The 142,281-nt window shown below is 38.4% G+C and overlaps 14 protein-coding genes across 21 annotated transcripts in view; 10 read left to right on the top strand and 4 right to left on the bottom strand.

Annotated features, from left to right (window-relative positions):
- The first annotated feature begins 3,067 nt into the window (after positions 1-3,067).
- Positions 3,068-4,148, top strand: LOC132841146 (gamma-crystallin M2-like). The gene is made up of 3 exons (XM_060863403.1): positions 3,068-3,292; positions 3,398-3,643; positions 3,738-4,148. Exons 1-3 carry the CDS (start codon positions 3,284-3,286, stop codon positions 4,011-4,013), a joined length of 531 nt encoding a protein of 176 aa, XP_060719386.1. The 5' UTR covers positions 3,068-3,283; the 3' UTR covers positions 4,014-4,148.
- A 15,280-nt stretch (positions 4,149-19,428) lies between these two features.
- ppp5c (protein phosphatase 5, catalytic subunit) lies at positions 19,429-29,333 on the top strand. The gene is made up of 13 exons (XM_060875504.1): positions 19,429-19,575; positions 20,687-20,928; positions 21,249-21,396; positions 21,496-21,617; positions 22,461-22,526; positions 22,648-22,746; positions 23,386-23,491; positions 23,594-23,736; positions 24,365-24,452; positions 24,585-24,625; positions 24,994-25,172; positions 25,948-26,029; positions 28,138-29,333. The coding sequence occupies exons 1-13, from the start codon at positions 19,509-19,511 to the stop codon at positions 28,198-28,200; spliced, it is 1,446 nt and encodes a 481-aa protein (XP_060731487.1). The 5' UTR covers positions 19,429-19,508; the 3' UTR covers positions 28,201-29,333.
- A 2,390-nt stretch (positions 29,334-31,723) lies between these two features.
- On the top strand, positions 31,724-49,692 carry si:ch211-235m3.5 (BICD family-like cargo adapter 1). 2 transcript variants are annotated; one of them, XM_060875491.1, is made up of 10 exons: positions 31,724-32,053; positions 35,772-35,987; positions 40,760-40,876; positions 41,126-41,272; positions 41,456-41,635; positions 44,616-44,765; positions 45,310-45,387; positions 46,609-46,718; positions 47,297-47,417; positions 48,455-49,692. In XM_060875491.1, exons 1-10 carry the CDS (start codon positions 31,832-31,834, stop codon positions 48,650-48,652), a joined length of 1,539 nt encoding a protein of 512 aa, XP_060731474.1. In that variant the 5' UTR covers positions 31,724-31,831; the 3' UTR covers positions 48,653-49,692. The 2 variants fall into 2 exon arrangements, with proteins under 2 accessions (XP_060731474.1, XP_060731478.1); XM_060875495.1 differs by lacking the exons at positions 31,724-32,053; positions 35,772-35,987 and adding an exon at positions 37,301-37,604.
- Positions 49,693-54,792: 5,100 nt separating this feature from the next.
- On the bottom strand, positions 54,793-55,813 carry LOC132849226 (claudin-3-like). Its single transcript, XM_060875487.1, has one exon. It carries the CDS (start codon positions 55,801-55,803, stop codon positions 55,177-55,179), a length of 627 nt encoding a protein of 208 aa, XP_060731470.1. The 5' UTR covers positions 55,804-55,813; the 3' UTR covers positions 54,793-55,176.
- A 5,888-nt stretch (positions 55,814-61,701) lies between these two features.
- On the bottom strand, positions 61,702-62,888 carry LOC132849213 (claudin-4-like). Its single transcript, XM_060875480.1, has one exon. The coding sequence runs from the start codon at positions 62,830-62,832 to the stop codon at positions 62,176-62,178; it is 657 nt and encodes a 218-aa protein (XP_060731463.1). The 5' UTR covers positions 62,833-62,888; the 3' UTR covers positions 61,702-62,175.
- Positions 62,889-64,980: 2,092 nt separating this feature from the next.
- On the bottom strand, positions 64,981-65,675 carry LOC132841063 (claudin-4-like). Its single transcript, XM_060863278.1, has one exon. The coding sequence runs from the start codon at positions 65,673-65,675 to the stop codon at positions 65,022-65,024; it is 654 nt and encodes a 217-aa protein (XP_060719261.1). The 3' UTR covers positions 64,981-65,021.
- A 10,058-nt stretch (positions 65,676-75,733) lies between these two features.
- On the top strand, positions 75,734-80,563 carry LOC132849196 (claudin-4-like). Its single transcript, XM_060875462.1, has 2 exons — positions 75,734-76,307; positions 79,084-80,563. The coding sequence occupies exons 1-2, from the start codon at positions 75,817-75,819 to the stop codon at positions 79,715-79,717; spliced, it is 1,125 nt and encodes a 374-aa protein (XP_060731445.1). The 5' UTR covers positions 75,734-75,816; the 3' UTR covers positions 79,718-80,563.
- A 1,420-nt stretch (positions 80,564-81,983) lies between these two features.
- LOC132849203 (claudin-4-like) lies at positions 81,984-88,138 on the top strand. Its single transcript, XM_060875475.1, has 2 exons — positions 81,984-82,539; positions 87,066-88,138. Exons 1-2 carry the CDS (start codon positions 82,059-82,061, stop codon positions 87,710-87,712), a joined length of 1,128 nt encoding a protein of 375 aa, XP_060731458.1. The 5' UTR covers positions 81,984-82,058; the 3' UTR covers positions 87,713-88,138.
- A 1,083-nt stretch (positions 88,139-89,221) lies between these two features.
- cldnj (claudin j) lies at positions 89,222-93,169 on the top strand. The gene is made up of 2 exons (XM_060875438.1): positions 89,222-89,859; positions 92,549-93,169. The coding sequence occupies exons 1-2, from the start codon at positions 89,353-89,355 to the stop codon at positions 93,167-93,169; spliced, it is 1,128 nt and encodes a 375-aa protein (XP_060731421.1). The 5' UTR covers positions 89,222-89,352.
- Positions 93,170-94,083: 914 nt separating this feature from the next.
- On the top strand, positions 94,084-95,715 carry LOC132849191 (claudin-4-like). The gene has a single exon (XM_060875450.1). The coding sequence runs from the start codon at positions 94,285-94,287 to the stop codon at positions 94,957-94,959; it is 675 nt and encodes a 224-aa protein (XP_060731433.1). The 5' UTR covers positions 94,084-94,284; the 3' UTR covers positions 94,960-95,715.
- Positions 95,716-104,108: 8,393 nt separating this feature from the next.
- sbds (SBDS ribosome maturation factor) lies at positions 104,109-106,722 on the bottom strand. The gene is made up of 5 exons (XM_060875427.1): positions 106,525-106,722; positions 105,726-105,855; positions 105,137-105,337; positions 104,465-104,629; positions 104,109-104,305 (listed from the first exon to the last, which is right to left on the bottom strand). Exons 1-5 carry the CDS (start codon positions 106,650-106,652, stop codon positions 104,177-104,179), a joined length of 753 nt encoding a protein of 250 aa, XP_060731410.1. The 5' UTR covers positions 106,653-106,722; the 3' UTR covers positions 104,109-104,176.
- Positions 106,723-109,516: 2,794 nt separating this feature from the next.
- porb (P450 (cytochrome) oxidoreductase b) lies at positions 109,517-132,208 on the top strand. 2 transcript variants are annotated; one of them, XM_060875403.1, is made up of 16 exons: positions 109,517-109,674; positions 113,006-113,179; positions 120,746-120,794; positions 121,523-121,651; positions 121,768-121,917; positions 123,665-123,789; positions 123,969-124,058; positions 124,421-124,519; positions 124,673-124,789; positions 125,112-125,230; positions 125,937-126,118; positions 126,662-126,811; positions 126,889-127,156; positions 129,717-129,862; positions 130,103-130,188; positions 130,841-132,208. In XM_060875403.1, the coding sequence occupies exons 2-16, from the start codon at positions 113,010-113,012 to the stop codon at positions 130,983-130,985; spliced, it is 2,025 nt and encodes a 674-aa protein (XP_060731386.1). In that variant the 5' UTR covers positions 109,517-109,674; positions 113,006-113,009; the 3' UTR covers positions 130,986-132,208. The 2 variants fall into 2 exon arrangements, with proteins under 2 accessions (XP_060731386.1, XP_060731396.1); XM_060875413.1 differs by lacking the exons at positions 109,517-109,674; positions 113,006-113,179 and adding an exon at positions 118,106-118,275.
- Positions 132,209-133,523: 1,315 nt separating this feature from the next.
- On the top strand, positions 133,524-140,058 carry taf15 (TAF15 RNA polymerase II, TATA box binding protein (TBP)-associated factor). Of its 6 annotated transcripts, none has more exons than XM_060875342.1 (16): positions 133,524-133,631; positions 134,343-134,376; positions 134,515-134,554; positions 134,671-134,737; positions 134,826-134,922; positions 135,013-135,143; positions 135,335-135,545; positions 137,019-137,053; positions 137,569-137,601; positions 137,730-137,839; positions 137,922-138,051; positions 138,141-138,254; positions 138,354-138,429; positions 139,032-139,111; positions 139,266-139,404; positions 139,548-140,058. In XM_060875342.1, exons 1-16 carry the CDS (start codon positions 133,622-133,624, stop codon positions 139,585-139,587), a joined length of 1,347 nt encoding a protein of 448 aa, XP_060731325.1. In that variant the 5' UTR covers positions 133,524-133,621; the 3' UTR covers positions 139,588-140,058. The 6 variants fall into 6 exon arrangements, with proteins under 6 accessions (XP_060731325.1, XP_060731335.1, XP_060731318.1 ...); XM_060875352.1 differs by having other exon boundaries at positions 133,528-133,631; positions 134,491-134,554; positions 135,013-135,110; XM_060875335.1 differs by having other exon boundaries at positions 133,528-133,631; positions 134,491-134,554.
- A 444-nt stretch (positions 140,059-140,502) lies between these two features.
- mmp28 (matrix metallopeptidase 28) overlaps positions 140,503-142,281 on the top strand; it is a 15,256-nt gene continuing 13,477 nt past the window's right edge. Inside the window, exon 1 of the mRNA XM_060875325.1 lies at positions 140,503-140,763. Coding sequence (XP_060731308.1) covers positions 140,611-140,763 — 153 coding nt within the window. The 5' untranslated portion in view covers positions 140,503-140,610. The remainder of the gene's footprint in view (positions 140,764-142,281) is intronic.

Below are 142,281 nucleotides of genomic sequence, written 5' to 3'. Positions count from 1 at the left end.
CAAATTGGAGAGGAAGAATGACTAGAATATGATGAGTGTGTGTGTGTGTGTGTGTGAGAGAGAGAGAGAGGGAGAGGGAGAGAGAGAATGCTGCCTGTAGGGTCTTAGTACAACATCATTTCCTTTTAAGACTATATTGTGCAATGTGTCTAATGAGGTTATGACAACTGCCTTGAGCATGAATGTGTGTGTATAAAGTACTTATTCTGTCTTATGCATGATGTCTGGCTGTGTTTATCATATGTACGTGTATTTCTATGACTGGTGTTGGTGTTGTAGTGAGTCAGCTCGAGTTTGTCTGGTCCAAAAGGTCTGGTCAATCATGATTCATTCGCTTGGCCTCAGTGAGATCGTTTTTCTAAAAAAAGAATGATCTGAATTATATCTGACCATTTCTCATCCTAAATCCTCCCTTTTTGCTTTAAAAAAAATTGGATGCTCTGTTTCCGCCTCTGTTTCGTGAGAAGAATGAAGGTCATGAGGACACATAAACAAACAAACCAGTACAATTTAGTCCTTGTCCGCTATTTTATAAGATGAAATCCCTCTGGGAGCGGGTCATTCAGGGGAATATCCCAAGCTTTGGAATTTTATTTCTTTGTGTGTGTGTGTGTGTGTGTGTGTGTGAGTGAGTGAGTGTGTGAGTTGGTCTGTGTGTAGTGACTTTCTGTATAAGGTTCAGCTTGTGTGTGTGTGTGTCCTTGTGTGTGTGAGTGCGTGTGAGGTGGTCTGTGTGTGTGTGTCCTAGTGTGTGTGAATGTGTGTGAGTTGGTCTGTGTGTGTGTGGACCTTCTGTGTAAGGTTCAGCTTGTGTGTGTGTGTGTGTGTCCTTGTGTGTGTGAGTGCATGTGAGGTGGTCTGTGTGTGTGTTCTTGTGTGTTTGTGTGTGTGTGTGTGTGTGTGTGTGTGTGTGTGTGTGTGTGTGAGTGAGTGTGTGAGTTGGTCTGTGTGTGTAGTGACTTTCTGTATAAGGTTCAGCTTGTGTGTGTGTGTGTGTCCTTGTGTGTAAGTGTGTGTGAGGTGGTCTGTATGTGTGTGTGTGTCCTTGTGTGTGTGTGTGTGTGTATGTGTGTGTGTGTGTGTGTGTCCTTGTGTGTGAGTGTGTGTGAGGTGTTCTGTGTGTGTGTGTGTCCTTGCGTGTGTGAGTGTGTGTGAGTTGGTCTGTGTGTGTGGTGACCTTCTGTGTAAGGTTCAGCTTGTGTGTGTGTGTGTGTATGTGTGTGTTTGTGTACTGAGCAATAGGATCCATGCGTGAATATAAATTAGTGTAGTTTCACTTGACTCTTACAGTCAGATGTGGTTATGACTCATGATTAAAACAAACACAGACTGTTTTTACTCGACACTGATCCTGATAAGATGCCTGACTGCTGCTCATGTGAACATAAAATAAATCTTCTAAAATCACTTCATCTCACTTCAGGAAGGTTTTATTATATGAAGGGTATCATCAGTGCCCTGGACACATAACACATTCATAAGCGTTAGATAAATATATCATGAATTAACTGGTGAATTTATGTGTTGTGACGATAAAAGATGATAAAAATTGTAATGCTACATTTTGCTTTTACACAAAAGAGAGTGTTTTCTTTTTTAACTTCTATTTTTCAGCAGTCATCTGTTTTCCCCAGTATTTACATGACATAGGGTCCAAAATAATTCTGGTTTAAATTCCAGCACAGATAAATATACAAATATTTGGAACACAGCACAAATAGAGATACAGATAGTGGTGTTGCATTACGTTTTAGTTCTTAGAAGGTCTATAAAGAAATCCTCATCTTTCCTTTTAAATTTTGTAATTGCTTAGAAACATGCAACTGAATGATCTTAAAGATTATTATGAGATTCTGTTCAAATGCACATTATGTGGTCCTTTATCTTGGCTCCTGTGCTCTCATCACTGTGGCTTGGGTTCAATTGCCAGGCAGGGAACCGACCCTGCTAGTGGTATTGTGTTACATCCCTATTACTGAAGATCTACGCTGAAGAAATCTTATATGCTGTCACCTTTCATTTAACAAGGTGGAATTACCTAATGTTTTAAATGTTATATAATAATAACAACAACAACAACAACAACAATAATAATCATAATAATAATCACTATTTGAGTTGTGACTTTAAACCAGTCCTTGGGTTGCACAAGTCCTAAGCCTGTATACAAAGGTGAAGGTTTAATCAGGAAGGTTACCCAAAAAAAATAAAATTACATTCCAATACATTTAATTGATCCTTTTTACCAGTAGACTGCCGTTCAGAAATCGACTTATCAGACATTCTATAATCAGTATCAAGAAATGAATTATTTTATGGCTGCACGTGCGATATAAAACGAGTCAGGACAATATTGTTTTACAGCGTGAGATGTTTTTCTTCTGTTATGAAAACCTCTTGTGAAGATTTTAGTGGTTGAAGTTAAACACCTTCAAATTTAAGATGCTTATTAACAAACACATAGGGAATCTCAGAGATCAGAAATGGGTTTGATATCAACAAACTTTTCTAGTGGGTTTGGTAAAAAAAAAAAAATAATAATAAATACTTCTAAAAACTAGAAATAACCTGAGTGTCTACTTTCATATGAGCCATTAAACACCACTGTGGAGTGAGACACGACAAAGACATTTAATGCTGAACATGAAGCCCCCAAATCAGGTAATAAATAAATATATAAATAAATAAACTAGTATTGCTGTAACTATATAAATAAGCATAAAGCTTCTGAACACGCGAGTTTAACTAACACATTAACCTTTGACAGATGCTGCTTTTTTGATAGAAGGAATGTGCTGGGTTTTGGGAAATCTTGACAACTCTGTCCTTCATGGAATCCTAACACATTTCATTTGCATTGTTTCTTTGAAATGTGCACTTAGTGTAACTTGCATGGAAAAGTTCTGGCAGTGAAGTAAATAAGTCCAATTTAGTCTGTCAACACAGGAGGAGATAAAAAGGATATTACTGAGCCAGGACTAAAGGCCATTCAGTGCAGCACAGATACGCTAATCCAGCAGGTAAAGAACAAAAGAATACAGTAACGCTGCACTGTTTCTGTATCTAAATTCTTCTGGAGGCCGAATCAAATGGAAAGCACTTCAGCTCTTTTTGGTTCTCTGTGCTATGTTGCTTGGTTTGCAGTTTATTCAATAGGTGCCACATGTTCTTTGGGTTTATGGTGAGGTATAAATGCAAGGGGTTAAACCCGGCACGGTGTCAGCTCACCAGTCAGAACCGACCGTGACGATCAAAGCATCAGTATCGAACTCACACTGAAATCATGGGCAGAGTAAGGACAGATATGATGGAAATGTTTTTATAATTGTTTTATAATCATAACTTTCTTATCCAACTGTTTCTTTTAAACTATGTACAATACTATTTTCCCAAACAGGTCGTCTTCTACGAGGACAGGAACTTCATGGGCCGCTCCTACGAGTGCAGCAGTGACTGTTCCGACATGTCCTCCTACCTGAGCCGCTGCCACTCGTGCAAGGTGGAGAGCGGCTGCTGGATGGTGTACGATCGGCCCAACTTCATGGGAAACCAGTACTTCATCAGGAGGGGCGAGTACCCTGACTACATGAGCATGTGGGGCTGGGGCAACAACTGCATCAGGTCCTGCCGCATGATCCCCATGGTACGCTAATAACATTATACTAATATGTGAATAAAATATTAGCTATGCATAATTTTTTTTTTTACTTAAATGAATTGTATCTTCCACAAAACAGTACAGGGGCAACTACAGGATGAGGATCTATGAGAGGGAGAATTACATGGGGCAGATGATGGAGCTGAGCGACGACTGCGACTCTATCATGGATCGCTACCACTGGTCCGGCGGATGCCACTCGTGCCACGTGATGGACGGCCACTGGCTGATGTACGAGCATCCTCACTACAGAGGCAAGATGTGGTACTTCAGGCCCGGAGAGTACCGCAGCTTCAGGGACTACGGCAACATGAACTTCATGAGCGCCAGACGCATCATGGATTCCTGGCATTGAAACTTGTGACAAGAAATTCAAAACAAGAATGTGAATAAACTGTTCAAAAAAGCAGAACAATATTTGCAGTCTGATTTCTTGAACCTGTACATTATAATGCTCAGCTATAAATGTACAAAGATAAATAATTAGATGGAAACTTCAGCTTACACCGATTTCTTTTTATATTGTATTGACATCTCAAAAATGCAGCACCTAAACTTTAACATTCATTGGAGCTTCAACTGGAATCAATTACTGTGGTCAGAGGAGATGCTCTTAGTCAAATCATCATAGTCATCATCATTGGTCTTTGATGATCATCAGGATATTTGGAAAAAGAGAAGAAAGTAGATACAAACCTACTGTAGAATGTGGTTTTCTGTTTTATGGTTATGGTCTCTAGTGAATTCTGCAGCAGGATATTTTAGGTCAGATTGTTGACGTCACTCTCCCTGGAGATTAGGCCTTGAGATTAGAAAGCAAGAAGATGACTCCAAATCAACCCAGGAATGCTTGCAGGAAAAACATTCTGTTCTACGACAGTCCAAAGTATCCAGTTGTGAAATTTAGGGTCAATCCATCCATTGACCATCCGTATTGTCTTCTCTGAACTTGAAGACATGTAGACACTCAGTGCTGTTCTTCTCAATACTCTTATAGCAATATCAATTTTAAGGATTATAAGGAAATAATTTATGAACAGAAGCTAAGTATAATCTTACAGCTGATGTGCAATACATCACATATCAAAGAGCAAATCAATAATCCACCAAATCGACCTTCAAGATACTAAAGACAGTACATTAATATGCATTATATCTCTGATTCAATGCTTTTTATTACGGATTACTGTTAAAGATATACTTATTTTGATTGCAAATGTGATTGAATAGATCTGACCGTGCTATGGCCCCATCACGTGATATGAGATTACTTCCAGAGTAAAGCTGACCTGGGTTCAGGTTTTGCCTTTCTGTCTACAAATATATGTTCAAGTATGGGGCAATTCTGAGGAGCTTCATTCTTATGAGCTGAGGTCTACATTTCATGTGTATGTTGTTGAACAGTAATTGGACCCCCTTGCAGGACATCGTGGTTATCCATTGACGTTATCAAGGGATTATAGTTGGACAGAGTGTGTACTCTGTTTTCGATTAGCCTCCTGGTATCCATATTTCTTCAGCCTGCCAGTCACAGGCACTGTGGTAGAATTGATGGCCGTAGGGAGGGGAGTGAAACTCGGCCTTGTAGCTCCCATTACCGTTTGAAGGTCCCCTTGTGCCTCTTTCTCTCTCGCTTTGTCTTCACCCCTCCTCTTCTGCTCCCGAGGCTTTCTCGCAGTTCCCAATGGACCTGAACATTCCTTTTCTTTCCCAAGCTGTCTCTGGCTTGCTGTGCTTTAATCTTATTACACAAATAACTCCTGGGTATGTGTACATGTGAGCAAGTATCACATTATAGCACATATATGTCCTATCTAAAAACAGATCGTAGCAAAACAGGCTGAGGCTCGGATAAATAAAACAGGAAAGCACACAAACGTACATATATTTTGAGAAGAGCAAGACTTCATACAATGGCAATACAGAGGTGGGGATAGGACATGGATCAAAACTATACACAAACACATGATTACATGAAACAACGCGAGCCCCATGCACTGGTTTGGCTTAAAGCACTTGGCTCAACGGGGAGATTCCTGACAGTTTGATAGTTGCCATGTGATCAGGAAGAGCTAGCGAAGAGGCCCAAGTTGTGTCTTCAAACATCTATTCTTTCAGGCAAAAACAAATGATCTTTCACACCTGCATGAGGATGAGATAGCAGCTGTTTCCTTCTTATTGATCAGTATGAAATCTGGACTGTCTCAGTTACAAGAACAGAGAAAGAGAGAGACAGACAGACATACAGAGAGAGAGAGAGAGAGAGAGAGAGAGAGAGAGAGAGAGAGAGAGAGAGAGACAGAGAGAGTGAGAGAGACAGAGAGAGAGTGAGAGAGAGTGAGAGAGAGTGTGAGAGAGACAGAGAGAGAGTGGGAGAAGGAAATGGGTGGAGGAGAAAGCTGTTAGTCATCTCCTTAAGCAAGAGAGAGAGAAATACTAGAAAACAAACAAACGGCAGTCCTTATTAAAGATGCCATGGAAAGGGGAAAGGAATGGCAGAAGGCTGAGTCATTGCTGATGGCCACTTCCTGTGAGCAGGGCAGTCTGGGAGGGTCAAGGGCACTGAATTATGAGCCTGTGTATACTCATATGGACACAAAACCTCATACTTTCGGAATTTCCTATAGTGTAAGATAAGATACCTAAAGAGAAAAACAAGAGAAGAAGTGAGTTATCTTGCTCATACACTCACACACACACACACACACACACACAAATAAAGCAGCAAAACTGGCAAATAATCAGTGCCTAAGTATTACAGCTCTTGGTTCATGTCTCCTCTGGGCACCTCACCATGGAACAGTGTAATGGCTCGGAACGATCCAACACCTCCGTAAAGTCATACGGTCTCTGTGACCAGTACATGGACCTGTCAGCACCTAGGAGCAAACAAGCTTTCAAGTTTCTCACATTCGTCACAGTTTATGTAACGCTCATGGCTCCATAGAGGGGGGTCTGTAAACTTGACCATAGCTCTAATAGTTCCACTGACTCTTGAGGGAAACAAAGCTAGGCTACATTCTGATTACTAAGTCTATTTATTATGCAGCTTTGACATCAAGGCAATCAAGAAAGAATTGATATAAACTACTCTGTACTTCAAGATAATGAGGAATTACAATCATTTTAGAATCCCCAGTTAATTATGACTTGTCTCAGTATCTCTATGGTCCTGTTATGGTAATATTGAGCAATGCATCTGGATCCTCCTCTCTCAGGCCACCCAGGGAATAGGAATGACTGTGTATCAACCGGAGGACTAAAGCATTTTCAGTTTAAATATGTTTCACTGAATCATTATAAAGCTACACGTTGCTAATAAAAGATTGGTCTTTTGTTGTTTCTCATTGTACAGCTATGACTTCCAGTGGACACTGGACGCAAGGTGGAAATACCCATCAGTTTGTGGCATATGTTTATATACTTCCTAATTTTGTGTTTTAAAGGAAACAAGGAGTCAAGGAAGTTTTGACTAGAATGCTTATTAGAATGTACCGTTACATACATTTCTGCCTTTCCAATTTGCTAATCTGGTTATTGCTTCCTGTCCTTTTTCCTGTCCAGATGGGTTGCACATGTTCCAGGAACCTTTTGAGGAATTGAATAAAAACTAAACAGTTATGGGAAGAGTTCCTGTTCTTTGTTCCCAATGCACTGCAACACACAGGAACTTTATGGAAAATGAATGTCGTAGTAAGACAGTGACATAATTTCATCAAAAGGGCAAGAAAACAATAAAAAAAGGTTAGTGGCTCCTTGTCAGAAGCAGCTTGTGACCGTAGATGACTAGGTGCCTAACATCTAATACATATTTTGGGAAACCACCTTGTTGAGAGTCAGCAGATGAGATTTGACACCATACAGTCTGTCAGCATACAGTGGAGCAGCTTGTTGAGATATTAGACCAGGGGTGTCCAGTCTTCTCCAGGAAGGAACGGTGTGGCTGCAGGTTTTCCTTCCAACCAAGCACAAGCCGCACTGAGAAATGAAAACCAAGATCAACTTATTAACCAGGTGGAACCTGCTGTGGCTTCTGCTTGATTGGAATGATAACTGGATAGATTGGACACACCTAGATTAGCCATACATTAGTTCACCTAGTGTTTGAGATGAACACTGTAGAGATAAATACACTAACCATGATGTCAGGGTTCAATTAAAAAAACACAGAGTAGACTAAAAAATCTAGACAAAAATCTTTGTGCATTGGATAAGTGAGAGTATGAAGGAAAGACTTTGTGAAGACTGAACCTGTGGATAAGCCATAACTGCTTTGAAGGTTGTGGTGATTGTTTTTAATCCTTGCATGCTTTAATTATTAAATATGTCTATTCCCAGACTCTGGATATTAAAACCCCTTGAATAAGACTCTGCGCTTAGAGCCACTTTATATTATACATTATACATTATATTATATACAGAGTCCCTTCTTTTCCAGTATTAAACAAAAGTATGTTAGAAAAGGGTTGACATGAGAGCAGCGATCATCAGTATTGCTCTTTAAAAGCAATTATGCTAATACTGAGTCAGACTAAATCTAATCTGTACTTCACTGTAATGGGGAATTTCAGTCATATGTAATTCCCCACTGAATGATGAACTGTCTCATTATGCTTAGTGCTCGTCCTGCTATGTTGACTATAAGCAATTATTCTAGATCCTTCTCTCTCAGGCCACCCAGGGAAAATGAAAACACATCAGCAGGCGGAATAAAGCATTTTCATCTGACATTTGGTTTTACAGTACTGCCTACAGTAAAGCCTAGTATTGCTGATGCAATGTAAATCTTTTTGATTTCTCACTGTAAAAACATAACTTCCAGACTGAGTACTAACCTTAGACAACAGGATGTTTCATAACAGTGAGAAACAGGAACAGGAAATGCGTAAGAAACCCATTTTGACTCATGGATTATTTTCAGTATTTCTATTTATGTACCTATTACCCTTTTTGCGTCACACGGTACAGACGACTCATTGTGTACGTGGTGCAGTACCGAATTTTGTGTAGGAGTTCTTGTTAAAAAACCTTCTTGTCTCTTATATGTCATGACCCGAGACTCACTAATAACACGTCTGAAACACCCTGCAGTGGATCATTTCCTCATGGCGTTCCTACACTGTTAAGATCAAGTCTGTATGCTTCACTAACTGACTCAGTCATTGTGGATTCTTGCTGTGGGTTAGGTAAACCATATGTGCCCTTGCCAACACCGAATGCCCATAAACAAATAAATCCAGTACAAGAAAACACGCAAATTACCCACCACAAGACATTGCGGCTACCGTTAAGTAGCGTGAGTAAAGTAGCCGCATGTAAAGATGAACCAAACTAGCATGAAAGAATCATTTCTGCTGCAGTGCTCTGTATGAAACTTCTGAGGCTGAGACGGTGGCTGTTTTTTATGGGCCACACTCAGTAACCACTTGCGACTGGTGAGCCAACACATGGGCCAGTCTAGGGTGGATGCTAGAGTTGGTTCACGACAGACATTGCAGGCAAAAGAAGCAAATAAGCAGCACAGTGTTTACCTGAATGGGGGTAAAACGCTCGAGAAGGTGGGTGAGGTGAGGTGAGGTGAGGTGGTTGGGCGTTTCCTCTGATGCTGTGCACGGACATGGTCTTTTCACCACAGTAAACAGAACAACTGAATTACTTTGGCCAAACTAAACCCGGTAACCATGCATTTTTTTTTACTGTGACTGATCAAAATTTAATTCACTGACCTTCTCACTTTCTCTACAATTCCTCGCATTTTCTTTCCTCTAAAAAAAATCCTCCTTCTCTTTTTTCACTTCCTGCCTAATTGAGATAGTTCAACAGTCAGATGTGCTGTGCGTTCTCACAGGCATTGGCTGATTAGCATAGATTTCTCATTTCCTGTTTTGGGGTGTGTACCTCATCCCTTGTTCTTCTGCCCAACACACATCAAAGAGAAAGGAGGGAGCTTGACTCCGAGAGGGTCGAGTGGCAGCTGGGGAATGAGCAAGTGGGAGAGAGAACTAGGAGTCAAGGGAGTACAGGAAGGGAACAGTGAGACGGAGAACAATCTAGGGTGAAACCTCTAATCTAATGCTGACTTCATTGGAAACATATGGGAGAGGGAGAAAGTGAAGGCTGATGAACCACTGAAGCAGTTCAGGAGAAGCACTGAGAAGGATACGAGGAGCAAGAAAAACAAGGAGCAAGTATCACAGGGGCTAATTACTCCAATTCCCATCAGTCCTCAAAGCTTGTTAAGGAGTCTGTATGTCTAAAACACTGAGGGCAAAAAGTCTCAATTCCCCAAATACTGCTTCCCCGCTTACACACGCTGGGTTCTGAGACCTGTTGAACATTTTCTTCCACTCTTTCATTTTATTTATGTCAGTCATTTACTTAATTCCTTTTAATGAAACTGTGGTGCCAGTGAATCTAGAGAGGGCCATAATGGCTTAATCCAATAAAACTCACTAATCCCCTTTACTCATTACATTTGGTATCCTCATTATTGGTTAAATAGAATATCGACCCCTAGCTGTACCCAGGAGGGAAAAAATATATTACGTAAACTTTGTCAGGTCATCTTGTCCACTACATCTGGACAGCTCGCATATCCACAGATCCCTGCAAAAGTGTGAATATTTTTACTGGTGGAAAACAGTCATTAAATGAAGTTTTACAGTTAAGGGAGGATGTTTATGTCATTCATAAGAAAACGATGCATTAGCTACGAATCTCCACCAATGTTAACATTTTCCCCTAGATAGATTTAATAGACCTAAATAGCCAGAGCTTAAATATTGTAAGTTTCTCTGAGCATTCTCTGAATTTAATTACTCTGAACTCATTTCTAGGCTTTAGAAAAACCTGTTCAAAGGTTTGCCTAAAAATCATAAGAATGGACCTAATGAAGGGGTATGGACCATCTCCATACCCTCGTCAGGTTGCTGGAGGGTTCATGGGAGTTTGCCCAACCAGTCCACATGTGCTTTGTGGATCTGGAGAAGGCATTCGACTGTGTCCCTCGTGGTGACCTGTGGGGGGTGCTCTGGGAGTATGGGGTCCGGGGCCCTCTACTAAGGGCTGTCCGGTCCCTATATGAGTTTGGTTCACATTGCCGGCAGTAAGTCAGACTTGTTCCCGGTGCATGTTGGACCGGGAACAGGGCTGGGCAGGGCAGGGCTGCCCTTTGTCACCGGTCCTGTTCATTATCTATATGGACATGATTTCTGGGCGCAGTCGGGGGCCGGAGGGAGTCCGGTTTGGGGACCACAGGATTTCGTCTCTGCTTTTTGCAGATGATGATGTCCTGTTGCCTTCCTCAAATCAGGACCTTCAGCATGCACTGGGACGGTTTGCAGCCGAGTGTGAAGCGGCGGGGATAAGAATCACCACCTCCAAGTCCGAGGCCATGGTTCTCAACCGGAAAAGGGTGGCTTGCCCCCTTCAGGTTGGTGGAGAGCTCCTGCCTCAAGTGGAGGAGTTTAAGTATCTTGGGGTCTTGTTCACGAGTGAGGGAAGGATGGAGCAGGAGATCAACAGGCGGATCGGTGTATCTTCTGCAGTGATGCGTTCGATATACCGGTCTGTTGTGGTGAAGAAAGAGCTGAGCCGCAAGGCGAAGCTCTCTATTTACCAGTCGATCTACGTTCCTACCCCCTACCCTGGAGGGACTATGTCTCTCGGCTGGCCTGGGAATGCCTCGGTATTCCCCCGGAAGAGCTGGAGGAAGTGTCTGGGGAGAGGGAAGTCTGGGCGTCCCTGCTTAGACTGCTGCCCCCGTGACCCGGCCCCGGATAAGCGGTAAAAAATGGATGGACCTAATGAACACATACTGTGCATAACAAGCTGGATCTCAGCTGCTGGGGAAATAAAACAGAACACAGCATCAATATTTTTCACACTATTATAGGAGTATAAGAAAAGTTTTACTTTTTCACCAATTAGTTTTCTTGTTGGGAGCATGGTGGCTTAGTGTTTAGCACGTTTGCCTCACACCTCCAGGGTTGGGGGTTCGATTCCCGCCTCCGCCTTGTGTGTGTGGAGTTTGCATGTTCTCCCCGTGCCTCGGGGGTTTCCTCCGGGTACTCCGGTTTCCTCCCCGGTCCAAAGACATGCATGGTACAGTAGGTTGATTGGCATCTCTGGAAAATTGTCCGTAGTGTGTGTTTGCGTGAGTGAATGAGAGTGTGTGTGTGCCCTGCGATGGGTTGGCACTCCGTCCAGGGTGTATCCTGCCTTGATGCCCGATGACACCTGAGATAGTCACAGGCTCCCCGTGACCTGAGGTAGTTCGGATAAGTGGTAGAAAATGAGTGAGTGAGTGAGTGAGTGAGTGAGTGAGTGAGAGTTTTCTGCGTATTTTTCAATTTAAATAATTAAAAATGAACAACATTAAGACATCTTAAGCAAGCAAGTCTTCTGATGAAGGTTGGAAGTTTTAGAGATTTGAACTTCCTTGTGTCAAGGAAGTGAGTCGGGTTTGTCCGAAGCTTCACAGGTAAATCCAACTAAATGGAGTTTTATCTACGGTCTTCCACATTTGCCCATCTTTCCTGGCACCTTTAATTTACATTTATGACATTTATCACACATATTAATCCAGAGGGACTTATGAAATGAAAACAAATGAACTGTTCGAGCTGTCATGACACTGAGATGATATGAGTCAGAAACCTTGACAGGAACCAAAATCCAGAACAAACCCATCGTCATCTGGGTGACACTGGAGGGTGTTTTTGGTTTTAAATACTTTCATTTCTATAACTGTGTACTATATGGTCAGTAAGTGCAATTCATCAGGTCATAGTTATCAGCTGTTCATTGAAGGAGATGAGTGTAAACCTGGTCATGGTCAATTGCAGTCTTTAAGCTGTTTTAGTAACTCTAGTCTTGAAACATGGCCCAATCTTCTCAGTGGTACCATCCATGTGGCTCCATCTTCCAACCAAAATTAGAGCTTTAGTGTGGAACGGTCCAGAAAGCATAAGAGGTCAGGATTGGCATGTGTAGCTCGAGAGAGAGAGAGAGAGAGAGAGAGAGAAACACAGATCATGAGGTATGTTTATTATCACATAATCGTTAAGTGTACTATACATTATTCATGCAGGGACTCCGGCAAGACTACCTATGACATTATAACAAAAAATTTCCCTGTACTTTCCAGGGAGTAAGCAGTGGTTAATTCTCCCCAGGTCATCGGAGAATTTCTTCTTTTGATACGTTTCTTCCATGCCGCCTCTCACAAGGCCCACGCTGTCTCAACTTATTTGTTTTCATAGTCACGAGTGGGCGTCTCTTTTGGATACGAGTGGGCGACAAGCCGCCTACTCCTGACGACTGACCTTAACCTACGTAAACATATTAAACGCTTATTCCACCAAGTTACAGACTGCTATTGATAGGCTCAGAGAAAATATACTGAACATAACTGTGTCATTAGACTCTCATGATGATGTCATAAATTTATATAAATAGTTAAATTAAATAGTTTTAGAGCCAGAGAAAATATACTGATCAGTACATGACGGGGATGTGGTAGCCTAGTGGTTAAGGTGTTGGGCTACCAATCGGAAGATTGGGAGTTCGATTCCTACGTCCACCAAGCTGCCACTGCTGGGCCCCTGAGCAAGGCCCTTAACCTTCAATTGCTCAGTTGTATAAAAATGAGATAAAAATGTAAGTCGCTCTGGATAAGGGCATCTGCTAAATGCTGTAAATGTAAATGTATGACTCGTGGACTGTCTTTAAAGAAGCCATATGTATTAATAACAACCTTATTAATTAAAAATGAAAGGAAATACACAATTGTTTTTTACGGTATAATGGTGCTCATTTGTAATGATTTCGCTGTGTAGCAACAGTTTTCATAGTTTCTTTTTCTGTGAATGTTTTCAACAAATGACAAGTTCAGGGGACATTAAACAACATCTTTCACCTTTCAGCATTCATATTATATTTTTACTAAAAGTCTTTTGTTATAAATCTGTATTTCATAGCCAGCGACTGCAATAATCCTTTGTTTCTTGTGTTTCAATATTCAATATTTGAAAAGTTCCATTTACATTTTTTTCTAGATTATATCATCAAGGTCTTTATTATAGTATATTTTCTTACACAAATTATAATTTCACATAATATCACAAAAACCAACAACACTTTCATTGTGAAAAGTGTTTTGGATTGAGATAAAGAAATATGTGTAAAGGACTTTTTTTATTTATATTTCTATATTTCATATTGAAAACAATATGCAAATCTTGTCATGACAATTGTAATTAAAGAGAAGAAATAAATTTGCATAACTTAATGCAGCTCTCATGATTTAAACTGATATAATTTCAAAAATATCTGTCAGCATTTAAAGTGTCTTAGAATTAAAATCTCTGTTCATAAATGTTTAGGTTTAGGTATTTATCATGTAGGCATTATGTAGTCACATGAACATTGCTTTTACAATCACAGTATATTTCTTGTGTCAGTTTTCATCCTGTTTCTGGCTTTCAAATATTATTCATATTTTTATTGATCACAGGGAAACATTTTTAGCAGGTTTAAAAGCACTGTAGTATTTTTCGTCAAATATTACTAATGTTAAAACCAGATCCCTGAGAGATGAGGGAATATTGTCACCCGTATGAGGATGAGGTTCCCCTTTGACTCTGGTTCTTCTCAAGGTTTCTTCCTTTACCATCTAAGGGAGTTTTTCCTCCCCACAGTCACCTGAGTCACCTCAGACTTGCTCATTGGGGATAAATATACTGTATACACATTTAAATATATCTAATATTAATCTTGAATTTTGCATTATATTAATCTTTATATTATTCTTTATAATAACCTTTTGTTCTGTAAAGCTGCTTTGAGACAATGTCAATTTTAAAAAGTGCTATTAAACTTAAACTTAAATTGAAATGTTATTAGATTTAATCAGTGTGTATTTCCCACTGGACATTAGGAATCTAGGAATCTGGGATTTAGGGAATTTCAGAACATCCACAAGGTTAAAAATAAAGTGCTGTCGTACATCTAGAACAGCTTGGAAAAAAATGTAAATATACCCTTCAGATATTATAAACACACTCTGTCTTAGTCTTATCTCTCTGTTCCTCTTTGAATGTGTGTGTGTGTGTGTGTGTGTGTGTGTGTGTGTGTGTGTGTGTGTGTGTGTGTGTCACTAGGGTATGTAGGTATTCTGTAGTATTTTCCGCTATATCAAATTTCCTTCCTTGCAGCCAAGCTAAAAACACGCTGGTGAACTTTTTCTTAAACACTGGTTTACACACAGGTAGCACTTTTATACTGCACATTTAGTCTGCCTGGTTCTGGAGAAACGTGTTAATGTTAATAGTCACAAGTTACTGAAACAATCAAAGCAGGAATACACTGTATTCGTAACGGTAATTGAATAGCATTAGTGGGGAAAGAAAAAAATCTCAGTATGACAGAATGCCCCCTAGCACTGGAACACAACGAAGAGAATGAGGGAGGAACTAGCAGAGAAAGTGGTGTGTGTGTGTGTGTGTGTGTGTGTAGGGCGGAAGGGTGGGACCACACAAATCAATGTCTATTTACTTAAACAGTGACTTCAGATAGTTTTTACTTTTTTTAGTTTTTTGACGTTTCTCTCTCACTGCCTCTTGTGAGCCCAGTCCACAGTCATATGTGTTTGTGCAATGCAAATACACACTCTTTTCTTCTCCAGACCTCCATCAGACCCCATGTAGTCATCTAGTCATTAATGATAAAGAGGAAGCTGCACTTTTTCACTGCTTTCATGTGCTTATCGCTCGTGTTCCACAGTTTAGGGGTGCTGATAATGAGACCGCAAGGTTGAAGGGACGGAAGCAAGCCAACAGACCACACCCAAGCTTTCATGTAGCACTACAAACCACAGTCTGTCACTTAAAACACACACACACATACACACACACACATACACACACACACTTTTACTATGCTGACATTAACGATTATTTATTCGAAATCTTGAGTGGAAAGAGTATAAAGCTTATACTCTTCATCAATAATAAACATCAATAATAATTCACTTCAAAGAAGAAAATTACGTGACTCAGCCTAATGCTGTTTGGGTTTCATTAGCTTGCTATATTTGTTAGCTAGCTAGTGTGTTTATAACTCGCTAAAAAATGCAGTAGCTGCACAGAACTGTATATATATTTAAGATCAAACCATGACTACTGGATGTCACAGTGACAAAGTGTTTAGTTTAATATAGCGCTTTCATACTGAGAATCATCCGAATATATCTAGCTTGTCTAGCTCACTCAGCTAGCTAAGCGTTTAGCTGTACAGGTTTCCACACGGTGGATTGTTTAGCTGTTGGGCTACACAGAATCAGCTGAAAATCAGTACTGCGTAAATACACTCTGGTTTCAGGGAACTTAAAAAGGAAATAAAAGAATTTGAAAGACTACATACTTAGTTCTCATAGTTATGAAAGTGATGTATACACCTTTAGACCTAGCAAAGTGTTTTGGGAGTTTAAGAGGTTAGCATTGTGTCTTTTATTGACTACAGTATTGTAGGTCAGCTGAATAAAAGCATCAGTCAATTAACGTAAATAATTGTAAACAAAAACTACTAACTTTTTAGTTCAGTTTAGTTAGTTTAGTTTTTATTTCACTCAGCCATGTGATGTAACTTGTTTTTAGAGGACGCCATAATGTGCCAGTTGACACTTTTTCCTTTTCCATAAATTGCAATAAATTTATTTTAATTGTTGTTGTTTTGGGTTTTTTTTTTTTTTTCAGATGAAGTGAAAACTAAAAAGGATTTAAATTGTTCAATCATGATTAGTACAAGACTAGGATGAAACCTGTAAAACCAGCTGGATGAACATTTCTCTATTTTTTCTTTCATACAATATATTAAATACTTTATGATTATTTCTAATAATAATAATGATTATTTAAATTAGAATCTTTTAGATTAGAATTTACAGTTTATATATGCTAATCTGCCTGCAAATCATGTACTATACAGGGAAGAGGAAGGAATCAAACCCCGATCTAGAAGGTGCCAACTACCAAGCCACCGTGCCACCCATAATTATCATCATCATCATCATCATCATCATCATCATCTTTAGAAACCACATTTTGGTCAACACTGGGCACAAGGCAGAGGAATTCAAGGCAGAAGGCTTCCATTCCGGTTTAAAACATCCATCAATCATTTATACACAAACAAATTAAAAGCCTCATTGACGCCTTCTGTTGTATTATACAATATGTCATATTTGGCAGACCGAAAGCAACAAATATTCTTTTCCATTTCAGTGAGATGAATAATAATCAGTCTTTCCTGCTCGCTTTTAATTTTATGACTTTTCTATGACTGTACACGCCTCGCTCCTTCTTTTCCTCTATGCCTTAGGTGTTGGCACTACAGCTTCCTGTGAGAGATTCTTTCCATTTAGTTAGATTCTTCTCTGTCTCTCACCTGCATCACTTCTCTTTACTCTGGATGAGGAATGAGGGCTGTGGAGAAAGATTCATTCCTCAAACAGCAGTGAGCGAAAGTTCGCTTGCACTTAAAAATGTCTACATTTTAAACCACTGAATGAGGCTTGATGAATCACTTCAGTATGGGATACCCCTAGTGAGAGAAGATGACAGGACCCCCTACTGACACACACACACACACTTCCTTTCTATTTGGATGACTCTATCGCATTCATGCTCCTCTGAGTCATGCTATGGATCCACTTGAGGAAAGCTGAACAGTGTCTCACCTTCTCTGCTGAATCAAACAGCAGAATGTCTGATTAAGTCAGACCCCATGAATCAAGTTTTGGAAGGGAAAGAAAGAAAAAATTAATTCCCAAGTCTACATCATTAGTCTGTGCAGATGCGATACACAATAGGGTCTTCTGAAAAATGCACTGAGTGAGTTGGTGAGGTTTTAATTTAAGGTTGCGTGTTGTTTTTGACAAACACTAGTCGAGGGCAGGGTGTGTGCGTCAGATAGCAAGGCTGTTTGTGAGTAACACAGGACAGCAGTACTGTGGCCCGTTTCAATGGCTTTCACTGGACTCATACTTCTTTGTTTGTAAGAACGCCACATGGAGAAAGGGAAACTGTACAGAAAGTGTAAATAAACCTGGTACAATTATAACCCAAATCAGGAGACCATCTGGGAATAATAAAAATGTTCAATCAGATGAAAAACTTTTTGGAGTAATCTGTTAGCATACGATATTGGTATAGGTCTGAACTCTTATATGACATAAAAAGGTGCTTTAGATTAGTAGTTATAGCTGATAAGAACATGACGTGTCTCCAGTGGAGATGTAGCGCCTCCTAGAGACTGAATGGAAAATTACATGTATAAGAAGATTGGATCAGAATCAGAATCAGAAATTTTATTGCCAGGTATGTTTTCACATGCGAGGAATTTGTTTTAGTGACAGAAGCTCCACAGTGTAACAGAATGACATATACAATTTGTATGTACAAATGTACATTCTGGTGCTCAGGGCTCTGTAGCGTCGACCAGATGGCAACAGTTTAAAGAGGGAGTGTGCTGGATGTGAGGGGTCCAGAGTGAGTGTGTGCTGGATGTGAGGGGTCCAGAGTGAGTGTGTGCTGGATGTGAGGGGTCCAGAGTGAGTGTGTGCTGGATGTGAGGGGTCCAGAGTGAGTGTGTGCTGGATGTGAGGGGTCCAGAGTGAGTGTGTGCTGGATGTGAGGGGTCCAGAGTGAGTGTGTGCTGGATGTGAGGGGTCCAGAGTGAGTGTGTGCTGGATGTGAGGGGTCCAGAGTGAGTGTGTGCTGGATGTGAGGGGTCCAGAGTGAGTGTGTGCTGGATGTGAGGGGTCCAGAGTGAGTGAGTGTGCTGGATGTGAGGGGACCAGAGTGAGTGAGTGTGCTGGATGTGAGGGGTCCAGAGTGATTGTCATTGCCTTTTTGCACACTCTGGTGAAGTACAGGTCTTGGAGAGTGGGGAGAGTTGTGCCAATGATTCGCTCAGCAGTCCGGGCTACACTCTGTAGTCTTCTGAGGTCAGATTTGGTGGCTGAGCTGAACCAAACAGTAATTGAGGTGCAGAGGATGGATTCAATGATGGCAATGTAGAACTGTTTCAGAAGATCCTGTGGCAGGTTGAACTTCCTCAGCTGGCAGAGGATCAATAAACAAAGAAAGAAAGAAAGAAAGAAAGAAAGAAAGAAAGAAAGAAAGAAAGAAAGAATCATAGTGAAGAACAGAGTTTGAGAGTTTGTTATACTGTATAAGTTTGTAAACTTGTTATAGAGTTTGTATAGATTTATATGACATATTTGTGAAACATTAACAACATTACGGCATAAAACAGTAAATATACAAAGCCAATGATTTGACATAAATAACAATGGTAAAATAAAACATTATACAGTTGTGATATAATGGTAGATGTGATATAATAAACAAACAAATGAACGAATAAATAAATAAATAAATGCGTCAATAAATAAATAAATAAATGCGTCAATAAATAAATAAATGCATCAATAAATAAATAAATGCCTAAATAAATGCATCAATAAATAAATAAATAAATAAATAAATAAATAAGTGCATTATAAAAGTATCAACCCTATAAATAGACTATAATATGACTTCAGGTTTGTATTTGCCTCCAACAATAGGTAAAATAAAAATGTAAACATTTCATTGAGAAATACTTTACATTATAAAAGGTGATTATTTATTTACTTCGTAGTTTTTTGTTTAAATTGTCTGCGTTTGATTAAACTTTAAAGATCTCAGTGCTAACCACAGCAGAGAACAAACTGTCGCAAAGTTCAGTTTTTACGACCGTCGTTTGACTTTTGACGGTCGTTGTAACGGATTACGACGGTAAGAAAATGGCGGAGGAGGAGCGGAGTGCCGAGGCTGAGAAACTCAAGGAGAAGGCGAATAATTACTTTAAAGGTAAAGTTAACTCAAGCGGCATTTAAAGGTCATATTTGACCGAGCTAACGGTGTCTGTGTGGCATATTATGGGTGGTGAGGTGTCCGTGTTGTGATGCTTGACGCATGTGTTAGCTGGAGCAAGTTAGCATTGTGACACAAATCTCTAGTCACGAAGCCGGCAGGCGGCTTAAAGGAGCTCCGATGTGTCACTAAACCCAGCAGAAGTCTGTAAATATATACAGCGTTAACATGTCCGGACGGAATCCCTGTAAAGGATCTGACCACGTTGTATTTATTCGTTTTAAACCTGTCCAATCTTCCTGTCCTCCCTGTAGATGCTCCTGTAAAACTAAACCGATCCCAAAGACACACTAAGCCTTGTTCATCTGTGTGTGCTTTACAGCTCTGATGGCAAGCATGTGTTCATACTCAGGCTTAGCAGGAAATTCTGAGTCAGCATCTTAAGCTCAGTATCGATACAGATCATCAGTGATATTTTACACCTCATCTCTAGCAGCATGGCTGACAAGTGATGTGTTTAAGAGCAGCTGCTTTAACCTAAAACCTTAAGCTCTCTTATCTATCGTGCTGCTGTCGTTGCCTGAATCATTACAGATGATCATAAATGTGCCTTTGGTTCCAGCAGTTTGCACTTTGTTCTGCACTGAATGTTTCTCATGTTAACAAAAGCAGCCACATTCTGTAGGCTCACTTGAAAGTGACGTGACATACAGCTAAGTATGGTGACCCATACACAGAATTCATCCTCTGCATTTAACCCATCCAAAGTGCGCCCGGGGAGCAGTTGGGTTTTCGGTGCATTCCTCAGGGGCACCTCAGTCATGGTATTGCCGGCCCGAGACTCGAACCCACAACCTTAGGGTTAGGAGTCAGACTCTCTAACCATTAGGCCACGACTTTCCCTCAGTAATATCCCAGGCTATTATCAGTCCCTGGAGCAGGTGAGGTTAAGGGCCCTGCTCAAGGACCCAACGTAGATGTATCAGCAGCTTGTGGGTTTGAACCCCGACGTTCTGATTAGGAACCCAGCGCCTTGACCACGCCTTCATCACGTCCTCACAAATGCAAATGCAGATATTGTCACTCACTCTTCATCTATTTCATTCAGAAAAAGACTACGAGAATGCAATCAAGTATTACACCGAGGCGCTGGAGCTGAATCCATCCAATGCCATCTACTTCAGTAACCGGAGCCTGGCATACCTGCGCACTGAGTGCTATGGCTACGCCCTGGCAGATGCCACCCGCGCCCTGGAGATCGACAAGAACTACATCAAAGGCTATTACCGTCGCGCAACCTCCAACATGGCATTGGGCAAATTCAAGGCCGCGCTTAAAGATTACGAGACGGTACGTTTATTAAACAGGCACCTTTTTAAAGATATAGATTTAAAAAAACCTTCGTGGTTGGTTTATATTTTGTTTTGTTTAACATTAGAATACTTATTGCCTATCAATATATTCCAACCTGCTAAATTAATTAGTTTGGTGTTATGTTAAATCAAAAGATTAATTACAAATATGAAACATTTAACTGTTTATTTTGTGTAGATTCACAACATAATCCCAACTAGTTCATCTTAGTTTTGTTATTGTAAGTGTAGATGGAGTTATGTATATTTGCACATACTGATAAAACGGTAAAATACGTTTTTCTTTGACGTGAACAGGTAGTGAGGGTGCGACCCAACGACAAGGATGCCAAGCTGAAATACCAAGAGTGCAACAAGATAGTAAAGCAGAAGGCCTTCGAGAGAGCCATCGCCAGTGACGAACTGAAACGATCAGTAGTGGATTCGTTAGACATCGAGAACATGAGTAAACAGTCATCTCTCGCGCTCCATCGTTGTTTAAACGTGTCGGTTATCTTCAGGGGGGGAAAAAACTTATCGTCTTTCTAAACGTTCTCCTTTGCAGCGATTGAGGATGAGTATATAGGCCCTAAACTGGAAGACGGAAAGGTCACATTGAAGTTCATGAAGGAGCTGATGGAATGGTTTAAGGACCAGAAGAAACTCCACAGGAAATGTGCTTACCAGGTAAACCTCACAACACAAGGCCAAATCCACGCCCTAATTTGCTGTTGTGCTTCTCATCTGTAACTCATTCACTGACTTATGACTCAATTAACGTCTCTGTGGCAAAAAGAAAAAAAGTAGCGTTTTTTTATGTTAGTTTTTTCTTCTTCTTTTTGTTTGTACCTCAAATACATTAGAAGAAATAGCATGGAATGTTTTTTTTTTGTTTTTGTTTTTTTTATCTTGCCACAAGATTACCACAGGAGGTAATCACCACACTTACATTGAGCACTATACACTCTGCTGGCTAGAGGATGGACTTTAGAAGAATCGTATCTTCTCCAATGGAACACTCAGCAAATATGGTGCAAAATATGGTGAATATTTAAATGTTTGGGCTAATCGAAGACGTCTGTAAGAGGTCTCGTCCGCTGAAGCATCGCCAGCCGTCGTGGAAATGTTTCCTCATCCAGCATCAGAGCCTGTTAGCGTTAGCGCTAATCTTTTTCAGCTGTGTAATCAAAGCTGTGAGATTTGAGTGCATGAAGTGTCCAACATTCCACACTTAGTTTTGAATAAGCGCATCATCCAGTAATCAGTCAGGGACGTCACTGTCACGCTTTGCTCCAGTTGTTCTATTGCTACGTGTTGTAGTTAAATGGCTGTTAGTCTAATCGGTTCAGTTTGCAGTCACAAACCGGCTGTGAAAATGTCTGCAGAAAGTTTGTCACCCAAACACCGTCTGATCCCAAACACCGTCTGATCCCAAACACCGTCTGATCCCCATCACCCATTGAACACTGAATGATACTAACACACTCCTCACTAACCTTCAGAGTCTGCTGTTTGTCAACTGCTTTTCAGATCCTGGTTCAAGTAAAAGATGTTTTATCCAAATTACCGAGTCTTACTGAAACCGTGTTAAAAGAGGTAAGAAATTACACTAAGATCAACGGTTTGTTAGTTGTTTTTTTTTTTGCTGTGATTTTGATCTAAATGCTTAAACAAATTAGCCTTGATGATGTAATTGTTTTCCTTCTTATTGTTCCAGACAGAAAAACTAACCATTTGCGGGGACACACACGGCCAGTACTACGACCTTCTAAACATTTTCGAGCTAAACGGCTTACCGTCACCGACCAACCCATACGTATCCTGTTCCCGTGATCTCAGTGTGTTCAGTGCAGATACTTATACGTCAGGGAGATTTGATACGTCAGGGAGATACTTATACGTCAGGGAGATACTTATACGTCAGGGAGATTTGATACGTCAGGGAGATACACCGGTGTACAAGATTTTAAACAACAAAAAAAATCTTCTAGCAGATCCTGACCTAAAGCGTCAGAGTGTACCTCATCGTGCTAACGAACAGACGACAAAACATGAATGTGTTACAATACAATATGGGTCTCTTTAGGAAAGACCAGGAAAATGACAGCCAGGGATTCCGACGCAATCCAAAAAACAGCATACGTTACTTACAGCTGAACAAAAGCACTTCTACACTACAGCTCTACTCCATACATGATGTAGCTAGCGAATACACTTCTGGTTATTACATAATTATTTGAAATCAAGTGTATTTGCTAGCTACATCATGCAAAGTATTAAACAGAGCAAAATAACTTGTCCAACAGATTAGTATTATGAAGGTGATTTATGAAGGTATACAATCTGAATAAACAGCATTGATGCATCCCTGCCCTTTTTTAACTAGAGACATAGACTCTATTTCACGTTCTGCTTATTGTATATTTTGTGTATGAGAATTAACCACAAACTGCAGCTGTTTAACGGCGACTTTGTGGACCGTGGCTCTTTCTCAGTAGAGGTCATTCTCACGCTCTTTGGTTTCAAGCTCCTTTACCCGGACCACTTCCACCTACTGAGAGGTGTGCTCTGACTTCACACACACACACACACACACACACACACACTCACACACACACACATATGCTTACAGAGTAAGAGACTAACCTCCGGTTCATCCCTAGGTAACCATGAAACAGATAACATGAATCAAATGTATGGCTTTGAAGGCGAAGTCAAGGCCAAGTACACAGCGCAGATGTTCCAGTTGTTCAGCGAGGTCTTTCAGTGGCTTCCACTCGCTCAGTGCATCAACAACAAAGTGCTGGTGAGAACAGTTACAGTTCATTTCATAACAATGCTCAAATCTGCCCTAATCTTCACTTACAGACAGCTCCAGAACTTTTGGCATCCTTCGTAAAGGTTTACAAAATAAAAGACGTCTGTATTTATCGCCTTGGCGGTGTGGATAAATCTAACGCTTTATCTGTTCATTCATCGTAACCGCTTTATAGACGGTCTGTCAATATCTCAGGATCTCCAGTGCATGTACAATGAACACTGAAATACAATCTTCTGCCCTGAGCTCCTCCTGTGTCACCATGATCTAAAATTGTATCAATCTGTTAGCTTAAAAATTGTTTTTAAACAAAATCACGTCACACCTCTTAGCTTAGCGGTTAAGATATAGGGCAACTGATCGGAAGGTTGAGTTTAGTTCAGGTTGCTTTGCACTCAACCCTAAATTGATCAGATAAAAATGTGAGTCTCTCTGGATAAAGGCGTGTGCCAAATACAGTAAACGTAACGTAAGGAACCTCTTTGTTGGCTGAACAAGGCAGCGTGTAGCAAAAATGATCAAAATAATGATGAGTAGTTAAAATGCCCACCTAATCATGTGCTCGATGCTTTTTGTTCATGTGGTGAAGTGACACTGTGTATCGTGTGTGTTTAAGGTGATGCACGGAGGACTGTTTAGTGAAGATGGCGTGACCTTAGATGATCTCAGAAAGATTGACAGAAACAGACAACCTCCAGACTCGGGTAGGAAACCAAACTGCTCTGTGTGAGTGGGGGAAATTTTTTTTTTTTAAATAATAATTCTGTTGTTAAATCATTCTGTTTTCTTTTCTCCTCCCCTTTCAACCCCATTATAAATGTCTATTAACCGTCCAGGTCCTATGTGCGATCTCCTGTGGTCAGATCCTCAGCCGCAGGTCAGCGTCTCTGCTTTAAATTCTTTAGTGTAAACTTTAAAAACGGTCTGCTGAGTGGAGTAAAATATTTAAAGTCGGCTCGTGGGATACAGATTTTTTTTCCCCAAGTTTGCCATTTACGTGAACAAATAAACAAATAAAATGAACATTTACGTTGTTATACAGCCACAGATCATTCAGTCAAGGACGTTTTTGCCTCAATTGAATTAAACTGACTTGAAATGATGTCATAGTTCTTAAGCTACTCAGTCATGCAGCGATCTGTAATCTAAACTCATCAGTAGAAATCTACAATGTAATAAGCCGAACTAAAAGCTCATTTAATGTGCTATCGTGTCTTTTGTAACGTTTGCGGTGACGCATTTCAGAACGGACGGTCTATCAGCAAGCGTGGCGTGAGCTGTCAGTTCGGTCCTGATGTCACCGAGCGTTTCCTGGAACAGAACAAGCTGCAGTACATCGTGCGCAGTCACGAGGTGAAGGCTGAGGGCTACGAGGTCACTCACTCAGGGAAGTGCATCACGGTGTTCTCCGCACCCAACTACTGGTACGGTACTCCTTTATTAGCATGAAAAACGACTTCCGTCTCTCACACAGTCAGTCTCACACATGACCAGGGTCTGAACATGTATACACTCACTGTCCGCTTTAATAAACACACCGTGACTAACCAAGGTGTGGTTGTTGGTGCAAACATGCAGGTTTGAGTATTTCAGAAACTTCCTGCAGCTCCTCCACACCCTGAAGGGGTTTGTGTTTGGTTTTCACACCATTTTGTGCAACTTTACACAGGAAATCCCCTGAAAGTCAGTTTCTGAAAAACTCAAACCTGCCCATCTGGTACAAACAAGCCATTAAAATTAAATGAAAATAAAAAATAAATTAAACAAATTAAATGGCAGAATTCTGTGTTTGCTGTGAAACGAAGCTGTCGATCTGCTTGTACGTCATTTCATGCACTTTACTGCTGCGTGTGATCGGCTGAGGAGGGAAAAATGGCTGAATGGGCGAGTGTTCCTAATAAAGTGGACGGAGAGTGTGTTTATCACACACACACACACACACGTAACGTAAAGTGTAACATGGGGTAAAATTTAAAATGAACAATTTATTAACATGTCATCGGCTATATTGGGGAATAAATGTGCTGCTTTGACCTTTCAAATCTATTTATTTTTATTTCTGAAAAAAAAAATGTCTTTTGCGTTACACAAATATCAGGAGATATTCAGCATTTCAAGTTTATTCTAAAGTAAAATACTGAATTATTTCATTCTTATGACTTGTTGTGAACATTTTCTTCTTGTCTTTATGCCCTGTAGTGACCAGATGGGTAACAAAGGAGCCTACATTCACCTCAGGGGATCTGACCTCAAGCCTGAATTCCACCAGTTCACTGCTGTGGTTTGTATCTTCACATTTAATCCACACTGTACAAAAAAGACGGTCACTTTATTTCCTTATTCCAGGTAAAGCAATTAATGAAGCACATCAAAAACAAAACCCGTGATTTAGACATTCTACATTCTCCAGTTAGTGATCGTGTGAACATTTCCTACATGTAAAGAAATATAAAATATTCTATTACGGAGCAGCTTCCTGCCGAGGGTAGACGTGGATAAGACGTGGATACAGCCGCATAGATTCTTGTCCTAGTTTTTGTTTAATCTACGCTAAAGTTTTGTAAATTTTACTTTGTTGCTTCTTCTGAAAATTAGCATGGAGAAAACACACTCATAGAAACAATGGTCATGTTATATGTCAACCACTAGGTGGTGCTAGAATACTAACTGTAGTGTACTGTGTATAGCAGTGGTCTTCACTATTTTTTTCATGTGAGCCACACTGATAGGACAAAGTCAATAGGAGAGCCACTTTCACCGCAAAGTTTGCCAAGTTATTCAGTCTTAAATACAATGTACAATATTGCAATACAATAATTACTCGAGTTGCGGATGATGCATGCTCCCCATCAGTTACCTCTTTTGTCACTGTCACATTGCTTTGTTGCTGTTCATTTTGTGCACGGGATTGTTTGATAAGAAATCGATCCATTTTTTAGTCCGTGTGTACAGTAAACACAAGTTGTTAACTAGCATGAAATACAAACTAGCTTCTGGCAGGCCGCCAAAAACTGGCTATTGCGCAGAACGCAGTGAGTCAGTGACGAGTCAAATAATGTATAAATATATATTATTATTTGTAATAGAGCACATTCGCTTTTCTATGCTTCCCTGATTGTTTTTAATGTTATTTAAATGAAAAATACATTTTAACCACATGATCATATCATCGTATTATTTACTGCCACGCGAGCCGCATATTAAAGCTTGGCGAGCCGCAGGAGGCTCGCGAGCCGCGCAATGAGTAACACTGGTGTATAGAGTCGCTCGAAAGTTTGTGAACCCTTTAGAAGTTTCTAGATTTCTGAACAAATATGAGCCAAAACAACATCAGAATTTCACACAAGTCCCGAAAGCAGACAAACTGCACACAAACAGATCAGACAAATATATTATACTTCATTTTTTTTTTTTTTCAGGAAAATGGTCTAATATTATATATCCATAAGAGGCAAAAGTAGGTGAAACTCTAGAATTAGTATTTAATTTCAAGGTCAAATTCGAGTCCATCTGATTTCAGTAAAAGAGACGACAATCGTGTCTCCGTGAGGGTCCTGTTTTATTTAAAGAACAGAGATACATCAAGGTCTGATGTTCATGACGTGTGTTTGTGGAAGCAGAACAAAATCCTCAGTCATATAGATTCTGTACAAAAGGAGGAAATTTAAGACCTTTGGTACGTCCCCAGAAGTGTTCAACCAACTAATATCACTCCAAAAGGAAGACGTAACAGTCTGTTGGGTCAGAAAGGAATACAGAGGAACTTTTAAGCAATTTCTCTTAAAAAAAAAAAAAAAAAAAAAAAAAAAGAAGAACATTGCTGCACATGAAGTTTGCTAAAGATCTTCTGTACTGAGAAATGGACTGAAATTCTTCTAAGCTGTTGTGCAGAACTGATCAAAAGTACCGGAAACTTTACCTATTGCTGCACGAGGGGCCTACAACAGATACCGAACTCAAAGGTTCACGTATTCTGTTATAAATGATCATTTTTCTCAATAAGTAAATGAAGTATAATATTGTTGGCTCATATTTTTGATTGTGTTCACTTTGTTTACTTTTAGGACTTGTGTGAAATCCTGATGATGTTTTAGATCTTATTTATGTAGAAATATAGGACTTTCTAAAGGGTTCACAAACTTTCAGGCGACACTGTTATACATCATGACAACTACCTCCTGTTTAGTGAGTCTTAAAACACTTAACGTAGCGCTGAATGAGGGTGGAAATGATTATTGATGATAATTAATGATTGTGTAAATCATCTACACGTGATAATCGTTATCTATGAAGATCTTGTTTTCCCTTATTTAAAAGCCTGACCAGTACAATGTTATACAAATATTCTCAGCTTCTCTGACTAACTGCACATCTCTTCTGTCTCCACAGCCTCATCCGAATGTTAAGCCCATGGCGTACGCCAACTCGCTCATGCAGTTGGGAATGATGTAGAGTCTCCAGTCGGCTCTTAGCAGCCGTCACTCTCTCAAGTCCACACCGGTCCCTCCAGACACGTCACACTCGTCATTCCCTTTTTTTTTTCCCCTTACAAGAAATCAAGTCTTCTAACGCACACAACCACTCAGTGATCAGACTCTTTTTAGGTATAGCAAGGAGAAACCCATTATGTATTCCTAGCTGGAGGAATGAAAAAAAAAAAAACAGGATCCCTCCGTTTAATTTTTGTATGCGTCAGTCTGTTTTCCCCTCAGTCCAGTATTAGCAGTCTGAGTTATTAGAACACAATGATCTGGATTGTACCAAAGACCTGGGGTCACGTGTAGCAAACGGCTTGTAGAAAGATGGTAGAGGGTGTCTTTCTTTTTCTTTTTTCTTCTTTTCTTTTTTTTTTTCACCCTGCCATTAGAACGAACGTGGATGAGCCGTCGATGCATTACGATCCTGGACTAGGAACATAGTGTCATCCTTCATAAATTGGCATCTGTCACACTTCATCGTGAGGGACGACAGTGTGTTTGTCTGTAATTCTGTAGCTGTGAAATCATCCTGTGCTACTCGGGGCTTTGTAATCAACTGCTGTCATGCGTACGTCTCTGTATCATAGAGCCAGACCGAGTCGGGTTCGTTTGTATTTGAGCTTCTATCCACCGTAAAATTGAGACAACTTTACAGCCTAAACGCACACTAAATTCTCCACCTTGTAGTTCCTCCACTGTTTAACTCTCTCCACACGTTTCTTCAGTATTGTGACGCTCCACTGTCCACCGCGCTCCGACCTGTCTGCAGCACCGGCCCCTGTTTTTATTACCCACTTCGCTCGACTGAAGTGCACTGGAGGTAGCTGTAGTCTTCTTTCCCCATCGTACGATTGTTCAGCTTAAATCCGCCTCCGGGATGCCCCGCCTTCCTGCCCTGCCACCCTGTCAGTGTGGATTTGTGATGGAACATGACTGATGTTTAGAAATCTTAAAACGCACAGCAGCCATACCCCATGCCCTTGACTTTTTAGATAACGTAATATACACAAATGTGTATGTATATACAGTATATACTGTAACAATACAATTCCTGTGTACATGTTTGGAAAAAAATATTGAATAAAAAAAAAAACAAGCTCCATTCTAGTAACGCAGTATGTTGTCTTTGAGGAGGAAATAATTTTGTGTTTTGTTTTCCATAAATAAGAATTTTATTATATTACTTTTTTTATTTCTTTTTTATTATAAAGTTTAAAATAGGTTAAATTTACTTTTCTCTGATGTGCTCATAATAACTAAATGCAAAAGCAGAAAATAAAGGAAACAAGTTTAATTTATCAAATCGATTTAAAATCCTTAAGTTTTTACACGTTGCATAAAACCTGAAATATTTATGAATATTTATTGTGTATTCTGTATATTCAAATGAATGTGGATGAGCCGTCGATGCATTACAATCCTGGGATCATAATATATTCTATATATTATATTCATAATATATACCTAATATGTTCATAGTGTAATATTAGATGAACAGTAAATTCTAGTATGTAGATGTTGCCACTAGATGGAAGGATTGAGCTTTTCTTCTTTATGAAAAGTCAAGAGCCTCTGAAGGATTGTTTAAAAAAATCTACATCATACCTTAAAATAATAACAATATTAATAATAATAATAAAGACAAGTGTTTTTGCTTCGTGCCATCACACTTGAATCAGTCAAAAATGTACACTCACTGTCCACTTTATTAGGAACATGCAGGTATCTAATCAGCCAATCATCTGCCAGCATAATGTTAGTTTACATTCATGCAGATGCCAATTAAGAACGGCAGTAATTGTTCATATCAAACATCAGAACAGAAAAAAAGTGATACTGTGGCGTGGTCGTTGGTGCCAGATGGCTGGTTTGAGTATTATCCGCTCTCCTGGGATTTTCATACACACACAATTGTGTTTAATAGTATTGTGTTAAAAATTTAAAGTGAGTGACAGTTTTATGTTTAGAATAGCTGACCAACTCTATGTTTGATGTTTCGTCTATTTCCTCGATGCTTTTCTGCTCACCACCGTATTAAAGAGTGATTATTTGAGTTATATTGCGATGCTGCTGCGACCTGATTGGCTGATTTACATGAATAAGATGGTGTATGGATGTTACTAATAAAGTGCTTGTCCACATAAGCTATAAATGACTTGTTCTAGGTGTTTGAAGAAATCAGAGCAGTGTTCTTTAGACACTTGGAGTGCTTGTTAATTAGAAGGTGTGAAGTATCATGTAATCCTGGTCCTTCTGTCAGTATCTCAGTTGTTGTTATTTTTTAAAGTTTTTTGTTAAATTAAAGAGTTTTGCCTAATCAGTCACTCCTGATATGATGCTTTCACAGGCTATGTCTTTTCATTAACAGGTTGTAAACTGTTTAATGACAATAAGACCATTGTGGCAGAATAGACAGCTCCTGTGCTCATGGGAAGGGGGAGGATTCGAACCCCAAGCCATATGTACAGACGCGTGGGGTCTCCTGAATACAATGAGCATGCCATGCGTCACGATGCTATCCTCCTTTATTCACACCCTGATGCTCTATACCTAAAACAGCTCTTCATGCTCTGACCCCTGACCTTGACAGCAACCACAGATTTAACCCCCCACCCCCACCCCCAACCAAATGCACATATTGCCACTGTCAATCAAAATACCAGAGACCACGCTGGTTTCATTAGAGACACAGAGACAGATTGACCTCTGAGAAGGTAAGCCTGTGCTGGAGCTACAGATTAAGTTTGTTAAATCGTCTTATGTTCTTTATGAGGTTTATCCCAAGAAAATTAAATGGCCTCCAGAGATGGTCACATTCATTAATAACATAATGTAATGCCAAGGTTATATTAGAATTAGTTTTTGAGGACTAAGGGGGTTTGAATTTTACAAAACAATTCCTGTGGACCAAAATAACACAAGTTTAACTCTCTTTATTTAGTTTAAAGCAATTTACTCTCGAATTAATTAAAGAAATTTAGTCATATTTGAGCACAGAGACCATCTGAATGAGACATCACTAAATGTAGAATTTATTTATTTTTTTAAATCTCATTTTATTTGTAGGTTTTTTCTAGCTGTCTGGTTTCCAAATTCAGTCTTCAGCTCTATTGACTGTGTGGAGTTTTAACTGTTTGTGTTATCACTGTGTTTGCATGGACTTCCTGAGAGTTCTCAGGTTTGTGTAAACCAGATGTGTGTGAACTTCAGACATTCTTCTTCTTCTTTACTTTAATGACAAGTTAATGTGAATAGTTAAAATGTCACCTAAGATCTTTTCATTTAGATTCATTTTTAAAACTCCAGTTTTAAATGTAAAAATAAGTAAATAATAATAATCCAGATTTTAAGCCTAACATTTAATCCCCAGTGAATAAATGAACCTTGGCGGACTTGAGTTGATCTCATCTCAGCTGTTCAGTGTAACACACACCTCCACCTGCATGTGACAGGTCCTGCCCCTCTTTTGTCCCTTTTACTGTTGGAGATGAGGAGTTTCCTTCCATCCTTCCACCTCTCTGCTTCATTTGAACTCAGACTAACAAGAGAACGTCCACACTGAACTTGTGAAGCGTTACATCTCATCTAAACCTGTTTCTGAGTGCATGATGAGTCGGCTGGAGGAGCTTTGTTTTCGGGTGCACAGAATGGACTTAGAGGAGGATTTCTACCCATATGGAGACGGAGGCGAGCTGCGCGCAGCCCTGCGCCGGAAAGAGGAAGAGCTCGTGCTCGCGGCTCAGCTCGGGAACGCGCTTCTGACCGAGAACCGGCAGCTGAAGGAGGAGAAGAACAAACTGCAGGAACAGAACACGGAGAAGATCGAGGTAAGATCATATAGAACTGCGTAAAAGTCGTGTTGTGGAGCAACGAGGCGCGCGGAGGCGTGTGGAGAGTTTCCACTTGTCGCATTCAGGGGTGAAGTTCAGATCTACAGGTTTAGTTTCCTTCAGCTACAGTTCTTCCTTTAATGGTGTAACATCTTCACCTTTATGTTGGAAGGAAAAAGTAAGTCTGTGAACTTTTCCACTCCAAATGCAACTGCTTCTGCATGAACTGAAAAAGGTGACTAATGCAGTCAGGATGCAACTCTATATCTGTTGTGTTGTGGAACTGAAGCTTTATGGAGTTCAGTAAACAGCAGGTGTATCAGTGCATGCAGGTAGTTTGTTCATTGTCAACAAGTGCATCATGATGTGCAGATTTATTTTATTCAAAGTGCAACCTAAAAAAAAAAAAAAAAAATCAACCATCTACCGAAATGTCCATGAAAGAGTTAAGGATTTACAGCATCATCTGTGTGCAATGATTATCTAATGGTTATAGATTTAAAGATTGTATGATCCAATTTTTATTTCACTATCCAGCATCATACAATCTTTAAATATATACTCATTATATAATCATTACACACAGATGATGCTGTAAATACTTAACAATGTACCAGGTTCCAGTTCTGACTTTAATCTTTCATCTGATTTTAATCGTGTGAACAAAAAGTCTCAATAACGTCCTGATTAGAAGACTGAACTGAGATCAGTGAGACATCTCAGTAACACTTCGCTCACCAGTGAGAATCCACTCTGTCTGCATGGGCAGTAAAAAAAGTGCCGAGCCGTATATCTTGACTGACCTTTGACCCCATGTAGTCGCTGTGCTTGAAAGAACGTGTGATTCTCTTCGACAGCTGATGGGACGATTATGAAACCATAAGACGTGAATAAAGATCATAGGTCTGTTTAAATTTGGGTTTGTTCTGCGTAACCAGTCACAGAGTGTTAATATAATGTCTAAAGAACAATCCATTCAGTCCTGTAATCATTTGCTTTAATGAAGCATGACCAACGGCTAAATGTTTTTTTAAGGGAAAAGTTTCCTAGTAAAAATTTCCACCACTTCCGTTCTACAGTCGTGTGATTCCCAGCTCTCTTTACGCAGGTTTTCCACTCTGTTGAGAAGTCTCTTGTGTTCTGTTGGGTGGTTAGCAATTAAACCAGCTGATGTTCAGTTGTTTAGCAACCTGGAAGAATTTAATGTACTCAAAAAAAGTCCATCTCATTTCTTTCACTAGCTTTAAATATCATGGCAATGAGTGTCACATTAACCCAGTGTGTCTTTTTTACATTCATGTCGTTTTCATTACATTCTCTCTCTCTCTCTCGTTGTCTTTCTCTCTCTTTCCCTCTCTCTCGCTCTCTCTCTCTCTCTCTCTCTCTCTCTCTCTCTCTCTCCCTCTCTCCCTCTCTATTTCTCTCTCCCTCCATCTCTCTCTCTCTCTCTCTCTCTCTCTCTCTCTCTCTCTCCCTCTCTCTCTATCTCTCTCTCTCTCTATGTTTCTCCCTCTCTCTCTGTCTCTGTGTGTGTGTGTGTGTCTCTCTCTCTCTCTCTCTCTCTCTCTCTCTCTCTCTCTCTCTCTCTCTCTCTCTCTCATATAATTTCATCTATCTCCTTTCATTAATCTCTTCTGTTCTTGGTGTAAGAAAACAAGATTTCCAAACGTGATCTAATAAATGTATTTTATATAAATATATTTGGTGTTGGTTTAGATGTTGGTGTGTAGATTACATGGTTGCATTGCTGCCTCACAGCTCGTGTTGTTAGTGTTCAAGCTTCCTCTGGTTTCTCCTCTCAAATCTCAAAATCTCAAAAAGATGCATGTAGGTGAATTGTTGACTCTAAAACATCCCTTATGTTGAATGCATGTGTTAAGTGCATGTGTGATGTCCTGCCATGGACTGATGTTACTTCCACCATGTATTCCCACCTAGCACCTAGTGTTCCTAGGATAGGCTCCAAATCCTGACCAAGACCAAGAGGTTACTGAGTATAAATAACGGAATGAATAAACGCTTAATTCTGATTCTTTTATAATTCATTTGCTGGTCATTTATTTTAATCTGAGATTAATAACCTGAGATTAGTGTTTAAAATGTTTGGTCTGTACACATGAAGGTGATTGTAGTCGCTATCACAAAGCATTTGTTTGCGATTTCTATCTCTGTAAATGTTGCGCCTACGTTTGTCTGTTTATATGGTGCTCTACAGCCTGTGAATTGCAGTCGTAAAGGGAAAAAATAAGCTCCCCTTCCCACAACCGACCCCACCCTGTCTGCTAGAACTGATACTATGGCGCTTTAACTGCATTTGCAGAAATTAGATTATTATCAATTACCCGTATTTCCACAACTCCTTATTAGATTTTCTGCCATATTGGATTTTTTTTTTTGTTTTGGTTTTTATGTTTTTACAAATATTTTCCAACCATCACCAAATTTGGCATCGAAAAGTGATCAAAAGGATCCTGAAAGCGAAGCCTCCAAACAGGAAGTGAGGCTGTATGGGACTTTGACAGTGACACAAAACTTGGTAGTCATCTTCATAACTATGACCTGAGTCAATGGAAAAGACTTTGTGACAGCACCACTTACTGGACAAAAGTTTCAATAACATGCCCAAATTGCTTCCAAGTGCCATTTTGCTGCCCCTCCTCCAAATTTAGTCCAATCCGATGTCTAATTTGGTCCACATCATCCTGACATCTGTCTAAATGTCCCACTAGCAACAGACAACACAGCAGATAGCAGAAGCTACAGCAGCAATGTCACCCAGCTGCCCATATGTTCATCTAGACGTTTCCACCTACAGTTAGAAAATTTCACCACCGTCATGCTCGAAACATACAAATGAGTAAATCTACATTCTCTAAATCTATTCTCTGGAATCCTTTGCTTGTTGTTGTGTGTCTGTGAATTTGCAGCTCAGTGAGTCTGGGCCTTTGGCCCCTGTGTATCCTCCTTGCAGCTTTTATTATTATTATTATTATTATTATTCATTCATTCATTCATTTTCTACCGCTTATCCGAACTACCTCGGGTGACGGGGAGCCTGTGCCTATCTCAGGCATCATCTGGCATCAAGGCAGGATACACCCTGGACGGAGTGCCAACCCATGGCAGGGCACACACACACACTCTCATTCACTCACGCAATCACACACTACGGACAATATTTCCAGAGATGCCAATCAACCTATACATGTCTTTGGACCGGGGGAGGAAACCGGAGTACCCGGAGGAAACCCCCGAGGCACGGGGAGAACATGCAAACTACACACACAAGGGGGAGGCGGGAATCGAACCCCCAACCCTGGAGGTGTGAGGTTAACGTGCTAACCACTAAGCCACCGTGACCCCATTATTATTATTATTATTATTATTATTATTATTATTATTATTATTATTATTATTATTATTTGTCAATAGATTTACTCAATAATATACCACAGTGCAATGAATTCTCTAATCAGATTGGTCAGAAGGTGTTGATTAAGTCTCCAGTGTCACTGTTTTGGAACCATAAGAGGAACCTTTAATGTTTCCTGATACAAGACAAATATCATTCATATTTTAACAACAATCGCTTTTCTTCTTTCTTGAAAGATTATAAGAAAAGCGAATGTTGTTAAAATATGAATGATGAACGGAGCTATGAACATGTAAATTTAAGTGTGTGATGAGCTCCATCTCTGTCTTCCCTCTTCTACAGGAGCTGGAACAGGACAGACACAATCTGAGGCTGAAGCTTCAGGGATGCCAGGCTCAGTGGGAGAGTCAGGTGGCCGAGCTGGAGCGGGACGTCCGGGTGCTGAACGCTCGGGCTGAACGACTGACGAGGCAACTGAACGAGGCAGAGAGGGAGAAGAGTCGGAGTGAAGAGCAACACAACCAGATCAGTCAGCAGCTTCAGGAGCAGCTCCAGGCGGTGAGCTCCACTTCTCTTTTAACGAAAGGATGTTTTGCTTCAAAGGATTTATGTTTGCTTCACACCTTTTGGGTTTAGAGGTTTGATTCCCACCTCTACCCTGTGTGTACAGAGTTTGCATGCAGATTCCAAACATACACGTTGTAGGCTAATTGACATCATCTTCTCCTTCTTCTTCTTCTTTTTCTATATTGTCTGTGCCCTGAGTCCCAGGTTCCATATAACACTGAGTATGATAAGCATTACAGAAAATGAAAGTATGTTGGATGGTAAAAATGTATGTGATTTAATATTTGTTTAAAACAATTGCCAGGAACCATTCTAAATATGAAAATACATCATCAACATCATCATCATCATCATCATCATTTTAGTGACCGTGTGGAAAGCAACATTATGACTGAACACCAGTCAGGATTGCTAATTCTTAAAGGAAAGCAAAACTACTGATCCACAGAGTGATTTATCTCTACTTTATCATCTAAAGGAAGAGGTATATCATGTATTATGGAAGGGAATAAGCACGCTGACTCGGTACTTTTAGCAAGCGCTAAAAATAGGAATGACAGAATGCCCCTGTCTGAGTCACATTTTACCCCGAGGACACACAGAACCACAGCACGCCCCATGTCACTCCTGTGCTTTCTGCACTAAAAAAATGTAGCTCATAATAAATAAGGAGTGGCGTTAATCACCACTGAAATGACTCGATTAATGTGTGCCACATCAGACAAACGAAAGACAACAGATGTTAGAAGAACAAATGGAAATATCCCATATATTTATATATAATAAGAATAAGACACAGGTCACTTTTAGTGTTTTAAAGAAGTATAACAACACCGAGATGTGGAATTAAAAGTCTGGACTCATAACATGTGTTTTGTGTGTTTACTGTCACTGCTCCTGTTCTTCCTGCTTCCTTCCTGAGTACGAGATCATTAGTGAAGTATGTGGAGCAAGTGGAAAGCACATGAGCACATTAAAGTGATTATGAATATCAAGTAACAATATAAACATTCCACATTCCTTAAAGTGTCACTTTGGAATTTAAAGCAATTCAATAAGTAAGAAAGTCGACTGTGGTTTTGTTTCTGTGCTCCTCTATTCTAATCTAATCTCCAAAACGTAATGTCAAGGTCACAGCTCAAAAAATACATCAGCACTGTTCGAAAACTCTACCTGGAACTCACGAGGACATCTTATCTGTTTTATTCGAGTAGTCAGAATGGCTATAGAGATGATAAAACAAACCAGGACCTGTTTTTTTTTTGTTGTGCTTTGTACTTTGTTGTACTGTCACACATTCACACGTTTCCTGGTGTAATTCCTAACTCAGACTGCACAGCAGGCTATTGCCAGAAATCAAAGTTCAAGGAAACTAGCACGTTTACAAGAAACGTCTGAGTCTTAGGGAGGAGGAAATGGGCTCATTCGCTTTCTGTCTTCGCCATGGATGAGTCGCAGATTTTGAGCAAAGTAAACGAGCAATTAGAGAGCAGCCTGAACAATGGCTATAATATAACCAAACTGAGCAGCTGGATGGAGGGGATAGAGGGTGCACCTTTACCAGATGTTGTGAATGGCGGATCTTTGATTTCCAAGGTGCCTGAGAAGGTAGGATTGGAATCTTCTCAGTGCCTATGTGTTGGACTTAGAGAGAGAGAGAGGGAGAGAGAGAGAGAGAGCGAGGGAGTTGTCCTCAGGTTACTCAATTTTAATTTGGCTACTGCTTATCTAGGGCAGAAATGTGAGGGAGGAGAGGGAGTAAGAAAGACAGCAGGTGTTAGAGGATCACTGAAAACAAGAAGCTGCCATATGCTAGGAATGCCGTAACTCTCCGTACCAGTGAGTGCAAACACCCAGAAATGTGTGTGTGTGTGTGTGTGTGTATAGGTTGGCCTTTCAGCCCATAAACATCCTGACATTCTCACACGGTAGCACTTCAGTAGCACCGTTACTCCGTTGTCAAGCTGTTGTTTGATTTCCAGTGAAAAGGAAATATATGATGTTACAGTCAGTCTGTGTCAATATATACACACTATAGCAGGTACAGTATCATGGCTGATTTAACGATACTCTGTCCATGTCTGTCCAAACAAACATAAGTTTAGTAAGAAAGAAATAAACGATTTCTTTGTACTTTCCCCCTCATGACATTTCATAGGAAAGCTGACGCTTTAGATCTAACGTCTGGTGATTCAATAAAGCGCCAGATAAAAGTCAAGTAACATAAACAGTGCCGATGTTATTGTGTAGGAAACAAAGGTAAAACATTTAAAATGACAAAACACCTTCACTAAGCTACATTTCCTTCCTGCACACCAACTAAACCTCGAGCATCTTTAATGTTTTGTAAGACATGGTTTGTTGGCTGTGATTGCACAAATCCCTCGACTGAAATCAAACTGAGGAAACCAAGCAAATGCGATTGTGTTAGTAAATTATTCACTGTTGTGCTGTTTCTGACGTAAGGAGATAAATATTATATGAAGAAGCAAACTGGACACGGCTGGTTTGTCTTAACTCATTATTGAATAAAGAGTCATAAAGGAGTTCATTCTGAGACTCAATAATCCGTTGTATTTAACCATTAGTGTTAAATTTTACACACTTTTGGGGCAATTATTTTAGTGAAACTATACTGCATGTAGATTTTAAGACTTTTTCAGTCTTTTATGTGCTTGGCTCAATTTGTCTGATTAAACATGAACAATAATTTGCATTTCTATCCTAAAGAATTCATAATCTGTTTATTTTTTCCGAACAAGAGGGTATTAGGTGGAAAATGTAGTTTTAGTGCTTGTTAAAGTGAATCATTTTAGTTCGTCTGTGTTTCGTCTGTAATCTGTGCATTTTCATTATGGATTTTGTTTATTTTTCTACTGGGATAAAGATATTTTAGGTTTTCCAAGTTTCTGCTAAAAAAGCTAACAGGAAGTCAGGATTTAAACAGTGCGTCCAAAATGAGGGGGGATTTTGCTTCTAGTTTGGATTGAAACACACGCCTAAACGAAGCTCTGCCCCTTTGGGAAAAAGTCACGCTTGGCTTGTCTCATCCTCTGGTGGTGTTTTGTTGTTTTTTTTTTAACCTCTCTTGGGGTTTCAGCTGTGTGTTTTATATGAAACGTAGATTTTAGCATCTCTCCACTTTTAATCTAAATAGAACAAAGAGAGAAGATAGGCTCAGGATGGACTCTAGATTTGTTAATGGATTTCATTGTTACTTTTGACTAAAAACGTACACCCCATACCCCCACCCCCCAACTGTGCCTAATGTGGCACAATGATGTGCCACTGCCATGACCATGATGCCACAGTCCATCTGCTGTGCTCGCCTTTGATCCTCTCTGGAGCATGTGTGATGGGAGCTGACGTGAGAGGGCACAGAGTGCCGAATCAGGATCAGGCCACGCTTTTGTTTCGGTGTTGACAAGCACACATAACTCCCTTTCACTGTTTGGCCACCGAAGCACATTATTTGTGGCCTGATCCTGATCATCAGTTATCAGTTAAATCATCAATTAATATTGCTTTACAAAACCAACAATAATAATAATAATAATAATAATAATAATAATAATAATAATAATAATAATATAATAATAATTAGGGTCATTAGTCATTAGGTTTCTTTATCAGAATTAACAAGGGAATCAATGGAGCTGTCACTCTGAAACTGTATGTATCGTTTTTTAATCGTGATTTATAGCAAAAGTGATTTATATCACTTAAAAAAAGGTTGTTGTTGTATACTGTAGATTGAGACAAACCTGTTTACATTCATTATTGTGCACTTAATTCACATTTCCATTCAAACTGTTCTGAAACGGCAGTATTTTATGGATCGAATGAACGAAGAGCTGCTAATCAGTCACCCTGTGCACACAGTCGCCGCAGTGAAGCACGGTGGTGGTTGCATCGTGTAGCAGATTTCGCTTGGATTGTACGGAAATATATCCTAAAAGTCACAAAGTGCTTAAATACAAAAGCAGAACTTTCTTAGATGTTCTGAAAGTAGTACAGAGTTGAATTATTACACCCCCCAGCATTGTGTTGCATTGTGTTGAACCTTCCGCTTGGCTTGAACATAAATCAGACATGGTTTATACTTATATGTTCAGAGCTACTTTAAAGTTCATTTTGATAAAAGTACTGAAACAACTGAAAGAAACTGGTAGATTGTTGCTCCAAGAACCTGCACTGAAATACTGGTTTCATATATTGGCTGCTGAAAAATGTATTCACGTACCTCTTTTAACAGGCACGTTTTATATGTACATATATATGAACAACCCCAGAGGCAACAGGGGGGAATTTACACTTTATTCTCAAGTCTCACAACTGCATCAATCTGATGGGACATAATTAAGTACTAAACTTGTACCTAAGTATTGTTGATGTTTCCTGTATTCACCTCAGGACTGTACAACAAATCACTGATAGCACAGTGTGGCATTTTGTTGCTGTACACCTTCACTGATATTTTTCAGATACCAATTCACTCAGAACTTCTATTATAGGTGTTAATACTTTGCGTGTGTGTGTGTGTGTGTGTGTGTGTGTGTGTGTGTGTGTGTGTGTGTGTGTGTGTGTGTGTATGTGTGTGTGTGTATGTATGTATGTACTGTATGTATGTGTGTATGTATGTATGTGTATGTGTGTGTGTGTGTGTGTATGTATGTATGTATGTGTGTATGTATGTATGTGTGCGTGTATGAATGTGTGTATGTACTGTATGTATGTGTGTGTGTGTGTGTGTGTGTGTGTAGGCCATGGAGGTGAAACTGGCCGTTACGGCTGAGCTACAGAGCCTGAAACAGGAGCTGGGAGAGAAAGGCCAACCAAGACTACAAGATGAAGAAATGCTCAGTGTCCTTAAAGAACAAGTGAGATATTCAGCCTTATACACACACAGCAAACTCTCAGCTCCATGCACCTTATCAACCTTCCTAGTGTGTTTTAACTGCTTAAACAGAACTGATGGATTTGTTAGCGCCACTCCAGCATCTTCTGCATTCTTCAGCATATACTGATACTTAATGTACTGTATTTATCAGTTATTGACAATGTTGATTGCACTAAATGAGAAATACTTTCTGTAAATAAATGTGTGTGTGTGTGTTATATTTCACTAGGTTGCACGACTGACGGAGCGGGAACAGTCTCTGGAACAGAGGTTGGAGACAGTGTGCAAAGAGAACGCTGGTCTGCGAGACAGTGTGTCCTCACTATACACACAACTGGCCCTACAAGAGCAACAGATTAACACACAAACACAACAGGTGCACAACAGGCACTTTTGTCTCTGTTACCTTACAAACCATACATATTAATAATATACATACGTAGTAACATGTATGTAGTAACATACATTAGGCATTTGGGACTTGTAATGAACAATCACGTTACATCAACATCCACTGAGTAGATGGAACATCAGGGTTAATGTGTGTATGTGTGTGTAGCTGGCAGAAGCCTGGCAGGAAGTGGAGCTTAGGAAAGACAAAGTACAAGATCTCCAGTCTCAGATAGAGGAACTACAGGAAGAAGTTTCTCTCCAGAGGACCGCTGATGGGAACACATCCCTGCTTTCAGAGATGGAGCGTAGCCTAGGGGCCATCAACTGGAGCCAAGACAAGGAGCAGGTAAACATTAGAGCATAACAAAATTTAAAACACAACATACCGCTATCACTAGTGACAAGCAAATAAATTGCAAAGTTCATGACCGTAATATTAGAGGCTTGTGTCTGTGTGTTTATACTAAAGCGACAGGATGCTTTATGTACACAATTGTCGGTACTGCTGAGAAAATGAATGCTTGGATTTATTTTCCACTTCCCCTAAGTTGTCTGATGAGCATACTATTGTGTTCAAGCCTTCAGCAAGGGATGTATTTGGAGTTATTACCTCGAGCAAAAATTGCTGTTGTCATTTCTGATGCAACTACAAACAGCATTTTAAAATATAATTTTCAATGTGCACAAGCTGTTTATTTTATAATTACATTGTGTTATTTTATAAGTAGATACCTGAGGTGGGTGGATCCAGGTTTGTTATGTGAATTATGCTGTGTTCTTCCTCCACAACACACTTTAATCTCACAGCACTCTAATCTCACACACATGTAAACTGTTGCCCAAGCACATAACGTACAGTAATTAGCATGCCAAATATAATGATAATACAATCTCGTATAGCAGGAGTTTTATGAGAATGAAATATCTTTACTAACTTTATTCTTTTCATCTGCTGATGTGGAACTGCACTCAAACTGTGCTAGAATGGTAAATAATATTGGAGAGCTAATCTATAACCTCAGGTTGTAATCTGCGTGCAGCGTGTAAACAGCGTGCAGCGTTCACTAGCTCATGGACCGAAGGTGGGGACGTTTTTCAAGGCTGTTAAATGCAGCTAGCTAATTAACTAAAATGTAGCACAGACAACAAAACTATTATATATAATATTCTGGTATTTTATTAATACATTTTGTGTTTTCTGTGTATTTTATTTTAACTGACATGACATCGTAGATGAGGTTGAGGATGACACAACGAGGATGACATCATATTATAGATTCTTTTTATTCTTCTATGACAACTCAATAATCTTTTATTTTTTACACATTTTAGCTAAATGCACTAGGCATCTGTACAATTTTTTTTCTTATTCTTTGGAGTCATATCTCATTTATATATTATTCTGTTTATGTCTTATTCTATACCTTGTTAATCTTTCTCTTGTGTAATTGATTAAAGTGACAAGCGTAAAGGAATAAAGTCACCTAGAAAATCAGGTTAAGCTGCTGCTTATTCTGAATATACAATGTGTGAAACAGTACACAAGTCAAATAGACTATACCGGTAAATCTCTTGTCAGCTTGCGAAGCCAAGGATATTAGTCAAGAAGTCTAAGAATGATTTGAAAATAAAATGGAATCTTACATTTATGTGCTAACATAAACAGTAGCATCCGTTCCATTTATGATATGTGCTGCATATACAGTACAATGACCTGAAACAAAGATTCCAGGCCTCCTGGCTAGAACTTTTGAAGATACAGTTTAGCGACAAATTTTGCCACAATTTGTTTAACAGAGATATAAAGGTTAGAGTATAAACTTAAACTAAAACCAGAAGCGTATGATAAGGAGAACATTCAGCATTGAAAGCAGTGGAACATTCTGTTTGTGTTCTCCTGTAAGGACACTCATTGGAGGACAAATGTAGATTGTGAGACGTTAGCCAAAGTAAACTAAAGGAACAATCAGGCTTTATATTAGTTTAAAGGGACCAGTGGTACAGTTACCTTGCGCCTGTGGTGTTGGGGGTTCAATACATGCCTCTATTTTGTGTGAGCAGAGTTTGTATTTTCTCCCCATGCTTTACTCTGGTTTCCTTCCCAGTCATGTGTTTTAGGTTTGTTAGGTTTTTCCAATTAGTGTGTTTGCAGTTATGCCATGCAATGGGTTGACATTCTGTCCAGTGTCCAATGTCCCCCTGCCTTGTGCACCAAGTTCCCTGGGATAGGTTCAATGTGACCCTGTGCAGGATATGTAGATGGATGGATGGATAGATATTAGTGTTAAGGAGGATGAACAAAAACTATTCAGTCAACAGTTTATTTAGTATTTCACCTCACTGTTAGTATTGTATTTACTTTTCTTTACAGTATATCTTCTCCTTTTGAGTGCATTTTGATTTCAGGCTTAAATGCCAGTGGATCATTATTGAATAATAACAACCCTCCCAAACACTTGGTACATTGGTGACATTTTTTCATTTTTGTGGTTAAATAATTTTGAGCGGTGCCATGAATCTTTAGAAACTATGTACAGGGTTGTGCCTGGTTGTGCCTTTTCTAGGTATAGTGTCCAAGTGTGACAGTAACAAGCATGTTGACAAACTATAATACTATTACAGTATGTTGCCAATGAAATACTGAAATTCCTCTATAATGATGTTAGTTTGTTGTACTTCATGCACAGGAGGCAGTCATGTTTATTTCACAGTAATTGGGGTAAAAGGCTGACTGATGGCCACGTGCTGATTCTGCTTAAAAGGGCAGTCGAGTAATTTGTTTGAGTTCAGGCTACAGTATGGGGATTGCCATAAAACGAGTCCTTTCAAACCTCTATAATATTCTAACTAGATCTAGAATTGTTGCTGGATCAATTTATAGACTTATCTTTGCAAACTGACATGAATTAAAGTAACTCATAGCGAGAGATTCAGACTATCTACGTTTCTCTCTACTGAGAAAATGACCAGAACTTTTCCTGGAAATTTCAGCAGGTGTGGACGGTTTTCTACTGAGAAAATTCAACAGCTCAAACCATTGTGCCAAAATAGGGGAAATATTAACTTACCTGATGCAATTCAATTCAGTTTTAACACGTAGATGTATTTATTTCAGTGAGTAATGCTTCTGGAATATACTGGGAAATGTGAACATAATGTCATGACAGTCATGGTAATTAATCCCAATAATGACAGTCATGGTATTTAACCCCGAGTTGCTTTGTAGATCACGTAGTCAGCTTAATGTAAACCAATAAAATAAAATGATATACATGTTTATGACAAAAATGCTATGAATGCTGTCAGCATCTTGATTTTACCTTTAGGTCGTACAGGAAGTGAGCACCATCTTACACATGCTGCTTCCTATTTCCCGTGGTTCTGAGGCCCTGTGCAATCAAGATGATAGACTGCAAAGCATGCTGGGACAGCTGAAGAGTGCAGCAGAAAGGATTGTGCACAATGAGACACTGCAGGTGAACTCTGTGGCCAGGCTGAAACACACACACGCACACACACACCTACACACGCACACACACACGCACACACACACGCCACAGACTCTTTTTCTCTCTCACACACACAAGCATGGAAACAATACCCTAAACAATAGCTGACCTATTTTTTCCCCTGCTGGTTTTACTGCCGTTTACAAACGTGATCTGTTCATCATGTCACATTGCAGCTATTTCCCATGTCCAGTGGCCATTTATTCATAATATCTCACAAAATTAACAAAACTGTACATTTCATATTAATTCACTCATAAAAGAAAGGTCGGTAAAATGAGTATGTACATATCTACATATCTATATATGCCACAGGTTTATTTTGTCATTACATTTTTACATCCGTAAAAATAGGAAAGAAAGAAAAACAAAGGCCATTCATATCTGTACCATTTGTTCTCATGTATTAGTCTTCACATAAGACCCCTCCCTATGGCCTGTAACAAAGAGCTCTGCTCATATCAGCCCGGTGATACTGAAATGCCGTATCTGTGTTTCGTTGCGTCTTCAGGAGATGAACAGGCCCATTGTAGGAGGAGACACGGCGCTGTGTGAGAATACATCCTGGATACAGGAGCTGCGAGATCAGGTGACAATGCCTCATGTGTTAGAGCTATCAGGGGGCCAAGGGCTGCTTCTGACCTCGCTTTTGTCCTCCACTTACAAAAATGCACTGATGAGCTGAGAGGAACTTTGAGACAAAGACTTAAGAGTGTTTCTCTTCAGTACTTTTTAAGCATGTCAGAGATTCAATGACAATATATTTTTTATTTTATTTTTTGTTTAAAAGTCATTGATTTTACACTGTAACTTTAGCCTGTTTTAATATCTTTAATTGTTTTTACTGAATATGTTTCACTTTTACTTTCATTAAATTTCAAACAACAAAAAAAAAACAAATCGTTAGATAACTTGTTTAGCTTCGGCCACTTTAAAGGAGTTGAGCTAAATTCCTAACAAATCTAAAAAAACAAAAATTCAATCTAATGTTTTTCTCAAGACAGCTAGTTATTAGCATTCAGCTAGTTTGTACTGCAAACATTCGAGATCTGACTTCTCTAATTCCTAATCTCTCGATCATTAGCTAGCTATTAGCATTCAGCTAGTTGCAGAGAGTTATTCTTATCTAACTGACAGGTCTAATGGTCAGAGTTATTAGAATATTAGCCTAATCTTATTCCTAATCCCTTAAATCTTAGACAGCTATTAACATTCCAGTAGTTATTATCATGCTACAAAGGTTTGTGAGATTAGCAAATTGTTATTCATTATTCTTATCTAATTCCTATCTCTCTGATGTTAGCTAGTAATTAGGATTCAGCTAGTTGAGAGAGTCGTGTTGTCAGCTAGTTTGTATAATCAGAATTGTTAGCATGGTCGCTAACATTTGAAAGAACAAGAATAAAACTTTTTTGTAGCTAATGATTCCAATCATATTTTGTTTTTTTTTCCTGAAAAAGACACTAATTTCATAAAAAAAAAAAAAAAGTAACTAAAAGATGTCCTTTTAAAAAAGTCATAAAAAGTCATAAAAAGTGTCCTTTTTTATGACGTGAGTGAAAACCTTTACTGTATTTTAACTGTTACCAGTGAAAATATGGGTCATTTTAGCACCGTTGTCTGCAGGCAGCTTTTATTAAACATACTGATATCTATTAGTGATTTTAGTGTATAAACACATATAGTGTATTTGTAATGAATTAGATTTACAGCACAATTTTAATGGTTTTTTCACCTTAACTTACTCATGTTTTTTCTGCTCTCTCTCTCTCTCTCTCTCTCTCTCTCTCTCTCTCTCTCTCTCTCTCAGAACACACAGCTCTTAAATGAGAACGCTGAACTCCGGCTCAAAGCTGACAGCAGGCTGGATAAAGAGATCATTCAAAGAGCTATTAAAGACAGAGATGACGCCATTTCAAAGTACGTAATTGAGCCTATAAATGAGTGTAAAACAAGTTAGAAACAAAGCCCAGTTTTTATGGAACACCTATAATTTTTTTAATAACATTCAGAAAAGCCTTCATGACTAAAGTCATTGCAAACTATACATCATGATTTTGTTATCAAATATCTCTATGTTCTATTGGTCCCATGAACATGTATGTGGTTTGTCTACTGGACATTTTATTAAATCACCAAAACAATAGTTTATTATTTAATACTGAAAAAATCAGTGTAAGCTTTCAGTGACTTGAAAGTTCAGCGCTGTCTGAATTCTTTCTTGTGACTAGAGAGAAGCTGTTGGTACATTTTCTGTAACAGCACCTTTAATAATAGTTTTAGCAGGTTTATATTAATGTGCCTGTTTCTATAGCATTGTATTGCAATACAATACTTTATTAAAATATTCCTGTAAGTTACCTGTGCAAAGGTGTTTAACACCTTCTGTTTCTGTAACTTTATATTTCCTGAAATAGGAAATTCTTCAGGGTATATTGCATCTTGTGTATTAATGTTCTACAGTGTGTGATGACGTTTGGACTTTCCTCTAAATGCAGGAAAACAGCAGTGGAGGCAGAACTGGTGCGGTGCAGAAATGATATGATGTATCTGAACAACCAACTGCTGGAGGCCATCCAGCGTAAACTGGAGCTGTCTCAGGAACTGGAGGCCTGGCAGGTGGGAAAACTCTCACACACTCTCTCTCACACAGAAAAAAAAACAGTCTGTATGAGATAAAGGTTAGGGTCAGTTTCTTTGCTGCAATGTGATACTTCCTGTCTGACAATGAGCAAGAAAATCACTAAACTTTAAAGGACACGTCGCTTAGATTCACTGCTGTGAATGGATTTGAACAGAGCAGAGGGCAGGGTCGATTTCCTCGCCTCCAGGTGAAGCTTCCTGTTAGACGAGAGCTGATCAGAGAGAAATGTCCTGAATGGGAGCCAGAGACAGTTTTATTTACTGATCCATTGAAACAAATATGCCAGGAGGTTTTTGATCACCTGTAATGATCACGTGTCTCCCCCTGCCGGTCAAAATCTTGAAATGCACACCATGCACATAAAAAAAAAAAACAGCCCTAAGTTTAAAACCACCTCCTGCCTAATATTGTTCAGGTCGTCCTTGTACGTTGTGTGTTCACCTCTCTGTCATAGCCAGCATTAATGTTTTCAGCAATTTGATCTACAGTAGCTCTTCAGTGAGATCAGACCAGACGTAATAGCTTCCGTGTACGTAAGTGAGCCTTGGGAGCCCAATACACTTTACTTAGGTGTTAACCACTGGGAAGACCTCATAAGACCTCAGGTTTTTGAGATGTTCAGACCCAGATGTCAACCACCAACTGGCCCTTGTAAGAGTCACTCATATCTTTACACTTGCCCATTTTTCCTGCTTCCAACACATGGATTTTGAGAACTGATTGTTTATTTGCTGCCTGATCCGTATATCATTGTAATGAGATCATCAACGTTATTCACATCATCTCTCAGTAGTTTTAACATTATGGCTGATCTGATCAGTGTATGCAGCTAAAATAAAGACCTCATCAGTAACATGATGATGCTGGAGCAGGAGCAGCAGATCTTTAGGAGAAAGATTAGGATTTTATGCATCATCAACTTGTGTACAGTTGGTTCATTACTTGCACAGTATTTTACTGTATTAAAATTGTGTGTGTGTGTGTGTGTGTTCGTGTGTGATGTTTTTCAAAGGATGACATCCAGGTAATCATTAACCAGCAACTGAAGAGCCAAACAGAGCAGCAGATGCAGTCAAAGAGGTCAGGAGGAGGTCGCCTGTCTTTTTTCCGCAAACCACTGAAAGCATCGTCCTCTGTGTCCTGCATACCAGAAGCCACTGCAGTGCCAAACCGCTCACCCTGGAAAAACTGGCTGAATGTGGCCAAATAAACTCAGACACAGTACAGGAAATGTGTACACACCCAACACCTACACACACACACTGCTGTATGGAGTGTTTCAGCATCTGAATATCTAATATGTCTCTCTACAGGCTGTAAAGAATTTAGTTCTCAGGTAAGAGGGCAGGTGAGCAAGCATTGGGAAGGTCACGACGAATCCCATCAGAAAACACTATTAATATAATAATTTATCCTGGAAATATAGATGGATCAAGATGAAGTGTGTGTATTAAAAACCACAGCTGACATTGATGTCTGTGTGGTAATGAAATGAAAAAACATTCACTGGAGGATCACAGACTATTTTCTGCTTATGTTATTTATTTAAAATTCAACAGAACAAATCTATAATTTAGTGGCTGCTCTTACAGGAGATATTACAAGCCTTGTAGAGGATGATTCAGGAAAACCATTTCTATTGCTATGAACCGCATCATTTAAAGCATGCGAGAGTAAACGGAAATGTGTTCGTACAGCATCTGCAAAACAGAACAATAAATTTTTGTAAATATTTTGATTTTAAATATGGAAGAATAACTCATATTGAGTTTACAGTATTATTATAAAAAAAACAACACTGGAGAATCTGAATGTTTTGGGCTTGTTGTATTGTAAGTAAATGACTTTTCAGTATTTATCCTTCGTGCTACATCATGTTGCTCATCTCTGGGTACATTAACGTGCTGCGTGTCTTGAACATTTCCAGCTCATTTGTTCATCGTCTGGCTCACGTGTACATTAAGTGTGTTTTTTTTTTTGTTTTTTTTTTTTAAAAACAGACTCGTTTTAACTTAACTGCATTAAGGAGCTGAAGGATCAAAAGCCCATATAGCTGCCCTATAAAGTTACACTTTAACCCAGTGTATTATTATTATTATTATTATTATTATTATTATTATTATTATTATTATTGATCAGTAATAAATTGTATGTATAGATAAATATGGTTCTAAATGCATGTTTATAATGTGAATAATAACTCATGTGCAGTTCTTGCATTATACTGTACAATAAAACTGTTTGATTCCAGTTTTTGAAGCTCTTTGTTTGTTTGTTTGTTTGTTTGATGTCAGCGCATTTCACCAAATAAAAAGAATCAGTAAATGACATTTTTTCATTAACCACAAACTTGAAGAGAGAATTTTGATGTCCAAACATTTTGCACTGAAACTATAACTAACAAAATCATTTCGGTGAATATATGTACAAGTCAAAATATATATTTGCTTCAAACAGTGAGGTTAATCGTGAAGATTTTGTTAATTTTGTAAATGTTAACATATTCGCCTTAACGATATGTGCTTGTATGTTCTTCCCCTGTGTCACTGGTTTCCTCCTGGTGCTCTTTTTTCCTCCTCCTGTCAAAGATGTATTGCATTATAGAATTTACATAATCTCTAAATGATCTTTAGTGTGTGAAGGTGTGTGATAGTGTCCTGTAATGTGTTGGTACTGTACCCCATCAAGGCTGTCCACTGCCTTGTGCCCTGAGTCCTCTGGGATCCACTCCAGGAGACTGTATGTGCCTGGTGAGGGGTTTACAGAATCTGCAGAATTTACAGCTTTCTTATACAATTCTACCTTCTACCTTTGAACAGAATTTCCCATAGCAATGAAATATAATCATTAAAATCCTACTGTTTTCAATTCAAAAGGATGGATTTATCAAGACATGTTACACTACTGACCTCTAGAGGAAAGATCACAGTATAGCAGCTTTCAATCACACCACAAGTGGGCGATATAGAAAAAGTTTTTTTTATAGAGAACGAGTCAAGTCTCTTCAAAGGAATTTAAAGAGGACTCTTAAAGTGAATCATTTCATATAATCATTCCTCTGACCCATGTGTGACCCAAACATCCAAATGATGTGTTTCAGTGTGTACTTACAAAGAGAGAATCAGTGTGTCTAATAATTATCTATTATTATCCATTAATTTTATGTGACATATTTCTAGTGAATTACTGTATATATAAACCAGTTACAGATACACATGTACATTTTAAATAAAAAATATAACAATTATAAAGCAATGTTGAATGCAACCCTTCGCCTCAGACTGTCTTACAGTTAAGATAATATACGATTTCAGTTTCCTACATGAAAAATGTACAAAAATTTTAAAGTACGTAAATCCTCTATTGTTTATAGCATTTATTTAAAATGTTTCAAGGGGAAAAGACACTACACATGATGTCAAAAAAGAGACAATTTTCAAGGAACTAGTTCAAATGCACCGAACTGGACGACTTAACAAAGTCTCGTGTTTGACTCAGATCTATAGGATATGTAAAGGATAGATTTTGCACAACAAAAATTCTATTTCAATATCCATCTTAACCGAAGGCCTGCAGGTGATTACTATAGAGATGGTACAATATCCACTGTGTGTGAACCTGTTTGAACCAGAAGTGAATATTCTTTTCAAAAGACTCAGTGTTTCCATGTTGTGACATCACCCGTTTGAAGTCTCCAGCTGGTGTTAAACTGTACGTGAACCAGAGTCATTTTGTTGACGTCGATAATAAGTGCTGTGTTACATCATTCCACTCCTCACATGCAAAGAGCAGAATCCTGTCTGATCTGGATCTGAATCACTGTTTTCATGCTCTGTGCTCTTCTGGAGGACCAGATACCTGACTCCCTTCTGCCCTACTTCCAGTTTCGGTCACGTGAGTTGGGTTTCCTGGGAGGTCTGAAACTCTCCCCCTAAAACCAACAAGAAAGTCTCTGTGAGCTTTGTGAGTGTGAACCAGTTTAGAGACATCTGAGTCTGCATCAGACTGGATCTAGAAAAGTGGACCCAAATTTGTGGGAAGAAACAACAAAGAAAATAAAACAATAAAACAATAAAACAATAAATAAATAAATAAATAAATAAATAAATAAATAAGGTTTATCATTATTCTTTTATTCTTCCTTTCCTTAGATTTTACATTTGTTTGTTTAAAGATTGATTGATGAATGATTTTTAAATTATTAGGCAATTATATATTTAGCCTTTCTTTAGTTGGATTTTACATTATTATTTTATTTTCACATATTTATTTTATCTTTAGTTGAACATATTAAGCTGAAAACAATGGTGTCTAATAAGTAAGAAAGAAAGAAAGAAAGAAAGAAAGAAAGAAAGAAAGAAAGAAAGAAAGAAAGAAAGAAAGAAAGAAAGAAAGAATACAAACCCTAGGGTTAACCCTAACCCTAATCCTAACCCATTAAAAATAAAACATTATTTGAACATTGAGCCAGTATATGGCAAATATACAAATGTGTGTGTAATTTTAGTAATTTTTGGTTGTTTTCTATTAAACAAAGAATTACACAAAGAATTAAAAGGGGAATTTTCTCAAATGCATGCTGATCCTCCACAGCCAAATCTCTAAGGTTAAAAAAATGTTAAAATGGCTCCGTCTGGACTTTCATAAACACTACAAAATGAATTCAACACTGTGGATTTTAGTGTGGATAAATAAATAAATGTAAGGGAGGAAGAACATTCCATGTGTCTGGGGTTTCACCATATTCACTTTACGAATTGGACAAATATTCCCATTGCATGCCTCCCATTGTACAAGACACTCTCTCATTTTATAACCAACTGCATTCATTCATCAAGCTTGAGCTTGTTTATAAATTTGCTGGTTGTAGTTTAACCCTCTACCGCATGCTGTTTATCTGGATTAGGGGTTTTGTTCCTTTTCTTTTTTACTTTTAAGAAAAACTATCGACCCTTCGGCCGTTTTGTAGCAGGTTGGCTTCACTTCTTATAATAATATGTTTGGGTGAAAAAAACACATGTCATTTAAATCTCTTCATCTTTAAAACTCCCAAAAAACCTTCTGTAAATTCTAGTAACTCATAACCAATAAGTCGAGTTCTAATGATATTCTAAAGAAAGAATAAACGAAGATCCGAGAAGACAAACTGAAATTTCACTAGGATTTTTAGATAAGAGTCACGAAGCTGTCGCAATGGTTTTTAACAGGAAATAAGAACATTTCACACACCACTGGTTTTCAACAGGAAATAAGAACATCTTACACACCACTGCTGCCAGACTTATTAACAAACCCAAAAAGACCAGAAGTGTTACAGACGGCCTGAGAAGTGGACGAACACAATCATCCAGGTTGGTGTAAACAGTCCCCTGTGTGTAGATGTCATGTATTATGTGTCAGCTGAGATAAAGTTTATTTTTAAACACACTATAGCTGACTATGACTAATGTCATTCCCTGAAAGCACCGTGATGAGTAATTGGATCACTTTGTAACAGTTGTGTGACGCTCTTTGTTTAGGTGACATTGACCCTATATGAAGTCTAACAGCAGGAGGAGCTGATGGTAAAGTGACACCAAGCATTTAACACACAGTGCATCTGTTAGAAGGTGCGAGGCATCTGTTAGGACAACTTAACGCTGTAGTCATGTGACTCACTGTAGTCATGTGTATCAGTAAATACTGATACCAAACATATGCTGTGTTGTGGAGAAAAGTGGAGATAAATTACACCTTAAAGGCACAATCAGTATCCAGTGTAATATAAAGGGCAGTCGTGAAGGAGCTTAACGTTTAATTTAGCCATCTAAAATTATTCCTGAACAAAAAAACTGAATTAATTTCTTACAAATTTTTAAACAAATTACAAATGTTCTTTCTTTCTTTCTTTCTTTCTTTCTTTCTTTCTTTCTTTCTTTCTTTCTTTCTTTCTTTCTTGCTTCTAAGTAACTTTACATTGCATTGTTTTCGTCTATAGTTGACTGCTATGCTTTTCTATTTTTGTTTGTTTTTTTTGTTTTTGTTCTTTTACATATTTTTCTAGTTTGTTCACTAGTAGTACTAGTTTGTACTGATTTGTCTTTAGGTAACTGTATTTAATTGAAAATTGTGTTTAAAAAAATTGCTGTATAACTAGAAATGTTTTTCAATTTCTTTCTTTCTTTCTTTCTTTCTTTCTTTCTTTCTTTCTTTCTTTCTTTCTTTCTTTTAGTCATTTTTCTTGAACGTTTAAGTGTTTGTTTTTTTCACTTGATTCACCTTCAGGTGTCTCTATTTAGTTGAGATATGTTTTTCAAAAATAACCTCTACAAAATAATAGTAAATATTTATTTATTTATTTATTTGGTTGGTTGTTGTTTTTCTTTCTTTCTTTCTTTCTTTCTTTCTTTCTTTCTTTCTTTCTTTCTTTCTTGCTATAAGTAACTTTACATTGCATTGTTTTCGTCTATAGTTGACTGCTATGCTTTTCTATTTTTGTTTGTTTTTTTGTTTTTGTTCTTTTACATATTTTTCTAGTTTGTTCACTAGTAGTACTAGTTTGTACTGATTTGTCTTTAGGTAACTGTATTTAATTGAAAATTGTGTTTAAAAAAATTGCTGTATAACTAGAAATGTTTTTCAATTTCTTTCTTTTTTTCTTTCTTTCTTTCTTTCTTTCTTTCTTTCTTTCTTTCTTTCTTTCTTTCTTTCTTTCTTTCTTTCTTTCTTTTAGTCATTTTTCTTGAACGTTTAAGTGTTTGTTTGTTCACTTGATTCACCTTCATGTGTCTCTATTTAGTTGAGATATGTTTTTCAAGAATAACCTCTACAAAATAATAGTAAATATTTATTTATTTGTTTGTTTGTTTATTTATTTATTTATTTATTTATTTGGTTGGTTGTTGTTTTTTTCTTTCTTTCTTTCTTTCTTTCTTTCTTTCTTTCTTTCTTTCTTTTAGTCATTTTTCTTGAACGTTTAAGTGTTTGTTTATTTATTTATTTATTTGGTTGGTTGTTGTTTTTTTCTTTCTTTCTTTCTTTCTTTCTTTCTTTCTTGTCTAGATTTCATGGGTATGACGCCTGGTGAATGTGGAATTTTGTTGCCATGGTTTTAATTTCGACAGGTTTTCATCCTTCTGTCATTCTAGAGATACTGAAGTTTAAACACAAGGTGAATTATGCATGAAAAAAAGGAGTCTAACAAAATTGATATTTATTATATCAGTAAACTCATGACATTACAATAATATGTGATTTATACAACAGAAACTCTTAGTCTGTTTCATCAAAGAGCAAGAAATAAAAGTGCCACACATGAGAGAAACGTTCTCCTCTATTTCACTGCACACAATGAGCTCTTCACTTCGTACCTCCTGGCTAAATTCCCACACCGCTGCACCATAAGGTGCCTTTTATAAGGAAAACTACAATGTACAGAAGAATGTATAACTGTTTTTGTCTGCTTTTCATCTGAATGCTAAAGCGTTCATTAAAAATAAGAAGTCTGTTTAAATACTGAATGTTAAAATCCTTTAAATAAAAAACATAGTATACATAGTAAAGAAAGTATGTATTAGAACCAGTTTTATTCATCAGTATTCAACATTGAAATGCTTTTCTCCTCCAGTGCCATCATATTTTAACTTTTTTATTTTTATACACAATGAGCCCTTCTACTCATTGCTCAGCAAACAGATGTCAGTTTTCAGTCATCTCAACAACAGAACATGAAACAGTTTGTTTTATTTTCCCGACTCAGACATAGTCTCTTCGGTCATACCCACCGGTAGCTGCGGAACGGGCAGATGAATAATTCGTTCTGGATGGAGGGCAAGAGCAACATAGCAACGATCCACCCAATATCAGGAGAGCCGTAGCAGCCCAGCCGATGTAAAGCGAAGCCCCGAGCTCCCACCTCTGTGGGTTGGTCAGCAAAGGATTGTAGAAATCCCTGATGATGGTGTTAGCTGACCAGGAGACAGGAATCAACTGCATGAGGCCAGCTACAAGGAAGAGAACTCCAGCCACGATCATGACTTTGGCCTTAGATGATTCATCATCGATGCAGTTGGTGCACTTGGCCCCAGCGATGGACACCAGCATGGCTAGAATGACCAGCAGGATGGAGATGACAGTGAGGGCACGGGCTGCTTGGAGGTCTTGGGAAAGTGCCAGCGTGGAGTCATAGACTTTGCACTGCATCTGACCAGTGCTCTGTACCACACAGCTCATCCACAGACCATCCCAGTAAATCTGCGCCGTCACAATGTTGCTGCCGATGAAGGCCGTGACCCTCCACATGGGAAGAGCGCAGGAGACAATGGCCAGGAGCCATCCCAGGACACACAGCACAATCCCAATGAGCTCCAGGCCAGCAGACATGGTCGTGGATGCTCACTGTTCTGCACCTTGTGTTTGGCCAGAGCTGGATGACTGCAACTCCACACAGTGAAAGTAGTGCCCTGGAGTCGGTGATGTGGTTCATTTCCTAAACAAGTATCCTTTATATTCTAGATCAGGTAAAGGGGAGGAGTCATCCTGGGCTGTGACTTCACTGAGGGCTTGAACTCCCCCAGTGCTTCTGAATAAGAAAGTGACAATAAGATCCCATGGGTGTAAATCCAGTAGTTGTGACTGTATATGGATGTAAATTAGTATGTCATTTAGATATTTTCCATTTTGCTTTTCTAATGTTATCTGGACTGTGTGTGTGTGTGTGTGTGTGTGTGTGTGTGAACTTGGGTCATATAAAATTGTAATGAGATTAAACATAAAATTCCAATTCACATCAGAACGATCTTCATATTTGATCATCATCTGGTCAGCTGATGTTTTGTATCAGGGCTCGAAAAGTACTGAGTTTAGATATTGCAGAATACATTAACATATATACAGCTGATGCAGTCCATACCAACCAGAAACCTGGTGTCTTAGACTGTATACAGATCAGTATATTCTCTACATTAACTCTTTTTACCAGAAGCCATAAAATAGTATTGTTGTTGTGTCCATATTCAGAATTGAATTGAAGATTTTGTACTTCTGATTTTAGTCCTAGTCTACAGTACTAGGGGCAATATTTTCATAGAGTAAATATTGTTATTTACTTCAAATAAAATAATGATATCAAACCCGTTTCTGTTCTCTGAGATGCCCTGTGTTTGTTCATAAACATTTTAAATTCCTTGAGCTAATATTACACTAATATTCTGTGTAAGTTTATCCGAAAGCCAATAAAGTCCTGACTCGTATAAATCAGACACACAGCCATTAAACAGAACATCAGTGTACTGGGAAAAAGGTTAAATTACTTATGATTATCTTGAATATTCTAATCACACTCAATTCTTCTTAACATTCTTACAGACATTATAATGTTATACACTATCTGTTTTGGATCTGGCATTATTTTCTTTGTGGTTTTATTACCTCCCCAACAGAGTTTTTAGACTGATGGTATTTTTAGATCATGATCTAGTGAGCCAGCATCAGGATGTAATTACTGATAAAAACTTCTGGAAGTCATTCTGGATGAGTGTCTATTAAATGCCATACATGTAAAGTAATTACCAAATCTTAATGGCATCAATTCCACAAGGTGTTGAAAACATTCCTTTGAGCTTCTGGTTCATGTTGGTGTAAATGTAAGAGGTTATCGGTACATATTTGTCAGTACAGTACTGTACATATCGGTACATGTACTGTATTGACTTCAGGTCTGGTGACTGAGAAGAACACACTGAGCTCACTGCTGTGTTCATGGAAGCAGAACCAAGATCCGTTCTCAAACAGCAGCAACAACTTTTGTGTATTCATGCTTTCAAGCCTAAATTCTATCCCTGCCATCTACTATCATCTGTATGTGCTGAGTTCTTTAACAGCCTCAGATTCTTCATCTTGGATAAAACAATTGGAAACCATTATGGTTTTCTGCTGTTGTAGTTCATCTGCCTCAAGGGTCTACAGATTGTGTATCCTGAGTGCATTCAGAGTGAATATTTCAGTAAGAGCCACTCTGGATATTTTGTTCTGAAATGTCTTACAAAAGCTTTTCCACCCACAAAACTGATGCTCGCTGAAAGTGGTTTTATTTTTTTTCCTCTTTTGTGTAAACTCTAAAGGCTATTGTGCTTGAAATCTCAGGTACACCAACTAGTTTGCTAGCTGGTTTATTTATTATAAAACATTGGCATTTAATAATCAAATAAATGTGAAAAAAAATAACATTAATTATTGTTAACATGTTGACTTTTCTGGATAGTTTTAACAGATATTTATGAGTGTCTTGGTTACTGTTGCTTAGTTACAGAAACGCACTCAGCCATAACATTGACAGAAAAAATTCACCGTTACAACCAGTGCGTGGTAGAACTCCAAACCTCCCCACGTTCTCCACACCTGCCAAAAAAACAAGGTTTCAACACAGTCTGATAAAGAATCCTGAAATGATTCAGGGTTTGTTTGTTTTTTTTTTTGCATAAGCGACGTTCATTTATTTGGTATGTCAGTACGCATCGTCTTAACCAGCTAAGAGTCACAAACCTTGTAAATCTGTTACTTCTTGAAATCTATTCAATGCAGTCCATAAGTTTTGGCACCCTCGATGAAGATGAGGGTGGAAAATAGTAGCAAATGTGACAGTCAAAGTCTCTATAAAAAATCTGTAGAACAACAGATCCTCCAAGATGCTTAACAAAACTTATCACCCAACGATTGTATTAAATTTTACCCGTGTACAGTATAACTAAGACTTTTTTGGTCAGGCCTAATATTGACTATAGTATAGTTTAGATGTTTGATCATTTTGAAGGAAATGATCAAAATGATTATTATTATTATTATTATTATTATTATTATTATTATTATTATTAGAATAATAATAAGAAGAAGAAGAAGAAGAAGAAGAAGAAGAAGAAGAAGAATTTTTATTATTATTATTATTATTATTATTTATTTATTTATTTATTTAATGTTTATTTTTATTTTTTACACATTTTACACATGGTCATAAAGTAATGGATATTTTATTAGGCACACAGAGTTAAAACTAAATTTGTCGACTTATTTTTTTCTTATGACTGTTACAAAATTAGCACATTTGCCAGAGAAGAGTTTTGTTCATTCTTGTCCCATTTCAGAATAAGATGTTACATACTGCAATATGGTTGCAAGAAAGTGGTCCTTCCTTCACATAAACTTCACCAAGTGTCAGTGGACTACTGGTCTGGATTTACGTGTTGTAGTGGGATAAAACCAAAACTTTTGGCTTCTGAACACCAGCAACATGATGAAGAACATTCACACTCACTGTACAGTATGGTGTTGATGATGTTTTGGGGGTCTTTTGTTTCTGGTGGTTCCGAGACCCTTGTGAAGATGATGTTTAAGGGTCTATTAGGACATCTTAATGATCCCAAAACAACACAGAAATGAGATCCTAACATATATCAGTATGTTACAATGGCCATTTCAGTCTCCTTGATGACTGAACACAAAGGATCTTCTAATATCTGGATGGACCAGATAGTCCAGGGTGGCTTTAAAAGTGTCCCGTACCTTGTTATAGGAAAAGGCTCAGGACAATCATTAACTCAATGAAAGGTTTCAGTGAATGTTAATTGTAAGGCTGTAAACAATGACTTGAAAATGAATGAAAAAATCATTCATTTGGAAAACAATTCACACAATGGGCTCTTCTCTCTTTTGTTGTGGTCAAGGAAGTGCATCCGCTCCTTAAATGCAAAAAGAAGCAAAAAGAGAGAATGTGGAGCTTCTTCCTGCAGGCCATGTAGGAAAACACCCAGAGAGCTTGGAAATGTATTGACTTTTATTGGCTTCCCATTTTCTTTTATTTTCTTTTATTTCCGTATTATTCTATTTTATTTGATCATATTCTACTTTTAATTTCTATTTTGATTTTTTTTTTCACCGTATTTCAGACAGTTCTTGCAAAAACTTTTGCACGTCTTATTGTTTATGTGACAAATAAAATTTGGACATAGATTTTTGTGCTTAAAAAGAAATACAGTGTTTATACTCATCCCCAAAGACTCATTGTAAGTGTTGCTTTATGAAAGGTGCAAATGATTTGAGAAGGGATCCTACCGTATCTGTGCCTTGGGGTTGTATGTTGTGTATCTGTGCATAGATTTCATTTCCAACATTATGATGTCATCATTGGCTCGGACACGGACGAAAAACAGTCACCGTAGCTGGGATAAAAACGTCAGATCGGATCAGAGATGAAGGTTCTTGAAAGCATTTTTTATTCATGAGAAATTCAAGCGATATCTGTGGAAACTGTAAAACATGACAGATAAGACTTTAGGAGTTTAACGACTCATTTCTTCATGATTGTAGAGTAATAGTAGAAAGAAATTGTATTTGCATTCAAAGTTCAACAGTAAATGCAAAAGCGATATAAGTTCAAATAATATTAATGTTAATATTTATAAATACTCCTTAATTTTTTTCCTTAAAAATATTGCATTTAAAATGACTTAATACTCAAATGATTGTTTATTACAAAAGTAATTATTAAGGATTATCAATTTCCTTGCATTTGGCCCAAGACCCTTTTTTTTAAATAAACCATTCACATTGTTAATTATAACTATTTATAGTATACTTTTATTTTTTTATCTGTATATTTATGTTAAATGGATATCTATGTACAGATTACAGTCAGAATGCCAGAATATTGACTCTCTTCATGAAAATCTGAATGTAAGATGATTATATATAATATGAATAGATTATGAATAACACTCTTGGCTCTTGTGGTGAAACAAACCTTTCATCAATGTCTGAACAGCCGAGTCACCGTCTATCTTCAAACAATGGATGAAGACCATCCATTTTTGTGAAATACCTGAACTTGTTTTTCTTGAACATTTCCTTGTACATTTCCTCCCAACTGAGTTTCTAGACTGAGTTAGTGTCTGTAGTCTGATCTAGCACACTGGTATCAGACTTCAGAGCACGTTTATATATCGCTCTGGATATTGCCGTAAATGTAAAATATATGTGAGAACTTTATAGTATGTTTTTATAATTTTATGTACTTCACGTCTTTTTCTATTCACACGGTTGGTTTTCAGTACAAATCTACAGACTATAAAATGAGCATGTTTTTAAAACACCTCCTGGGAATAGATTTGAAGTTTTTCACTGAAGTTTTTGTCTCATCAGACCAAAAGTAGATGGGTCCTAATGATTGTTCTTAATGTTCGGTGGTACAATGTGTTGGTTTTTTGTGCAACAGGTCAATGTTTTGAAGATAAATCCATCTGAAGGAAAATTCTGAAAACCTGATCCGTCAGCTTAACACAGTGTGGTTTGGAAACCTGATTCATTTGGAGCGTTTGTCTCACTCCTCATGCTGCTATATGATCAAAGTGTTCATTGAGTTGTCTCATTAAACTACACCGAAAACAAACGTCTAAGGGGGAAAATCCCCTCAAATAATTCATTAACTTTCAACAATCTAATATCAAAAAAGAATTAAGTGTAAATGTAAGAAATTTTCCTATAGGACCATAAGCTAATAAGCTGAAGCTGATTATTTGCTTTTGCCACATTAATACACTCCATAGAGGTCCAGACCATGTACATTTTCTTCACAATGTCTTCTGATCTTTCCACCTTTAGTGTCAGCGTTTGCTTTGGGAGTCTGTAATGACCTCATGGCCTCTCTGTGTTTGTAGATCTTGCAGGTGTTTGATCCTCATTTCAGCAACCTTGAGGCTTTAACTACAGGGAGGGGCATTAGATATGGCCCAGAGACTCAAATAATGTGTTTTTCTGACATTCCACAGGATCCAAACCCCCACCTGACCTCTGCCTTGCTACACTGAAACGACTTCATTGTAGTGTGGACAGTTGGATTGAGGCCCTAACAAAGACAAGTTTCTTGTAGAGAAAGCTAATAGACCTTAGAGAGGCGAGGAGATAACGAAAGGGCTGAAGCTCTAAATCAGCACCTTATTGTGAGGACATTTTTTTAGGCTTTTTGCCCAAACTGTGTTCCACTACAACACTGTATAATAATAGAGAATAGATAATAAATAACTTTTTGTAAAAAAAACATTTTGAAATGATCTTGGACATTAGCATATTGGACTAATAACATAAAGGGGTTTCAGTTAGCAGGATAACCTAGTTATTAGAAGTTATTTTAGAATTAAATTAAATTAGTCTGTGTGTGTGAATCAATTTGTATTAATACATAATATATAGAATGAATAATTGGTAAATACTTTTTTTAATAAAAAAGAGTCATCATGTCGGTTTAGTTTATTATACTATGATACAGAACTTATTAAACATAAGCATTATACAGTATATATAATTTGCAACCACCACAATGCACAAGTTTTTGGCATGTTGTTTTATTTTTCTTTTTTTTTCTTTTTTTTTTTCTTTAAAAAAATCTTTTGAAGAAAAAGTTGATTTTCTTAACAAAAAAAAAAAATCTCTTACTTGTAAGAAAACTTTAAAGAAAGCAAACGATACAGTTACGATAGCAAACGTGCCGCACGGTTAATATGCAGAACATAGCATACACAAAAACATAACAGCTTCGTTCAAAGCAAGTAACGGAGATGTTCCGTCAGTCATGAAGGAAACCCTACTGCATTTCTTAATTTGACACACAGAGACATTTTTGCTCCTTTGCATCAGAGAGTTAACAGTCTTTCATCTCCATAGTCAAAGTCAGACTTGAATCCTTCTTTCTTCATCTCTCTCATTAGCTCAAACATAATCTTTTCTGTCATAGGTACTGGGTGGTACAGATCGTGTGGTGGAGTAGACCATCCTGTTCCCTGTACTGTACCTACTCTCTTGCTTTGGTGGGCAGCTGCAGCACAGAATCGCTCCCCCCGTCAGCAGCAAAGCGGCAGCCGCCCATCCTAGGTAGAGAGACGCTCCAATCTCTCGTTTCTGTGCCTCCACTATCGTCGGGTTGTAGAAATCCATGATGATCGTGTGGGCCGACCAGGACACCGGGATCAACTCCATGACAGCAGCACAGATGAACGTCACACCAGCGCCGATTATCACCTTGGCCTTTGTGCGCTCATCCTCGATGCAGTTGGTGCATTTAGCCCCTGCGACAGAGATCAAGACTCCCAACACTCCCAGCATGATGGCGATCACACACAGAGCTCGAGCTGCTTGTAGGTCTTGGGGCAGTGCCAGCATGGAGTCATAGACTTTACACTGCATCTGACCTGTGCTTTGTACTACACAGTCCATCCAGATACCCTGCCAGATTATCTGTGCCGTCACAATGTTAGAGCCGATGAAGGCGGTCACCCTCCACATTGGCAAAGCGCAGGACACGATGCCAACAATCCAGCCCAGAGCAGCCAATGTGACGCCCAATATCTCTAACCCCAAAGCTGCCATTGCTTTCTTCTTCACTCTTCCAGAGAAATGACTTCCAGAGAAATGAATACACAGGGCTGAGATACTGAAGGAGGATCTCAGCAATGACCCAATACTTTATATAAACTGAAAAAGGTGGAGTCTTGGGTAGATCAGGTCCTACAGTGATTGGTCAGACATTTTGAAATACTGTTTTTTCTTGTTTGCTAGTATAACCTTGCCATAGAGACTTTTTTTAATGATTGAACCATTCCACCCAAAGTGAGCACTGAATTGATAAACATGGCCTAGGGGTAGCTGGTTAAAGGATAACTGCTAGGTTACATTTAAACCCAGAAAACAAAAAAGTGTCAGGAAATAAAGTATGACCTGAGAGGAAAATTCATGAACAGATGCATGTTGACCTTCTGTCAAAGAATCTTTAAATTGTAGGCAGTGGTGATCAAAGCCATGTAAAACTGCCATATAAAGGTATTTGCTTGGCAGTCGTTGACACTTAACTCTAACAGGAACTCCCTGAATGATTTATTTCCTTGAAAGAACAGTCAATCACTTCCGTTAACATTTAAGCAAACAAAAAAAATGACAGAAATAATTCCTGAGTGAAACTGGCAAGCTAATAGTGCTAGTATCATTTGTCCTCTTATTTATTCAGGGGAAATAAATAAGAGGACAAATGTTTTCCACAACAGTGTGATTTTCAGTGGCATAGTTTAACTCTTAGTTGTTGGAGTTGATGGGTATTTTTAGTTTACAGCACAAAAAGGTCTTAGTGAAGGATGTTGCCGTGATGTACGTGTTGTTTGCACGTGCTTCTATTCTTAGCTTGACTGACTATGTACCCACATAAGTTTCAGAAGCCTGGCACAAACCCAGCGTGCAAAAAAAATTAGTTTACTGTTTAATACCCAATCAATGCAGTACACACTGAACCAACTCCTGTGATTAGAAGAACTTTCTCTTAAAGAGAATTCAGCTGCAAATCCATGATGATCCTTTGAGTGTCTTGTTAACTTTTAATGGTAACACTTCAAAGCTAGCAAACTTCATGCTAACTAAACTAAGCCTGGAATGTTTATACTAAGCTGTGCGTTTGTAAAGTATTATATACAAACAGGAAGATCACAAAACATTTACTATGGATTATGCAATGTGAGTTAAAAAAGGAGCAAGAGCTCTATTATATTGTGTTTTCTGTTTGCTACAAAACACAAAATTGCTAATGTCACTCTTCAAAACATTATCAGTAACTCTTTTGGGCTTTATTACATTTCTGTGCATTCCTTAAAGTCTTTTCCATGTAGTTGTTTTCATAGTAGACCAAAATTTTTACTTATAACTCTATAACTGGACTATTTTCCTGGCCAAATCATTGGCTAAAATTTCCTTTTTTTTTTTGATAAAACAAAGGAATGTCAGTGTACAGAGAGACTCCACAGGCTTAGCCCCAACTAAGCAAAAATGAAGGTGCTTTCATCTCATGGTGGCTAGTTTCAGTTACACTCCCCTGAATTACAGAATTGAGCAGTGGACACAAAGAAGCAGAAGAAGGTCTCAGAACAACGGCTGCATTGTACTTAGTCACGTCTACACCGACACAGGGAGGTCATTTCCAATGAGTAGCAGCCCCTGAAGAGCTGCTTAGATTTCAAATGATATAGAGCACTTTGGGCTAAGAATTTCTTATTTCAGCTCATCCAGCTTACCTTTGCAAAGTCTCGGGTTTCTGGGAATGTTCATCCATTTAGAAGTAGAAGTGGAAAAGTGAAATGTCGCACGAAACCTTATTGTGCTGACTGACTTGAGATAAGAACTTTATTACCATCAGAATATGTTTCATTACTAAGCCTTGCAGTGTACATTGGCCATAACCACGTAAACGCAGAGGGCCTGAAATTTAACGTAATAAAAATAAATTGCAAGATATTTAGACATGTTGGATCATTTTTAGTCAACATTGTTCAGTTGGAAAGACATCTTATTGTGTCTCAAAGTCTGGCTGTAACACGAAGTTTATTATACAGTAAAAGGTCTACAGTATTTCAAATCAACAGGTGAAAGAACAAATCATTAGCCTACTGTTGTTGGCTGAATTAAGTGAATGCCATAGTTCAATCATATAGCAGCCAATCTCTCTGGGGTTTGTCCTGGTAAGTTAAATTCAGGTTTTATTTTCACTAGACAAACGCTCGTTTACCAACCTACACCACTCAAACATAGTCCCTTCTGCAATATCCATTTGAAGCCACTGATTTCACCGATGTGTAGTGTGCTCTTTGAGACGCAGGATCCTTGGGTGCTCTGGAAGTACACGAACAGGAAAGTATGGCTCCCCCTAGGATGAGCAGGCAGCAGGCACCCCAGCCGAAATACAATGAGTTCCCGAACTCCCTCTTTTGCGTGTCTTGCAGCAGTGGGTCATGGAAGTCCAGGACAATGGTATAGGCTGACCAGCACACAGCCACAAGCAATAAGAGCCCGGTGCTGCAGAACGCCACACCAGCACCCAGCATGATGCGAGGCTTGCTGGACACATCCGATGTACAGTTGGTGCATTTGGCACCTGCTACGGCCAGAGTCATTCCCACAACACCAAAGAAGACAGCGATGACAACCAGAGCTCGTGCTGCCTGCAGGTCATTGGGCAACGCTAACATGGAATCGTAGATCTGGCAATGCATCTGGCCTGTGCTTTGTACCACACAGCTCATCCACAGGCCCTCCCACACCACCTGTGTGATCACGATGTTCTGACCAACGTACGCCGCCACGCGCCACATGGGCAGGCAGCAGGCCACCATTGCGCCCAACCAGCCAGCCACAGACAGAATCATGCCCAGGATTTCCAGGCCAGCTGAAGCCATCGTCTCTCTGGAGCTCTGCAAACTGAGGTCCTCTGTGTCCAAACGCGATATTAGATCTCTCCAGCTCCCGACACTAGCCGGAGCTGAGAAGGGAGGGAACGAGAGGCAGAGAAACAGATTCTACCTTCTTTATACTTATAGTTCGAAGGTGGAGTCAGACCATGATGGCATCATATCTGCACTGGTATAAGAGCATGGATTTGGGGATTCACTACTTTGTGATGGGGCGAAATTATCCAAGTCACATGGAATTCTTAATAGACAGAAATAAAATGGTGTACGAGCATCCTGGGCAATAGCATATCAATAATCATATTGTTAAATCCTCATTTGTATATAAAATGGTGTTATGATTTATTTGTGAACTTGAATAAATAAATTTTGATATTTTATAGCACTTACTATAAATGTATATAAGATCTAACACAGGCTAACCACAGTATATTCTGGAAACGGCAATAAACAATTGCCATTATGCCAACACTAAATACTCACAGTCACAAAGAAATTGTAATGATCACATTTCAGAACAAATGCTCTCTAAACTGTGCTTATTTTATGGAAGAAAGGGGATTTTTTTCATCTTGAAACTGGATGCACAGTTATCCTATTAACCTTGAGGAAAAACTGGTGTATCACTTTCTCAAGAAGATATGTATGAAGGCAGGACAATTCAGCTCTTTGTCTATAGAATGATCAAGACATGTTATCTGATCTTATGTCTATAACAGCTTCTTCTTGCGCTCATAAACTAGTATTTCGGTTTGACCTACATGTATTTCTTGTTATTCTGAACTGAAATAAATTCAACCTTAATAAACTATAACAAGTAAAATATCAAAATGTTTTGTTTAGTTATTTATATATAACCTACTCATGCTACACGGTGTAGCTATAACGATGCTATAACGATCTGCATGTAAAACATCTCACCTGGAAATATGATAGTAAACATTACATCAGTTGAAAGCATTTACGTGTTCATTTTTAATGTTTTTGCACATATAAAATTAGCAACTTTTCCAACTTTAATTTGCATATATAAAATTTTGCATGAATTGACACATTACTTACACTTTTATTAAAGTATTAAAGTAATCTTAAAGTATAATTTCTTAAACATAATTTGCCAGTAAAGTTTTTACTTCTTATAACTGAAGTAAGTAAAGTTGTAGCTTTTTCTGCAGCGTTAAAATTTTATGATGTCAAAATACGTTTTTTTAATGACAAGGCTGCTAAGTCTGCAAATAATGAAAAAAAAAACAGATTTAAGCATTTTGTGACCACAGTTATCACTGGCCTGTGTTTTTTTTTTTTTTTTTGTCCGTTTCATGTGATTCAGCTCAGGCCGTTAGGAGTAAATATATCTTTCTTAATATTGAACTGGGAATGTTTAACTGGAGCAATTTTGAATCATCACAGTCGTGCTGATTGGACGAGAGGTTCTGCTTGGGTGAATTTGTTTAACTGCAGATGGCACCAGTTGGAAGGTTATGGAAACTACAAGCGCTGAGAGATCTGATTATTCCCACTAGACGTTTTCAGTAATCAATACTGTAACACGAGTAAAACCTGAACAGTGTTTGTTTATCATTTTAATATATTATAGTTCAAAAGTATGCAAAAAGGTTAAATATTAAACTGATTGCAGCTTTGGATCTGTACGAGCGTCTGCTTTTTTATTTAACTTCAGACATCTCAAATATTTGAGGTTATGGCCAGTTTTTAGCTTGGCAGAAAGAAGATAAGATAAATCCAATTTCACTGTGAATTATGATAAACATTTGGGGGAAAACCTCTGCTTTACTCTGCTGTAGCTTGACAAGGTATTGTAAGCAAAAATATTTTACTGTTTCAAATGATTAAAATCGAATACTCATGATGTATACAGTATTTTCTGCCTTATTGCAAAATTGCTGAAATTACACAGTAATACAAATCTGATTAAATGAACTGCATGTACAGTTAGCTGTACTTAAACTGAGAAAGTAATAATAATAATAATAATAATAATAATAATAATAATAATAATAATAATAATAATAATAACAATAATAATAATAGTACATGAGTGAAATAGAAACAATAAAAACTTTTAGTTGAGCATCATCTTTGCGTTAGTTAAATCAAGTGTTTAGCCCAGGAACAGATATAAATATGAAAGTTTTAATTCCTGTTTCAGATTGAAATTTATGTTAAAAATATTGTTGGCATGCATAAAGTATTAAGTAAAAAATGTACTGCTCTTTAAAATCTTAAATCACATTTTAATCCCTTTTATGACATAGTGAGCACTCAGTAATTGACAGACCGCTGTGTATTTCGTTTTGATACATATTTTCTGTTAATCCAATAAACCTCATTTCATGGCTGAAATATTACTGATGTGTCCTTCAGTTATTTGATAGATCAAAATGAAATTGCTGATCCAAACAGCCAAATATTTATAAATGAAAATCATGGAAATTGTCAGGGGTTCCTAAACTTTTGCACACGACTGTATACTACTCTAAACAAAAAAAAGACAGTTTTTTGCTTAAAAGTTTGTAACGTGAATATAAGTGAACACACAAGCCACATGCATGTAGAGGCATGTCATTGTTGTTGAACTGTACTCGCTTAACCTTTAGGGTGTGCTTTAAAAAAAAAACAAGAAAAAATAATTTAGGAAATAAAAAAGACAAGTTCCTCATTTGATCTTCAAACGCTTGATTCATCATTTGGTTTGTTTTATTTATATTATTCACTACCTGCAACAATTATTCTACAGAGATCTGCAGTAAAGCTTTAACAAGCCTAACTGATCTTGTTTTAAACTTCCAGATAACGTTGACACCATGATTATGATTGACATGTGTACTGGAGCATGCACTGACTTGAGAAACAACAAAATAATGTGAGCTTCATGAAACTGTTTATCACACAAGGAAAGTTGTGTCTGAGCAGGTCCTCTTTGTCATGTGTGCTAACATTGCATTATTCACTGTGGGAATAGAAACCTGCTTGACCTGAATTTTCTGACTACAGGTGCACAGTTTGCACATTAATAAGTAACGGCCGTGCAATATTCCACAGTAATGTTTAGCTGAAAAAAAACAGGGTCTGAGAGACCGATATAGAGACCAATTTAACGTGAGAGCATAATTTTTAAATCACAGTACAAAAATGGATTGATAGCAGAGGATTTTATGTGGTTTGCTGTTAAAAACTATAGTGTTTATTCTGTTTCTTATAATAAATAAATGAATTATATATAAATACATATATCAATTATATCTTCAGGATGGTATTTGAGAAGAAATGCAAGAATGTTTGTCAGTACTGTCATACAAGTGGTTTACTGGACAATAGTAAGAGCCGGTGACAGACCAGATGAGTTTGTTGCATACAGTCTTTAAATCTGTGACACATAAGTAGTACGTTAGTAATGACAGGTTAGTGTGATGTTATTTTTCCCTATAACGGCATGCCCCCTAAGTTTTTTTGTTCTAATAGCACATAAATTTGCAAATGAATCTATTTTCATTCATGAAGAAATCGCATGTATAAAGTTCCTCCTTGTGACACCAAAATAGCTCTGATCCATCGATACAAGGACACAAAGCCTGGACTCCACAAGATGTCTTTAGTTGTGCTGTGGTGTCTGGCACCAAAACGTTAACATGAAGCAGATCCTATAAGATCTTGTAAGTCCTGCAAAGGTGTGAGCTGGGGTCTCCAAAGATCAGACCATCTTCAACACATTGTCATGTTCCTAAAACGATTCCTGAACATTTTTTTCAGTGTGGCAGGGGTCAATATCCTGCTGAACATACTGGTGTACTTAGTCTGAACAATGTTTAAGTAGGTTGTCAAAGTAACATCCACATAAATGACCAAGGTTTCACAGCAGAACATGGAGCAGAGCATCACACAGCCTCCACTGGTCTGCCTTCTTCTTCAGACCAGGCCGCCTACTGTACTTCCACTGCTCTATGGTCCAGATCTTGTGCCCGTTGCAGGTCCTTTTGGTTGGTGGATGCAGTCCAGCATGGGCTCTCTTCGGTGACATAGCTGTGATGGAAATTTTCACTAATGGTTAGTAGAACTCAATTAGTGTTAATTCTAAAATGACATCAATTAGTTTTGTAATACAGTAGTAAATGTTTCTTTTGTGAATTCTTCATTGACATAATTATTCAACCCCTTAAAGACTACCACTCTGAAGAACAGAGGTTCAATGAAGTGTTTTCAATCAGGTATTGAAAACACCTGTGGATATCAGGGAGCAGCAATAAAGCCTAATAAGCACCAATTAGGCAGCTTTAAAATGACTGTGATACTCAGCTCCTTCTAGACATTTACTGGTGTGGTTACAAACATGGTGAGGTCAAGAGAATGGTCCAGGAAGACAAGAGAACAGGTGATTACTCTTCACAGGAAGGGCAATGGCTATAAGAAGATTGAAAAGATGTTAAACATACCAAGAGACACCATAGGAAGCATCATTCGCAAATTCAAGGCAAAGGGCACTGTTGAAACGCTACCTGGTCGTGGCAGAAAGAAGATGCTGACTTCGACTGCTGTGCGCTACCTGAAGCGTAGAGTGGAGAAAAGTCCCCGTGTGACTGCTGAGGAACTGAGAAAAGATTTGTCAGATGTGGGTACTGAAGTTTCTGCTCAGACAATACGGCGCACCCTGCGTAATGAAGGCCTCCATGCCAGAACTCCCAGGCGCACCCCCTTGCTGTCCCCAAAGAATAAGAAGAGTCGACTGCAGTATGCCAAAAGTCATGTGGACAAACCACAGAAGTTTTGGGATAGTGTTCTGTGGACTGATGAAACAAAATTAGAACTGTTTGGGCCCATGGATCAACGCTATGTTTGGAGGAGGAAGAACAAGGCCTATGAAGAAAAGAACACCTTGCCTACTGTGAAGCATGGCGGGGGGTCAATCATGCTTTGGGGCTGTTTTGCTTCTGCAGGTACTGGGAAGCTTCAGCGTGTGCAAGGTACCATGAATTCTCTTCAGTACCAGAAGATATTGGATGACAATGTGATGCAGTCCGTCACAAACCTGAGGCTTGGAAGACGTTGGACCTTTCAACAGGACAATGATCCCAATACATCATTACTTCTTTCACTGAGACTGATGGTTGACGGCCTTGATCAGGGGCCCAGCAGTGGCAGCTTTGCAGTGCTGGAGTTTGAAACCCAACCAACATGAGCTGCTACTGTCCCTTTAAACCAGTGGTGAATTTTGAGGGGGTTGCTGAACATACGGAAATTACAGTAGTTAGATATTTAGACCTCAGTATCCACAAAGCAGCCAAAAATTCTCACTCACTCACTCACTCACTCACTCACTCACTCACTCACTCACTCACTCATTTTCTACCGCTTATCCGAACTACCTCGGGTCACGGGGAGCCTGTGCCTATCTCAGGCGTCATCGGGCATCAAGGCAGGATACACCCTGGACGGAGTGCCAACCCATCGCAGGGCACACACACTCTCATTCACTCACGCAATCACACACTAGGGACAATGTCTTTGGACCGGGGGGGGAAACCGCAGTACCCGGAGGAAACCCCCGAGGCACAGGGAGAACATGCAAACTCCACACACAATGCGGAAGTGGGAATCGAACCCCCAACCCTGGAGGTGTGTGGCAAACATGCTAACCACTAAGCCACTGTGCCCTCCCGCCAAAGATTCTATTATTAAAATTGATACTGCATTTATTTTTTAATTACGGACTTTCAGAACCCTATCTTTTTTCCCTCTGTTTATGTTAAGAAAAAATGCAGCTTGCCCCGTAGACTTTACCATATAAAATAAAATAAATGTCTTCAATCTCTTTACAGAAATCATTACCAATATCAGCAATAAGACCTTTAAGCATTTACACTTGTGTGTAAACATCTTGCTTGAAGCGAAACGACTTTTCAAGCCGCTGTTATTCAAATGAATCATCAGTTGATTTGAATTCAACAGGATTTGGGGCGTAATCAGGATCATCGCCTTCAACTGCTGCTCTCAGGAAGCATACAGACATTAACCAGAGGTGAAAATCAAACCCAAAAGATGAATCTATAAAAGCAATCAATAAATTGGTTTAAAAACTGTTCAATTAAGAATATTTTGGAATATTGAATTTGGAATAGAGATGTATTCCTGATTCCTTACAGAATATTTGTCTATAAATGTAACTTAACCAAAAGGGTCGGGATTTACACATTTTCACATCCCTCCAGGATTTAGTGAATTTTCAATCTCAGAAATTAACACAAAATCAAACAACCTCCAAGATATTCAGAGTAGCTTGCACTTTTTAAATCTAAAGCAAATTCTCTGCAGGTTTGGGCCCAGACGTATCACCTGACATCATCAGCTCTCCTTGATTCCTGTGTATTGAACATGAGTACAGCTATCAGAGTAAGTAATTAGATATGCGTCTCACTGCTAGGTGTTCAGAAGAAGACTTTACAGAGACAACAACCTCCTCATCAGTATGCAATTGTGACTGTATGGATGTATCTGACTGTAGAAAGGACATTATTCATAATAACACTTTCTGGTGTTTATAACAGTTTATAATCACACCCTCCAGTGTCACCCAAATGAGGATGAGGTTCACTTTTCAATCTGGTTCCTCTCAAGGTTTCTTCCTCTTCCATCTAAGGGAGTTTTTCCTCCCCACAGTCACGTCAGTCACCTCAGACTTGTTCATTAGGGATAAATACAAACACATTTAAATACAAGTCTAACATTAATCTTGAACTTTTTATAAATCTTTGTGTAATAACCTTTTTGTACAATATTCCTTATGTTCTGTAAAGCTGCTGTGAGACAACGTCCATTGTTAAAAGCGCTATACAAATAAATTTGAACTGAATTGAAAATCAAGTATTTCTGGCCATAAAAATGAGCAAAATCATGGAGGATCACTGATTTACCTTCTTACAAAAAGAAGTACATCAAAGCACTTTGTATTGCAAGCAGGAAAATCTGTCCCTTTATTTTTTGATCATTAAACAGTTTACCGTGTGCATGTAACACGCAGTATAAATGTCCTTCCCAGAGCATCACACGTCATTCATGAGATCTGTTTAGAAGAAGCATTATCATTCAGGGGAAGTAAAGTGCAGTATTCAGCAGAAGTGAAATGCTTATACGGTGCTCTAAAAATCTTCCTTTATTGTTTACCATGAATTTTGTGTGTTGTAGTCACAGGTAAATACTGAAAACAACAATGACTCATGGATCAACAAAGACTTCTGTCACAATATAATTACTCACACTGCCCTACCTGCAGTCCCTCAGGCAACAAAACCCAGTGACATCACACACACACACACACACACACAACACACACACACTCTCACACACAGAAAAATGTGTGAGAGAAACTCTTTGATTCCTGAGTTTCAATGAAGAAAATTGTGACAAACTCTTAATCATCAGTGAGCAAGAAATAACATTAATTTGTTCTTATTCTAATAGGTTCATCTTGCTGAGCTTTCATTCGGTGTCAATTTGTTTATGTGTGTGTGTGTGTGTGTGTGTGTGTGTGTGTGTGTGTGTGTGTGTGTGTGTGTGTGTGTTTCAGGCTCTCCCTAAGGTGTGTTTTCATTGTGTGACTTGCCAGAGCTTGTGTAATTTGTCCCTGAACTTCTGGTTAAGAGTAAACTAATAAACCAGTTCTGTCTCTCCTGTTTGTACAGATTAATAATAACAAGGAAAAGAAGAAGAAGAAGAAGAAGAAGAAGAAGAAGAAGAAGAAGAAGAAGAAGAAGAAGAAGAAACCACCATACATCAATGCAATTAAATAATTGATGCAATTATAATTCCTATAAATAAAAGTAGACATTTAATTTCCATTCACTTTATTTAATTTTTTCTAGGAACATATTCTCTCTCTCTCTCTCTCTCTCTTTCTGTCTCTCTCTCTCTCACTCTCTCTCTCTCACACACACACACACAATGACAATCCAATATACATTTTTCAGTAACCAACCAATAAGTATGCAAATTCTGTGACACTTTATAGTACGGTTCCTTAGTAACACTCCAAATATGAAAGAACAAATCATGAACAAATATAAAAACAAATTCAAAAACAAGTTTGATTAATAATGTGTCGTGCTTCATTACCCATGGGAACTAATGGGACTAATACTAATGGGAACTGTTTGTTTCAGAGAAAGAGGAAGAATCATATTGTTGATCCACAATAATCCTGAAACCTAAACAATGCAGGTGGAAACAGCAGACTGACTTCCTGTGTGAAGATTTCAGATTTATTCTGGATTACAGCTGGAGGTCTAACTTATTTATAGCTGCTTTAAAAAGATTATTATATTCGGAACATCATGATGATTTCACACATTGACCTCCAAATGTGTTATTTTCACAAACCTACTTTTAATCATTCACTTATACAAAAACACTTGAGTCATTATTTCAGAAACAATACTTGTTCCCCTTATAGTCAGATATACTAGAGCTAATTAACCTTTGTTCATTACTAACTAAACTTCACACAGTATTTATTTTTAAACAGATTTTAAACTCTGCATTCCGTTACCAACTAATCATTGGGTTACAAATGAAACCTACATAAAATTACCTCGAGAAATGACACCGTAATTCTTTATAAAGTGCTTATACGATGACACGGATGGCCGAGTGTGCTTGCGTGCGCTCTCTGGTGTCTCCCATTTCATCTGGTATCTGATAGTGTAGAACCTAAAGAAGGTGATATTCTCCAAGCTGTCTTTCCTCAGCTTCTTAATTGTAGAAATTCCTTACCTGTTTACCTGCACATGGAACTCTATCCACTGACCCCTTGCCAAGTAGATTTTAATGAGCTACCTTTAAAAAAAAAAAAAAAAGGAGCCTTTATTGTCCTAATGGTGGTTTTTGGCTCCTGAACAGTGCTCTCTTTCTTTAATGAAAGAATCAATATCTCTTACTCTCTCCCTCTCCTTCCTTTATTCCAAAGGAGCCAAAAACCTGTGACTCCCCTTGATTTGCTTTTTCCCCTCTACCAAGTCCTCTCTGTGTCCTTGATCTGCAGACTGCTGGACAGCGAGCACTTAAGTCATATTGAAGAGTTAAAACATATAGACTTCGTGGCTGGGTTTTTACAGAAAAGTCTGCATCCCTCAGGACTTCACGTAAAAAGGTCAGCATGTTTTCCCACTTTCTCAAGCTTTTTATCGGTGGCAGTTTGATGCTCTGGCATTCTTTAGCAGTGTTATCATTTAAAGTGCTGAGATCAGTGAGAGGTTACAGGAGGACTGCATGTGTCATGTTTTAACTTAAGAAAAGATTTATGAGATGTGGTTTGATTGAATTCTGGAGGACAGAAAAAGTTTGATTTGACATCCTGAACAAGAAAGTGTTAATTACTCGATGTGGTCAATTTGGGTCTTAGATGTGATTTGAGTGTGTGTAAGAGATTGATGCGTTACAAAATTTCAAATATAAGATCACTACATTGAAATGAGCTAAATAACAAGTTATTTAACCAGTTTTAAATATCTACATTTATAAGTTTGTTATGAAGCCTATCATTCAGTCACTATGGATAATTATAAATAATTAATCGTTTCTAATAAACCTAATAGCAGAAGGAATGTAAGCTGAGAGATGTATCTCTGTATGTCCAAAAATTTTCCATTTGCGATTAGTTTCTGTTGTTACATGCTACATTGTATGTAGGTGTGTGTGTGTATGTGTGTGCAAGGTGGATTTACACTGCCTTAAATAGTATTCATTTAACATTATTGACTTTTATATATGCTGCATTTTTTATATATGCTACACACAGAAGCTGATATATAATAAAAAGTATATAATTAAAATAAAATATAAATGATTCTTCTTTGATAAGTTAAAAGAAAAATCTCTTGTCTGTAGACTTGTCTGGTTTTGGGTAGCAATGACTCATGTGTGTGTGGGTGTGTGTTGTGAGTGGGCGTTAGTGACTGAGTGAGTAAGGGAGTTATTGAGTAGTTTGTTCTTGGCTCCTCCCTATCTGAGGCATATAAAAGGACCCTCTTTCACCCACTGTCTCTATTACTGCTTTTGGGACGAGACTAGACGTATATTAGGAATCCTTTGTTTGAATTAAGACTAACTAAACCGAGGAAGCATGGTATCTGCCGGGCTACAGATGTTGGGCACGGCCCTGGGCATCATTGGCTGGATCATGACCATCGTGATTTGCGCTCTGCCCATGTGGAAGGTCACAGCTTTCATTGGGAACAACATTGTAACAGCACAGATTACCTGGGAGGGCATCTGGATGTCCTGCGTTGTGCAAAGCACCGGTCAGATGCAGTGCAAAGTCTACGACTCTATGTTGGCTCTCAGCTCGGACCTGCAGGCCGCTCGCGCACTGTGCGTCATTTCCATTTTGGTTGGAATCATTGCGATTTTCCTGTCCATCGCTGGTGGCAAATGCACCAACTGTGTGGAGGACGAGGGCGCCAAAGCAAAGGTGGGCATCGCGTCTGGCGTGGCTTTCATCATCTCTGGTGTCCTGTGTCTGATTCCCGTCTGCTGGACGGCCAACACCATTATCAGGGACTTCTACAACCCTTTAGTAATCAGTTCACAGAAATATGAGATCGGAGCTTCTCTGTACATGGGGTTTGCCGCCGCTGCTCTGTTGATCATTGGAGGAGCTTTGCTCTGCTGCAACTGTCCACCCAAAGACAACTACAGCGCAAAGTATACAGCACCCCAATCAGCAGGATCCAAAGGCTACGTCTGATCATTTTAAAAGATGCTTCAGCTATGGACTCGATCTTCATGATATACTGTATTTTGACCAACTGATACAGACATTTTATTGTCTTGTGTATTTTTAGCTGCTCACCAAAGTCATGACAGTACAAAGATTTAACTTACGAGCTTTAGAGGAACAAGCAATGTCATGACAAACAGCAGCGTCTGTCAAAGTTGGGTGTTGCCCTTTGGGTTTTTTGTTTTTTTTAACCAAAAGCTTTTATATACAGACAAGCTCTAATATTCATTTGGTTTCATTTCACATTTGAACTGTATTAAATAATACACATGTCTTGCATTTATATGTTACAGTTTTTGGTTAATTGTTTTACATTCTATGTCTTAAGATTTGATGTCATGGTGCATTCAATGACTCTTGCTTTTTTGTTACCGTTACAATACATTTTAAAGAAATACAAATAAATTTTTTTGTATAAAAAAAAAAAAAAAAGAATTTTCTTTACTGACCACACACACATACCTTACACATATTTTAGTAACTTAAATGATTACGAATGATTATGAAATGATTATGAAAACTTACGATATTACAATATTTTTCATTGAAAAATAACTTTCAAGATTTTAAACCAAACCAACATCTTAACTATCTTGTGATAACTAACTATATGATATTCAGAACCAGATTTAAAGAGAGACTTGTAATAATTTTCAAGAGATTTCATTTGACACATTTTTACTAGTGTTAATACTGAATTTACTGGCATTAATATTCTGGATATTAAAGATTACCTTCAGAGAAGATAAATAAAGAATGAATTTCTATTCTGGTTTTTTTTTTTTTTTTTTTTGAGTTCCTATAGAAATGAACCTTGATTTAACTTTAACCTTAAAAACATGTAGTCAAACTGAAGCTCATAATAATATAAAAATCGGTTTAAAAACATAAAAATGTACATTTGAAATAAAAAATAAATGTAATAATAAAAAATGTTAATTGTGTTCTGTGATTGGTTCAGAAATAAAAAGCTGCACAGCACTAATAAATAAGCAAAATATTATTCTACAAGGTTTCTGGAACAAATAGGAAATATGTTAAACAATAGAACAGACCATGCGAGTCAGAGCGTAGAGTATATTTTATAAATATTACCTATGTAGGTTTACTCTTTACTCTTTTTTTTACTTTTTTTTAGGTTTACTTACTTTACTATTGATAATAATTGAGTTATATTATAAAAATATTTCCTGATAGGTTCATGGATTTTTTTTTGTTATAGTACTTTAGGAGAAATTTTAAGTTTCAAAATTTTAACTAAAGGCTAATGATTTGCTATGAAAAAAACAAACAAAAAAAAAAAAACTATTGACTCTATTGAGAAATATGTATGCAAGAGTGACACCAAGTGTTCCTTTAGTTGATCTTCAGTAATCTCCTCAAGAAATAGGTCTGAAACACACCCTAGAGTTCTTCTAGCATTACTACAGTACATTACTATACCAGATTGTCCATGTCTGAAAATAAAGTGTATTTATTTCTTATACAGTTTACTGAAATAAACAATGTCAAAATAAACTGGTTCCATCATGTCCATGTTGTGTATCAGCTTTAGTAGGGAACAGGGAATCATTTAAAACACAGAGATATACAACTAATTTGAAAATAAAACTAATTTATAATAAATAATTAAAAGAAAATCTTTTTCTGAGCTGTTATTTATTTTAACAAACAATAAATAAAAAATATAGGTTTTTTTTATCATTTATTAATTAACATGGAATCAAGAGAAAATTATTATAAATGAAATAAGAAAACCTGAAATGCAATAAGGAGATTTTTCCAGTGACAGTGTACACAATCTCTTCTATTCCATGTCGTGTTAGTTAGTATGTCTCAGTACTTTTACTGTATAATCTGGCTACTCTTGAAAAAAACTGTGTACTTTTAGAAATTGTATAAATAGGCAAAATAGGACACGGTAAGTGAATTCAGTTAAAGGTGGCTTATTCAGGGAGTTTTGTTTTTTGGTTTGTTTTGTTTTCAGTGGTTTATGCTTTAATATTCTCGACTACATTGCTTTACTGAACTCTAAAATAAAACCATATAGTCCTAAATGTAATGTAGGGAAGTGAAAAGTGCCTCTGCAATTGGTTTATTGTTTTATTATCGTCAGATAACTGAAATGGACTGATATGTTGTTGATGACAAGATGATGATGATGATGATGATGATGATGATGATGATGATGATGATGATGATTGTTTAAAATGAAGCATTAAACCCATGCAAGTTTGCTTTAATCGAGCCTATTAAAGACAGACATTTATGCCAAGTGCGCTAATTCACATTTTGGTAATAGCCTTTTTACCTAGACTCTAGGAAACAGGAGGATATGAAGCTGAAATGCATTTTGTTAAATCTTAAGCATTATGAAGCATTCTGACCTTGACGTACTTTGTGGGTCTGTGTTTTGGTGCTGTTAGAGGTTATGTTTGTGATGTATACAGAAACCATAAGAAGCATGAGGGCAGTAGTGTCAGTCAGCAATATCTTATGTTTCAAAAAGACCTAACTCCACCTACAACATAGCCTATAAATAGAAACCTTCAGCTAAATGCATGGATTTGTCTGTCAGAGAAAATCTCTCTGTAGTTTAAAATTGAAAAGAATGGCATCTCAAGGAGTTCAGATAATGGGCATTTTCACAGCCTTCTTGGGATGGTTGGGAGTCATCATTGCCTGTTGTCTGCCTCAGTGGAGAGTAACGGCTTTCATTGGCGCAAATATCGTGACAGCGCAGTTAATCTGGGAGGGAATTTGGATGACTTGTGCAGTACAAAGCACCGGACAGATGCAATGCAAGATTTATGACTCCATGCTAGCACTCAGCCAAGACCTGCAGGCCGCCAGAGCTATGATCATAATCTCTATTTTGGCTGGCATCTTGGGGGTTGTGGCGTCCATCGCTGGTGGGAAGTGCACCAACTGCATTGACAATTCCCGTGCCAAAGCTACGGCATGCATCATGGCTGGAGTGTGTTTTATAATCGCAGGTTTGCTCTGCTTGATCCCTGTATCCTGGACAGCACAGAGCGTCATCGTCGATTTTTATAATCCTTTAGTGACAGATGCACAGCGCAGGGAATTGGGGACTTCCTTGTACATTGGCTGGGCAGCTGCAGGTCTTTTGCTGTTGGGGGGATCACTACTCTGCTGGAACTGCCCTCCCAAAGAGCAGCACATCTACAACCCCAAGTACACCGCTGCAAGATTAACCCCTATCTCCAGGGAATACGTCTGACACAAATAGACTATTGCTGTATATCCATGGTTTCTGTTTAGAATTAGAGCTAGGATTTGGTAAGCATTCTGAATTGGTGAGTTTTCTAAAAGATTTTTTTATCTCCAATGGCTTGTAAATAAACCACATTGTTCATACTGTTCACCTTCAGCTGTGGTTTGGAAAGAAATATTGTTATTATTCATTTCATCATTCAAAAAAAAAAAAAAGGAAAAGAAAAATGGCAAAATAAAAAACTCATACTGTTAGAAGATTTCTTGGTCATGTCATGGGGCAAAACTAAGCACTAAGCTGGAATAAGACATGAAATTATTATAAAATTTATAAAGTTATACCAAATCAATTTTTTGAGTTTATTGTATTCTTTATGAAACAAGCACAAAGTGTATATATAGCTGACTAATCTAATCAGTGTTTTAAAAGCATTTTAATGATAAAATGCTAATAAAACTGCTTAGAGTTCAATATCTCTGTACTTTGATAAAAGAAATGATGACAAAAAACATAATGTTTAGGATGAATTAACAGAGAAGTGTATGTATGTTCTTCTGGGTTTTTTTTTGTTTGTTTGTTTATTTAGTTAATTTATTTTATTAATTTTGTTAATTTATCATGGTGCTAGTCAAAAGTTGTAATGTGAAATACAAAAAAAAAATCTTTAAATGATCTCATTTATAGATAGAATCTATAGTCAAGCATATCAACGATAAAAGTCTTAAGCGCAAAAGTGTTGGCATCCATCATATATTTTGTAAAAAGGAATTTTATGCAATTGGACTACAGTTGAATTCCCCTGTTGTGATCAAAATAAATATATGATATATTTAAAATAAACTCAGAACTGTATCCTGCATTAAATCTACAATATACACCAGTATTTACTGTATATATACATGACATTTCAAAATCAAATCCCTTTTTTAAGTTATAATAACCTGCACTCTTTTGGGAAAGTTTTGGAAAATGATTTGTGTCTTTTAATCCAGACAAACTTTAGTGAAGTTTGGTGTTCATTGTGGTTCTGTGGGCTCTGTGCTGGACACTCAAGTTCTTAACAAACCATGTGTTTATTGCCCTTGCTTTGTGCACAAGGGCATTGCCATACTGGAACACATTTGGGCCTTTCACTTCCAGTAAAGGGAAATATTACATCTACAGCTTATAAAGACATTTTAGACAATTGTGCACTTTCAATTTTGTGGCAACAGTTTGGAGAAGAACCACATATGAGTGTGATGATATAAGTGTCTGTATACTTCTGGCCATATAATGTAGATTGTTATTCTGAATGGTTTTGTAGTTTTTGAAGAGTGTGTTTTGTCACTATACTAATTCAGTGGGAAAAACTTCACTGCTTTTGATGTTCACTTTGCATAGAAAATTGTCCTTTGTGTAAGTCACAGTATATTTGTTTTGAGCTCCTAAACCTGTTTTTTTGTTTATGGTGTGGATTAAATTTCAAACACTGATTTATATCTGGGCACGGTGGCTTAGTGGTTAGCACGTTCGCCTCACACCTCCAGGGTCGGGGTTCGATTCCCGCCTCCACTTTGTGTGTGTGGAGTTTGCATGTTCTCCCTGTGCCTCGGGTTTTCCTCCGGGTACTCCGGTTTCCTCCCCCGGTCCAAAGACATGCATGGTAGGTTGATTGGCATCTCTGGAAAATTGTCCCTAGTGTGTGAATGAGAGAGTGTGTTTGTGTGCGCCCTGCGATGGGTTGGCACTCCGTCCAGGGTGTATCCTGCCTTGATGCCCGATGACGCCTGAGATAGGCACAGGCTCCCCGTGACCCGAGGTAGTTCGGATAAGCGGTAGAAGATGAATGAATGAATGAATTATTTATATCTAAAACTCTAACCCAGGATTTAAGGTTTGTCCTTAAACCAGTCCTTAAACCAACATAACATAAAAAGTTTTCCGTTTCTATGAGCAAATTGCTGTATTTTCAGCATTTTTTTTTGTCATCTTTATTTTTTCTTAGACTTTAACGATCAATTTTATCTCATAGAGGAAAAAGGTTTTTCATCTATCAAAGCACACTGCTGTTGTCAATAGTATAATAATAAATATAAAAATATTTTTTAAAAAAACAGCAGTGGGTGATTTTTGACTGAATATGGTCCCTTGTGAGAGCACACTATTTGTGTATGAATGTGCCTTTACTAGGATGTGTATTGCAGCAGACAGTTTCTGGAATCCGGCTCATCAGGAAAAGCCGTTCTGCTTACACAACTCCTCCCTATGAGATTCTCTGTCTAAAGGACTGTCACTTCCTTAAATTCTCTCAGATGTGACTGTGGCAGCACAACAGCTACTGATATTTTTATTACACTGCTTCAAAATGGGGAAAATTGCTAAGGAGGTGTCGGGCCAGACTCTGTGCTTAATCGGGTTGATCGGCTTGTGCCTGACGTGTGGCTTACCGTTGTGGCGTACAACCTACTTCATCGGCGCCAACATTGTGACAGGCCAGATCGTCTGGGACGGGCTGTGGATGAACTGTGTAATGCAGAGTACGGGCCAGATGCAGTGCAAGATCCAGTCGTCCATCATGAGTTTGACACAGGACCTACAGGCCGCGCGGGCCCTCATTGTCATTGCCATTTTGATCGCTTTTGCTGGCGTACTCATGACATTTATTGGTGGAAGATGCACCAGCTGTTTGAAGAATGAGTCCTCAATGGCCAAAGTGGTCATTTTTGGAGGTATCCTGTGTATTGTGGCTGCTGCTGTATGCCTTATTCCTGTCTCCTGGTCTGCGGCATTCACGATCACAGATTATGATAACGTTCTCGTACCTACGTCACAGAAAAGGGAGATCGGTACATGTATATACATCGGCTGGGGCACTACATTCGTTCTTCTGCTTGGAGGGATCATATTGTGTACCTCTTGTCCACCAAATTATAATAATCAGAACATGTATCCCTACCAAGCACCTTTCATGGGACCGCCCGGGAATTACATGCCTCCCAAATCATATCCACCCAGCGTTACGTATTCTGGAACCTACGTTCCAGGTAAACCGTACATGGCTCCGCGAGCTTACTCAGCTGGTCCAGGGCAATACATGTAAGAGGACAAATGTGGACATGAACTCCTTCTTTAAATCTTCAAGTCACTGATCTTTGATTTGTCTTGAATGATATCTGTGTCTACAACTGTATGTCTGAACTTACTGTAAAAACTGTAAAAAATGCTTTGTTGTTTTATTATATTCAATTCCAACCTTTGCCGAAAAATCTTGTATAATACAATGCAACAGCTTTTATTATTTTTTATGATTAAGCTGCAAATGCCTTGTGTGAAGCCTGAATAAATGGTTACTGTTTTTTTGAATATTGTCTTTAGATGTAAATCTCAGGGCTCTTTAAATAATATTGATTTAGCCAAAAAGGCAAAGACTTTTCTCTTTACAGCAATGTATAAAATACAGAATGTGGTCATGTGGTGACTCCTAAATAATGAAGCAGGTCAGAAATGGCTGGTTTGTAGACACCAGTTTGCACTTTTTGTGTTTTTATTATCATTATGTTCTCTGAGCCTTTCACAATTCCTTATAAATAAATAAATATACTTTACTTATACATGTTCTTATAGCAATTACATGTAAAATTGTCATCATGAACATGTAATTTATTCAGTAGATTTTATATTATATTAATTACATTTATAAAATATATTTGTTTTTTTAAAGAATGATGCTTTTATGATGTGCTTTTTAATACAAATAAACATGTTAAATATATAAATATATAAAATATACAAATATATGAATAATAAATGAATGAGATTAACATATTCAATAATGGATTATTATTATTATTATTATTATTATTATTATTATTATTTTAACATTAATCTTGAATTTTTGTGTAATATTAATGTTTGTATAATATTACATTTGTTGTATTATGTTCCTTATGTTCTGTAAAGCTGCTTTGAGACAATGTCCGTTGTTAAAAGTGCTGTACAAATAACTTTGAAGTGAATTGAATATTATTATTATTATTATTATTATTATTATTATTATTATTATTAAACAATAACATTAAATGATTTCAGATAGAATGATTTCTGATTTGAAGGATAAAGTTGTAAGGATTACAGAATGTAATAAAGTTGAGAGAAAGTTGGACATAAACAGAATGTAAAGCTCAAAATGATTTTTGTAAAAAATGATCATTGTATATTAGAAGTTTACACATTAATATAGTTGTACCAAAATAGGTAGTTGTGTGTAAAACATCTTATATTTTCTACCTAGTTCATTCTACCTAATTTCTAGTTCTGCTGGAAAAACTGGTCTCGGTCAGTCAGTTGTTTTTATTGCACTGAGGTCACATGTTCATGATGACATCATAGAGTTGCGTACATACAATAAACATCTAAGTTGTAAGATGTTTAGTAACTGCACACTTGAGCTAGGTACAAAATAAGGACGCAAATAGTAGAACGTATGTGTACATTTAAAAGTGGATTTTTATTACCAAAATAAAAGAAAATCCCAGTAAAACATAAATAGCTCTGAGTTTCGTTTCCGTTTCAAGGGGATTTTTTTTAGTTTCTTCTGATGCAGAAGAACCTGACTTGTGTCTTTATTTGGCCTATCATTGGTTGCTTTCAAATTTATTTTGACTTTAGAATAAACAATTAACTCCAACATTATTAAAAATAAAGTCACTGGTTAAAAGATGTTTTTGTTCTGCTATCGTAGCATGTTTACAGAAGACCAGAAGCTTTCGTAGAAGTGAGTTAATGCTTAAAGAAAATGGACAAATTATTATTATTAAGGTATGTGATGCCAGGTGCTGGGTTTGTGCCTGGGACCATCATTGTTGATGTACTGTGTCGTTGTGCACACAGGAATCTTGAAGTTTAAGAACTATGACTCTTTGCTGGAGATGAGGATTAGAGCTCTGATAACCTGCACCAAGATCTGCAGTCTGCCAGAGCTCTAATCCTCATCTGAAAGTGACGTGACATACGGCTAAGTATGGTGACCCATACTCAGAATTTGTTCTCTGCATTTAACCCATCCAAAGTGCACACACACACAGCAGTGAACACACACACCATGAACACAACCGGAGCAGTGGGCAGCCATTTATGCTGTCTTGCTCAAGGGCACCTCAGTCGTGGTATTGCTGGCCCGAGACTCGAACCCACAACCTTAGTGTTAGGAGTCAAACTCTCTAGCCATTAGGCCACGACTTCCCTAGGGTTAGGGTTAGGGGAGGGAGTCACTAAATGCTTCAATTTTGTGAAAAATATGAGCACCAAGATCAAGATAGTCATTGCCATCAGCATCTGTTTCATGGTTGCTGGAGTCCTGAGCTTCATTGGAGTCTGCTGTACCATCGTCCAAGACTCCTACAACCCCATCCTCACCGATGCTCAGAGTTGGGAGCTGGGGGGTGCAATCTACGTTGGTTTTGGCACTGCTACACTTCTGTTTCCATGGATCTGTTTTTTGAAGTTCCTTTCAATTGCAAAAGAATAAGAATGATAACAACGAGTACAAGAACTTCAAACCACCAACCAGCCTACATCTGATTGTGGAACATCCCCAATCGCTTTTTCTTAATCCATTGCGGAATTTAAAAAAAGAGTAAAGCTGCACATCACAGGCTTGCTGTAAAAACATTTGTCAATATTCTAGTTGCTTTAGTTCTGCAATGTGGCATAGGCTTTAAAACCTGCCTAAGATATAAGCAAAAGAATGTTGTAAATAGAATAAACACATTCATAACACATAAATAAAATGAAAATATAAAATGGCAGCTCCATCTTGCATAAGGAAGGAGACTCATTGGCCCCAAATATATTCTGCAGTGGGACAATAACTCCAAACATACAGCCATTGTCATTAAGAACTATCTTTACCATAGAGAACAAAAAGGACACCTGAAAGTAATGGTTTGGACCTCAACAGAGCCCTGATCTCAACATCATTGGGTCTGTCTGGGATTACATGAAGAAACAGAAGGATTTGAGGCGGCCTACATGCACAGAAGATCTGTGCATAGTTCTCCAAGGTGTTTGAAGGAACATACCTGTTAAATACCTTCAAAATCTGCAAGTGAATCTAGAAGAATTGATGCTTTTCACACAAAATATATTGATTTGATTTAAACTTCTCTTCTGGTTCATTTACTTTCCATTTTAATAAATGATCAATTGATTCTTACTTTATTTTTTCATAAAATGTTGGTACAATTGGCACAATGAATCTGAGAATCTGAGACTGTAAAACACAGAATCTGGTCATCTTTGGTCAAGTTTTACACTGTTTGGCTTTTGCTTTATTGTCATTACAAATTTCTCAAAGTTGTTGCCAAAACAAAGGATTTTCATGGAGAAGTTTGCTCTCTCGGGGGGCCCGGTGGCTTAGTGGTTAACACGTTCGCCTCACACCTCCAGGGTCGGGGTTCGATTCCCGTCTCCACCTTGTGTGTGTGGAGTTTGCATGTTCTCCCCGTGCCTCGGGGGTTTCCTCTGGGTACTCCGGTTTCCTCCCCCGGTCCAAAGGCATGCATGGTAGGTTGATTGGCATCTCTGGAAAAATTGTCCGCAGTGTGTGTGTGCCCTGTGATGGGTTGGCACTCCGTCCAGGGTGTATCCTGCCTTGATGCCCAATGACGCCTGAGATAGGCACAGGCTCCCCGTGACCCGAGGTAGTTCGGATAGGCGGTAGAAGATGAGATGAAAGTTTGCTCTCTCAGCCTTTCAGAATTCCTTGAAAATAAATGTGTTTGTCTTTGTTATGAGCTCTATGTGACATTCATTTGTTATGAGCTCTATGTGACGTCAATCCGTGAACTATAATTAATTTGTTATAAAAAAAAAAATCACAAATTAAACAAATCTCTACATATAATCCTTACACAAATTCTTATCAAATAAAAAAAAAATAAAATAAATTTCATGAAAATTCTAACTGCTTTAAAGGATCATCATCCATTAAAATGTATGAATGTATTACATCCATTAGAATGTAAAATAGCATAAACTTTTATTGATTTACTGACAAGGTTTCACATCCTTTAAAGGGGATTTTTTGCTTTACTGCTAAAGCATGTCCTATGACTTCCGCCGTGCTAAGTGATACTTGTTTACTTTCAAATGACAACAGGCCGATGGGCATCTCATCGAAACTGCTTTTTCTTCACTGTCTCGTTGGAATCTTGTTAGGCCAGAAACCAAACCTCCCTACTGGTTTCAGGACCAACTCAACTCCTCCCACCTAAATGCACCATATAACCTGCTGGTGTAAGAGTGTGCCACATTATTCTGCCATTGTTACAGAAGAGCAGTAGCATTCACGCAGTTAATTAGCACACAAAAGAAACTAAAATGGTGTCCATGTGCCGTCAGATGCTGGGCTTTGGCCTGGGAATTGTTGGATTCTTGGGAACAATCATTGTTTGCGCCCTTCCCATGTGGAGGGTAACAGCTTTCATCGGAGCCAACATCGTGACAGCGCAGATCATTTGGGAAGGCTTGTGGATGACCTGTGTCATGCAGAGCACAGGCCAGATGCAGTGTAAGATCTACGACTCCATGCTGGCACTTCCCCAGGATCTGCAGGCCGCCCGAGCTCTGATCATCATCTCCATCATTGTCTGCCTGTTCGCCATGATCCTGGGAATCTCTGGAGGCAAGTGCACCAACTTTGTTGAGACGGAGACTACAAAGATCAAGGTTGCCATAGCCAGTGGTGTCACTTTCATCATTGCTGGAGTCCTGTGCCTCATCCCAGTCTGCTGGTCCACCAACACCATTGTCCAGGACTTCTACAACCCCATTCTCACCAGTGCTCAGAAGAGGGAGCTGGGAGCTTCAATCTACATAGGCTTCGGTGCTGCCGCCCTTCTCATTCTCGGTGGAGGTCTTCTCTGCAGTTCCTGTCCACCACAAGAGGAAAAGAATTACAACAATGGCTACAAGTACTCCCAGCCACGGTCTGTTGCCACCAGCAAAGCCTACGTATGAGCATCGAATCACTGGACAAAGACTTCTTTTCTCTTTCCCCAATAATGTTATGCTCATCCCACTTTCTTCTTGTTCTACTGGAGAACTGTGAAAGAGGAGCAAAGACAGACATTGGCTGTTTCCTGTGAACAGATGTGTGACTGTTCAGCGGTGTAGCTTAGATTATAAAACCTGTATTTATAATATTCAAGAGGATCATTTTAAAACAGATCCTGAAGTCAAAAGATGTAAGGATTACAGAACGTGATCAAGTTGAGAAGTTTGACATAAACTTGTAATGTAATAGGATCTGAACAAATACTATACTTCCACCAGTAACACTGAAAAATACTGTATTTTATTGTCATTGTTTGATCATGTAATAATTGTTGATCAACAAATCTGTCATTGTATATTATTTTGCACATTAAAACTGTTGTACCACTATTAGTATATGTGTGTATTACTGAACGTGTTCGAATCAGCACCTTAAAACATTCACTAAGACATTTAAAGGAAAAGTGTCTCTTAACGTCTTCTCCAAAAACTAAAAGACAATAAAAAAGGATTTGCATCTAAATCGGCTCTTACGTGAGTGCGCCGTGATACCGATCTGTGACTCATATGTATTCTAGCTATCTGTTCTGGGCTCCGTGCAAACCGATAACACGGAAACACACATAAAAGAAATTATGAGATTTTTTTTTTGTGTGTGTGTCATTTTGATAGATCAGTTTCCTGCCAAACTAAAGTGACTTCACTCATTTCATCATTACATTGACAAAAAAAATCACAGCACTTACTGAGAGAATAAACATCATATTTTTTGTATATACCTCCATATTTTTGAATGCTCATGACTTATAAGTCACAGTGTGTTTGCATACAAACCAGAGTTCGATATATAACACAGACGCATGCTGAGATTCCTTGAAATGTTGCAACAACAAACTTTTAACTAGGGCCATGGTACAATATGTGACCCCGGCTTACACTGCTCAGTCTGGTAAAACCGGTATTGTGATGAGTGAGAAAGCCTTAAATGACAATACACAACGTTTGTCTAGTAATCTCAGGCTCTGTGCTGGAGAGAGTAAAAGAGTTAATGAGATTTGACAGTATCAGGTGTGGGAATTGCATTGCTGGGTCTTAAGATCTTCCCAAAGCAGTATCTCTTGCTCCTCAGATCATATATATTAAGCTTTCTTCCCTGAGTGTTGTTTTCATGTGGATTAGGTATAAATGTCATTAATAATCTACTTCATTGCCCATCGATTATCTTGTTGTCAATGTTATTCACTTGCATTTACATCTCTGTAGTGTGTTTGCTTACAGACTCGGTTTGTAAAACCAAAACCAGTGTATCTGCATATTTTGCATATTGCCCGGGTGATTTTGAGTTTCCTTCCAAAGAGTTTCAACCACAAGCGTGTAAGCTGATCTTCAGTACAGAATGTAACCCCCCTCCCCGCTTTGTCCATACCATAAAGAATCCTGTAAAGCTGGTATTGTCATGGCTTTGAGAGACAGCCCTAAACGATTGCACACACCTCTTTGCTTTAGCACTAACAGTCTCCTGAACACAATCTCAAACTGATTCTGTGCCGGAGAGAGAAAGAGAAAACGTCTATCGCTGAGTGTTAAACAGATCTGATGTGGAAATGGCATCGGCGGGGCTGCAGATGCTGGGGTGTACGCTAGCTTTAATTGGCTACATCGGGGTGATCATAATCTGTGCCTTGCCCATGTGGCGAGTCACTGCCTTCATAGGAAACAACATTGTGACGTCCCAGATCTTCTGGGAGGGCATTTGGATGACCTGCGTGGTGCAGAGCACAGGTCAGATGCAATGCAAGGTCTACGATTCCATGCTCGCTCTGACTTCGGACCTGCAGGCTGCCCGTGCGATGGTGGTTGTCGCACTGGTGGTGGGCCTCGCAGGGATCTTTATGGCCTTCGCTGCTGGCAAGTGCACCAATTTTATTTCTGAGGGAAATGGCAAAAGCAGGGCATCTATTGCTGCTGGAGTTGTCCTTATCATTGCAGGAGTCCTCACCTTTATTCCTGTGTCCTGGACGGCCAACAGTATAACGAGAGATTTCTACAACCCCTTACTGGTCGATGCCCAAAAGCGTGAGCTGGGGGCTTCACTGTACATCGGATGGGGAGCTGGATTTCTCTTGATGCTAGGAGGAGCACTTCTCTGTTGTTCCTGTCCAAAGAAAGAAGATCATGCGCCATCCGTCACGTATAAGACGGTCAAGTCTAAAGTATCAAGTGCACCCAGCTATGTCGCAGCATCACAGAGGTCTGCCACGCCCACCAAGACCTACATCTAAAAGCTTGTGAAGGACTTTATGCATAAGACTTTGCACAAATGTCTTTAAAATAATGTCTATTTTAAGTTTGAAGACTATTTATACTATTTCACCTGTCCACTATTATTTGAAATTCTGTTGTATGTTCACACTGTACTAAATATATATATGTGCACAATGTTTTATTAGGTTTTTGGCACTGATTGGGCCAAACATATATCGAAGTTCTTCAGATAACCTGCTGTGCAATTAAAATAAATCATTTTTATAAAGGCTATTTTTAGTTTGGTTTCACTGTTTGAGTTTCAACTGATACCACGAATGCTTCACTTCCTCGGCTTGCATCGACGCCCATCAAAAACCTGCTTAGCAACCTGTGTGGAACATCTGATAAGACACACCCATGCCACTAGCATACCGTATCTTTTAAAAGCAAGGAAATAACCAGTTTTGGACATCTTATGTATATTATTACGCTTTATTCTGACTTTTAAAAATGTTATCAGACTTTCTGGGTGGTTTGTAGGCTAAAATGGAACTGGGTGGTTATAAAGTTATATTAGTTGAGACCATCACATCTTTATATGAGGAGCTTTCGTCTTTCCTGATTAAAAAAAAAAAAAAAAAATCATGAGCTAAACTGAATCTTTTCAAATTGTCTAAAATGATTTTATTTGATTTTTCAAGACAAAGTTTTTCTAAAATGCTGCTTTATCTTATGTAAGACTTGATGTGTCCCATTCTCAAAATCTGGGCCTTTAGGTTATATGTTGATGAGTTACACAATGACATCAGCTGTCTTATGTATTTTTTGGCTTTAATCCAATATCTTCTTTCAAAGTGTGAGCTTTCACCCTGGATTATATCAAAACAAATATAAATGACTCAGAGATGATCAGGACGGTTTCTGAGGCCGGTTTTTCTACTAATATTTAACACATAAGTCATAATGCATGATGTGGAATGTGGTTGGAGGATAAGTGGGTAGGAAGATGTGACCATATGTTACTGCTGGAAGGTGGTTATGAATGGTGGATATGGTCAAAACTAAATGTACACCTGAAACAATCACACCCATGTGTCCCCGTTCAGATTTAATTTTCCATTTGCTGTTAGAATAACCTCCACTCTTCTGGGAAGGCTTTCAAATCAGAATTTGGAGGGTGTTTGTGAGGACATTGCGGCTCATTTATCCACAAGAACATTTGAGAGGTCAGACAGTGATGATAGACAGCTGTACTTGGTGCACAGTTGACATTCCAATTTATCCCAGTAGCCCGGTGGGGCTGTGAGGGCAAGCGTTGGTCTTCATTGGCCTTGCTTTGTGCACAGGAACACTGTCATGCTGGAACAGGTTTATGCCTCTTAGTTCCAGTAAAGGGAAATCTTAATGGTACGGCACACAAAGACATTCTAGATAATGATGTGCTTACAGTCTTCTGGTAAATATTTTGGGGAAGAACATCTGGCCAGAGGTGTTGATGGTCAGGAATGTCCACATAGCTTTAAATAAATATATTGTTACAGAAATAGTTACCATATCAACGGTTCGAAGCTTTATATGTGTTTGCTAGTGATCTGAATTACAGCTTGAGTTATTGTTACAGCTTCTATAATAGAAAATTAATAAATACCTTCTGACCAATCAGTGGCGCTGTGGTTCTGTGTGTGCCAGGAGAACAGAACGTTCGCACAACTCTGCCATCTAGTGGTGAACAGCTGAAGTAGAATACAAACTACACTGCATGAGAATATCCTTCAATTGTCTTTATTTATTTGTTTGTTTGTTTGTTTGTTTGTTTGTTTGTTTGTTTTTATATGCATGTTTCTGTGATGCATTCATTAATTTTAGTTGCATTTGTCCTGCACTTTATTTTGGCAATGTAGCCTGCTATCTTTGGCTGGATTACATAATAATTACATTTATTTATAGTGGTTTTGATCTTTCATTACAAAACTCAGCTTCTCTCATTTATTTATACTCATTATTTAAACTTTATTATAAGTATTATATATAACTTATATAACTTTATTATCATTATTTAGACTTAACTTATAAAAGTAAAATACAAGAAAGCTAAGATTAACAACAGCTTAATTCTTCATAACTCAAATTTTAGGTAGCATGAATACAAACTAGCTGAACGCTAACTGCTAGTTATCTTTTAAAGAGATCAGAACATAGCCGAGGTTGAATATCAGCAGATTTCCTTCGTTATCTTTCCTTCGTTATCTTTCGTTATCTACAGTTTAGTTTTGTTAGGAATTTAGATTAAAAGTACATCTTATCACTTCAAAAACTATTAAATGAAAGAAAAATGTAGAGATTAAATATTATAAATTATACTTTGTAAACTTCCTAAAATTATTTGTTCATTTCTTTCCCAGAAAATCAGTTATTCAGCGAGTCTTGGTCATGTTTTTGTCTTTAAAACCTGAAGTGTTTTCAAAAGTCTGGATTTTGAGAAATAAATGCAGTTTGCTATTTTATCTTATTTTTTTTCTCTCTACTTTATTAGACCTCCTTATGGCTCTGCAGGTGCTGGGCATCACACTGTCTATGATTGGCCTGGCTGGTACCATCATCATCTGCGCCTTGCCCATGTGGAAGGTGACGGCGTTTGTGGGCACTAACATCGTGGTGGCGCAGGTCTTCTGGGAAGGTCTGTGGATGACGTGTGTTTACGAGCACACGGGACAGATGCAATGCAAGCTGTACGATGCTTTGCTAGACCTGGACCCAACATTGCAGGCCTCACGTGGTCTCATGGTCACCACCATGGCACTTGCATGTCTCGGGTTCCTCATCTTCCTGCTAGGAGCCGAGTGCACCAACTGTCTCAGTAATCCAAGGGCCAAGGCGAGGATCGTGGTGGCATCAGGTATCACTTTCATGCTTTCGGGACTTGGCACCGCAATTCCTGTTTCCTGGACGGCTGACACCATCATCAGGGACTTCCATAACCCTGTAGTGCACGAGGCTCTGAAGAGAGAGATGGGTGCTGCCATATACGTGGGCTGGGTGACGGCCGGGTTTTTGTTCATCGGAGGGGCAATTCTCTGCACCAGCTGCCCACCAGAGAGGGTCAAACATTTCTCCAGGTATACGGCAACAAAGTCAGGCCCACAAAGCAGCTATGCCTTTAAGAACTATGTGTGAGGTTAAAACTTACCCACTTCATTACTGAGATTAAAATGAAGGCACCTTCATATCACAAAAGGACATTGTTATTGTAATGTTGTGGAATGTTACACGATAACTATTATTCACAGTTTCTTCTAAAAATCTTTTGTTTTTTTGCCATTTATAATAATCTCTCGGTCAGTTTTAATTTATTTATTTTTTTGTTTTTATTTTTACACTTTATGTCTTTCTATGAAACCATATTAAAGAATATGACGTATTTACAGTCCAACTTTTGTGAAGAATTGTTTAAGGATTCCTAAAATGTTCTACTTTTAAGTACAAATTCATTTGATTGCCCTAAACGATTCATCTGATGTTATTTTTGTGTTATGACTGCATGTTTAATCCCATAGTCAAATAATGTAAATACAACCAAAAATGAAAGAAATACAATACCGTGTTAAAAACCCGTCCTCCAGCGACTCAACCTTCATGTCACATAGAATTCATTTCAAAGTCATAGTTTTACGCCTCTAAACCTGTAGTAGTTTTTTCCTTTTTTTTTGTAGAATAAACTTAAATTCTTGTCCTTATGTGAATTATTTTAGAAGTGCTGTTAGATTTGGTGTTAGATATCAGTACAATTTTGATGTGGCACTGATTACAGTTTATTTTTAAGGGATCCATGAAAGAATCCTGATTTTCTTTTTTAACATATTAAAGTTCATGTTTACTCAGTTTACAACTATTATATAGTTTATACCGTTTTTCCTGAAGTATAAAACGAATGTTCTTTGATAGCAGCTTCCTGGTACAAACCTTTAACGTGTGCTCGTGTTCTTATTTGAATAAAATTTGCTTCCATACTACATTCTTTTCCTAATTCTTTGTGTCTTCGAATGCACTGTTGTGGCTCTGCGCACAAAAGAAGTCAAGACAGAGGAGGTTGTTGATTTCACACAGTGACATCGTTGTTTATCCTGCGGGTGAAAGAAAAAAAGAGAAGAGCGACTGAATGTTTTGAAACCATGGATAAAAAACAGCAGTGAATTCTCTGTGGTCTCCACACCCACAGCTGGAATGCAGATCGCCGGGTTTGCTGCAGAACTGAGCTCACAATTTCTTTGTGTTCAACACTGAATCTAATCATGGAGAAGTGGCAGAAGGTTTTCGAGCAGGCCAGTGTCACGTTGGCTGTCTCTGGATGGATCTGTACCATTTTAACCAGGACCCTGTCTGTGTGGCTTGTGACCGGAGCTGTCGATAACACAACAGACACTCTGTCATTGTACTGGGATGGAATATGGTTGAACTGGCAGGAACCGAGGGTAGGAGATTTGCATTGCCACTTCTATCAGTCTCTTTTGTCCCTGTCTGGGCGATTTAACTCCTGGAAAATATCTCTTAATGTTTTGATTGGACTCGGAGTCATTCCCATAGTGCTGTACATAGTGGCCTTGACCGTGTTCGCTCAGAACGTGCGATTCAAGGCAGCAGCTGGGTTTGTTTTTGTTTTATCCGGGCTGTTGATGCTGGTGATTATGAGCTGGATCACTCATGCAACAAACAGTGATTTGGACACATCTATTCCTTTGAAAAGGGAATGGGGGGCATCTTTATATTCTGGCTGGATCGGTATGGTGTTGTATCTGATTGGAGGAGGAGTGCTGAGTACTTGGTGGTTTAAATCAGCTCCAGAGCCACAGGAGCAAATAAGAACAACACAAGGAGCTGCAATGCCAGAACTGGAGGATCCTCTCTTTGCTAGGCACCACGCTGCATTTATTCCGAGTCCTTACAGACAAACCACAAGGCCTATTTAAAAAGACAGAGCTTGAACTCTCGTCTAAACTCACGATACTGTAAAACCTGCTCTGCACTACTGAGGTCATTTTGTACATTTGAGACTTTTCACAACAACCAATTGAGAGCACTTTAAGTCTCAAACTATTAAGCCTTATATTTCATTATTCACAGTAACAGTGTTCTGTGACATCTGTTCAAACTGCAGTTCCCAAATATACAATTTGACATTGTTAATTTTATAATTTATTGCTGTAATACGGCCTCATCGACGCAGGCTTCGGAGTAGGGAACATGCAAAATAATTTAACTTCATTTTTATTAGCACTTTCTTGTACATTGTTATCCTGCTTTTGGATAAAGTTTGTTGTAAGTCAGGTATTTGGCACAAATTTGAGAAGATTATACTGGGTGCAGGGAAAGAGCAGGTTGTCAATACCTCTGGTGATGAATTTTGCACATCCTTTGAAATATAAACTAAGCTATGTTCCAAATGGGGGGCGGAGCTACTTTCTTGGCCATAAAATTATAAAAATGAAAAAATTTGCAGTAGAATTTTTTTTAATTCTGTAGGATATTGAGTGTGATACAAATAATACAAGCAAATTTAAATATTAAAACCTGCACCTTTAGGTTAAGAGAGTAGAGCCTGGCGAGGTGGAAGGGGCTGGAGAAAGATCTGTCATGGGGAGGAATATTTTCTATGCTTCAGTTTGTGTGTTTTCTTCTAATTGTTTTAATAAATCTGTCTGTTGCCTTTCTTGCAGTCATACAAATTTGTATAGAATTTAAATTTTCATAGAAAAAGCGATTCACCTGGATGACCAAGGCTGAAAATATCCAAACACTGGAAAGGAAGCAAAACAACAGACATGATATAATAACAGTTGCAAGATAAAGGCACAGAGAGAAAAGTTAAATTGTTTGAAAAATTGACATGATACAACAGGAGAGAGTAATTGGGGGAGGATGGGAACACAGCGTACAGTGGCCAGGCCAGGAGAGGTAACGATGTATGATGGTGAGGCAAGGGGGCAGAGCGGCGTTCACAGCCAAGCAAGGGGGCAGAGCGGCGTTTGCAATTTATCAAGGGGGGGGGGGGGAGTTTGGTGGATGTCCACTGCACAAAAACAGAGCAAATTTTACAAACCAGCAAGGGGGCGGAGCAGCATCCTCACCTGAGCAAGTGGGGCAGAGTGACAACTTTGGCAGGGCAGGGTGAAATCCTCTACAGGGCACAGGGGCAGAGTTGTGTTCTCCAAAGAGCAATGTCCCCTGTGGAGCAGTGAACAGGAGCAATGCCCAATGTGGGGTAGGGACGGTGGGTAAGGACTCCAGTCAGGGGTGTGGGGAAGCAACCAACGTGTGCCGTTGAACAAAGGACCACAGCCGAAGGGAGGGTTAAATCAGTACTTAAGGCGTTGGACTACTGATCGGAAGGTTGTGAGTTCAAATCCCAGGTCCACCAAGCTACCATTCCTGGGCCCCTGAGCAAGGCCCTTAACCCTCAATTGCTCACCTGTAAGAATGAGATAAACGTAAGCCGCTCTGGACAAGAGGATCTACCAAACGTTGTAAACGTAAATGAGGAAGGGGTGAGAGTCAGGGACAGTGCAAGTGAGTGACATCCTCCAGAGTGGTGTCCTCTGTGGAGCAAGGAGGTGGAGAAACAATTCCCTCTCTGTGGAACTGAATCACATTTCACAAAGTGTTTTGGACACATCTATTCCTTTGAAAAGGGAATGGTTGCATATTTATGTTCCGGCTGGATTGGTATAGTGTTGATTCTGAATGGAGGAGGAGTGCTGAGTATTTGGTGGTTTAAATCAGCTCCAGAGCCACAGGAACAAAGAAGAACAACACAAGCAGCAGCAATGCCAGAATCAGAGGATCCTCTCTTTGTGGACCATCATATGTCCATTCCAAGCATTTTGTCCCTCAACGCTCACTGAACTCATGATACTGTGAAACCTGCTGTACACTTTTGTGTTTGAATTGAGTGAAACTCTGATAAGGAACTACTTACAGATAAGACAGGTTTAAAACATTTCATTATCATATTCCATTATTCACAGCATCAGTGTCCAACATATCAAACTCTGTTCAAAATTATTATTGTATTACTGTACTGTATTATTGACTATAAACTGTAGAGTTTACGAGTACGTGATGTGCACATTAGAAGAAATGAGACATCTGAGATACATTTTTGATTCATTTTTATTTGCACTTTTTCTTGTACAATGTTATCCTGGTGTTGATTCTTTTTTTTTTTTTTTTTTTTTTTTTTTTTTTTTTTTTTTTTTTTATTATGCAAACAGACAATTACAATATTTACAGAAGAGAAATTAGATGCAAAATACGAGTACAAAATACAATATACAAAATGTGTGTGTGTGTGTGTGTGTGTGACTGTAAGTGTAACTGGGTGTGGGAGTGGAGATATATGAATGAAGGAGCATGTAGGGAAGTACAACAGATATAAAATGTGACAGTATCAACAGTAATAGCAATAATAATAATAATAATAATAATAATAATAATAATAATAATAATAATGAAAAAACCCAATTAATAAGAAATAATAATATAGTATTAGCAGTAGTAGTAATGATAAACATATTTACAAATATACTCATGAAGGGGAGGTTAAAGGATCAGGAAGAGGACAAGTAGAAATAGTAGTAGTAATAGCAATAATAATGCTGATACAGCCATTAATAGTAATGATAATAGTAGTACTTATAATAGCAACGATAATAATAATAATAATAATAATAATAATAATAATAATAATAATAATAATGGTAATATTGATACAGCTATTAATAATAAGGTATTATAAAGCTGCTTCTGATACCCCTCATGGCCCTGGCATAGTATAGACCCCCGCCAGCATCATATTACAATGGGCTATCAAGGTGAGGTGCTGCCGGGTCCAGGGTCCCAAAATCCATCCCCATCCCCAGCCGTCCCACACATGCCACGCTTACCCTGTTTGTGTGTTTTTTTTTTGTTGTTGTTTTTTTTTTTTTTTTTTTTGTTTTTGGCTTTCATTGTTATAATCATGATATGTTTATGTCAACTAGTGTATAATGCATTAAAAAAGCATGGCGTGTAGCATGGAACCAGCCCAGTGCAAAGCCCAGGCCGCCATGCCCGCGCCACACTTACCCTATGTGTGTGCTTTTATATATAGATATTAGCTATTTATAAATATATAAAATACACACATATATATATATATATATATATATATATATATATATATATATATATATATATATATTTTTATTTTTTTTTATGCTCCAAATGAATGTGTGCACACCTCATCTAATATGTGATGCATTAAAACAGCGAGACAAGTGATGGGCCAACCGGAGATAAGAAATCTCAGGCATAAGTACAAGCTGGAGGGCGAAAGCCCAATGCCCCCGGCCCCACATCACACCCACCCACAACTAATCAGAACTGCACATGGCATGGTATGCCACATAGTATGCCACATCCAACCAGGGTCCAGAAGCAGCGAAAAAGAGAGAGAGAGAGAGAGAGAGAGAGAGAGAGAGAGAGAGAGAGAGAGAGATTTAAATATAATCTTATAAGTATTTTATTTATATTTGATATTAGTCTGTGTAGCTGCCTCTTCCTGACCCCCCTCCTCCCAATCATGTGTGATTATTGATGGGATTATTGATGGTGTTTCATTGAGGATGGCTTCAGACAAAGAAGGTCACTGGATTCATGACTGTTTGAAGTTAAAGAGAGATGACCAAGAAGGGTGTAATTCTGATGTACTATTTTGAATGGAGGTTAACAAGTTTTCCATGGAGATGTACTCTATTAATAAATTTTTCCAAGTTATAATGTGTATGGTGTTCCTTGATTTCCAGTTCATGAGTATAGTTTTCTTGGCGATAGTTAGAGCCACTAGGAGTAATTGACTGTTTGTACTGTTTAAATTGATTATGGATACGTCACCTAATATACAGAGGGAGGGAGATAGCGGGATGCGACACCCCATAAGGTTGGATAGTGAGTCAATAACATTTTCCCAGAATTTTTTAACTGAGGTGCAAAGCCAAATAGCGTGTAAATAGGTGTCTGGGGTGTTTTGTGTGCAATGTGAGCATGTTTCTGAAGTAAAACCCATTTTAAATAATTTCTGTCCAGTTAGGTGAAATCTATGAAGTACTTTATACTGTATAAGTTGTAAGTTGGCATTTTTTGTCATGAAGTAGATATTTTTGCAGATTTGTGTCCAGAAAGCGGCATTGGGAGCAATGGATAAGTCTGATTCCCATTTAGCATTGGGTAGGCTTAATGTGTTGTCTGATTTGGATATTATTTTATATATTTGAGAGAGTAGTTTTTTTGGTGAGGTTATATTAATTAGTTCTGAAATTGGAGGCGAAAGGTCTAGATTAATTGTCTGAGTGTCGATTTTTGATTGAATAGATGATTTGATTTGTAAATATTCCAAAAAACAATTATTCCCAATGCCGTATTTCTGGACCAAGTGGGAAAATGGTGCCAAGTTATTATTAAGGAGGATGTGTTGAAGTTGTGTGATGCCCTTATCTACCCATGTGCGTAAGTTTAGTGGCTTCTTATTAACTATAAAATCTGGGTTATTCCAGATCGGGGTGTATTTAGATGGTGCAAGAGGGGTGTTTGTGATTTGATGAAATTTCCACCAGGCTGTCAGAGCTGTGGCTATTGTTGGTGATTTAAAACAGTGATGCTTTTTGATTGTCTGACTATAGAAAGGTAATTCTGAAATGTTCATCTCTTTGCAAATTGACTGTTCAACATCTATCCATGTGCTTTCTGATGGGTTAGGATGAATCCATTTGTATATGTTTTGGAGCTGATTGGCCAAAAAGTAGTGGTAGAAATGTGGTGCTTCCAGTCCTCCTTGTGTTTTTGGTTTCTGTAGTGTAGTCAGTTTAATTCTTGGAGTCTTATTTTTCCAATAGAATTTAGTGACGATTGAATCTAGTGATTTAAACCAGGTGAGGGTGGGTAGTGCTGGAGTCATTGTAAATAAATAGTTTAATTTAGGAAGTATAGTCATTTTAATTACTGATATTCTGCCCATAATGGATAGTGGTAAATTCATCCAGCGATGAAGGTCATCATTTATTGTTTTAAGTAATGGAGTAAAGTTGAGCCCAAACAGCTCTGACAGCCTGGGGGAAACATTAATGCCCAAGTATGTGATATAGTTAGTGCACAAAGGAATAGGTGATGTCTGGGATGTCACATCCAAGCTGTTGGAATGTAATGAAAGTATGGCTGATTTACTCCAGTTGATCGAGTATTCAGAGATATTTGAGAATGAATCAATGAGTTTAATCGTTTCTTGTAATGAAGATGAGGGGTCTTGTAAATATAGTAATATATCATCAGCGTAAAGACTAATTTTGTGGTGCATGTTTAGTGTTTGAATTCCTTTAATGTAGCTATTTTGACGGATAGCTGCTGCTAGTGGCTCAATGAAAATGGTAAATAATGAAGGAGAGAGTGGGCATCCTTGTCTAGTCCCCCGTTGCAGTGTGAAGATATGTGATGTTAGTCCATTGGTGATGACAGTGGCTAAAGGTGATGTATACAGAATTTTGATCCAATTAATGAATGACTCCCCAAAACGAAACCTCTCTAATGTGGAAAACAGGAATTTCCAATTGACCCTATCAAAAGCTTTTTCTGCGTCAAGAGTAACTATGATGGTTTTGTTTTTTTGAGTTGATGAATAATGCATCAAGTTAAAAAGTCTGCGTGTGTTGTTGGATGAAAGTCTACCTTTGATGAAACCGGTTTGATCTGGATGGATTATAGATGGTGTGACTTTTTCTATTCTATGAGCTAGTGCTTTGGCGATGATTTTAACGTCTACATTGATTAGGGAAATCGGGCGATAACTTGATGGTAATGTTGGGTCTTTATTTGGTTTAAGAAGGAGTGAAATTGTGGCTGTGTTCATAGTATCTGGAAATTTTGATTTTTGTTTTGATTCAGTAATCATACGGACAAAAAGTGGTGATAAAATGGACCAAAAGTGTTTGTAGAACTCAGCAGGGAATCCATCGGGGCCTGGTGCTTTGTTGTTTGGCATGAGTTTGAGGGCATTAAAAAGTTCATATTCTGATAAGGGAGATTCAAGAGTATGTATTTCATGTTTACTGAGTTGAGGCAGGTTGATATTGTTGAGGAATGAGTCAATGTCTTTCTGATCTGGGTCTTTATTGGAGGAATATAATTTACTATAAAAATTTTGAAAGATTTGATTTATTTCTTCTGGTGAGTTGGTGGATTTCCCTGATGTGTCTACAATCACTGGTATTGTAGCTTTTTCCTTATTTTGTTTGATTTGATTTGCCAAATATTTACCAGATTTGTTATTATGATGGAAGTTTTCTTGTCGTAGTCTATGAATTAGGAATTGTGTATGTTTATTGATTAATTCGTTCAATTTGAGTTTATATTTTCTTAATGAATCCTGTGTTTCTTCTGTTGGGTTATTTATGTTAATGTCTTCTAGTTGTTTAATTTTTTGTTCCAATTCTACTTGTTCATCCCTTTCTTTCCTTTTTTTGTAAACTGAGAATGAAATTATTTTTCCTCTTAGTACTGCTTTTCCTGTTTCCCACAGAAGAGATGGAGATGTTTCCGGGGAGTCATTCATCTCTAGAAAGCATGCCCACTCTCTTTTGAAATAGCTGTCAAAATCATGATCTTTCAGAAGGGATATGTTAAATCGCCATCTGGTGCTGGGTTTATGTTGACTGGTTGTGTTCCATTTTAATGTTACCGGGGCATGATCACTGATGGCTATTGGATGAATCTTTGATTCAGAAATATTTGATATGATAGAATTACTGGTAAGAAAGAAGTCAATGCGGGAATATGAGTGGTGTACTGGTGAGAAAAATGAGTATTCTTTACTGTTAGGATGCTGTAGACGCCAACTATCGCCAAGACCAAAATCACTCATGAACTGTTTTATGGTTTCTGCAGATTTCCAAATGCGTTTATTGCCTAAACTATTACATCTATCTATTGTTGGATCTAGAACTGTATTGAAATCACCTGCAATTATAACTGGACAATTAGAAAAATTTGAAATTGAAGAGAAAAAGGTCTGGAAAAAGGATGGGTCATCTGTGTTTGGGCCATACAAGTTGCCAATTGTGACCGGGCTATTATTAATGGAGATGTTTATAATAATGAATCGTCCTTCAGGGTCTGTAATAGTGGTGTTATGAATAAAAGAGATTTTTTTATTTATTAGAATGCATACTCCTCTTTGTTTTGTGTTGTAGTGAGCCGAAAATAAATGACTGTAATTTGATGATTTAATTTTGTTATAATCTGATTCTGATAGATGTGTTTCTTGCAGGAGACATATGTCGGCTTGTAATTTATTTAAATGATTAAAAACTTTGACCTTCTTTGTCTGAGAACCAAATCCACGAACGTTCCAGGTTACAAAAGTGATAGATGACATGTTTTAGTGATTATGGCAGTTATTGACTCAGGAATGAAAGTGACGTGTTCAGAAAAGCCAGGGAGTAATGTCCTTATCACGATATAGTTGTCCATCTATGTATAATTTGTCCACTGTAATGACTGCCTTTTTTCCTTCATTTATTTTTTGTTTTCGGATTGGGAAGAGTTGTTTCCGGCGTTCGAGAATGACCTTTGGATATTGATCATTGAGTCCATAGTTTGTGCCTTTGAGTTGTTTGCCTTGCCTCTGAACCAGTTCTTTGTGTTTATAGTGTTCGAATTTTGCGATGATCGCTCGTGGTCGGTTGTTGTTGTTTTTTGATCTAATACGGTGAACTCGGTGAAAGGTGATGCTCTGTACTGTTTCCGCCGGTAATTTGAGTTGTTTTATCATGAAATCCTTGACTGATTTTTCGGGGTCGTCTGGAGTTTGTTCCGGGATGCCTGTAAAAACTAAATTGTCCCTCATGCTGCGCGATTGCAAGTCCAAAATGTTTTCTTTCATGGTTTTGTTTTCAGCGACAACGGAAGTGAATTGAACGGTAAGTGCTTGCACGGAGTCCTTTAAAAAGTTATTTTCTTTAGTGAGAGTGTCTATCTGTTCTTGGCTGAATTCTAAGCTGTACCGTAATTCTTGGAATTCCTTGTGTATGACTTCTATGAGTGCAATCCTGGTATCAAGTCCGGTGAGTTTATTTTCGATTGATAGCAGAATATCGCTTACCTCAGTGCAGCACGGCGGTTTGGGTGATGTGGATGGTGTTGTACTTGAGCTGAAAGGTGAATTGGGACGAGGTCTCTTGGAGTTTGGAGTGGAGTTACCTTTACTTTTTTTGTTGTGATCTGGTTTGTCCCTGTTCATGGTGCAGCAGAGTGTGTTGAAGTGCGCGTCGATATATTCTTCGAGCTGATCCAGGTTGTATAATATTATAATCCGGATTTGAAACCGAAAGAGAAAAAAAAAAAAAAAAAAAAAAAAAGAGAGAAAAAATGGAAGGGGGAAAAAACGAGAGAGAGAAAAACAAAAAACAACAAAACAAAATGTTGTAGGTATCCTGGTGTTGATTCTGATCAACTTTGTTTTCATTCAGATACATGGCACACATTTAAGGAGTCAGACTATACTGTAGGGACAGATAGTTTTTTTTACAGGAGCAGGTTGTAAATATTTACACTAGTTTTGAACTTTACACATGATACGAATAACAGGAACATTGACAAACTGCACATTTGAGTCAGATGAGCGGAGGGTGGGTGATGTGGAAGGGGCAGGAACAACATCTGTCATCAGATGAATATTTCCTATGCTTCACTTTTCATGTTGTATTTATTTAAATAAATCTGTCTGTTGTCTGTCTTGCAGTCATACAAATCATTTCGATTTTCACAGAAAACAAACCCCTTAGTTGTGATTTGAGCTGGATTATTAATTACTCACTACTTACTTATTCATGAATTACGGATAAATCCTTCAGGAAGATTTACTGAAACCTCAAACAGTCAACATGCCTAAACTTTTAGAAAATCAACGATTACTGGTCCGTTAAAAAAAGATCACGAGCTATGTTGTGCTACAAACGCTGCTTGAGGCTTCATTAAATCCAGTCTCTGGTTATATAAATCATTTCAAATCATATATTGAAACACAGTCATGATACATAAAAGAAAGATATAATTTAATGTGGAAGTAGTTAGTGTGGCATTAGGAGGCAGATTTAAGACGAGTTATTCCAGTTTCTCATCGCCTTCTTCCACATCTTTCAGGCTGAGAACCTCCACTGAACCTTTGCCTTTTGTCTCACAGCGAATCAGCTCATCAATTTCCCGAAAGCAGCCTGGATCAATTAAACAAACCTATGGGGCAGAAACGTGCCATTTAGTTACATGAACATAAAAGAAAAATGGTGGCAATCAACTCAGAAATGAAGTAAGATTGAGTAAAATTGAGGCCAAAACATAAGGTTTATGCAAACATTCTCACAAAACACAAAAAATCAAACCAAAATCTCTCACCATCTCCAGCTGATCATCAAAGTCTTCACTCTCCACCACCTTTAAGAGCGGTTTAAGTTTCTCTTTCAGTCTCTTCCCGTCTTTAGCTGGCAGGATGAAGCGGAGTCGCATATGAGCTCTCTGTATCTGGATGGATTCCTTCAGCTGTTTGATCACCTCAAGTGCCTAGATGGGTAAAGAATACACAGTGTTTAATAAAAATAATGCCTGCTATTATGAGTGCTGGGATTGTACAGTTTTATTGTTATATTAAGTTATTATTAGAACAAAAAACTGAAAGTAGTTCCAATAGTTTTTAGAGCCCCTGATACATGTGTGTATACAGCTATCTATATGTGTATTCTGTGTGTGTGTGTACATGCCTATATACTCTCTATTTGTGTGTGTATACATCTATCTATCCATCTCTCTCTCTGTATATACATCTATCTATATGTATATGCTGTGTGTGTGTGTGTGTGTGTGTGTGTGTGTGTGTACACACACAAAAAGCATTCTCTCTATACAGACTATATAAATAACATTTTTTTGGCCTAAACATTATTGTACAGCTAAATCTAAAGGCATGTTACATGTCATGGTGATCACACTTGCCTGTTCTGCTCACACGTATAATATAAAATCAGAACAAAACGATAGTTTCCGGCTCAGATACCGGTATATTCTCCTCACCTGTTGTTTCGTGCTCTTAGTGGCTTTGACTGAGTAGTGAATGTCCTTCATAGCTCTTTCGATTAGGTTCACTGTATAAGGACGCTTGGTTTCAGGATTTACACATTTCTCAGCCACAATCGTAGCGATGTCCCGAAACATCTGCTCTTGCTGAGACTGTCGTTCCTTATCGGACACCTGAAGTTCTCCTTTTGCCAGAATCTGTAATGGAAAAGGCAGAAGTTACAACCAGGTATTCACATACACGGTAAATAAAGCAGAAAAACTTCAACCTCAAACATCTAAAAGTGTCACGTTAGTGTTGAAGTGTTTTATTCCTGATCACAAGCTGCGGCTTCCTCTTCTAATTCAAACCCTACTGTTACTGATCATTCTATACAAACTGACTCAACAATTTATTATATTCATGCATGTGGACAATCAGCACAGGTAAATAAACACAGAATAAACACAGAGAAGGCAAATGACAATGTTCTGTTCTAACAATGGTGTGAAAAACATGATGCCCTAATACACACTGACAAAACTCTGTCTTACAGAATTATATAAAGAAATCAAATATTACACTTTTGTTCTAAAGCACATTTACCTGTTTGCAGATTTCTGTTAAGTCTTCTGTCCCAAAGGCTTTTAATAAATCCTCCTTCTTGGCCACTTGCCCCTTGGACACATTTATAAACACTGTAGGGGTCTGAAGAACTTCATCCAGATCTTTCTCTCTGTAACAGTTTAGAAACACAGAGATGATAAAGAAGTGATAAATGAGACACACAGATGATAAACAACTGACAAATCAGACACACAGATGATAAACAACTGACAGATCAAACACAGAGGATAAACAACTGACAAATCAAACACACAGATGATAAACAACTGACAGATCAAACACAGAGATGATAAAGTGATAAATGAGACACACAGATGATAAACAACTGACAGATCAAACACAGAGGATAAACAACTGACAGATCAAACACAGAGGATAAACAACTGACAGATCAAACACAGATGATAAACAACTGACAGATCAAACACAGATGATAAACAACTGACAGATCAAACACAGATGATAAACAACTGACAGATCAAACACAGAGGATAAACAACTGACAGATCAAACACAGAGGATAAACAACTGACAGATCAAACACAGAGGATAAACAACTGACAGATCAAACACAGAGGATAAACAACTGACAGATCAAACACAGAGGATAAACAACTGACAGATCAAACACAGAGGATAAACAACTGACAGATCAAACACAGATGACAGATGAAACACTGCACCGTTGCTGTATAAACAAATCTAGAACTTTAGAATTTAGCTTGTGATTGTTAGCCACAGTTAGCACGAAGAAGCTAATTCTATCTATTATACTTACGCTCCAGATCTCCAGCTCATCACCTTATTCTTATAACACGCGATTTCATACCGTTTCCCCCCTTTTTTCATCCTCACCACCGCCACGTTGGTCAGACGGATCTGATTTGTAGGTGTAAAGATCGACATTTTATCTGCTGCTATAGACGTCACACTACACAAACGTGTCTTTCTTCTTCTTGTGAGCAGTAACTTGTTGAACCGTCTGAAGAGCCCCCTAGTGGCCTGGAAGTGTTAGTGAATAACACTACACTCTAATTCGATTAGATTAGATTCAACACAAGGAATTTGGTTCCAGAAGTTTGTGACTCTCAAAGGTACAGACATAAATAACACTATACTATAGAAGAAAACAATGCAGACGATGAGATACAATATAGACAGAATGAGTATAAAATATAAATATAGAACGAATAAAATATATAAAATATGAATATAGAATATGAACGATCAGTTATGTACATAAAGTCTGGAAGTGCAAATAACAATATTGTGCAATATTATGCTTTTTGTGCAATATACAGCAGCAGTAGTGTGTAATATACAGATGATTTGATGACTGACAGTCCTGATAATGCAGTACTTATGATAAGAAGCAGTGAATATAATTATGGTGAGTTGTTGATCAGGGTGATTGCCTGGGGAAAGAAACTGTTCCTATGTCTGGCAGTTTTAGTAAGCAAAGTTCTGTAGCACCTGCCAGAAGGGAGGACCTGAAAGAGGTTATGTCCAGGGTGCTAAGGGCCAGTAGTGATTTTTCCTGCCCGGTTTCTGGTTCTTGTGTCATACAAGTCCTGGAGAGTGCACAGGGGGGCACCAATTATCTTTTCTGCTGTTCTAACCGTGCGTTGCGGCCTGTTCCTGTCCTGTTTTGTTGCTGCACCAAACCAGATGGTGATGGATGTGCACAGGACAGATTCAATGACTGCAGTGTAGAACAGCATCAACAGCTCCTGTGGCAGACCATGCTTCCTTAATTGACGTAGAAAGTACATCCTCTGCTGGGCCTTTTTGATGATAGAGTTTATGTTGCACTCCCATTTCAGGTCTTGGGAAATGGTAGTGCCCAGAAAATTGAAGGCCTCCATAGATGACACCGGGCCGTTGGATATTTTGAGGGGGAGTAGTGTTTAGGGGTCTTTCCTAAAGTCCACTATCATCTCCACAGTTATGAGGGTGTTTAGCTCCAGACTGTTCTGACTGCACCAGCTTCACCTCCTGACGGTATGCAGATTCATTGCCATCTTGGATGAGACCAATGAGCGTAGTATCATCTGCAAATTTCAGGAGTTTAACAGTTTGGTCACTTGAAGTGCAGTCATTAGTGTAGAGGGAGAATAGCAGAGGGGAGAGGACACATCCCTGTGGAGCACCAGTGCTGATTTTCTGAATGCTGGAGGTGACACCTCCCAGTCTCACCTGTTGTTTTCTGTCTGTCAGGAAGCTCGTGATCCACAGACTTAGTAGCAAGTGCATTATATACAGTGTTTACAAGAGTTAAATAAGTTAAATAAAGTGGTAATATGGAAGTAATTTACAGACATGTAAATTAAAACACATCTAATGACGTGTGCTGTGATTTATTAAGTCATATACTGGATTCTAAATAAATAACAAGTTCATTCATTTTATGTTCAGGTTTGATGATATTAAAGCTACTGTATATAACTCTAAATTTATTTTACACGTTTTACACTTAAGGGTGTAATATGACTTGACCAATAAGACCATTACTCTAAAGCATGAGATTAATATATTAAAGTCTTTAATTCACTAAATGTGTTTATTTCAGTAACAACATATATTTTACATATATGTTGTACATATTTTATTATGAATTCAGGGAGTCTAACCTGTAAAAAAAATGCTTTTCTCAGTAAAGACACAAAAAAAACAAAGCTTTTTGGAAAACCATGAGCCTACTTTTCATTTAATATTTAAAGATTATGTAATAAATGGTAGTCACTCTGGGAAAGGGTGTCTGCTTAATGCCAGAAATGTAAATGTAAATGTATTATGTATAAGTATTTATTTAACATACTTTCTGTTTATTTTGGAGGACATAAAATAAGTTTGATTGTTAGTTGGCAGTATTGTCTTGATATATATGGCACTTTTTGTGTTTTAATTAGTTTTAGTATTATTGTTATGATTGTTATTATATTATTATTATATGATTATTATTATTGTCTTTATACACACACACACACACACATATATATATATATATATATATATATATATATATATATATATATATATATATATATATATATATATATATGGTTCTTTTTTAGTTTTAATTATTATTTATATATGCCCTGCGATGGGTTGGCACTCCGTCCAGGGTGTATTCTGCCTTGATGCCCGATGACGCCTGAGACGCATGACGCACAGGCTCCCCGTGACCCGAGATAGTTTGGATAAGCGGTACAAAATGAATGAATGAATATTATATATATATATATATATATATATATATATATATATATATATATATATATATAAATAATTTATACCCACTCACACAGCTGTTAGATACACAGGTAAGTTAACTGGTTTTCTCCTAAATGAAGAATAAGTGATCAGATAACCAGATTTATTCTCGGGGAAGCGCACATTTTGAAAGCAGGACAAGCCATTTTTTTTAATTATAGGTGAACGAGTTTCAGGGAAATGAAGACATTGTACCTGTAACATAATTACTTAACCGTGACCTTCTGTCTCTCTGCACTTTGTCCTGACCAATGGGATGAAGCCTCAAGACAGGATTAGTCCACTGTCTCAAAGGAGTGCCACTAGTTACAAAAGTCAATTCAGAATAAACGAAATGGTACATTCAATAAATAATAACGCGTCCTGTATTTGGTATATTATGTATGTATGTTTATGTATATTAATAAAAAAACATCGATATATTTCCGAACACCAATAGAAATGTAGCATGTTACACCCCTCCTGTACACTGGATCGTTCCTGTGTTGCGTGTCGACGTCGTGACGTCAGACCGTGTAACATGCTTGACAGAGAGCAATAAGTGAGCAGATAAGTGGGTCTTCTCACCTTTTAGGACATTTTACTCGCTGTCTGTGTTCAGACTACAGACCGGGCAGGAGCTCGGTACAAGGCACGGTACATACCGCGTATTAAGGTATGTCATATTACATTTAACGCGTCTTTCTGAGGTAATTGTAACGCTTGTCGGGCCGCGTCCCAATACGATATGAAGTAGTGTCTTTATGCTCACTATCTAGTGCACGTCGTGTGGAGAATGTCGCCTTATTGAGACACAACCGCACCAGATGTGTGCGATTAGTTTGCTAAATGTAAGTGAAGTGTAACGGAGAAACTTGTAAGAAAATAAACCACGATAATAAATACGAGATGAAGTGTTTTATTTACTTATTTAGTTTAGGCTATTTCACTTAGTCTGAAATGTGTGCGGCTGAAGCTAACTAGCCGACTAGCTTAGTGTTAAACTGTTAGCATTTATTAGTACAAACAGCTCAGTGTTGTTTACTGCTTGTAGTTTGTGTGTAGTTTCGACATAACAACTTCAACAGCAGATAATAAAGGATATATTTATATATATGTGTTAATTGTTTAACATCCAGGACACCTTCAGGTTACAGAGACGCAGGTTAAAGAATTTTAAAAGTAACTGAACCTTATAGCTTAGTGTTGGGGGAGGGGATGGAAGTGTTTATTATTATAATACTATTTTTTTTATGATTTTATTATTATGATTATATTATTATTATTATTATTATATTATTATTTATATTATATTATTATTATTAGTTATATTATTATATTTTTATTATTATATTATTTATATTATTATTATTATTAGTTATATTTTTATTATTATTATTATTTTATTATTATTCACTCATTTATAATTCTTAATGTTGAGAATATTTATCATTTTATGGTTGAGTTTGTTTGTTCAGAGATGGTGTGATTTCTGACTGTAGTGTTAATGAACATGTTGATGTACTTCAGGTGGTGTTTCTCAGGGACTTGCAGTGCTCTCTCTGGAATAATCTCCTGAGCATCTGATGTACACAGACATTTATAGAGCTGACAGCAATAAAGCCACAGTTTTTCTGACAATAAACACAGACGATGAAATGTGCTTTTTAAAAACAAATCATTCAGTTAAACATCTTTACCCTACAGCGCTGTTGATTGCTCTGATCTGATTGGTCAGATAGTGTTGATTAATCCTCTAATCTAATCACGTCTCACATTTGTTGATGTTTTTAGTAAGGAGATGTTTAAGGTAATATTTGTGAAAGGAGTCTCCAGTGTCAGCACTTTGTAACAGAGTTTTCCGCTGTCCTGCGCTCAGTAACATGACAAAGCTGTGCTTCTTTTATTTTTTTTCGCTTTGTCAGACATAGAACAGAGAGAAAAGAGAGAAGAGGGAAAGAGATAGAGAAAGGAGGTAGATGGGAGCCTGGTGTGTGTGTGTATAGCTTTTTATAGCTGTTACAACATAAGAGATAACCAGAACTTTGTACAGTGTTAAATGTAATTTATTGTTGAGTATAATAATAGACAAATTGGGAGTTTATTCCTGGCTTCGTTTGGTCTGTGTCTGTCTGTGTGTCTGTCTGTGTCTGTCTGTGTGTATAGTTTGCATTTTCTCTCTGTGCTTCAGGGGTTTCCTCGGGATACACCAGTTTGCATTTTCTCCCTGTGCTTCAGGGGTTTCCTCTGGATACACCAGTTTCTCCAAAGTGATGTAACGCATCTCTAAATCTTGTGTGTGTGTGTGTGTGATTGTACTGTACGATGGTTTGGATCCTTGTCAAGCGTTGTACCCTGGGATACACTCCAGGCTCCCAGTGACACTGTGTAGGTTAAAAGGTACAGAAAATGGAAGATTTGACAGTGTGTTAAGGAAAATGTTCTGCCTGTTGAAAAATCTTGTTGCAGCATGTTGCTTAGGAAAAAAAGGCTTTTTTAAACCACAACTAGTAGCTACTAAGAGATTAAAAGTGATCATTTGAATGTTTTCAGTCATAAAGTGATATGGTTAAGGTTTGTACTGGATTGCAGTTCTGGATGTCAGGCACTGAATAGAGTTTTTTCCCCTTTGTCATGTGAATGACTAAGCTGTAAATCAGCACCATGTGTCAAGTTGTCTCGACCTCTATGCTGCATATAAGAAAAAGGAAGTGTTCTCTTACATGCAGAACAGAACACTCCCACTATTAAGGCATAATATTTCTTTTCCTTTTTGTGTATGTTGAAGTTGTCTTGCTTAACAAGAAGAAACCCGCTTTTAAAAAAATTCAAGCTGAGCGTCATTTAAAAGAACTGTGTAAAATATGATGCAACACTTCTAATGCAGGCAATACATGTAAAAAAAATCTCTAATATATTAGAAAAGATTAAAGTTTTGATCAAAAAGATCGCTGAACTGCTACTGCAGGATAGTTCATGTACATGAACTGTATAAGTAACAGCTTCATTGATTTGTTAAACATGTCATTATAGGGCATGTTCATGGTCACAAAGTTCACCTGCTTGAAAATCTGTCAAAAGAAAGTGTAGTGAATGTAGTGCACCATGGAGCTGGGCACCAGAGTGAAGTGAATGTTGCTGTGATCTAACAGACTCCAGACCGAAAATAATTCTCTTTCACTGGTTTGCTGCTCTGTGTCTGAGTGGGTTTTGTCTCAGTGTCCAAACGTATGCAGGAGTGTGTGTGTCTTTGTGTGTGTCTGTCTGTGTGTCTGTCTGTCTGTGTGTCTGTCTGTGTGTGTGTGTGTGTCTGTGTGTGTGTGTGTGTCTGTGTCTGTGTGCACAGTGGCCTGCCTTGACTGGCGTTCCTACATCACACCCAGCATTCCCAAGATAGTCTCCAAATCCACCTCAGCTTAGGATGAAGGACTAAATAAATGACAGCTTTATTAATTTATAGTGAATATACATTTAGTGTTGTGGAATGTGTTGTAGCTCCTGTTAGTGCTGATGGTACAGCAGCTATATTCAGTTATTCTCTTACCAGACTCGTCTTTAGTCTTCATTGAGATATAACTGATTGTCTTTTTACTGATAAAGTCCTCTGTTCATAAAACTTTCCCATGACAAAACATAGTAGTGACCGCTTGTCTCCGAATGTTACAAGACAAAGATACTTGAGACTCCTTCAATCAGTGGTAAATAAGTCTGAGAACCAGGAGGATACAAATATCTCACAGAAAGATGGTGTTCTGCCAAAGTGGACTCCCCAGGATTCAGCCTGTTAATGTGGGAATCAAATACAGCAACTTTAAATGTGCTCTAGTTTGAAAGTATTGTTTGTTAATTGCTTGTTTCAGTGCGAGTTGTAAATCTCTGTATTTAATAACGTTCCATTTTTATCCATATCTCTCTTTTTATAATTTGTCATTCTGTGTTTTGTGCCATCTTTATTTCGATATTTGTTGTCTGACCTCAGCACAATCTTGTTTTGTTTTCTTTCCCAGAGACATGGCGGACCAGCAGACAGACGAGTCGACGCAGCCCGAAATAACGGAAGAGCCTCTCCTCAGCAACCTCGACATCTTCCTGTTCTCCCTCATCGTGGGCCTCATCATTTACTGGTTCGTGTTCCGCAGGAAGCCTGAAGCCATTCCAGACTTCCGTCCACTCGAGCACATGTGAGTACTGACTGTATGTACTGTATTTACTGACTGTGAGTACTGACTGTAGGTACTGTATTTACTGACTGTGAGTACTGACTGTAGGTACTGTATTTACTGACTGTGAGTACTGACTGTAGGTACTGTATTTACTGACTGAGTACTGACTGTAGGTACTGTATTTACTGACTGTATGTTCAGTGGAAAGTGTTCTTTCTAAGAACTTGTGGAGCAGTCATGGTGCGCACACACACACACACACACACACACACACACACACACACAAGCCTGGCAATATAATAGCAACTGATAAAAACACTGAATACAGGCCAACATTAATGTTGATCTTCATTCATTCATTCATTCATCTTCTACCGCTTATCCGAACTACCTCGGGTCACGGGGAGCCTGTGCCTATCTCAGGCGTCATCGGGCATCAAGGCAGGATACACCCTGGACGGAGTGCCAACCCATCGCAGGGCACACACACACACTCAATGTTGATCTTGTGTTATTGATTTAACAAAAATGTGTTACATAAGATAGAACTTCGTTAATCCCGAAGAAAAATTATTTTGCCAGAGACGGCTTCAGATTACAAGAGAAATAAGTATAAATATAAAAAATAAAAAAACGTTAAGATGACTTTTATCTTCATGCACCCTAGAAATGACTTGCTGTTTTACACACACTGTATGCAGATGTGTAAACGGCTGTCGTCCGTTTAAAACGTTAATTGATGTTGGAGCCTCCACTGGGAAATTTGTCAGCTTGTGCTAAAGTCGAGTGAGCAAGAAAGACCGAGAGAGGAAGAAAAACATGTAATTCATCTAAAACATGCAAATGTAACACCTGCAATACAGAGAAAAGTGCTTTCTGATTTGAGCTGAAAAACCCTTGATTGTAGCTTCATGGAAAAACATTAGATAGACTTTATATGAAGAAATGCATGTTGATACCAAAACCTCACAACCATGTGCTTTTTGAACTTCACTTTCCAGAGTTCAACCCCTTTTATCATAGTTATAATAACCTCCACTCTTTTGGGAAAGGCTCTTGCACTAGATTTTGTGTGTTCATTAAGCCACAGCTTCAGTGAGATCAGGCAGTGATGTTTGTCTCCAGTCTGTGTTCCAGTTTGAGCTCAGAGCTCTGTGCAGGATGCTCGAGTTCTTCCACTCGAAGCTTGGCTCAACATGCCTTTTTGAAGCTCACTCAGTGTATTCATTTGCCAAGCAGTTTTGTCTAACGCTAAACAGCCCACAATCGCCAACGCAGGGCTACGCTTTCTCGTTATCGGGTAAGACGTGTTGGAAAGAATTGCTGAGTACATACGTAACCGTGGTTCTATGAATGCCGGATAAAGCCTCTATTCTTCCAAATGACTAAAAACCCTTTAATTATGTAGTGTTTCTAGAAGGATTGTTACACTTTAATTCTCTAAATGCCTCCTGTGCCTCTGTGGGTCTCCCTGGTGGGGGCAGCACTGTCAGTCAGCTGTGGGATCACACGTAGCAACCCACCCTAATTCAGATGGTCAGTGCGATAATGCCACTGCGTATTGGGATAACAGGATGACTAGCTTTCTGAATGTAGAGCACCGACTGTGCTGAAAAGAGGCTGAAGGACTTCTAATACGAACACATGGCCTTGAAAGGAAAACCTCAACAAGCACTTGCGCTCGGAAACAAAAAAAATCTCTCGGCTCCTGTGAAGTGAATTGAGGTAGAATCTGCGATCTTTACAGAACAGGAGCATTTTTTGGAAGCGGTCCGGTCCTAAGTAAACTTATTTAATATCTAGGCTGAGAAATCTGTCGTGTTATTTAATGTATACACTCCCTTTAATATAATCAACACTGGGATACAGTAACAGAGTTGACTGCAGTTTAGCTGTAGAACTAAGTGGTCTCACTGGATTTTATGCCTCGTAGCTGTAAATATTTTCTCAGACTCAAATTTGTTAATATTAAGCACAAAACTGGCTTCAAACTGCACTCAGATGTGTCAGCATTGAGGTAAACAATGCACAGATGATGGGGTTCTTATACTTGCGTTTTCTTTTCCCTCAGAATTGGACCCATTTTCATGCTAACTCACAATAAGTCTTGATGGCCCACACATCCACCCACTCTGGACAAACCTCTTAAGTAAGAGTGTATTAAATTGTCAGATCGTCTGTGGGCTCAATTTCTTTAGACTCCATTATAATTCCCTTGGGATGTAGCCACAAAAATGTGACCTACAGTCCTCTCCGAAAGTATTTAAGTCAAGTACCAAAGAAAATTCTTTGTTTTTTGCTGCAGACTAAAGACCTGTGAGTTTGAGGTCAAAGTCAGCCTTAACGAGATAACGGAGTCTACGACCCAGTGACATCATCACACTGTTGCGTTCTTCTTTTTACGCTTTTCCAAGCGTTACCGCAGACTCGTCTCCTCTTCAGGAAGCGGTAGCTCGGTGGTTGAGGTGTCGGGCTACTGATCAGAAGGTTGTTAGTTCAAATCCACCAAGCTGTCACTTCTGGGCTGCTGAGAAAGGCTTTCTGCTGAGAAATGGCAATACTTTCGGAGGGGACTGTATATAAAACGGCTGAGCTGTCAGTGCTCGAGTTTCATAACATTCTCGACTTACCGTTTAAGTTTGCTGTTTAAATCTTCCACAGTCCCTAGTGTTTAATACTCGTGCTTGATGTCTAGTAGGGCGGTATGACGGTATATTCCGTTTCCGCGGAATAAAATGTCTACCGTTACAGGTTTTTCTATTCCGTGCATACCGTGAAATTTAAATTAGTGGGCGTGGTTAACCTCACGTGTAGCACGCCTGAATCTGAGAACGATTGAGAAGCGGCACATAAGCGTAGACAAGAAGAAAAACATGGAGAAAGACATGCATGCTGATAAAGAAATCCCACAAACCAATCCCGAGCAGGAGGAGGAACTTGTTGAGAAACGAGGTGCGACATCAGTGGTATGGACGTGGTTCGGGTTTACAAAGGCTGAAAAAGAGCAGACAAATGTGATTTGCAAACTGTGTCACACGAATGTAACCGTTAGCCATGCTAGCATGAGTAACTTGTTTTATCATCTAAAAATGAAGCATGTCAAAGAATACAACGAAAGCCAACAGATGCGCTCCGCATCAGGTGTTCCGTCAACATCTGGTGCTAAAAGCAAAAAACAATCTCAAACTAGTTTGGCCGAATCATTTAGCAGAGGCACTCCATATGACAAAACCTCACGCAGATGGAAAGAAATAACACAAGCCGTTACTATGCATATTTGTAAAGACATGTCACCAGTTTACACAGTGGAAAAGAAGGGATTTCGTGATCTGATCAAAACGCTTGATACTGAAGTTACTGAAGTTTAATTGCTTTGAGAAAGTATTAATAATCTGTTCTGATATTAATAAAAAGTCTGTTCTCTTTAAACTCTAAAAATGAGGCCTATTTATTGTTATGGTGAGATTGATCTAAAAGTTGAGTCTCATTCACTACTAATGCTAAATAAAAGAAAAAATAATAAAAGAAGACGAGAGAGCCTATTCTTTATTTTTAAAGTGTTAAAGTGGTATGTAATATATTAAGCACGTTCCTTTTGTTGATTTACCTGAAAAATTATTATTCCGTGATATATACCGCTACCGTGAAATAAAATAACTTATTCCGTGAAACAGATTTTTGGTCATTCTGCCCACCCCTAATGTCGTGTGTCATTCTAGACCAGAAGTAAACAGGTTTTTGTTTTTTTGTTTTTTCCCCCCCTCCCTTTTTCTTTCTCCCTGGCTTCAGAAAAGGTTTTTCAGAAATTTTTATACTGGAATAGTAAAAAGAAGACCGCCATAATTTATTCCATGCTCCCTCTGTACAGTTTCCATTCAGGTTCCCGAACTGTACTTGTGAAATCTGTGTTAAGTCTCTGGTCTCGGCCCGCAATCGTTTTCTTATGTCTCAAACCCTAGTTTGAGTGTTCCCTGGAGAGCGAGAGAGAGGAAAGGCCAGCCAGCACTTTTACCAAAGGTGGAAAGTTGAGCAGAGAGACAAGCGCTCCATTCTGTTCTCTCTCGTTCTGTTTTTTCTCTCCCTCCTTTCTCAGCGCAGACCATTTCTAATTTGCTCTCACTGCGTTTCTGAATGGCGTGGGGCCTGGCTTGTCGCCGGAGACTCCTTTTATGACTGATGGGGTTGCTATGGCAGTCCGTGTCGTCCAATAGGAGGAGAGCTAACGTGAGCGAGGGCCGGACCTGGAAGCCTGGGGCATTCAGTCATTCTTCCTCCTGCAAAAAAAAGCAGTAACATTGTCTTACAAATGTTGCCCAGGATACAGAAAATGTAGGCTTTGTGTTTTGTTTTTTTTTTGTTTGTTTGTTTTGTTTTGTTTTGAGCGCTTCATTCCATACAAAACCGAAGACAGGAGTTGGTTTGATTTTGAGTTTCAGTGTTCGAGCGGCTCTTGTCGTTTGAGATTTCATTAAGCAGTCTAGTTTCCTTTCCCAGCATTACAGCCATTGTGGTTGCCAGATGTTGTGCACACGTGCATGTGTGTGCGTGAGTATGGAAAACACTGAGTCTGCTCCTTCCTGCTCCAGCTCCTTTTTCCTTCAGTTTCTTCAGTGACGCAGGAAACGAGCATTGACCACTCACTCGCTTCCTCCACGGCTTTTAAGATTGTGGAGCTCTTTTTGTTTTATCAAAAACCTCAGCTAGTGTTTATTTCTGGATTTTTTTTTCATGACATCATCACCATTGTGGAATACTGGGATAATTCCTTTGAGAGCATTATTTTTTTTTTTTTTTGGATCCTCTACTGGAAAAATCCAAGCTCAGTTCGCAGCTGCCATGCCAGTGTTCTCCATCTCATGTCTTCAGGATTCAGCCTCGTTGTCCTTTAGTTTGTCTGCTTACTTTTAGTAGAAATTTTCTTCTTTCATCGTTGTCTCTGTCAGCATGAGGAAACGGACTTCTCCAACATTTGTCAGCGTTTATCTCAGGGAAACTTTTTTTCCCTTTTGACCTAATGTTATTGTTTGGGTTTCTTTCGTGGACGTATTGAGGCACTCTGAGACCATGGGTTGTGTCTTTAGTTTACCTGAGGAACGACTGGCCGCCGCTAACAGGTGGGTAATAAACCTGGAATCTGTCATGAAGGTAGGATTAAGACTAATGGAACTTGTTAATAAATCAGGGTGTAAAGTTGTATATTAAACATGGTCTTTTCTTCTTCTTTTTTTTTTTTTTTTTTACAAGTTTTTATTATTTATTTATTTATTTATTTATTTGTTGAACATGCTCTCCACTACATTTTTGTAGCGTTCACAACAGCCCAAACTTAATAGGATACTAAGACTGAACTAGTATGCAAAGCCACTACTCTGCTCTTCCATCCTATTTTATCAATTTGAATAAGAGGATGGATTAAAGATAAAAGCACTGCTTTGTGTCCCCTATCTTGTATTGTCAGGGTTCAGTCGGCTATCAAACTGTTTTCACTTCTGACAGAACTGTCACTATCTGTCTGTAACACCATAAGCAAACTGATATTTGATCCATTATACTGTTTTATTGTATGCGATAGTTTGATAAACGAATGGCTTTTATTTCCATTCTACTCTAATCATTATAAAAAGATCAACTTTATTATTAAAGTTATGTGCAGATCTTCACATCCCACAAAAATTTATTTCTTCTTTATTTAAAGGTTGTTATTGGTATTAAAAATCTCCATATTGCTTAAATAGCTTGTGTGTTATCTTTTATGGCACGTTCAAAGGTTTGAGAGCTGAAGGGCATTTAAAGATATCAACAGTAATGACCGCATTCCAGAAAATACAAAGCTGTTCTCAAGAAGTGGAAGGCCAAGAAAAAGTCGAGAAAAGTCTTAAAGTACGTTCAGAACGACAGCCAGCAGATGGGAGAACTGCTTTAAAAGCATGTGTTCAATGATGTTAACGCAAAGAGACAGAACTCTCCATTAAACCAAGATTTTTGGGTCTGATGAGACGAATGTTTGTCTGTTTTATCATAACAGCCAAAAAATGTGTGAAGAACAAATAAGTGTGTCTGTGTGTGTCTGTGTGTGTCTGTGTGTGTCTGTGTGTGTCTGTGTGTGTCTGTGTGTGTCTGTGTGTGTCTGTGTGTGTCTGTCTGTATGCCTGCCTGCCTCTGTGCGTCCCTGTGTGTCTGTGTCCGCACAGTTTATTAGAGAATATTTATATCACTGACCTACAGTCTGCAGACATTCAAATTGATCACATTTTAATAAATTGATCTTGACCTTTATATCTTATTTTATTAGATTAATAATCCCTTCAGGGGGCACGGTGGCTTAGTGGTTAGCACGTTCGCCTCACACGTCCAGGGTTGGGGGTTCGATTCCCGCCTCCGCCTTGTGTGTGTGGAGTTTGCATGTTCTCCCCGTGCCTTGGGGGTTTCCTCCGGGTACTCCAGTTTCCTCCCCCGGTCCAAAGACATGCATGGTAGGTTGATTGGCATCTCTGGAAAATTGTCCGTAGTGCGTGAGTGAATGAGAGTGTGTGTGCCCTGCGATGGGTTGGCACTCCATCCAGGGTGTATCCTGCCTTGATGCCCGATCAGGCTCCCCGTGACCCGAGGTAGTTCGGATAAGCGGTAGAAAATGAGTGAGTGAGTGAGTAATAATCCCTTCATCTAAAAGTGTAAAGGATGCAAACTTTGGCACTCAGCTGTATTTATTTTTTTTTCCAAATGAAATTCCAAATGATCAAGCATCAGCTTCAACAAATCAAATAATTTAATAATAAAATCCTGTTTGAATTGTTTTGAATCATGGCTTGATGGACAAAACGTGACCCAGATAATGTTTGATCGTTAATAATAAATGTTACTAATAAAATTTCAGCTGTGTGTTAAATCGTAGTTTAATGTTCTTCTAATAAAACCTAACGATAACTTCACGATCGATTTCGGTCCCAAGTTGAAAGGTCATGTGAATGGCATTTGTGTCATTGTGTAAAGTGGCATAAATTGAAATACACACCTGTTTCCTTGGTCTTTGTGTGTGCGTTTCAATACCAGGAAACGGCTGCAAACGCGACTGTAACAAATGAAGTGTAATGTTAGATACGTTATGTATGTAAACCACAGCATGGTCTGATTTCTGTCTCAGATTGGACAGAAGGTGTTGAGTTCTTTTCTAACAGCAGCTCTGACAATAGAGCCAGGTTTCTAATACAGTGATATTTCTATTTCTAGTAACAGTTTACTCTTTTAAAAAATGTTAATGTCGTCAAATAGCAGTACAAAAACAATAAAACACTTCATGGCGTTGTTGAAAAATTATTTTCCTCCAACATCATGCCATGAAACATGCTGACATTTAGTGGGATTTGCAGTAAAAGAATTTAAGATAAAATGAAGCAAGTTTTTCTAAATTACTGCAGATTTGGTCCGTGTGTGTTGTGTGACCATCATCATCACCTCACAACACATGAATTTCTCTGACTTTTTTCCTACTTTAGCTTTGAGAGAAAAACAAATATATATATATATTTATAAAGTGTGTGTGTGTAATTGTTCTGTGTTTTAACCATTTTCAATCTCCTCTTGTAGACCATCGGCTGCCAGGGAAACCAGTTTCATAGAAAAAATGAAGAAAACCGTAAGCTTATGTCTCTTTTTATATACGGCAGAATAGCATTTTATATTTATGCTGATTTAGCAAAATGTTGTAAAGGTTAAAGAGCATAGTGTCTCGTGTGTCATGCAGTTTTATTATGTCTGAAAAGTTTATTTCCAGCTCATGCAGATGCTACAAATCCAGACAAATGGCTGGGGGGTGTGCACGTCCCGGGGGGTGGATGTGCGTCTTGGGGGATGCCCCGGGGGGGTGGGTGGGTTTATGTGTGCGTCCCGGGGTGGGTGGTTGTGTGTCCCCTGGTGTGTGTGTGTCCCCTGGTGTGCGTGTCCCCCGATGTGCGATTCTGTCACTCACTCTGTACATCACTTTTTGCAAATTCCAAACTATTTCTTATTATTCCATTTAAATTTGGTTATTGCTATGTAGCATCTAAGTAAGAGTATCCCAGGGATTTATTTCACTGCAGGCTGTGTGCCGTGTTTAACTGTGTGCCGTGTTTAACCGTGCATGTGACAAATCTTCCCTGATAGTGTATAATGTTCTTGGTGTAAAATGCTGACAGGTGAACGGCGGCCATCTTAACTTTAAGGGCCTCTCAAACTCTATCAAACTAAAAGTCCTATTCAAAATAAAGGTATCAACTAAACCCTTAATCAAAGAAATGGCTCTTACAATTGTCTTGTCAGTTTTTTCCTATCCTGATTAACTGAACCCGGTCGGATTGATCGTTTCCTGTCGATGATCCCCAGGGCAAGAACATAGTGGTGTTCTACGGCTCACAGACAGGAACTGCTGAAGAATTTGCCAACAGGCTCTCGAAAGATGCCCACCGTTACGGCATGAAGGGCATGGTGGCAGATCCAGAGGAGTACGATATGGTAACGTCACAGTACTTTCATTTATCTTCAGCGGCGAGTATTTTAATGCTTAATTTCTCACTTAGTGCACTAAACATAGGAGCTGTTTTTTTTTTTACCCCGTTCTCTTTTTCCAGAATGAACTTTCTCGTTTAAAAGATATCGACAACTCTTTGGCCATCTTTTGCATGGCCACATATGGAGAAGGAGACCCTACAGATAATGCCCAGGACTTCTATGACTTACTACAGGAGGGGGATCTCGACCTGGACGGAGTTAATTTTGCGGCAAGTTTTGTTTTTGAGTGATTTTTCTTGTTTTATTATCTGTGGTTTCACAGCATGTGTGATCTTTTGTTTCCACGCGGTTTACGTTTGACTGTTGAATCTCTCTTAATGGTGCATTTATTGTGCAAGCGGTTAAGTGCACAGTTCACATCCTTCTGGAGTCCTGGACTAATTAGGATATGGTCAGCCATTACCCAGTGACCGAGAGTAACCTGGGACACACACACACACACACACACCTATTGCTGAAATACAGGAACACAGACACACAAAGTAAGCTCAACTTTGAAACACAGTGTTCTGACTAGGACAAGCTGAGAGAAAATGATTTGTTGCGTAACTGCCGAAGCGTAAACTAAGCACAAAATGTGTATGAACACAGAACAAATATGGGAAGTTTAGAACAACTTGTGATTTTATGTCAGTTTCACAAGCTGACAGGAAATCACGTACTGCATGTAGCGTTATGATTAAAGAATATATTAAAACCGTGGGTGACTTGGCAGATTTTGTTTCTGTAGAAGATCTAGATGACTAAGCAGATTTAGTGTATGAGGAAGTAGTGTGAGATGTGTTAACCAAACTTTTTTTTTTTTTTTTGCCTTTCATCTTAAAGCTTGTAATGACTATGCAAACGAACAAAAGTGTAAGTCAGCATAACGGCAATCGCTTTGTCATGAGACAGAGTAACGTGTGACACAGAAGGTGGACACGGCACCCTTACTCAGTTATTGGCTCGTCGCCCCGTGACCCGATCCTTCTTTGAGTGTTAATGTCGGCTCCGTATACAAAGGTTGCGGTTTGTCGCGAACAGGAACACGGTAATAAAACAGCAGCTGTCGCTTTGTCCATGTTTTTCATTTCGCTTTCAGACAGCTCTGTATTACACCGCAGATTAAAGATGGACTAGAATGCATTAGCATTTGGGGATGAGGAGCGCTCATTGATGTCAGATCACAAAGGCCCCTGCGTGTGTGTCTTACACATTCGTCTTGCTCTGCTGAAATAAAAACAGTCCTTGAACTGGAAGGACACTCCTCTGAAACCCTGTCTGCTCCTCCCCTGTGTCCTCATGCATGTATTCTGTTTTCGTGAATGAATTCTTCTTAATTGGAGTTCAGTGGTCCCGTGAATCCAGGCAGTAATTATTCTTTCGTTTCAGTATATATATTCAAATTATTATCTCTACTGGATTTATGATCGCTTTACCCGTTATCACCCACAAGACGACGTGTTCCCTTGTGAATCTCATTTTTTCCTCATTTCTGACTTGATCATTGGGGATCTAAACCTACATGTGACTTGTGAACTGACAAATGAACTTCATCAGTCATCTTAAACAGCTTGTCATTAAATGAAGAAATATTCTTCCTAGATTTGCTGATATTGACTTTTGATATGTCCTTCAAACCCATTTCTTATGTTAGAGAAGTCTTTGTAAGCTGGTTTATTATTATATGTGGGGTTTATTATCTCGGCTTGGCTGAAATTTATAATAGAATGTAAGACAATGTCTTCACCATGATAATTATACTATTAAGATCCTCTAATGATGGACGATTCAGCTGATGCTTACATCATCACTCAGAACGATAGAGGCTCATAAAGAGACGCTCTGTACAGCGAGTGCGCAGTAATAAGGATAACCTTTTCTGTCCGTTAGCATGTTTTGTTCATGTCCCTAACATGTTGTAGCTGTCTCATGGCAATAAGCTTCAGGTATTGAATTGACACTTTCTCTCTAAAGGTGTTTGCACTTGGCAATAAAACATATGAGCATTACAACGCCATGGGCAAGTATGTGGACAAGCGATTAGCCGAGCTCGGTGGCAAGAGGATCTTTGATCTTGGCATGGGAGACGACGATGGCAAGTGAGTGAGAGACTTTTAAATATTAACTTGAGTAACAGGAATTCACTTCATGGGGTCCATTCCCTTTATGGACCTTTATCCGTCTCTTACCAATAAGGGGTTTCAGTCCTGCAGTGTCTCTGAAATGCGATGTGTGTGTGTGTGTGTGTGTGTGTGTGTGTGTCCAACCCCCCAAAAAGCCTCGAGGAGGACTTTGTGTCATGGAGAGAACAGTTCTGGCCGGCCATGTGTGAGCACTTCGGAGTCGAGCCCACCGGTGAAGAGTCCAGGTACTCTAGTCATGATTTTATCTTCCATTTAACTGACCATTTCTTTAAAACGCTACTGGTTTGATCTGGGGGAAGAATATATTTGATATGACCTGGTACAGTGTGTCAGTTAATATTATTGCTCAGTCATTCCAGATTCTTATTAAGTAATGACCTTATTCCAGGTATCATGCAATCATTTAAATATTTTGGTATTTTGTTTCACACTTCATTACTGAATCTTTCTGCTATAGACAAGGTTTAGTTGAAAGGTTTTTGTTTATATTAGGGAATGTGATGTATACATACAGTTTATTGCCTGCAAATATACTTGTTGACCAAGAAAAGTACGTCTCACCTGCACACTTTTCCTTACCTCGTAGCATCCGTCAGTACGAGCTGAAGGTTCACGAGGACTTGAACATGAATAAGGTCTATACTGGTGAACTGGGACGCTTGAAGAGCTTTGAGAACCAGAAGCCGTACGTAACGTGTATAATGTGTCGTTTATCTACATGACGTGTGTTCTATGCCACCACAACAGGCCAAACACCTGCCCCAAATCTGTAATGCACCGTATCATTCCCAGAGCATTTATTTAGAGTTGTTTAAAAATCAGTTCTTTTCTTTTACAGGCCATTCGATGCTAAGAACCCCTTCCTTGCCCCGGTCACTGTTAACCGTAAACTCAACAAAGGAGGTGACCGACACTTAATGCATTTGGAGCTGGACATCACCGGGTCTAAGATCAGGTATCTGGGTGGAAGTTGCTTCTTTAATTATAATCAGGAAACTAAATTTGTGCTAGACTTTAGCGCGCTTACCATCTACTAATTATACACAGTATAAAAATACATAAAAGATGAGGTTAAAGAGGTTCGTTTTTAAGATATGCTTTGGTGTTGACGTAATGATTTATTACATGCCTTTGTAACATATTCTTATGTAATAACACAGAGCAAAGGTCAAACTAACCCTTTTTAATTAAGTCACATGTTAAACCGATAAGGCAAAGGTGTACTTTAAATGGTGTCCAGCCGAATTAAACACAGTGAATGTTATTGGTTTAACCAGGTATGAGTCAGGTGACCACGTGGCCGTGTATCCCACCAACGACTCCAGCATTGTGAACAGACTGGGAGAAGTCCTCGGAGTAGACCTTGATACCATTATCTCACTGAACAACCTTGACGGTACGCCCCTGACCTTGAGAAGGGTGACTCATTTGTCTGTGTAAATGTCTCTGAGCTGTTTGCTTGACCATGGTGTTTCATTCAGAAAAATGTTTTCTCCTTGGCATTGACTGATGGACTTGTGTCAGGTTTTGTGCAGCTAATTCAGTATGAAATAAGACAGAAACGGACAGAATGATTAAAGGGTAGCGCTAATGAGATGTACAGAAATACTTACGGTTATTGGTGAATATTTATAGATGCAAAACAAGAAATCTAATGATGTCAAGGTATAAATGTTGAATTCTTAACATTTGAGTTAAAAGAAAAAGAAACTGTATTCGTAGCACAAAAATATATTTTTTTCAAAGCTATACATGTGCATTTGTTTCTAATTAACGTCCTTGAAATTCAAGATGCGTAGCTAATATTATTCTTAAGAGAATCACATTGTAAAATTCTTCTTTACCACAAAAAATCTGAATAGTTTTGATGGTTGAATTCCGTTTTTAAGAGCTTTTAACATTCAAACCTTTCAGATGTCGTTTTTATGTTCGATAAATATTAAAGTGACATGTTTTCACTTTTGTGGAAACAAAACCTGGTGTTAAATACACACCTTCCTCGGCTTCTGGTAGTTTTAGTTTTTAGTTGCTTTGTTTTTTAAATGTGATCTTGACACTATTAAAATTGATTGATTTTTCTTGTGCTTTTTTCCTTTTTTCAGAGGAGTCCAATAAGAAACACCCCTTCCCATGCCCCACCACGTACCGCACAGCTTTAACACATTACCTGGACATCACCAACCCACCACGCACCAATGTGCTGTATGAGCTGGCCCAGTACGCATCTGACCCTAAAGACCAGGAGAACATGCGCAAGATGGCGTCCTCTTCACCCGAGGGCAAGGCATGTTTCCGTTTTGGTGTTTTTAAAGTGCCCCTTTATTTTCCACCAACCTGTTGAACTTCAGTCAACTGCTAGTTTTAAATCAAAGCTAAATTACAGCTTTAATTAATTGCACCACGTAATATATCTTCAGCATGACCTTTGAGAGTCAGGAGGCATTTATTGTCATTTCAACCGTATAAACCTGATACGGTACAGGGTGAGATTCATCTAGGACGATGGTGCTACATTAAGCTACATAAAGTGCCAGAAAACAAAATGTGACCCATAAAACTCATGACTGTAATTTACACATAAAAAGGGTTGGACAGGTTGTAAGCTATGATTAATTTTTGCACTATAAAGTTTTGGGACAAGATGTGATAAGCTATGAATTTAAGTAGGTTTATTGGCGCAGCAGCTGATATAATATATTACGATCGAACAGCTATATCTTGTCATTTCTGATTAGGAATGACTAGTTATTTATAGCTGTGTACTTAATAGTTTTCTTTCTTTGCCTTATATTTTTTGTGTTGTTCACATTTCCTTTTCCTTTATCAGTCATTGTACCAAAGCTGGGTTTTGGACGCGTGTCGGAATATTTTGGCCATCCTGGAAGACCTGCCATCCCTGCGGCCACCGATCGACCACATGTGTGAGCTTCTGCCCCGCCTCCAGGCTCGTTACTACTCCATTGCATCTTCATCCAAGGTGCCTTTCTACTGTCTCAATCCCCTTTAGTATTTGTCGTATTGCATGTGTTGCTAAACAGCGCCCTCTTGTGACAGGTTCACCCCAACAGCATCCACATCTGCGCCGTGGTGGTCGAGTACAAGACGAAGACAAACCGTGTCAACAAGGGTGTCGCTACCAACTGGCTTAAAGCCAAACAGCCTACTGACAATGGGCACAAAGCCACCGTGCCCATGTACATCCGCAAGTCCCAGTTCCGGCTACCCTTCAAGGCTAGCAACCCGGTCATCATGATTGGTCCTGGCACTGGCATTGCACCTTTCATGGGCTTTATTCAGGAGCGTGCCTGGCTTAAAGAGCAAGGTAGACATGCCAGCTGCTCACTGACCCTTTAAACAGCATTGACAATCTTACCGGATGTTATGTATTACTTTATTTACAGTTCCATCTGAAAGTATTGGAATGACAAGGTCAGGTTTTTTGACGTTTTGGCTTGAGATCAGAAATTCTTGATATTACATCTAGATGTGTTAAACGACTCAGAACATGGCAAACCCATGGTAACCATTTTTAGGATTAGATAGCACTTAATATTTGGATGCATGTGCCTTGCTTACAATAACTGCATCAAGTCAGCAGCGTTGTGATTCTTCTGTTGTGGTCCTTTTTTGCGGGTTTGTGCCATGGCTTCTTTTAGTCGTTGTTTGTTTTTGAGGTTTGTCCCTGTGGTGTCCTGTTCAGAACCTAAAATTCATGCTCAATTAGGTTAACATGCGGTGATGAACTTGGCCACTCTAAAACCTTCCACTAGTTTTTTGGGGTTATTGTCTTGATATGGGATTACATATTAGTCCTCTGTAAATTGACAATGTTTCTGTAGACTTCTGAAGTCACTCTGCTGCTCGCTTTAACTTCACCCTGCTTGACCAATGAGCTCATGGGTTTTGGATCTCGAGCAGATCCGTTCCTTCGCCGCATTTTGGCTTTTATGTCCCTTTGATGGAGGTTTACCTTGGTTCCAGATATTTTGTGAATTCTAATCTGGTCTTTTGATTCTTACTTCTGACGACTGGTTTGCTTCTTGTGGTATAATCTTTATATTTCTGTTCTCAAAGTCTTCTTCTATTTTGGATTGTGATACCTTCACCCTATCCTGTAGAGGTTGTCGGTGATGTCATTAACGCTTGTTTTGGGGGTTTTCTTCACAGGTCCTGTTTTTTTCTTGGCCCAAACTGTTACAAGCCTGGTTGTTAGTACAACAGTGGTTTCTTTCTTTTTCAGGACATTCCAGACTGATTTGGCGTTTACCGAATGCTTGTGTAAAGACCTCAAACCTGTGCAACAACAAACACTTGTTCAAAAAGTTGCCACATTCCATGTTTTTTTTTTTTTTTGTTTTGTTTTGGTTTTTTTTTTAAATTACACATGGAAAGAAATTCTGATCAGTTGTCTCTTACTCATCTTTTGATCTCAAATCTAAGTATTCGAGCAAAAACAGTAGATTTGCTGTTCCAATATTTTTGGAGTCTGCTTCTGGTTCAGTAACAGGTTGAGTAATTTATTTTGTCCTACAGAAGAGTGCCAACCTTAAGATCACTGTGCCTTTCCACAGGTCTGGGATCGTGTAACATCGGTGGTATACAATAGAAATTTTTATTTATTTTTTTTGCTAGTTTTTCTAGAGAACTTTTGAGCCACAGGAAAATCCAATGTTCAGAGAATCAGAAAGATCTTTATTGCCATTTTTATTATTATTTTATTATTTTTTTTACTTTATTATCTTTATTTTCCACATACAAGGAATTTGTTTTAGTACAGAAGCTCCACAGTGTAACCGAATGTCATTTACAAGACATGAACACATAATATAGACAGTTGTATGTATGTTTTTTGCCTAATGGTCCTTTTTTAATTATTACTATTCATTTTGCAATAATAATGTTGGTTTAAGACTCTTAAGAATTTAATTAGCATATCGTCACTGTCGGGCGGAAACCTCCTCGTATGTCCAAATTTTGTCAATTTCATATTTTTTCACATATCGATGCTATTGGTCAGTCCCCACGTGGGTCTGTTATTTTTACAAGTTATTAACCAATCTAAAGTCTTGAAAATAGCTTGAGCACAAATCTTATAACTCCATTGGACACTTCAACTGTCCACCTCTTCCTCACTCCCCTTGAGAGCTTCGTGGCATATTTCTCCCTAATAAGAGTCGCAACGAATCAACACGTCTTCTGAGGTAAATGTCTTCAAAACACTGGGCTCAAAGAAAAAAAAAAATCTTGACCCCTGCTAGTTCTGGTTCTCATCTGAGGACAGGAATTTAGCGCAAGACAATCCACTGCAACGCAGACTAAACCCTGTGCACTGCAGATAAGGTACAGCGTCTTTTTAATTTCCTGAAAAATAACGGTTTTGGAGATACGAGGATTCCGCCCGACAGCGACGATATTTTGGTTGATATTAGTTTTTTTTTTTCTGCATTCAGTATAAGACTCTGACAAACTTAACAAATGAAAAATAACATTTTTGGTAAAGAACGATGTTCAAGACCTGTTGGATTGTCTTGTCCAAAACACTGACAAGTGAAGCGGTGACAAACCACAGACAGAAATTAAACTGCCACTCCATGGTTATGCAAGAAACCATGTGATGTTTAGAACAATCACAGACCCAAAGACTTGGAGCGGTTTGTCTGCTCACTGCACACAGCAGTGTCTGAACTGAACCTTGCTTGTTTTGGTTTCTTCTTTTGCAACAAAAGTCTTTCTTGTTTAAAGCATTTTACCAGCTTTATGCTGCTCAGTCACATTCTCCTTTTGCTTTTCCTCTCATTCCTTCAGCAGTCACTAAGCCAGTTTCTCATAGTACAACCGGTATGAATGTGCATGATGATGGTACATGTGTATTTTGCTCTCAGGTAAGGATGTGGGTGAGACCGTATTGTACTTTGGCTGCCGTCATAAAGAGGAAGACTTCTTGTACCAGGAGGAGCTGGAAGCGTTCGAGAGGGCGGGAGCACTGACGCAGCTCAATGTGGCCTTCTCCAGGGACCAGGAGCACAAGGTACAGCAATTCTTCTCACCTCACTTATCACAACTGAAAGGAAGGAAACATAAGAGCACAGAATCACAATGGAAGACTAGTTCCAGGCATTTAATTTCTCCACCATCTGGCTGTTAAGCTTTTGGCTACGTTTCTGTTTTTCTGTAATCTATAACATGCTGAAATCCAAAAGCAATCCTTCCCTTCTGGTGATAATTATTTGTGTGTTGTTTATTTACATATTTATCATTTATTTTCTAGATATATGTTCAGCACCTCCTGAAGAGGAACAAGGAAGCTGTCTGGAGGCAGATACATACAGGAAATGCTCACATTTACATCTGCGGGTGAGTTAACATTAACGCATTGTGTGCCTTCACGGTGTGGATCTGTTCAGAGAAAAGCGTTTTCCTCCTCTGTGTCCATGCATGAGCTCACAGATGTGGATGTTTCCCTGAGCATATACCCACCCCTCCCACTCCAACGGGGCAAAACTCCTGGCCAACGTATGGTCAGAAATGTTCACAGTATAATAGCCTTGTCCAAAAATATCAGTTTTATTGTAGCACAGTATTGTGACCTTTTTAATCTATTAAACTGTTGAATATTGAACAAGAGTTCTATAAAGAAATCTTTGTACATATAACAACCACATAAAAGTTTTCCATGACACTACACATTTGTTTTGTTTAGTCGGCCCAACTGAGTTTTCTGAAGCATTTCTCAAACATCGTGCACCCCACCTTTAAGAAACCAAAAAGCAAAGTTCTGGCACTGACGTTTATGTTCATAAATGTATAAATATTACGTCTCCACACAGAAAACTTCATAAGGTAGTACAAATAACATTAAAACATGTTTATTCTTATGTTATTATATATATTTTAATAAAGTATAGAGACAGATGATCCTGTTAACCCTGATGCTAATGTGGATTATCGGTTTGCTTTTGTTAAACGTGGACTTCTAACGGACTGGTAAATGTGCTTTTTCTACCAGAGATGCACGTAACATGGCAAGGGACGTACAGACTGGCTTCTATGAGATAGCTGAGGAACTCGGCAGCCTGACACGCACGCAGGCTACAGATTACATCAAGAAACTGATGACTAAGGGACGCTACTCGCAGGACGTCTGGAGTTAAAGAGCCTCCCCGAGGTCTTCACGTGTACTTTGAATTTGTACTGTTTTTGCAGGACTGCTTTCGACTGAATAGTTTTGAACTCGGTAAAGGAAACACAGGCACACAGACATTTAAATCCCTGAATGAAGTTCATAGCAGGTGCTCACCTTTTTGACTCTTTCTCTACAGATTTACTCAGTGTACATAGGTTTCATTTCATATGGCGTGTTGTAAAATTTTGACTCGCATTCATCACTCATGTAATAGGCTGTATGTAATGTAAACGATGCAGTACGCATACCATCTTCTTATTTTATTGTAGTGTTAAAGGAGAGCTACTGAAGGCAGTCTTCATCTTATGCATAGACTTTATATTTGAAATCAAGTAAATATTAATTGGCAGTGGACCCTGAATTAAGGTGGCCTGTTATTGTCCCCATTCATCAAGGCGCAGACTGCTTTAATAATAATAATGATGATGATGATGATGATTAAGGCCCTGTTAGTTAAATCTATGCAACGTGTACTGTAGCCTATATGCAGGAGGTTATACCATAGTCAACTGTATAAGAACCAATACAGGGCATCAGATAATTTAGAATATTTTTTTGTTCTTATTACTAAAATCATTAATTTTGTATTTTTTTTTTCCTTTAGTTACAGATAGGCACAGAAAGTCAGAGAATGTGATTAAGTTGTTATCCTTATTTTATGTAATTTTTCAACTTTTTTTAAGCTTTTTACCTGCCTTGTTTTTTTTTTTCTTATCCATTTCTATCTAATTGCATTACACCATGAACACGTGTATCATGTCCGTTATCTGTGAATATCAACATGAACGATTGTATGTTGGACCTTTACCAGATAGAGTTTTAATATAATCAATGAAAAAGCTTTCCCTCAGTGCTTGAGAAATTGTCCTATGAGGACAATGAGGAAAAGAAAGCTATTCTTAACCTCATTTGTAAACACCCACTAAAGGGACCGTCTGTTTACTAGTCAACATGTGCCTTATGGAAAGCGTTGCCTTGTCAATAGACATAAAATTTGTGAAATTTGCAGGTCGATGTTGCTTACGATGGATGGATTATTTTGGAAGAGAATATGTTCATGTTAAATGCGTACGGTTGCTGTTGCTTATTTTTTTGTCAGCATCATACAGTTTTTATATGCATTTAATGTTTCCTATAGTACTGCTATCTAAGCATGACTTTTTAATTTAATAAAATTGGGATTTAATTTCATTCGGCCTCTCTGGTCCTTGTTTATGTATTGTTAGATGTTACTATTTTTATTTCTGAACCCATGTTTGATCCTGAACTCTGATTACTGTTCATGGACTTTATGCATGTTCTCATAGAATAGAATGGGGCAAAGAAGCCTTTATTATCGCCACATGTACATTATAGCACAGTGGAATTCTTTTCTTCCTTGGAATTCTTCACATACCCCAACTGAGGAGGTTGGGGTCAGAGTGCAGGGGCAGCTATGATACAGCGCCCCTGGAGCAGGTAGGGTAGAGGGCCTTGTCTGCATGGGTTTCCTGCACGTTCCCAGTTTCTTTCCAAGTCCTGAAAACATGCAGGGAGATTAAATAAATTGATCCTAGATGTGACACTGTGTGTGTCTGAGTGAGTGAGTTGGATTAGTGTCATCTAGTGTGTATCTGTGTGTGTGTGTGTGTGAGTGTATGTGTGTGTGTGTGTGTGTGAGTCTTTAATAGTTTTTATAGTATAGTGTTATTTATGTCTGTACTTTTGTCACAAACAGCTGAAACCAAATTCCTTGTGTGTGTCAACACACTTGGCCAATAAACCTGATTCTGATTCTGAGAGTGGGTGTGATGTATTAGTGTCATCTAGTGTGAATCTGTGTGTGTGTGTGTTGGATTAGAGTGTCCCGTGTGTGTGTGTGTGTGATGGATTAGTGTCCTGTGAGAGAGTGTGTGTGTGTGTGTGTGTGTGTGTGTGTGTGATTGATTAGAGTGTTCTGTGTATCTGTGTGTATGTGTGTGTGCGGGTGAGTGTGTATCTCTGTGTGTGTGTGTGTGTGTGTGTGTGTGAGAGAGAGCGAGAGAGAGAGCGAGAGAGAGAGCGAGAGAGAGAGAGAATAAAGTGTCATCTAGTGTGTATTGTCATGTCACCAGTGTTCCTGGGTCAGCACCTGGATCCATCACTACACTACTTTAATAATAATAATAATGATGATGATGATGATAATAATAATAATAGGTACTTCACATATTTATAAACCTAAACTAAAGTATAAATGTGATGTTTTAAGACCAAACATTAATGTGATTAATGATTAAATGTGCCAATGAATGCCGGCTGGAGGGAAAAGGTCACGTGGTCGCTTTAAGAAAAGGCGCTAAGACTGTACCATTTTACCGTTAGGGGGATATTCGTCTGTATAGCAATTAAAATAAAGGTATATTTTAAACTAGTTTACGTAAATGTAAATTGGTTGGTTTCGGTCATTTATTATGTGTCCCACTGAATTGGTTATATTTAAAATGACACCGCTTTCGGTGTTCCGATGATTTGGTATCTCCCGACAGCGGGTCACAGTTGATAAATACTGCAGTTGCTCCTGAGGCGCTGAGGGTTTTAACGTTAAAGCGAAGGCGGAGGAGTGTTTTAATTTTATACGGAAATATGTCTTCTGGTAAGAGCTATGTCTATATACGCACACAACATCTAGACGGTCGTGTTTATTTTACTTGTGTTTAATAAGTAAAAACGTTGTTTTTTTAGGCCAAATCTGTAGATTATTAATAATAATAATCGTCTGTTAGCATGTTAGCAGGGGCGGAGCCTTGGGCCTCGTGCAGCTTAGCGCGCGAGCTCTTTATGTGGTGTATTAAAGCGTTATAATTACGATAAACATGGTGTATAATGTACGTGTTTGTTTGGTTTAAACTCCAGCGGATTAACGTGGGTTTATTGTCGGACGCGGTGAAGCGGCAGTTTTCTCTACATTTGTCCCGTCGCCATCTTTGTGTTCGGCGGCGTGGTGTTTTTATTTATTTCAGCTTTCTGTCTAAACCTAATATTTATTGTCCTAATATTGTTGGTGTCAAAATGGACATTTTTGTTCCCAGGAGCTGTTGTTAGTGTGACGGCTTTTGTGTGTAGCTTCTGTTCCTACACGAGCTCAGGTTATCGAGCTAACATGCTAACGGTTAGCGGAAGCCTTTAGGCCTCAGACTAAAACTGTGACCCAGGAACCGGCTTGTTTATGTGCTGTGTTTGTCTGTTCAGTGTTTTATAGGTCATCTTAAACTCCAGCTTATTATTATTATTATTTATTATTTATTATTATTTATTATTTTTTTTGTTATTATTATTATTAATTTTACTCCTTGTTTCCCTACAGATTCAGGCTACGGGCAGCCTGGAGCCCCACAAAGGCAAGTGATCCTCATCTATTGATGTATCTGCAGCATGTTGTTAAAATAACATCAGTGACTTTTTATTATTATGTATACTTTTCATATGCTGCTTTTTCCACTGTGTTAAATTAGTTCTATTCCTCCTGAACCTTCTAGCTATGGTTCCTATAGTGGGTCCCAGGGCTATGCAGGGCAGGTAAGAACCAGAGTCATTAAGATCAGCTTGGTGTGATTTGTATCTTGTCTGTATTTGTTGCATAGATTTTTTTTTTTATTTTTTTTTTTTTTTGCACGTTCGTCTTTCTTCGTTAGGGTTTTGGTCAAGGTAACGGAGGCAGCTCGTACGGTGGGCCGAACTACGAGGGTTATGGACAGTCTGGTACGTATAAAAAGCCATTTTTGCTGTTGGTGAGTGTTTATGTTCTTGTACTTCTCTCTACATTGCCTTTTATTTGCTTCCGGTTTAGAGAGTTACAGCCAGTCGTCACAGGGTTACTCTGGTTATGGACAACAACCACAGAGCTATGAAGGTTATGGCCAACCAGCCACTGAATCTTCATCGGGGTAAGACTGTTCAGCCGTTTGGTTCAAAGTCAGGCGTGCTGACGTGCTTTTAGTTAAGTCTAGATTTTACTGGGCTTTTTCTCTCAAAAGGTATGGAGACAAGTCTTACGGGCAGCAGAGTTCTTATGGTCAACAAAGCTCTTATGTGCAGCCGTCTGAAGGAGCCCAGTCTGGGGGAACATTTGGAGGTGCGTCGGGAACTTTTGGACGTCGTAATGAGGGTAAAGACTGTGTACGGTCTTGTGAATAGTCATGCCTTAAGGTACTATATTTAAATAATGGCTGGGTTTAGGTGCTTCAAGATACAACTTGGATATTATGCAAATTTAGAAACCAAGATTTTAATGGCATGTTAGTTGTCCAGTTTTGCTTGGAATTATATTACAGCTAGGCTTTGTCTTTTTGTTTCCAGGTGAGAGCAGGCGGTATGGTGGTGATGAAGGAGGTGACAGGCCTGAGGGGTTCAGGGGCAGAGGGCGTGGTGGCTTTGACCGTGGTGGCTTTGACCGTGGTGGCTATGACCGTGGGGGCCTCGAGCGCGGTGGCTTTGACCGTGGGGGCTATGATCGTGGTGGCTTTGAGCGAGGTGGAAGAGGAGGAGGAGGCCCGCCCTCTGGTGTGGGGTAAGTCTGAAAGCCTACGCCCCCATCAGGTATACATTACCTACTGCTAGTTCTTCTTGATGGATGTGCACAGATCATCTAACAGTAGATTATTCGGTAACTCTTCATTTCATCAGTCACATGTGCTTAAGCTGTTCAGAGTGTTGCCTTGCTGTGGCCATGAAGTTTCTTTTCACTTCATTCGGTACAACATAAACTTGGCCAGAAAAGGTATTGGTAGGTTATTACTGAACCGTCTTTCATTTGTCACAGCAATGTTGCTAATGCATTACATTTTGCGATTAGTAATGGCCAGGTATGAACTCAATATTTAGTGGGATGATGGTTTATGAAATATCTTTTGGACATTATTTTGGGTGAGGGGACACCCTTGTGGCTCTACATTAAATAACTGCCTAATACTATCTGAAGAATTTATGCCACAATCCTGTTAGTTAATTTTTCATTAGGTTTTTAAAATGGCAGATCAGACAGATTTGCTCAGAATGCAGTTGCAGCTACAATTTCTTGAGCTGGCCTCTTGATTCGTTGCTGTTAACTCCATCAGATGAACTTTCTGGCTAGGTCGATTTGATGAACAATAAATAGCGGGAAACATGCTTTCTGTTAACCAGAATTCTTAGGACCGTGTCAGCATTGTTGAGTGGGATTTATTTATTTTTTTTAATTTATTTTTTTTAAAACATCCCCAAAACAATTAATTTTCTTTAATCCCACTATGCATTTTGGTCCATAAAATTTCTTCCTCTTTCCCAATAAGCATGATTGAGTTTTGCTTTTTTTTTTATTCAAAATGTTATGTATAGGGGTATTGAAACAAATACCATATTAATGTTTTCTTTAAATTGGTATCGTATTATGTTGGCGACTCGTAAATATTATGAAATGGTGTTTGAGTGAATGCAGGATATTTAACGCCACAGAAGCAGAAGTTCATCATTCAGTTATTCCCCATAGAACGGTGTAATTGAAGTGTTGTATTTCTTTTAAACATGGAGTCGAATGCTTTTGTGTTAACATGGTCTACATTTTATACTACAGGTATCAAAGTGAATGAAATTAAACTCGGACCTCAACCATTGGAGCTCATATAAGCACTCAATGGAAGAAAATAGGGCGCTCAACTAGAGTGCCTCAGCTAGTGTGTAGACATCTAAATTTAGACACCTTCCTGCTATGAGGGGGCTGGGAGGGAGTCCTCCATGCTCTGCTCGGTTTTGGCTAAGAGCAATAAAACCTAACCCAGTTTATTCACCCAATCCTAAATTGGAAAAAAGTAAAATGTCTCTCGATTTTCAATCATTGTCACTTGCACTATTGGCGCAACCTTTTAGCCAGTGTATTCATGAACGGGAGACATTACCTGTTGATAAACTTGAACCATGACAGGACACAATGCACATAAGTGGGGAGTCTTGAGCTCCCAGGTTGCGACAAAGGAAAGCCATCATATCTTCCATTTTTCCTCTGCAGTGGTGGTGACCGTGGTGGCTACAAAAATTACGGTGGTAAGTGATGAGCATCAGAACTGTCTCAGTTGGGGAAAATGAAGGAAAAAGCTTAACTGGCAAAAGAACAGTGAACTCTTGACAGCCACCTTTTTGGACTGAAAAAATAAAAAAGAAAGCTCTCCCGCCATTGTTAGGTTTTCCTTTCTGGTTAATGCTGTTGGGTTAATGTAACGCCTCATTTTACTGGTAATGGTATTGTTGCATGAGGACTTTATTAAAGAAAAAAATGCCAGCGTTCTGGATGCCAGCTGTCCCTATGGCGAAGAAGGAGCACATGGCTTTAGCAGAAGATTTATAAAGGGGGTTTATAATTAATGCACAAGAACAATTGTGGTATTGCAAGGTGTTGACAAAGGACGCAGTCATTTGATGAAACCTGGTGTATAGCTGTCAAAAGTCAAGCATATCCTTGTAGACACATTTTTTTCATAGATGTTGAATAACTTGTCAAGTTTAATATCATGAAGTTGCTCATGGCTTTCCCTTTCCTCTCCTGTCTTCCTGTTTTTCAGGACCCAGAGACTACAGTCAAAGAGATGATGCAGGTATGGTTAATATAGAATCTGCTGTAAATTGGCCTGTTTTCAAATTTTGCAGAATAGGCAGTTTTTTTTTTTGTTTTTTGTTTTTTTTAAGGTCTGTTTAGATGTGTTGAAGGCTTTTTTTTGTGCAGGTGACGAACAGGACAACTCTGACAACAACACAATCTTTGTCCAAGGCCTTGGAGAGGATGTCACAACTCATGAAGTTGCTGAATTCTTCAAACAGATTGGAATCATTAAGGCATGTTTAATGATCGCTTGTCTTGGTTCTACTTAAGCTATAAAATACCATTTATCACTTAATGATTTTATTCGTTTTTCAGTTAAATAAGAAGACTGGCAAACCTATGATAAACCTGTACACTGACAAAGCCACTGGTAGACTGAAGGGTGAAGCCACAGTCTCCTTTGACGACCCTCCTTCTGCTAAAGCTGCAATAGATTGGTTTGATGGTGAGTTTATATGATCCTGCTGCATGTGGTACTTGTGTACAGAGATACAACTGTGTAGCTTTGTTAATATTGCCCTTTGTGTATTCCAGGCAAAGAGTTCAATGGAAAACCCATTAAGGTGTCCTTTGCCACCAGGCGGGCAGAGTTCTCCCAGAGAGGAGGCGGAGGAGGAGGCGGAGGAGGAGGGGGTCGAGGGCGTGGAGGTAGGTTTAGAAATGCATCTTATTGCCACTAAACCAGATGAATAAATACAGTAATTCTGCATTTTAAGGTAGATGGGTAACAATTATTCACCTAAAAAGGTTTCAGGGGACGAGGAGGCTTTGGTGGAGGTCCCAGTTTTGACGTTAAAGGAGGAGACTGGCTTTGTCCCAACAGGTGAATGGATTAAAAGTTTAGTAGATGGAATAAAATTGATAGCTTTAAGACCTTTAGTAACTGAACTGACTTAGTAACTTTGCTTATGGTATAGTTTCTTTCCTGGAGGTTTCTTATTTTGTAGCCTGATGTAGTTTTACTTTCTGAATATCTACATGTAGAAGCCAGGCCTTGTGCATTCAGTCTTTAAGCCAGTGTTGTACTTCATTTAAGGACACAAAAACATGGCTGCTTTGTGGATCCTGTGGAGGTTTTTGTACTTTCTTAGAAATGTCCAAATGGTGCAATATTGGCATAAACACTAGGGGGCAGTAAAGCATTAAAATAAGTTACAGCCTGGGTTTATTGAATATCTTTTGTTTTCTCCAACCTTTAATTTAATTAGCACCTGGGTGTGTTTCAACCTCTTCATGCACCGTCACATTACCAAGCATTTGTGCCATAAATGCTTGCTGCATCAAATTACTTTTCAATATGGATGTTGGTTATTGCTTTAGAGTAAAGCAGCAGTGGAAAAACATCTTTCAACCTTAATGTGTAGCTCTACATGTTGATAGGTTTGTGGAAAAATAAGAAACAATTCGCATTTTTTCTTATCATAGCTCTTGTGGAAACATGAACTTTGCCCGGCGACATGAATGCAACAAATGTGGTGCACCAAAACCCGGAGACAGTTTTGGAGGTAAGTGGTATGGACCAAAGTATTATAGCTTGCTGCCAACAGTGTTGCCACAAAGTCCTCTTATGTTACGGGCCACGCTATCAACATTAGTCCAATGTGACCTTATGCATATGTGAAACTTTATTTTTTTTTTTTTTGCCTGCTTTCCCCTCAGACCGTGGCGGTAGAGGGGGCTTCGGTGGTGACCGTGGTGGTTTCAGAGGTGGAAGAGGTGGTTTCCGTGGTGGTGACCGTGGTGGTTATGGAGGTGGAGATCGTGGTGGTTATGGTGGTGGATACAAGATGGGAGGAAGGTAAAATGACTGGTCTTATCCTTTATCACAACGAGGGTACACAGGGCTTTACTGAGCCTTGGATTGTTCTGAGTTCTCAAACTTATTGTGTTGTAAATTTGTATTTATTTATTGTATTAACTACTTTATACTCTGTACTATAGAGGAGAGCACAGAGAGGAAAGAAGAGACCGGCCCTACTAAAGGATTAGACTGGACTTCGTTCCAAACCAGGAAGCTGGGAAGGGTGGGAGGGGATTTAATGGGTAATAAAGTAAAGGATGGGTCCATTTTTCCACTGTCTGCATAACTTTTTTTTTTTTTTTTTTTTTTTTTTGTTTTTCTTTTTTTTTTTTTTTTTTTGCCAGTGTGTCTTGTGTATTGCTTCCAGTGGCTGTTCTTGTCCAGTAGGATCACTGTAAATCTGTTTTAAGGACTCTGGTTTCAGATGACTGGGTATCTGAAGGGGGAGGGAGGGATGAGGGTGTGCAAGAGGTGATTTTGCTATTTTTGTTACTTCCTCCTTAATTTTCCCTACCTGGTAAAATTCATGTTTGTGGTAGACATGTTAAGTGTGTGTGGGATTTTCTTTTTGTTTGTTTTGTAAGACTGAATGAAATGTTTTACTTGGGATTTTCCTTTTTGGAAGTGATATTAAACATGACTCTAATCTTACCGTGTGGCTTTCTTTGGTTTTATGAGAACAACATGGTAGCATATCGATGACTGTTTCCTATCAAGGACAAAAGAGAACGCTTATTTAATTTTTTGCACATACCACTGTTGGTGAATTCCTATTAAAACATCGCATGCTTGAGTGAGTGTTTGCTCTGTAGGTTTGTACTATGCTTGAAGTTCATCTCTATCCTTTTTCTGGAAGGCTGTTGACTTGGAATAGACCTAACTTATGGACAGGGAAAAAAGATAATTAAGCTTTAAAATTACATTGAAATATTATTGTGGGTCAGTTTTAAGCAGTTGTCAAGCCATAGAAATCTTAAAAGGTGCACAATTAAGCTCTTAAATACACATAAAGTCCTGTATACAGTACAGCTAATTTATCCCCCCCCTCCTGTGGACTTGGAGGCGGTTCCTTTATATACACACACACACACCCCTCCCTTTAGTATTCTGCTTACAGCTATGAAGCTGGAAATACTGATGACTTGATGCTCTGAGTAAGAGTCTGTGGTCATGTATGTGTAAAATAACTGTGTTATGGACTAAATGACACGAGTCAGAACAGATCAGCTGTGCATCAGTAGATTAATCTGCAGCTCTGACATGGACTTGAAGCTTTTAGCGTTTCTTCTGAACCTGGACGGGTTCCTGTTTTTATCTGAAGCTGTGAGTTCTTTACTGGAGCCTGGAGATGCCGAGGTAAGTGCTCAGGGTGAACACTTATAAATCTGGCACTTTTTAAACATGCTCAGAAGGATGGAGAAATGTTCTGTACCTGTTTGGCTCTGGTGTAAAACTTTACAGGTGAAAAATCCATGTGAATGTAACCAAACATTTTGGGTCATCTAGAAACATGGATATAGTGTAGGTTCATAATTACTCATTTATTAATGAGAGGTACAGAACCCTTGTTCTGAGTGTTTATAAAGGAGAAAAAATAGCATTACCTTTAGTTCTGAGGAACCACTGAAGTGTGTGTGTGTGTGTGTGTGTAACTATAATAGTGTAGAAGCAGATGAAGCAAGATCATTTAGTGATTTATTGTGCAGCTAATTATCCCATAAGGCAATTTTCTCAATTATCTAAACGCACAACTTTACAATTCATATGTTCTAATTAGCTTAATTTTGGCTTTTGGTTAACGCCCTGGAGATGGAGCATGTAATTAGTAGTAATGGTGCCAAAACTTTTGGCCGAACGCGTAATTTAAACGCACAGTGCAGATCTACCATGACGTGATGCCATGTAAAGTACTGCTCGATTTTATGAGCCACTTTAATATCAAAAAGCTTCCTATAAAATCCTGAACTTGTACAGTTTTCTTGCATAATAAACATTCAGCTATAAGGAAATCTGAGTTAATTACACTTTATTGTTTTATAAAGTGTATTCTTTATATTCTCTTTATTACACAATATTGTTATTTGCACTACCATGCACCTCTCACTAATGTACATAACTGATCAGTCATATATTCTGTATTCATATTTAATACTCATACTGTATTGTATCATAACTGTATTGTATAGTATAGTGTTATTTATGTCTGCATTGTCTTGTATAGTCTGTATTGTCTTGTATAGTATAGTGTTATGTATGTCTGTATTGTGTTGTATAGTATAGTATAGTATAGTGTTATTTATGTCTGTCTTGTCTTGTGTAGTCTGTATTGTCTTGTCTTGTATAGTATAGTGTTATTTATGTCTGTCTTGTCTTGTGTAGTCTGTATTGTCTTGTCTTGTATAGTATAGTGTTATTTATGTCTGTCTTGTCTTGTGTAGTCTGTATTGTCTTGTCTTGTATAGTATAGTGTTATTTATGTCTGTCTTGTCTTGTGTAGTCTGTATTGTCTTGTCTTGTATAGTATAGTGTTATTTATGTCTGTCTTGTCTTGTGTAGTCTGTATTGTCTTGTCTTGTATAGTATAGTGTTATTTATGTCTGTCTTGTCTTGTGTAGTATAGTGTTATTGATGTCTGTACTTTTGAGAGTCACAAACAGCTGGAACCAAATTCCTTGTGTGTGTCAACATCAACACACTTGGCCAATAAACTTGATTCTGATTCTAAGATGTCAGTTAGTTATTACAAGACATTACAAGTCTAACTGACATCTTAGAATCAAAATCAGATTTTTTTAGATTGTGTTTTCCAACCATCACATCAACGATCACCAACTCCTTGCCTCCAGGTTTGGAATCGACAAACCCTAACCTAGC

Source organism: Tachysurus vachellii, chromosome 1, assembly GCF_030014155.1.
Source record: "Tachysurus vachellii isolate PV-2020 chromosome 1, HZAU_Pvac_v1, whole genome shotgun sequence".
NCBI lineage: Eukaryota > Metazoa > Chordata > Actinopteri > Siluriformes > Bagridae > Tachysurus > Tachysurus vachellii.
This window is presented reverse-complemented; position numbering and strand designations above follow the sequence as displayed.

Coding starts and splice junctions, on each gene's coding strand:
- LOC132849203 (XM_060875475.1), top strand. CDS start 82,059: ATGGGGAAAATTGCTAAGGAGGTGTCGGGCCAGACTCTGTGCTTAATC. Junction 82,540..87,065: donor GTCACAGAAAAGGGAGATCG/GTACATGTATAT, acceptor AGCACACAAAAG/AAACTAAAATGGTGTCCATG.
- LOC132849196 (XM_060875462.1), top strand. CDS start 75,817: ATGGTATCTGCCGGGCTACAGATGTTGGGCACGGCCCTGGGCATCATT. Junction 76,308..79,083: donor TATGAGATCGGAGCTTCTCT/GTACATGGGGTT, acceptor AAAATTGAAAAG/AATGGCATCTCAAGGAGTTC.
- porb (XM_060875403.1), top strand. CDS start 113,010: ATGGCGGACCAGCAGACAGACGAGTCGACGCAGCCCGAAATAACGGAA. Junction 123,790..123,968: donor ATGGGAGACGACGATGGCAA/GTGAGTGAGAGA, acceptor CCCCCCAAAAAG/CCTCGAGGAGGACTTTGTGT. Junction 124,520..124,672: donor AGCTTTGAGAACCAGAAGCC/GTACGTAACGTG, acceptor TTTCTTTTACAG/GCCATTCGATGCTAAGAACC.
- LOC132849213 (XM_060875480.1), bottom strand. CDS start 62,832: ATGGCAGCTTTGGGGTTAGAGATATTGGGCGTCACATTGGCTGCTCTG.
- LOC132841063 (XM_060863278.1), bottom strand. CDS start 65,675: ATGGCTTCAGCTGGCCTGGAAATCCTGGGCATGATTCTGTCTGTGGCT.
- LOC132849191 (XM_060875450.1), top strand. CDS start 94,285: ATGGAGAAGTGGCAGAAGGTTTTCGAGCAGGCCAGTGTCACGTTGGCT.
- sbds (XM_060875427.1), bottom strand. CDS start 106,652: ATGTCGATCTTTACACCTACAAATCAGATCCGTCTGACCAACGTGGCG. Junction 105,856..106,524: donor ATGAGCTGGAGATCTGGAGC/GTAAGTATAATA, acceptor AAACTGTTACAG/AGAGAAAGATCTGGATGAAG. Junction 104,306..104,464: donor TTGATGATCAGCTGGAGATG/GTGAGAGATTTT, acceptor TCTGCCCCATAG/GTTTGTTTAATTGATCCAGG.
- LOC132849226 (XM_060875487.1), bottom strand. CDS start 55,803: ATGTCTGCTGGCCTGGAGCTCATTGGGATTGTGCTGTGTGTCCTGGGA.
- cldnj (XM_060875438.1), top strand. CDS start 89,353: ATGGCATCGGCGGGGCTGCAGATGCTGGGGTGTACGCTAGCTTTAATT. Junction 89,860..92,548: donor CACTGTACATCGGATGGGGA/GCTGGATTTCTC, acceptor ATGGCTCTGCAG/GTGCTGGGCATCACACTGTC.
- taf15 (XM_060875335.1), top strand. Junction 138,430..139,031: donor GACTGGCTTTGTCCCAACAG/GTGAATGGATTA, acceptor TTCTTATCATAG/CTCTTGTGGAAACATGAACT. Junction 139,405..139,547: donor GGATACAAGATGGGAGGAAG/GTAAAATGACTG, acceptor TCTGTACTATAG/AGGAGAGCACAGAGAGGAAA.
- LOC132841146 (XM_060863403.1), top strand. Junction 3,644..3,737: donor CCTGCCGCATGATCCCCATG/GTACGCTAATAA, acceptor TCCACAAAACAG/TACAGGGGCAACTACAGGAT.
- ppp5c (XM_060875504.1), top strand. CDS start 19,509: ATGGCGGAGGAGGAGCGGAGTGCCGAGGCTGAGAAACTCAAGGAGAAG. Junction 22,747..23,385: donor CGTCACCGACCAACCCATAC/GTATCCTGTTCC, acceptor CACAAACTGCAG/CTGTTTAACGGCGACTTTGT. Junction 26,030..28,137: donor TCCACCAGTTCACTGCTGTG/GTTTGTATCTTC, acceptor CTGTCTCCACAG/CCTCATCCGAATGTTAAGCC.
- si:ch211-235m3.5 (XM_060875491.1), top strand. CDS start 31,832: ATGATGAGTCGGCTGGAGGAGCTTTGTTTTCGGGTGCACAGAATGGAC. Junction 32,054..35,771: donor AGAACACGGAGAAGATCGAG/GTAAGATCATAT, acceptor CCTCTTCTACAG/GAGCTGGAACAGGACAGACA. Junction 47,418..48,454: donor AGGAACTGGAGGCCTGGCAG/GTGGGAAAACTC, acceptor TGTTTTTCAAAG/GATGACATCCAGGTAATCAT.